At 32.9% G+C, this 144179-nt stretch overlaps 9 protein-coding genes, 2 long non-coding RNA genes and 1 other non-coding gene across 16 annotated transcripts; 4 read left to right on the top strand and 8 right to left on the bottom strand.

Moving 5' to 3' along the window:
- Positions 1–38276: 38276 nt before the first annotated feature.
- Positions 38277–41470, bottom strand: LOC107901555 (uncharacterized). Of its 2 annotated transcripts, XR_001685300.2 has the most exons (4): positions 41062–41470; positions 40847–40956; positions 39371–40447; positions 38277–38854 (listed from the first exon to the last, which is right to left on the bottom strand). It is a non-coding gene; the product is annotated as an uncharacterized lncRNA (long non-coding RNA). The 2 variants fall into 2 exon arrangements; XR_001685299.2 differs by having other exon boundaries at positions 38284–38854; positions 39371–40956.
- A 917-nt stretch (positions 41471–42387) lies between these two features.
- On the bottom strand, positions 42388–42471 carry TRNAL-CAA (transfer RNA leucine (anticodon CAA)). The gene has a single exon. It is a non-coding gene; the product is annotated as a tRNA-Leu (tRNA).
- A 1125-nt stretch (positions 42472–43596) lies between these two features.
- Positions 43597–46030, top strand: LOC107901554 (D-amino-acid transaminase, chloroplastic). Of its 2 annotated transcripts, none has more exons than XM_016827611.2 (5): positions 43597–44037; positions 44135–44181; positions 44277–44455; positions 44735–45408; positions 45744–46030. In XM_016827611.2, the coding sequence occupies exons 1-5, from the start codon at positions 43857–43859 to the stop codon at positions 45836–45838; spliced, it is 1176 nt and encodes a 391-aa protein (XP_016683100.1). In that variant the 5' UTR covers positions 43597–43856; the 3' UTR covers positions 45839–46030. The 2 variants fall into 2 exon arrangements, with proteins under 2 accessions (XP_016683100.1, XP_040951725.1); XM_041095791.1 differs by having other exon boundaries at positions 43924–44037; positions 44303–44455.
- Positions 46031–54071: 8041 nt separating this feature from the next.
- On the top strand, positions 54072–60128 carry LOC107901553 (TOM1-like protein 9). The gene is made up of 11 exons (XM_041095790.1): positions 54072–54279; positions 54388–54488; positions 54974–55052; positions 55191–55289; positions 55375–55488; positions 55682–55797; positions 56026–56107; positions 56448–56533; positions 57083–57271; positions 58216–58724; positions 59336–60128. Exons 2-11 carry the CDS (start codon positions 54388–54390, stop codon positions 59866–59868), a joined length of 1908 nt encoding a protein of 635 aa, XP_040951724.1. The 5' UTR covers positions 54072–54279; the 3' UTR covers positions 59869–60128.
- An 897-nt stretch (positions 60129–61025) lies between these two features.
- Positions 61026–62622, bottom strand: LOC107901552 (protein NONRESPONDING TO OXYLIPINS 2, mitochondrial). Of its 2 annotated transcripts, none has more exons than XM_016827608.2 (3): positions 62227–62622; positions 61997–62115; positions 61026–61278 (listed from the first exon to the last, which is right to left on the bottom strand). In XM_016827608.2, exons 1-3 carry the CDS (start codon positions 62403–62405, stop codon positions 61259–61261), a joined length of 318 nt encoding a protein of 105 aa, XP_016683097.1. In that variant the 5' UTR covers positions 62406–62622; the 3' UTR covers positions 61026–61258. The 2 variants fall into 2 exon arrangements, with proteins under 2 accessions (XP_016683097.1, XP_016683096.1); XM_016827607.2 differs by having other exon boundaries at positions 61997–62142; positions 62227–62541.
- Positions 62623–94450: 31828 nt separating this feature from the next.
- LOC107901550 (uncharacterized) lies at positions 94451–96089 on the bottom strand. The gene is made up of 4 exons (XR_001685295.2): positions 95776–96089; positions 95583–95681; positions 94786–95484; positions 94451–94692 (listed from the first exon to the last, which is right to left on the bottom strand). It is a non-coding gene; the product is annotated as an uncharacterized lncRNA (long non-coding RNA).
- Positions 96090–96446: 357 nt separating this feature from the next.
- Positions 96447–99147, top strand: LOC107901548 (protein PEROXIN-4). 2 transcript variants are annotated; one of them, XM_016827604.2, is made up of 6 exons: positions 96447–96599; positions 96806–96884; positions 97048–97167; positions 97295–97423; positions 97952–98081; positions 98920–99147. In XM_016827604.2, exons 2-6 carry the CDS (start codon positions 96879–96881, stop codon positions 99006–99008), a joined length of 474 nt encoding a protein of 157 aa, XP_016683093.2. In that variant the 5' UTR covers positions 96447–96599; positions 96806–96878; the 3' UTR covers positions 99009–99147. The 2 variants fall into 2 exon arrangements, with proteins under 2 accessions (XP_016683093.2, XP_016683094.2); XM_016827605.2 differs by having other exon boundaries at positions 96598–96713.
- A 77-nt stretch (positions 99148–99224) lies between these two features.
- On the bottom strand, positions 99225–102864 carry LOC107901549 (putative hydrolase YtaP). Its single transcript, XM_041095789.1, has 13 exons — positions 102409–102864; positions 102231–102307; positions 102022–102102; positions 101654–101782; positions 101471–101557; positions 101054–101107; positions 100787–100877; positions 100562–100632; positions 100407–100476; positions 100128–100180; positions 99929–100022; positions 99718–99815; positions 99225–99591 (listed from the first exon to the last, which is right to left on the bottom strand). Exons 1-13 carry the CDS (start codon positions 102584–102586, stop codon positions 99502–99504), a joined length of 1173 nt encoding a protein of 390 aa, XP_040951723.1. The 5' UTR covers positions 102587–102864; the 3' UTR covers positions 99225–99501.
- A 3948-nt stretch (positions 102865–106812) lies between these two features.
- LOC107900048 (uncharacterized) lies at positions 106813–111732 on the top strand. The gene is made up of 3 exons (XM_016825771.1): positions 106813–107986; positions 108113–108486; positions 111424–111732. Exons 1-3 carry the CDS (start codon positions 106813–106815, stop codon positions 111730–111732), a joined length of 1857 nt encoding a protein of 618 aa, XP_016681260.1.
- A 3199-nt stretch (positions 111733–114931) lies between these two features.
- LOC107901547 (putative esterase YitV) lies at positions 114932–119135 on the bottom strand. Its single transcript, XM_016827603.2, has 13 exons — positions 118787–119135; positions 118623–118699; positions 118457–118537; positions 118062–118190; positions 117902–117988; positions 117621–117674; positions 117253–117343; positions 117089–117159; positions 116939–117008; positions 116496–116548; positions 115952–116045; positions 115752–115846; positions 114932–115175 (listed from the first exon to the last, which is right to left on the bottom strand). The coding sequence occupies exons 1-13, from the start codon at positions 119055–119057 to the stop codon at positions 115089–115091; spliced, it is 1260 nt and encodes a 419-aa protein (XP_016683092.2). The 5' UTR covers positions 119058–119135; the 3' UTR covers positions 114932–115088.
- A 2114-nt stretch (positions 119136–121249) lies between these two features.
- LOC107901546 (protein tesmin/TSO1-like CXC 6) lies at positions 121250–127322 on the bottom strand. Its single transcript, XM_016827602.2, has 9 exons — positions 127130–127322; positions 126662–127028; positions 126129–126236; positions 125398–125575; positions 124707–125069; positions 124164–124267; positions 123959–124056; positions 122035–122454; positions 121250–121794 (listed from the first exon to the last, which is right to left on the bottom strand). Exons 2-9 carry the CDS (start codon positions 127021–127023, stop codon positions 121526–121528), a joined length of 1902 nt encoding a protein of 633 aa, XP_016683091.2. The 5' UTR covers positions 127024–127028; positions 127130–127322; the 3' UTR covers positions 121250–121525.
- A 5287-nt stretch (positions 127323–132609) lies between these two features.
- Positions 132610–138554, bottom strand: LOC107901545 (ER membrane protein complex subunit 1). Its single transcript, XM_016827601.2, has 12 exons — positions 138234–138554; positions 138000–138127; positions 137849–137911; positions 137525–137646; positions 137017–137132; positions 136112–136919; positions 135006–135737; positions 134368–134589; positions 134191–134286; positions 133904–134098; positions 133624–133737; positions 132610–133040 (listed from the first exon to the last, which is right to left on the bottom strand). Exons 1-12 carry the CDS (start codon positions 138329–138331, stop codon positions 132780–132782), a joined length of 2955 nt encoding a protein of 984 aa, XP_016683090.2. The 5' UTR covers positions 138332–138554; the 3' UTR covers positions 132610–132779.
- Between the last annotated feature and the right edge of the window lie 5625 nt (positions 138555–144179).

Raw genomic sequence — 144179 nt, 5'->3', positions numbered from 1 at the left:
CTGAACTAATTACCAACCACCCACAAAATTTCTCAAGTTTTCCAATAGAGCCCGCTGACTTACTATTTTATTCAATTAACTCCCAATTCTCCCTTAACTTCGGGAATTTAATGAGAACCAGGTATGATAGTCACTTTATCTTCCATTTCTTACGTTATATCTTGCCCAATCATCTTTCTCTTGCTTACAAAGGTGTTCAACATTGTCGACCATACAAAGCTTAATACGGAGACATTTGAATGCTTGATTGGAAACTGTTATTATAAAAGAATTCTACTAGAGGCAAATAATGTTCCCAACTAGCTTCAAACTCAATGATACAGGCCGCAGCGTGTCTCCTAATACCTAGATAATACATTCTGATTGGTCGTCAGATTAGGGATAGAAAGTAGTGCTAAAATTTAGCCTCGTGCCCAATGATTTATGGAACTACTTTCAAAATCTTCAAGTGAAACAAGGATCTTGATCCAAAATAATAGACGTTGGTAAACCATGAAGTCTTATTATCTCACAGATATATACCTAAAAAAGCTTTTAAAGTGACCAATTCATTCTCACTACTAAAAGATAATTAGATTTTGTTAATTAGTCAACTATTACCCAAATGTCATTTCTTTTATTTGGTAGAGTTCGCAGACCAACAATAAAATTTATTGCAATTCGTTCCCACTTCCACTGAAAATTTGAAATAGGTTAAGACAACCTGAAGGGAACTTGATGTTCAGCTTTCACTCGTTGGCAAGTCAAACATTTTGCAACATATTCAACAATTTCTCTTTTCATACCTGGCCACCAATACAATTCTCATAAATTATAATAAATTTTTGCACGATCAGGATGCATAACAAATGGGTCAGTTTGGGCTTCACAAAGAATCAATTGTTTGAATTCAACATTGTCAGGTATACAAATTGGTTTATGAAATTGAAGACAATTATCTTTATAGATATTGAATATCTCTTCATTGCCTTTTCGAACAAGCCTTCTCTTCTCTACTAGCTTAGTATCGTAAGTTATGCCTCACTAATTTATTCAATGAACATAGGTTTCACTTTGAATTCAACTAACAAGTTGCCATTGTAACATATACTCAATTAAGTGAACATGGATCTCAGTTCAACCATTGACTTTCAACTCAAAACATTAGCTACCACATTTGCTTTTCCAATATGATAATAAATTATACAATCATAATCTTTCAACAAATCAATCCAGTGATGTTGCATCAAATTTAACTCCTTTTGGGTGAGGAGATATTCGAGACTTTTATGATCTGTATAAATATAACACTTTTCACCATATAGATAGTGCCCCTAAACCATTAAAGAAACACAACAAATAGCTAGCTCTCGATCATGCATCGAGTAATTGTGTTCATGCGACTTTAGTTGATTGGATGTGTAAGCAATTACCTTTCCGTCCTGCATCATAACACAACCCAATCCACTCAGTGAAGCATCACTGAATACAATATATTCTTTCATTGATTCGGGTAAGGTCAAAATCGATGCTTTTGTGAACATCTCTTTCAATTTGTCAAAACTCTCCTGGCACTGGTTAGTCCAAAAAAAATGGCACATTCTTTTGCAAAAGCTTCATCATAGACATTGCTATTTGGAAATCCATTTACAAATCTTCTATAATAACCAACTAGACCCAAGAAGCTTTGAATTTCTAACACATTTTTCAGCGATTACCATTGCAAGATAGCTTCAATCTTCTTGGGATCCACACAGACTCCCTCAGCCGATATAACATGCCCCATAAAAATAACTGTCATCAGCCAAAATTAATATTTATTGAGCTTCACATGTAGTTTCTTTTCTCGCAACACTTGTAACACAATTCTCAGATGCATGTCATGTTCCTCTAATTTTGAATATATCAAGATATCATCAATAAAGACTACCACAAACCGATCCAAATATGGCTAAAAAATATGGTTCATGAGATCCATGAACACCGTAGGAGCATTCGTCAACCCAAATGTGTAACACCCCAAACCTAGCCTGGACGCCAAGCCGAATATCGAGATGTCACACCACAGTCTCACTATTTATTCATCTAAATGACATGTTAATTCTCATGCATTTTTTTATTTTTTTCAATTAATAACATCATAGCATTATCATGAGTTATAAATTGTGCAATCACTTTTTATTGATAAACCATGCCAATAATTCATAAAATAGCATAACATAGGTATTAATCATGCATTAAGACCACTTATCAAATTTTCCCAAAAATGTTATGTAGGTATTGATACCGCCTCTATGGTATCAATATTTCCTTTAAGTGGTATCGATACCACCTAGAAAATCGATACCAACCTAGCATTCTGTTTCTTGCCAAATTTCAAAACATCAAAAAATACCGGTGCCTTTCGCAAGGTATTTATAATTTCACCTCGAGTATCAATACTCGGGACAAGGTATCGATACCAAATTGGTATTATGACTCCCTGCACTTTCGAAAATACAGAGGTATCGTTTTAAAATCCCTAATATTCATACCTCTACTTCAGGTTACAAAAGTTCAACATACAAGAGCATTTAAAACTTTCAAACTTATTCCCTAAACATCATGCTTCATTGACCTAGTCACATAAGTATCAAAATGTCTAAATTAATAGTCCAATTACCATATCCAAGTCCACATGCTTCCAAACAGACATATTATGCAAATAATCCCAAATACATCTTAACAATATGATAGTCATGTCTACCACATTGCCTTATTATTCGCTAGAACTAGAATAAGCAAAACACCTACTATAGTGAATAAAGAATGGCTTGGATCAATCCCTCAACGGCCACACCGCTCACACCAGGAATACAACTACTCTGCAAAGGATAAAATGGAGTGGGTGAGCTTAACAAGCTTAATGAATGCCTAGAACAACCACTACACAAACAAATCGTCATGCATTAGCCAAACAACATACAACATACTCCCAAAACGTTATTAACTAAGTACCGTAATTCACATATTTAGTCATATTTCATGCATACTTTTACACATTATTTGTAGGAATTTTTAGGCATATATTTATATTCCGACATGTATTTATCACATATATGCACATATAATTACATTTAGTCACAATGCATGATAATTTAGCTATTGAGATTATGAAACATAAAGTGGACTCTATCACCACTCATCAGATACATGGATCTCCAACACACCACACATAGACTCATAGAGTCAACATATTCCATAAGAAAAGTATGTAGCTAACGTTCTCTAACACACCACGCATTCATATCCCAATGAATGAAGCTTGGCTCACATTCTCTTATCTCTCCAAAACTGCCCTTGGGCCTCAGCACCCCTTATATCACAACACATATAAGTGAGTACTCACAATCCTATGGCATGCAAACTATATCCAACGGTCTCATTAAGTCACAAGGCCAAAATATCCATAATTTCATCAAATATTACTTACCGATTATTTGCACATATTCATCACATAATCATATCATTTGGCACATTATACACACTGTCACATGGTATGAATAACATAGCCACATATTTACCGTCACAACAGTCATCACAACATGTTCATATTTCATCACATCATAATTCACTTTATCACAATTCACAAACATATTTATCACATATTTAATATAGGTAAAAGAACACTTACGCGTAGAATTTAGAGTAAGGGTTTAGGCTACCTCTAAATTCCCAAATACACAATGAATCATCTACGATCAGTGATTCCAAAACACTCACCGGTTATCAACTTTCGCTAAAAATCGAGAGCTTAAGCTAGCTTTCCCTTCAACTCGTTGTAGGCTCTAATGAATTCGAGGCTTTAATGAGAGGAATAATGAGTTTTTGATGCAAATATGGAAAACCCACAAGTTGATAAGATGCTGAAATTGGTGAGATTTTTGGGTGTTTTCTTGAAGATTTAAAGAGGTTTAATGCTTGGAAATGATAGAAATTCAAAGTATTATAGTTTCGGAGTCAAAAGTCAATAATTGAGGGAGTGATGAGGAGAAAGGGACGGCAAGTAGGGCAATGGGGAAAAATCTATCATGAACAAAACTAGGGATAGGGGGTTTAAGGGTTCAATTTCAAAAATAGGTTAAATTGCAACACAAATGCTCCAAAATTTGACTCTTTTACAAAGTAATTCCTTTTCTAAAATTAAAGACATTTAAAAATAGTTTCCAAAAATTGACTTAACTTTATGAAAATTATTGTCGAAAACATTATTGAGTACCAACCTTTCGAAATTTCCAGCTCATATAGGCCAAAATTCTTAAAATACCCTTGAAACTCCTAGACCCTATTTTGGGCTGTTACAAAATGGCGTCACTAAAAATTCATAATGACCATATTGTGTACGGAACAATGTTTTTGACACATCACTATCTTTCACTTCCAACTAATTATATCCATATCTCAAATCAACCTTGAAAAATGTTGATGCACATTTCAAATGATCAAAAAAACGTCAATATGCAACAATGTATATCTATTCTTGATTTTCAAATTATTCAATTGCCAATAATCAATACAGAGTCACCTTGACTCATCTTTCTTTTTGAAAAACAACACTGGCACTCCCCAATGCAATATAGTAAGACGTAAAAAGACTCGATCTAAAAGATCTTGCAATTGAACTTTCAAATTTTTTAGCTCCATTGGCGCCATACGATAAGGATCAATAAACATTAGAGCTATACTCGAGTAAACTTCAATTGAGAATTCAACCTCACTATTAGGATGTAGTCTTGGCAACTATTCTGGAAACATATCCAGAAACTCAGATATTGTCTAAATCTTATCTATCTTACTTTCATTTAAATTTGATTTAATAACATTGGTCGAATATGCCTCACAACCTTGATTCAAAAGCTTATTAGATCAAACCAATGAAATGATACGAGTGGAATTACTCAATTTCATGCCTTTAACATCAATAACTTCACCTTCATGACTCTAAATAGAGCTTCTATCTTTACGATAGTCCAAGGTCACATTATGCTCTGCCAACTGGTCCATTCCCAATATTACATCAAAATCTACAAATGGCATAACCAACAAATCAACCAGGAATGACTTGTTTTAGATCTCTAATGGGCAATGCTTACACATTTGATTAATAAGCACAGACTATCCTAAAGGACTTATAACAACTATTTCTACACCTGATAATTCAGATTTAAATTTTCCCAATTTTAAAAGGCTAGAGTTAACATATGAATACATAGAACTAGGGTCAATTAAAACCTGAATGGTGTAGAGCATAAAAGAAATATACCTGGTACATCAGTACCATTACCCGTATCTCTAGTTTGGACCATATAGGCTCGAGCAAGAGCTTAGCTTCAGAATGTTATGATGTAGAATCAATTTCTTTCCTCTAACTACCTCTATCAATTGAACCACCGTGGGAATTACCCCAACCTTTAACGACCATGGATATTGAAACAATATGGTATAATAAGTATAGAACCCTTACAAGAATGAGCCTAAATGAAAACTAATAAATGAGCAAAAGCATTATGAGTGTTAAAAGCAAAACGAGAGAAATAAAAGCTTAGAACGATTAAAAGCAATATAAGCAAAGAGTAAATGAAATGAAAACAAAGCAAACAAAAAGTATGAGCACTTAAGAAATTTTTACTCATAATTGAAAAAATACTCATTGAAGTAGCATATACTTATTAGTACTATACTAGAGTTCAAAACATGGATGAAAGAAATTGAGTTGGTGGAGTTCTAATTGATTGTATTCTTCAAACATAGATGTTGTACTCGTGTATGTATTTTGATGGAACCATATGTTTAATTATCCTTGACCTGTTTGCCTTGTAACTTACTGAACTAACATGTTTGAAATAAAAAACCATGAATCATTTGTATATCTAGTTAGAATTGCTTGTTTAGCAAATTCTCCTATCTTGAGTGTTCCAAACTAATTTCATATATGAAGCATGCTCAAGTAAATTTTCTTTTAAGTGTTTTTTTTTCTTTGCATTTTTTTTCTTGAGGACAAGCAACAAGTTAAGTGTGGGAAAATTTGATCTACCACAATTCCTTGTGGCAAATTAGGTTTCCTCCGACTGTTAATGAGCTTATTTTTGGCATAATTTAACGATATTTTGATTAGTTTTACATTTTAGTCTTTAATGTCTAATTTTGGTAAAATAAGTATTTGTACGCATTTTTAATTGTTCCAATGACCCAATAGGCCAACTAGAGCCTAAGGTATGACTAATGGGCTACTTGAGTGTGTAGGACGCCATTTCAGGCTAAGTATCACAAGGGATGACCTTAGTGTCACTACACCAGCATGCAATGTAGCAAAACCGAACATCAAAGCTATAAAGGATGAAACAAAGACAATGTCACAACAAGGGGTTCTTCGACATCACGATGACGTGAAAAAAACTTAGAAAAATGCGATCGTGTTTTGATAGCTAATTAGGGTTTCTTTTTCCCCGTCAAACCCTACGTACTTCAAGGGTATTTTAGGCATCTAGTACATTAAACTTAGCCTATATAAGTCACATTATAACCACATCAGAAGGGAGTCAACCTAGACAGAAAATTTTTTTTATACAAATTTTTATAGTTTTTAGTCTAGCTTTCTTTTATGTTCACTTAATCGAAAGATCTTATTCCAAAGTTAGACAATTTCAAATGGAGGATGTTCCGGAATCGCTCTGCTTCACCGATTAACGTAGGAGAATTCTCTTATCCTTATTATTATATTTATATTTCATCCATTAAATCTTTTAATTGAATGTTTGTATGAATATTTGAATATATTATATGCTTAATATTTATTCCGCATGATTTGGTTGTTTTGTTAATTCATCGATTGAGTAAATAATAACCTAAAATTCAGTGTTTATTCAAAGGACTTAGTATACTAGGAAGTGACGCTTCTAGTAGAAAATCTATACAAGTGAGACTGAAAGGGTATCTTGTTGTGTAACCTGTCCCAATCGGTGAGACCAAGAGGGTATTCGTATGCCTAGGTGAGACTAAAAGGGTATCTTATGTGGTAATCCTTAGTGAAGATGAGACCGAGAGGATATTCTTAACTAAGGGTGGTAAATACTTAATTAATCAATAATTAGGGTGACAATTGATTCTAGGCTAAGGGGGCTATTATAGCCAAAATGAGGAGTACGAGAAACTTATAGATAACTTAGGGTTAGTTTTAGTTTAGGTTAAATTAATTAATTAATTCTAATATTTTTTTTTGGATTTTTACTATTAATCTGTAACTTGACTAGATTAATACTTATTTTATGTAATTAAGTTAATAGTGAATTTCTCCAATCCTCGAAATACTTCCCGAAGTGTTTCATTGTAAACATACTATATTACAATTTGATTTGTATACTATTACAATTTGATTTGTATACTTGTGGACACTGTTGTTCTATTTTCTATCTATTTTGTTGTAGTATTTCCAGCCTAGATGTTCGTACGTATGGTGATGTTCAAATATTCTAAGCTCTCTACAAGCACTAAAAACTCTTCTTTTTTGTTGAGATTCCAAATACAACTTTATTTCTTCATTAAGGCCTTATTTGAACTTGGTATATCTATCAGTATTAGTTGCCATTAATTCCAATGCATATCTACTCAGTAAGGTGAATTCTACTTTAGATATAGAATTTCACTTCTTTTATCCTCTAAGTAAAACTTACTGATGTACTTCTTAAACTAGATCAAGAAGAAGTTCCAAGTCACATTTGCTGATGATTTGCACTAAGAATTGCTCTCCACTTCCAATAAGATTTTTCTTTAAGTAGAGACTCAACACATCACAACTTTTCATTTGTAGTACACTGCAATTCCTCAAATACTCTCTACATATTTTCCAACCAATATTCAACCATTTATGGACCACCATCTTTTTTACCATTGAAGTCTTTACCTCGATATTTATGAATCTTTTCTAAAAGTGATCATTAAACTAGAGTAGACTATTAAGGTTTAGGTTAGGATTGAGGTTGAGATTAAAGAGTGGATCTAAAAAATTATTGAAAAACTTCAGTCATAGTTTAGAAGAAATCCTCTTGAACATGCCTTTGTTTCATATAGGCCTTCTTGGCCACTTTGGCTCCAAAATTAATTTGGAGCCAGAGGTGGTTGTTCTCGATTTTGATCGGGATTAAGAGCATGATTTTAAACTTCCTTATCAACCACTTGTCTTGAATTGGGTGACATCATCAACATATATTCAAAAAATTTGAACAAATTTTCAAAGTTAAGATCATGTCACAGTATATCTCAATAATTTACCTATATGACATGTACTTTCTAGACTCGATTATTGCCTTAGAATCATCTAAACCTAATATATGGTACCAACAAATCTAACACCTCTTATCGAGCAAGATATTTTACTTGAGTAAAAAATCTCACATTCAAATATTAGATTCAAATTTCAATTAACATGCATAATATTGATATTTTTGGGGTAAATACAACATTTTGAAACTTTCCCAGGGTCTCATTGAGAAACAATTGTGTTTTTTGGTCTTTCAGTACCATTTTTGAGAAAAAAACAATTCAATTTGTAGATGTATGGCCAAATGTATTAGTACATGGTCCTTATGCATCGATACTTTGCCTTGTCATGTTGGAAAAATCATTTTAGAAGTGCAAAAATTTTGCATTGTGGAATTTTAAAATTTTTCTATAACTCAAGCCCATTGTGCTATGTATTGCAATAAACTTTACCAAATTAGTACCTATGTTTTTTATATACGGGCAGCAGAGTAGGATCAAAAATTCCTTACGTTGCGGATTTGGCCTATAACTTTAGACCGAACCGAAGCAACTTGGCATGCAAGCAACTTGAAACGTACAAGATAGCCAAGTAAGAAAACAAATAATTTGGCAACAAGCTAAAGTAATCACAAGATGAAACAAAGAAGAAATTAACCAAGATTTGAAGGGAATGAATCGATGAATATTCGACTAGCAAATAAACAAAAGAATAAAATTTTTTGAACTCTAAGATCGATTCTTGATGATGAAGAAGGCTGCCGACCAAATCTGAAACCAAATAAATGAAAGAGATTAGAAGTCACTAAAAACAAATGAAAATAAAAGTAAAACAAAGGCTTAAGGTATAGTTGAAAAAGAGAGTCCAAGATCCGATGGAATTAAGGTTTCTTGAAGTAGAAAGGAAAAAAAACCAATCTTGGACAACAAACAAAGCCGAATTCAAATCTGAAATTTAAACACCAAACAATTTTTAATTGAATGAAATTGAAGCAAAAATAAACAACAAGATGAGAAAAGAACAATCAATCCAAGAAAGGAGAGAGATATCATCAAATTGATACGATCTTGATGTGAATAAGTGTGATCTGATTCTTCTTAGTTGATTCTTGAACTTAAACCGAACAAACAACAAGTCAATTATATGAATAATGAAAGTAACATAACAAAATTAAAAAGAAAAGAAAAACAAGATGAAAAGATAGATATTGTCGAATGTAGAAGATGGAAAAATGAATAATATATTAATGGATGACACCCTAAGAATCCTTTGAACCGAAATGGTTCAATAACCCAAGGTTCTAATTTCCCCTCCAAGTAAGAAACTTAGTAGGTCAAAGCTTGAAGATGATCCCAAAAATCTAAAATATTACGACAAGCAACTTTTAAAATCAAACAAGAAGAATTCTCGTAAAGAATAACTCAAAGAGTATTTATTCAATCAAAGCATAATGAATAACGGGTAGCCAACCATGCTATATTTAAGCTGCCAAGTGATTACTATGAAGAGAGTGTTTTTAGCGTAATGATAAACATGCCAACTCATCGCCAACTAATACTTAACACTAATTAACAAACTTTATCCTAACTAATAAAAATATGAAATAAAACTTCCTAAGTGTGGACTAAAAATGGAATTCAGCCAAGGCATGTATATGGGCTACTTGGGTTGAATGTCTCTAAATGATTCACTTATTAACCTAAAACGAGCTGAAAATTAAAAATTGACTTAAAATGGGCCACTTTCACAAATTTTGACCAATTTTTCAACTAAGTTCTTGGTAAAAATTCAAGATGAGCTTGTGGACGTTCCCTTGGGCTGATTTTCAAGATTTTGAATTTGTGATCCTTTCATTGGAAGATTTGGCTCATTTAAGCTCGTCAATGTAATCCATGTTGTTCCAGCTCATTTGGTTTGTTGGACCAAGAATTTCAAGATTTGGAATCTTTATTTTCTTGAATCCTTGAATCTTCATATAAGATGGAATTGAGCCAACATGCAGTTTCTTGATTTTATTGTAACCAAAAAAGTGAATCTTGATCTTTTTTTCCCTTTGTATAAGCTTGTAAGGCCTTCATCATGAACTCTTGTATAACCAAGTTCAATCTTGATTTGATTTTCTTGGCTTTAGATATTGTAATTGGGCTTTAAGGTAGAGTTAGCCTATCACGTCCATGCTCCCTTATTTTGGCCTTGATGAATATTTTAAAGAGATGGATATGTTAATACAACAAGAGAACATCTAAGAGGATGGTGAGACTACCATGGTACGATTTGTAGATGGATTAAACACTTTGATAGCCAATACTCTTCATCTTCATACCTATATTGATCTTGAGGAGGTGATACACGAGGCAGTTAAGATTGAGCAGCACCAATATCAACAACGACCTCGTCCATTCAATTCATCGCAATACTTTAGAGGCACAAGTTCTTATTATTCTTTCAAGAATTCAAAATTTCTTTAGGCTACCAATAAGTTTCATCCCAAACGTGATAAGAATAAATTTGTTGATTGGAAAAGTGGGGTTACAAAGACTTCTTCATCTTCAAAGCAATCCAATAGGACCAGTTCTTTAAAAAAGCAACAAAGAACTTATGAAATTGAGTGTTTTAAGTGCAAAGGGCGTGGTCAGTATACTTTCGATTTAGACACACTAGATCCAGATATGCCCGAATTAATTGGTAATGATGACGATAGAGGCAAATTTTATGGTGAAGAAAAGGTGTTGGCTCCACCAAAGGAAGGGGATGATTTTTATGAGTCCTATTGTTTCGTGGTGAGGTGCACCATCAACATTCAAGTGAGGGTTGATCATGATCTTTAATGGAATAAGATCTTTCATTTTAGGGGTTTGATTAAAGGTAAACTTTTCTCACTTATCATTGATAGTGGGAGTTGTGCTAATGTCGTGAGCAGTTACCTTGTGGATTCTCTTGCCTTGTCTTGTAGAAAACACCCTAAGCCATACCATATCCAATAACTTAATGAAGGTTTGGAGTTACGTGTGAAGAAATAGTCCTTGATTACTTGGAAGATGTTGTTCCTATGCATGTCGACCACTTATTACTTAAAAGACCATATCAGTATGATCGTGATGTTTCTCACCAAGGTAAATTGAATAGGCATTCCCTTGTTTTCCATGGGAAAAAATACACATTGGTCCCTCTGGATCTGAAAGATGTTAATAATTATCAAATCAAAATGATGAAATTCTGTAAAGGGGTTAATTGAAGTGCGAAACAAAGTACAAAAAAGGCTGAGAGAAAATAAGCCCACTGTGACGCCCTAAACTCGATGGGATGGTTCGACTCGAATTCGGAACATCACATTAACCATTGAGGTGACTCTCTGTTTAAAACTTCACAAACCACACCAACCAACCATACACACCACACAATTGCAAAATATTTCATATAGGAAATTAGACCTAAGTGCATGCTTTTCTAAATTAATCATTTCATTCACACAATCAGAAGGTATAAGGCATACCTTAATACTCGACGGTCTCTCTTAGCTACAAAAATTTGTTAGTCCATTTAATTATCATCACATTAAGTAATTAAAACCATCTAAACCAGCAATCGAGTAAGCAATTATAACGTTCAAAATCCCAAAAAATAAAACAAACAGTCTATAATGTCCATTTACAACCCGTTGAAAATTTTATTTAAAAAGTTTAAGTCTAGCTCTAGTACTAACCCCTTGGAACAACCCACATTGCCTTCATTTCGGAGCTTAAAATCTCAACACACATACTCAAAGAAGATGCCTTGCGATGGATCACCAATTTGCCACCCTCCTCGCTAAACCAGGAACTATTTATCTATAAGGTAAAGTAAGGGGGTGAGCTTCAGAAATCTTAGTGAGTACATATGCATACAACACAAATATATACACATTTGACATGCTAGGATTTAAACAATTCACATATAACACAATTTTCATGCTCAACACAGTGATATATTGGCAATTCGTGAATATGAAACATAATCAAATTATATGCTCATTAGATAAATGGATATCCAAAACACACCACATGACTCATAAAATCGTACACTATCTCCATCTAAGTGTAGCATGTATGCTTACACTCTCTAAACACACCACACTATCAACGATGAATGGAGCTATGCTCGACATTCCCTTATCTCTCCAACGCTATCTCAGGGCCACAATGCCCAACACATAATAAAAAGGGTGAGTACTTACAATCCTATGGCATGCCAATGATATCTAATTAATCACATTATATTTACGCAATATAACTTGCTCGCATTACTGTTGAGCTCGCACTTAGCATTTCACAAAAAAATATAATTTTGCACTAATCAAAACTCGCAATATCATATAATTCACTTACAAGTTCATGCATACATAAATGCACATTATCAATAAAATTCACATGTTATAAAAATCTATATTATAGTATTTATTTTTATGCCCATTCGCAAGCATTACATAACCATATACAAATATATATTACATATATATACATACCTATTTAGTGATATTTGTCACGTCAAATTTTAGCATACATTAAAAGTCCCATAAATTTATATATTATATAAAACCATACCCATAATTATATATATTGTATACAATAGAACCATGCATATATTATATATATAACATCAAAATCCATTAATATATATTATATAAAATAAATCCATGCATATATATTATATATGCATAATCACCCACGTATATATATGTATATATATACAACCCACTCATATATATATATGTATATTACCGACTCCCCCAATTATATATTATATATATAACACCCACTAGTATATATATTGTATACATAATAAAGCCTATGTATATATATTATAAATTCATACATTTTGCACTGTTAAAATCGCATGGTGTATTTACTCAACGATTCAACCAAAATTGTAAGGATTTGCATAAGAAGAAGTCAAGGTTATCATACCATAAGTTCTGGTTTGCAAGCCACACTTTGACTCTCTAGATTTCGCTATTCATGCTAAAACACGGAATACAAATGCACTTACCTGTAGCTCACCACGGCTCGTCGAACTAGACAACTTTATGCTTGCCTTAATCCTGATTTGTTGAGGCTTTACTAATGTTTTCAACTTTGCACAAAAATACACTTATTACTAAGAATTTAAAAATAATTTAACTTATCTCTTTGTGTTCATACAACGACTCTCCACTTACACATACTTATTCGACTTATTTTGTACAATCTATTTTGCTTAATTTCTTCTTTTTAACTTAATTAAATCCTTAATTTCTACCTCCTAATCCCCTAACTTGTGCCTAACTATAGATTTAGGCCGATAATTCAACTTAATTTTACTAGACATTACTTTTCTCAAAAAACTACCGTTCATCCTCATTCTCAAAAGAAAATCATATAATTCATGTAATTACTTGAAGATTTTGATAATTTGTGTAACCTCCCAAACCCGGCCTAAACATCATGGTTGAATTGAGAAGGCCACATTGGACACCTTAGTGTCGAACTTACCCTAACGATAGTTAAAAACCTTCAAGTACTCCTTTTTATAAAATGATGGTTTCTATTGCTAGCTTTGGAAAACGTCCATTTACTTAGTCCAACCATGCTTACGTCAAATTAGCGAATTAGGTGATTTTTTGTAAAACCTTACTGACGGTGTTGCCTTTAAAAAATCATTTTGTTATCTTCTTAGCAGTGGAAATGTACCATTAGTAATCAAATTATTAATTTAGTCATATATCATGCATAGTCCATTTCCACATATTTATAAAAATCATGTATCTATACCAAATATGCGTGTCATGCATGCATGAAAAACCCCAAAATCTCAAGTAGTCCCAAACCACAGTTTAAAAAACTTTACAATCCAAAATTGAATAATATTAAAAAAATAACCAAAAAATAATTAAATTAAATTAATATGACGAAGTAAAGTCCGAAGTCCGTCGTGCGTCTGCATGCCAATTTCAATCCTAATTTCGATCATTACCTGAGAAGATGATATAATGGAGTGAGCTTAATAAGCTCAATGTGAGACTAAACAAGTATTAAGCATTCATACAAGCAATTTCATAGCACATGATCGTGAAAACTGCACATGTGAGATCCTACCCATATCATCCGCTACAAACCACGAGTTCCCTAGAACCCATCTACCAAACTCCAACGTATGTGAGCAATGCTCGATGCGGTAAAACCACCAATAATCAATAATGCATGAAACTACCAAATAAATAATGTGATATAATCACCAATCCCCTCGGTACTCCAAATGTAGTGCACTAACTACAAATATATAAAGACTTAATATGCCGTCGGTACTCCACAGAACTCCTCCATCAACCACAAAATCCCATCCTAATGCACATGTAATATGTCATACAAATTCATACTTAATCATATTTCAATACTTTTCACATTTATTCGACATGTTCAACATGTCCTCAATAATCACATACTTTCAGCAAAAGGAATCAGTGTTCCAATTTTCAAATTACCATTAAGATGGTATCTATCAATATCGTTAAATTCACATACTTTACAAATTTCATTGTGCACCAATAGCAACCTCACGTATATATATCATAGTAAATATGTCATGCATTTAAATCATACACTAACCTAATATCTCGACATTCAATACCATTCAATCAAAAATTCTCATATCACATAATATAATTATGCATAAAAATCTCAATTACATATTCATGCAGCCAAACTAGCAATTTTGACAACACATCAGTCTTTTAAGGCTCGAAACGTACCTGGTTCGACCACTCGCAAAAATAATATTTTGGCTACTATGCCAAACCAATCAGAAAATTAATTTATCAAATATAACATGACATTTATCATTATCAAACAAATTTTACAAGTTTAGGACCCACACCTTATTTTTCGCTTTCTCGCAGCACCCTAGTGAATCTTCTAATTTTCCTTAATAAACCTTTATACGATTCTAAACAAAAAATTCAGTATAAATTTAATCAATTTATCACTTAACCAACTCCCAATTACCCACTTGTGGGTTCAAACCAATTGTCGAATTAATAATATTTTACGAATTCAACTAGTTCGATTCCTTAACTTTATCGATGCAAACCGTACGTACGATCGTTCTTCGGCTTTACGGTTGATTCGAGGCATTTAGGTCAGCACCTAATTCCATAATATACTGGAAAATCAGTAGCTAATAATTATTCAATTCCTTCATTTAATCAATCCATAGCATTTACCCTGCAACTATGTCGAAACAACAATTAATTTTACACTTAACTGCATTTATACTTCCCGATTTGTGAGTTTCAAATGCCCAAACGATTAAGAACATTTTTCCCTAATTGACATGGATTTAATAGCTGATTAGGAGGGTCCAAAAACTTGAATTAAAGCTAGAATTAATTGGGCAAGATTCAAGAAACAAAACAGCCCCCTATTCTACACATATGTGCACGCACCACCACCCATGGTGGCCGAAATTGGGGATGAATTTTAAAATGATTTGAGACCTCATTAAAATATGAAAAAATTTCTTTAAAAACATTTAAAATCCCTTAAATTACAGATCTGGAAATTTATATTTTTAATGGTCAATATTAATTAAGATATTGAAGAGAAAAGAGACCTTACACAAGCTAGTCGAGAGAAACGGCAATGACACTTTCTAGGCGATGATTGGGATCGATCTTGGAGTTAAAAATTTCAGATTTGGGGCTGATTTAATTGAGGAAAATTTGCAGCAATATAGTAAAGGATATGGTGCAAAATCTTGATGCAAAAAGGAGAAGAAGAATATGGTAAAAGGTGAGGTGTAGACAACAGAAACAATGGAGGAAAAAGGGAAAAGAAAAAAATAAAGATGAAGAGAGGGAAAAGGGGTTAGGGACGGCTAAGGTAGAAGAAATTAAAAGACTGATTATTTTGATAAAAAATTGTATTTATACCTAGGTTTACTAGGCTTGGATGCCAACACATAAAAAAACAAGGGAATATGCAAAAAAATTTATTTATTTTGTAAAAGTTGAGACTTGAACTTGAGACCTCCAACTAACTTTCAAATTTTCACATTTAATGACTAACCATTAAGTCAATTCACTATTTTTGATATATTTCAAAATTTTATGGAGCTAAATTTGGGATGCTACAAATTGAATTTGTAAACCTCTGAATCTTGTTAAAATATACTAAAAATCATTTTAAAAACATCTCTTAGCTCTTTATTATGATATTCACCATTTTTATGCAAAAGATAGATTTAAAACCATAGATCTTTAATTTTCTTGCTTAGATCAATGAAAATTCAAATTAAAAACACCTAATAAAAATTTAAAACATAAGAAAATAATAGATTTACCTTTAACTTGAAAACCTCCACGAATTTGTACCAATTGAGTAAAACCGAGCTAAGTTTAGGTGAGAAATTATAGAAGAAAAAGTGATTTTCTTGCAAAATTGAAGGAATAGGGAGTGTTTGGATGCCAAGAAAACATAAAGAAATGCAGAAAATTTGAGAGAAAACTTTCAATTCTTGATCTAACAAAATTTTACAATGAAAAGAAAAAGGAGAAAAATGGGACGGCAGTGGCTTTTTATAGCCTAGCTAAATTTTTTTTTTGAAATTTGAGTTATTTCCCTCTAATTCCTCTCATGTTTATCCCTTGTTCTAATAGCTCCCCTTTTAACCACTAGTTTTTAATTTACACATTTAACCTCTACTTTAACCACTATTCCCAAATTAGTCTTTATTATTATACTAATTCCCCGATTATTAATACCATAATTATTTTATTTAATTATTATTTTACTATTATTAACTAATTATTTATTTAATCCTATTTTAATCCCTATGAAACAAAATCTAATTTTTTCTCAAACCCATAATCTAATGTCCAATTCTACTAAGGGTGGGTTTGGATGGGCGATTGGGTGAGGTGCGGTGCGTTTAACTTACTTTTTGTCTAACGCTACATTATCGCTACAGTATCCAATCTCACCGCCACCGCTGTTTTTACACTAACCATAGGTAAACGCACCGTCCATCCAAACTCATCCTAACTCAGTTTTCAGGATGTGACACCCATAGTGAAAAAAGCAAAAATAATGATGGCCCAAAGGTGAGTGAACCCTCTTGTGGGAAAAAATAGTGGTTCAAAATCTTTATGTGAGTGAAAAAAATATATGAGGTGAGCCTTACTCGCCAAACAAGCTTGCATCCTGATTCGTTTTAGGCAAAACTATTTATCTTTAACTAATCTTAACAAATCTTTGCCTAGTGTGTTTGTGTCTCTTTTGCAGGAATATGAGAATATCTTTAATGAGGCACCGAACGGATTGCCACCTTTAAAGGGAATTAAGTATCAAATTGACTTAGGCTTCGTTTATTTCACTAAAACTGGCTTCCGGAAAATGACCTCCTTTTCTAGAAAAGCTAATATTTTCTGGTGTTTGGATGAATCTGTGTAAAATATTTTTTTTGTTTGACAGATTTTCTGAAAATATTTCATAAAAGTTATTTTCAATGAAACAAGCATACATTTGAGATTTATGATAAAGAGTTTAAATGAAGTAGTGAATTGATTACAAAGTGATGTTAAGGTGAAATTATAGTAAATAATGAATATTCATGATGTTAAGGATTAAATTGTAAAATTTGTGAAACTTATAATTGAATTAAGAGAAGTGATATGCATGAAAATTTGGTATGTGCAGTAAAAAATTATAATGAATTGTTTGATTAAATTGTTTATATGGTGAAAATAAATTACATGGCAATAGGGAAAAAATTGAAAAATATACAAAAGTTCACGTGTGAAACAATTTAATATGTGAATAAGGAAATTATAATAAAATTTTAATGAATGTGTCATGATATGATAAAATATGCATAAAGTATTGTAAAAGTGAAATTGTGGAAAAATATGAAATCTTTATTATGACAATGACTAAAATGTTAAACTTGAGAAAATATGTATGTAACACCCCTTACCCGTATTCAACTCCGGAATAGGGTATGAGGCATTACTAGAACACTTACACATGTAAACGTATTAAACCGAGTTACAAAATTTCATTCAAATTTAAACTCTTCAAATTTTTAACATGCTTTTATAATTCTTTACAACATATCCTCAAAATATTATATTCATAACAAATAGGGCCTACGAGACCCGATACTTACTCATGTAATTCAATGCTTCATTTCCATTTTATTCAATTCACAATCTTTCATGTTCACAATTCAAATCAATTTCTCAATCCAATATATATATATATATATATTTCAATACCACAATAATTCTTTTAATTCAAATCATATCACTAGAAACTTCCATTTAATTCATGTACACTTCAATATCGTTAAATTCAATACTAATACATATTCACCATTTAACTCAACGTTTATCGATTATACCATTCATTAACACATTTATAAAATTCTTAGTATTACAATGAAAACATCACTTAAGCTTAAATAACAACATCAAATCAACTCATCATCCCCTTTTTCGTCATTTTATTCTTCAAGTATGAACTTAGTATTTCATTTCCTTTCCACACCCATTTCCTACGAGTCACAAGCTAGTACATTTAAACATAATTCTTTTTGGAATTAACCACATGATAAACCATTTCAATTAAGTTTACATAATTTAAACATTACCACCCTTTCCATGATCACAAGAATATTCCCATCTAGGCACTTACCATTTCAATGCATAACTTATAAATTTAACGTGGCATAATTCAGCCACCACTTGGCCAAAGCTTAAGCGTGTACACTACACATGTTAGCCTAATAAGCATATAGCGTAAGCATTATAAGTATGGCCGAGTTCAACATTTATTCATGTATCAAACTTACCAACATGAGTTAATCCATAAAGCATTCATGGCCTTACTTCATACTAAATCATATACCAAATATACCACACTCACATACTATGAAACTTTATTTTCCCATATGAGCTTAAATCATGATCAATAATACGCAAGTGTAAGCATCATTTCTATTTTAACGTTTATCGATTATAATCGAGCATATAACCAATTATACACAAATAATTCATATATATAATTAATTTTCCTCCTCCTCCTATCCATTCCACATCCTTTATGTATAAAACATGCTTAAATAGCATTATACATAATTTCACTATTCACTTATATTTAAATTCAAAGCTGTCTATTTGAGTCAGAGTCACTAAATCATTTTTAACCGAAGCTACAGAGCTCCAAATTAAGATCCGTTAATTTTCCCAGAAACTAGACTCACATTTCTTCTTACCAAAAAATTTTAAATTTTTTTACTCGTCCAATTAGTACATTTTATTCTTTAAAGCCACCCCTGTTTCACTACTCAACATCTCTGACCTCTCTTCACTAAAAATGAATTATCTCATTGTACAAAATTCGGATGATGTTTCCGTTTGCTTCTTTTGAAAATAGACTCATTAAGGATTCTAATCATATAAATTATAACTTGTAATAATTCTTTTATAATTTTTAATTATTTTTCAAAGTCAGAATAGGGGATTCCAAAATCAATCCGATCCTGCCTCACTAAAATTGAAATACCTCAAAATGTATAACTCTTTTGCTTGTTGTATTTCTTTAATGTAAAAATAGACTCATTAATATTTCATTTCATATCTCATTCACTCTCTAATTCAATTTACACTATTTTTGGTGATTTTTCAAAGTCACACTATTGTTACTGTCCAAAACTGTTTTGTTGCACATTTTACTTTTTCATAATTTCATTACATCTTTTCATCTTACTCAGGGGTCGATTAAATATCGAACCCAATATTCATCACATAACCTTATTTGATTCACATATATTTTCACTTATCCAATTTCCCCGATGAACACTTCGTAATATTAACCGTTACACGGTGGAATCAACACTTAGCAACCACCTCATGTTCAAAGGATCCCAGTGGAATCAGCACTTAGCAACCACCTTATAATCAATGATATAGGAATCAGCACATAGCAACCCCTTCACAATTAAGGATACGGTGGAATCAGCACTTAGCAACCACCTTACATTTAAAGAATCCCGGTCAAATTCGAGTGTTCAATCGGGAACCTTACTTCACAACATTTTACCAACTTTTCCACTTTATTCACATTTTGTAATCTACATCAAATATTTATTCTATATTCAATCATATCTCAAAAATATATTAAATAAAATTAAAACAATGTATTATTCACATATAAACTTGCCATCATGCTTTCAAGGTCAATTCCTCATCTTTCTTGGTTTATAATAACACATTTAACTTATATAACACTCACATTATTCAATCTAGTCCTAAAATCACACTTTGGCAAAAATTACATTTTTCCCCTTAAGTTTCACAAAATTACGATTTTTCCCCATAGCTCGTAAATTAAACTTCATCCCTTATTCTTATGTATTATGACATGATGAACATTTTTCCCTTCTATGGCAACATCGAATTCCCACTCTAACACTTACTTATGAACATTAGGTATTTTTACCGATTATGTCATTTTACTCGTTTTCACTTAAAATCACTTACCAAAAGTTGTTTAACATATTTTCAAGCTTTATATTATACCATAAAACATCAAAATAAACACATTTCACCTATGGGTATTTTTCCAAATATAAACTCTAGGTTAAATTATTGCTAGAAATAGCTAAAACAAGTTACCAGGACTCCAAAAATGTAAAGAACATTAAAAACGGACTTGGAATCACTTACTATGGAGCTTGGAAGCTTGAAAACCCTAGAAATGGCTTCCCCCTTGTGAAATTCGGCCAAGTCTTGAAGATGATGATTTTTGGCCTATTTTGTCCTTTTAATACATTTTAATTACTAGATTACCAAAATACCCCTAACTTAAAAATTTCCTATTTCACTTATCTAATGTCTATTTTTGTCCACAATGTAACCAATGGTCTAATTACCATTAAAGGACCTCCAATTTAAAATTTCATAACAATTGGACACTTCTAACATGTAGAACCCAACTTTTGTACTTTTTACAAATTAGTCCTTTTGGCTAAATTGAGTGCCCAAACGTCGAAATTTTTGAACAAATTTTTCATGAAATCATTCTATGAGATTTCAGACCATAAAAATATAATAAAAAATAAATTTTTCCTTATTGGATTTGTGGTCCCGAAACCACTATTCCGACTAGGCCCAAAATCGAGCTGTTACAATGTAGATGAAATAATATAAGTGAAATACATAGAAATTTGATATGAGAAATGATATATTAAGATAAATTATGTGATTAAAGTGTAACAAGAAAGAAAATTGATTTACTATGATTAATTAGTTAATATTGAACTTTTATGACAAAAAGGGACTAAATTGAAAAGTTATGAAAGTTTATAAGAAAATATTTGATAAGTGAAGAATTTAGTAGAGAATGTAACATCTCGGTGCTTTGAACCAATGTTCGGGTTGGGTATAGGGGTGTTATAGTGAATAGAGCCTTATTAGTTTGGAAAATGTCTTATGGAAAAAAGTTGGTAAGACATTTTACGGGAATAAGGGGGTAATTTTATGCTGAGTGGAAAACCTTTTACGTTGACCATCCTATTTTACATGAAGCAAACATTGAAAAAGGCTGAAAATATTTTCCATAAAAGCTTTTATGTTGAAACAATTAGAGCCTTAGTTCTCGGCTCTACAATTCCAAACTGACTAGCTTATAGAAGCAATCCCGAGAAGAAAAGGAGTTTCAAAGGCAGCTGGAAGAACTATTGGAGAAGGGACACATTCATGAGAGTCTTATCTCTTGTACCGTCCAAGTGATTTTGGTGTCTAAGAAAGATGATACGTATAGAATGTAACGCCCCAAAAAAATTAGTATATTTGATTTGTTAAATTCTACCATTAATAGGTAATTGTTTCAGTAGTTAAGGGCCTTGATGGTGTGTTTGAGGTTATGGGTTCCAATATCACTCTTGGAAAATTTTGTTACTTTTGTCCCTATTTCTATTTTGTTCCTTATGACTTAAATATTATTTTCGCTCAATTTGTAACAGAATGAGCCTATTGGTCCAGTTGTAAGGTTTCAATTTACTCTTAGTCTTGAGTTTGAACCCTTGCGTGAGCAAGTTGGATTATTTTTTCTAGTCTTTATATGCCACCTATTCAGTGGAATTTTGGTCAAATTTGAACTCTAGAAGTTGTAGGGTTTGTGGTTAGATAGGATTTGGTTTTGTGGGGATTATTTTATTTTCTTATTTTTTGAAAACTAAAAGATTTTCCAAGAACCTCTCCTCTATTTTCACGTTCGCCTTTTTTTTTCAATAATTTTATTTTTCTTTCCATTTTTCTTCACGTGGATTTTCTGTTGGTAAGGTCTCAAGTTGTTGCTTTCTTTTTCTTGATCTTTGTTGTCCCAAATTCTTTTTTTTTCTTCTAATCAAGTTCACTAGTAAGTGTTGATTAAATAGGTTGCAAATTGATTCGTGTGGAGAACTCAAGAAACGAATAATCCATCGATGACTTAGGATTTTTGAGGTGATGTTCATCCAAAGGTGTTGGTATACTCGTTTTTGGAACCTACGTCAGAAGACATCTAGGTGTGTAACGAAAACCCGAGAAAACAACAAATGACAAAAGCCAAAATCTGAAACTGTCGACGCTACACGGCCGTGTGGTAGGCTGTGTTTGACACATGGCCATGTGAGCCACACGGGTGTGTGTGAGACCGTGTAGGACACATAGGCCTACAATTAAGCCATGTAGTCACACGGGCAAGTGGGCCCAAATTTTGAAAATTTTCCCTAGGGTCGTAAACGTCGTTCAGGTCAAATGTAAGCCTTCCATAGGGTCTGTATGACATAAATTAAGTTATAAAACATGATTCCCGATATTCTGTTAGCATAAGATTTTATATATGTACGCATTTTTGATAAGATATATGTTAATTATGCTCTGTAATATGTGAATATGATATGTTATCTGCTAAGCATGAACTAAATCTATATCAAAGCATGTATGGCATATACATTTCTGATATCTGTTAGCTCTGCATATGCATTGGGGTGGGAATTATGTTTAAGGAGGAAATGTGGGCATTTTAATTTATCTATCATTTATGGTGGCTCAGCCACATACATATCTGTTTCTCGTGGGTTATCGCCTAATTATCTGGCAGCTAGGCTACAATTATTATGAGTTGTGACATGCAGTCACACAGCGGTGTGTAGGGTTGGATGGGTGTTTAATACCTTATATAGTGTGTAGGGATGTTCGGAGATGGTGTGTAGCGATTGGGGCTAGGACTTTTAACATGCATCTGATATGTTTTAATTCTGATTCTGACTATGACATATGTTCTGATTCTGATATTGAGACATGTTCTGAATTTGATTCTGTTATATGTTACACATTGAGCTTGTAAGCTCATTTTCTGTTTGTTTGATTCTTAGGTAATCCTCAAACTTAGGCAAATCGGTGCGACGACAGCTCGGTTAAACAATTCTCCGTTAAATATGTTACTTTAATTGGACTTATTCTATTTTGGACTATCTCTTTAAAGTTGGGATTTTATTTCTCATTTTTAATTGTTTATATGTTTTTGGATGGGTTTAATTTTATCTACAAAATGTTGGCTTTTCAATAATAAATCGCGTTTTTCAAAATCAAACTTAACTAATAATTCTGTTGCAACTTAAATGCTTTATAAGTAAATAATCAAAAAATTTACCAAGATAATCAAGAAAAGTATTTTCCCAAATAAACTCGAACTTTTCTTAACAAGAGCTAGTAATGTTTCACAAGTCAAACTGATTCCGAATTTTCGAATAAATGGCAGTAACCTCTCCAGATTTGGTCATATAGTCTAGGCTGGGTTTGGGGTGTTACATAGAATGTGTGTTGATTCTAGACCAATTAACCAAATTACTATTAAGTATAGGTATCTGATTCCATGTTTAGATTATATGCTTTATGACATTTATAGTGCTTGTATTTTTACAAAAAAAATTATTTAAAAAGTGGCTATCATCAAACTAGAATGAAAGAAGGGGACAAATGAAAAACAACATTTAAAACTAAGTTCGATTTATATGAATGGCTAGCTATGCCCTTTGGCTTGACAAATGCACTTAGTACCTTTATGCATTTAATGAAACATGTTTTGAGTCCTTATTTGGGTAAGTTTGTAATCGTTTATTTTGATGATATACTGATTTATTCTACGTCCTTGAATTTGAATGTTGAACAAGTTAAATCAGTCTTAGATATTTTAAGGAAAGAACGATTACATGCTAACCTTGAAAAATTCACTTTTTGATGTGATAAGTTAATCCTTTGGGGTAGTAATGTAAGTGCACAAGGAATTCATGTGGATGAAGACAAGGTTACAGCCATTAAAGAGTGGTTGACACTTAAGTTTATAACAACGGTGAGATCTTTCCATGGTTTAGCTAGTTTCTATAGCAGGTTTGTGAAAGATTTCTCCACCATTTTTGCCCTTATTAATTGAGATAATCAAGAAATACGTGGTTTTCAAGTGGGGTGAAACTCAAGAAAAGGCTTTCCAAGCCTTAAAAGATAAGTTGTGTTCAGCTCCAGTTCTTAAATTACCCAGTTTATAACACATTTGAGCTTTAATGTGATGCTTGAAGTATAGGAATTGGTGTGGCCTTTATGCAAGATAATAGACCTATCGCATACTTTAGTGAGATATTGAATGGTGCACAACTCAATTACTAAACTTATGAAAAAGAGTTGCTTGCCTTGAATCGAGCATTTCAAGTTTGGCAACATTACTTGTTGCCAAGAGTGTTTGTTATACATACTAATAATGAATCCCTTAAATGGTTTAAGCGAAAAGGTAAGTTGAGTAAAAGACATGCTCGTTGGGTTGAGTTTATTAAAACATTCTCATATGTTATTAAGTACTAACATGGTAACTATAATGTAGTTGTTGATGCTTTATTTTATAAATATTCTTTGATCACTACATTAAATGCTAAAGTTTTAGGATTTGAACACATTAAAGATTTGTACTAAACTTATTTTGATTTTTTGAATATTTATACTAATTGTGGGAGTGGCTCTATTAATATATTTTATCTTGTAGATGGTTTCTTGTTTCGATTGAATAGGTTCTGTGAACCTTAATGTTCCCTATAAGAGTTATTGATTCAAAAGGGGATTATAGGACACTTTGTTGTCACCGAAACCTAGGATATTCTACAAGAACACTTTTTTTGGCTGTATATGAAGAGAGATGTGGAAAAATTATTCTAAGTGTATTGCTTGTAAATAAGCAAAATTAAAGGTAATGCCTCATGGACTTTATACTCCTTTACCTATTCCTTCTTTACCTTAGGTAGATTTTGTTAGACAAAACACGTTGGCCAAACAAAATATATAATATAAATCAATATTTATATATATAATGAAATCTAAATTGAATAACTTATATTTAATTTGCAAAATACAAATTGTAACAGCCCAAAAAATTATTTCGATTAAGTTTTAATGTTTATTGTGTGATTGAACGACTGTGTGGAATTTTCGTTACGAAATTTTATTATTTGGGTATCCGAATTAATAATTAGGACTAAATTGAAATAGATGAAAAATGTGTGTTCTAGTTCATAAAGGTACTTGATTAGAATGGGTTTTTAAATTAGAGGTCCTTATATAATAATTAGACCATTTTATGTCATAATGGACAAAAATGGACATGAAAGAGTAAAATTTTAAGGAAGTGTAAAAAGGGCATTTTAGTAAATTGGTAATTAAATGGACTAAAAGACAAAATAAAAGCTAAAAACCCTTGTCCATCTTCCTGCTTGGCCAAATGTAGCAAGGGGGAAGCCATGGTTAGGGTTTTCAAGCTTCTAAGCTCAATAGTAAGTCCGTCTTTGCCCCGTTTTTAATGCTCTTTACATTTTTGAAACCCTCGTAACACAATCTCTTTATTTCTATCTTTTATTTGAGCTAGGGTGATGTAGAAATCCCGGATTTAGACACAAGAGAAACACAAATTAGAAATAAAACGAGAATAAATAAAATTAGTTAAATAATAATAATAATAAAAGGATAGATTTGCCCTATGGAACCCTTGGTTAACTTGTAACCAAAAGCGCCAATGATTGAGCGGCTCCCTCCGAAACCCCTAGAAGAAGAACCTCTAGAAACACCGATGAACGGGAAAGAAATTTGAATATCTGTAACTCTGAAATACCCTCGAAAGTAACAAACTCCAAACTAAATAGCAAGAGAAGAATCACTCTACTCTCAAAAATTTTCCTCACACAAATTTGGAAGAAAACAAATACTCTCTTTTTATTCCCCCCTCTAATGTGTAGAAAGCAAGCCTATTTATAGGCAAATTACAAGAGTAATTGAATCCTAATAAAACTCTTTCAAAAGTAATTGAATCCTAATAAAAACTCTTTAAAATTATCTAATAAAATTACTTAACTCATAAGTGATGTGTCCCAACCAATGAGAATTAAGTAAATAATAATAAAAATAATAATAATAAGATACATAAAAGATTAATCCACAAATTTATGGGCTTTCACTATTCCAAGATTGGTCCAGTGAATTGCATTCCCATATTTGTCAATGTCACGAACATGATGACTTAAATTTGTAGCAACAAAGTCTTGGACAAAAGCATGCATCTTTGATTTTAATTGTCGTGCCTTGCTTCGAGTTATTGGACCACTAAGAAAAACAACCCCTTGAGTGTCACCTCCTTGGCTCGTATCATTCTCCCCCTCTTCAAGAAGATTCGTCCTAGAATCTAAACCTACATTAAATTCAAAAAGAGAAAGATCAGAAACATTGAAAGTAGCACTAACACTATACTCACCAGGAAGATCAATGCGATAACCATTGTCATTTATTTTCTTGAGTACTTGGAATGGTTCATCCCCTCGTGCATCAAGTTTATTCTTTCTCTTAGAAGGAAATCGTTCCTTCCTCATATGTACCCATACCCAATCTCCAGGTTCAAACAAGACTTACTTTCGCCCTTTATTAGCTCGATGTGCATTGGACTCATTCTTTTTCTCAATGGCTTTATGAGCCTTCTCATGGATCTCTTTCACTAAATCAGCTTTCCTTTCACCATCTAAATTAACAATCTCATTCAAAGGTAAAGGAAGCAAATCTAAAACAGTAAGTGGATTAAAGCCATATACAATCTCAAAAGGAGTAAAACCTGTGGAAGAATGAACAGAATGATTATAAGCAAACTCAACATAGGGTATCCATTCTTCCCAAGATTTAACATTCTTACCTATTATGGCTCTAAACAAATATCCCAAAACTCGATTTACTACCTCGATTTGACCATCAGTTTAAGGGTGGCATGTAGTAGAGTAAAGTAGTTTAGTACCTAACTTACCCCATAACACCTTCCAAAAGTGACTAAGAAATTTTGCACCTCTATCGGAAACGATAGTCCTTGGGATTCCATGTAATCTCACAACTTCACGGAAAAATAGATCGGCAACATTGGTTGCATCATCAGTCTTATGGCATGGAATGAAATGAGCCATTTTAGAAAATCGATCCACAACCACAAAGATGCTATCTCGTCCACGCTTTGTCCTTGGTAAACCTATTACAAAATCCATTGAAATGTCAGTCCAAGGTGAACTAGGAACAGGAAGACGAGTATATAGACCATGAGGCATCACAGTGGATTTAGCTTGTTTACAAGTAATGCAAGTAGAGCAAATTTTCTCAACAAGTTTTCGCATGTTAGGCCAATAAAAATGCTCATGTAAAACATCATAAGTCTTAGTGACTCCAAAATGACCCATAAGACCACCACTATGAGCCTCTCAAACTAACAATTCTCACATTGAACACTTTGGTAAGCATAGTCTATTATTTCGAAAAAGATAGCCATCATGCTTATAAAATTTGTGAAATGCACCATGTTCACATGCGTCATAAATGCTTGCAAAATCAGAATCAGTGGCATATAAATCTTTGAGATACTCAAAACCTAATAACTTAGTATGCAAAGTACTGAGTAAAGTGTACCTCCTTGATAGAGCATCAGCCACAATATTATCTTTACCTTTCTTATACCTTATAACATAAGGAAAAGATTCAATGAATTCAACCCACCTCGCATGTCGCTTGTTCAACTTACCTTGTCCCTTTAAGTGCTTAAGTGATTCATGGTCAGTGTAAATCACAAACTCCTTTGGTAAAAGGTAATGTTGCCAAACTTCTAATGCCCTTACCAAGGCATACAACTTTTTATCATAGGTCGAATAGTTCAAATGTGCTCCACCAAGTTTCTCACTAAAGTAGGCTAGTGGTTTACTATCTTGCATGAGGACGACACCTAACCTACACCAGAAGCATCACATTCAATCTCAAAGGTCTTTTCAAAATTAGGTAAAACAAGAATAGGGGTATTACACAATTTATCTTTAAGTTCATTAAATGCTAATTCTTGCTTATTTGTCCAATGAAAAGATACATTCTTTTTAATAAGTGCAGTCAAAGGCGAAGCAATTGTGGAAAAGTTACGAATAAACCTGCGGTAGAAACCAGCTAACCCAAGAAAAGACCTTACCTCAGAAACAGTTTTAGGGATAAGCCATTCTTTAATTGCCTTTACCTTCTTCTTATCCATATGGATTCCTGTAGAACTTATCACAAAACCCAAAAAAAACAAGCTTATCCATACAAAAGGTGCATTTTTCAAGATTAGCAAAGAGTCGTTCATGCCTTAACACATCCAATACTAATTTAACATGCCCAACATGATCATTCAAAGTTTTTCTATAAATCAGTATGTCATCAAAATACACAACGAAAAATTTTCCTAAAAAAGGTCTAAGTATGTGGTTCATTAATCTCATGAATGTGCTAGGAGCATTAGTTAAGCCAAATGGCATGACTAACCACTCATACAGGCCATACTTAGTCTTAAAAGCAGTTTTCCATTCATCACCTTGTTTCATTCTTATTTGATGGTAACCACTTTTTAAGTCAATTTTAGAGAAAATGCATGCACCATTAAGTTCATCCAACATATCATCTAATCGAGGAGTTGGATATCGATACTTTACCGTGATCTTGTTGACAGCACGACAATCAACACACATTCTCCAAGAACCATCTTTTTTGGGGAGGAGAAGTACAGGGACAGCATAAGGGCTTAGACTCTCACGAATCAACCATTTCTCTAAGAGATCTTCAATTTGCCTTTGCAACTCCTTAGTCTCTTCAGGATTGCTTCGATAGACTGGTCTATTCGAAATACTCGAACCAGGCACAAAGTCAATTTGATGTTCAATCCCTCGTAAAGGAGGTAATCCCTTAGGCATTTCAGAAGGAAATACATCCTCAAAATCCTGCAAAAGATCAACAAAACAACTAGGCAAATGTGTATTAGGGTTAGTCAAAACAAAGTTTTCCCTAAATCTAATAATTACAAATGTTTGTTTTGTACAAAGAGCAAATTTGATATCTCAAAACCTAGCGAATAAACTCACTTTCTCTTCTTGTGACTTGTGTGTGCAATCACTCACCAATGTTGGGCCTTTAAGTTGGCTTTTAACACTAAGAGCCTCTTTACTTTCAGCCTTTTTCAATGGTTTTACCTCACTTCCCTTACCCATCTCACTAGCAAGTTTGAGTTGATCATTGTAGACTTCTTTAGGAGGAACTGGAGCCAAAGTAAACTTCTTTCCAAGGAACACAAAGGTATATTGGTTAAGGAAACCATCATGATTTACTCGTCGATCAAACTGCCATGGCCGCCCAAGTAATATGTGCCCAGCTTGCATTGGAACAACATCACACAAAACTTTATCAGAGTATCTACCAATGGAAAATGAAACTAAGCATTGTTTAGATACTTTTACCTCCCCACATCATTCAGCCATTGCAAGCGGTATGGTCTTGGATGCTTCACACAAGGTAGGCCAAGTTTCTCAATAAGGGAAGAACTCACCACATTGGTGCAACTTCCACTATCGATGATCAATGAACTAGGTTGTCCACTAATCAAACATCTCGTGTGGAAAATGTTATCTCTTTGTTCGCGCCCTGCCTCTTTAAACTGGACATTTAAAGCCCTTCGAGCAACAAGTGCTTTCTCACCATACTCCAAGTATTCTTCATACTCATCATGAGTATGCACATCATCAGCATCTTACAAAGGAGGCATCTCATCTTCGTTATCAGACTCAAAATCAACCTCGCCATCTTCTCGAATCACCAATGACTTTTTATTAGAGCATTCTCGAGCATAGTGACTCATTCCTTGGCATTTGAAGCAGGTAATATCTTTTGGCTGCTTAATGGCACTAGGAGAAGTAGAAAAAGAAGATGGAGCTCGATTAGTAGAATTAGAACCTTTAAGTGAATTAGGCATATCTCTATCTTTGGAGTAAGTTCTAGGCTCATTTGGCTTGAACTGTGCATCTCTCCCATTCCACAATCTATCATCTTGTTTTTTCCAATTTCTTCTCCAAACAGGATTAGAAATTGAACTAACACCCCTCGTTGTCCCTTTCTTTCGTAATTTCTTTTCAATGGTGAGTGCGATTTGAAGCATCTCTTCAACATCCATGTAGTGTTGTAACTAAACTCGATTTGCAATCTCAGGTTTTAGGCCGGTAAGGAATCTAGCCATAGTCACCTCAGCCTCGTCAACAAGATTGGCTCTAATCTGAATAGTCTCCATCTCTTTGTAGTAGTCATCCACAAATCTATCTCCTTGAATAAGATGTTGGAATCTTTGATGGAGTTCTCGATAATAGTATGGTGGAACAAACCGTTTTCGCAAGATGTGCTTCATTTCAACCCAAGTAGTAACAGGTTGCTCTCTATAAAGATTCCTGCTTTTACATAATTGATTCCACCATGTTAGTGCATAATTATTGAACTCAGCGACAGCGTATGTTACCTTTTTCTCATCAGAGTAATTGTAACAAGCAAAGACTGCTTCCATCTTTTCCTCCCAATCAAGGTAAGCATCAGGATCATTCTTCCCTGAGAAAGAAGGAAATTTTTGTTTGGGGGTGTCATTGTTTCGCTCCAACCTTCCTCTAGGTACATACTCAGACTCAAAGTCATCATCAAAAACATGGTCCTCCCTTCATTTAAAAGTTCGATCTCACGAATTTGATCGGCTTGTAAAGGCTTCGTTCAACTTCTTGTAATTATCGGTAATGTATCTCTCTTGAGTTGTAAGTTTTGTATCAAGATACTCCCTTTGCTCTTGTAACATCTGGGCCATGCGATGTTCGAATTGAATTTGCAACTTTTTCATCTCTTTTTGTAACAACTCGACCAAAGGATCGTTCTCTCTTTTTTGCTCATCCTCTTCATTTTTACTAGTTTGGGATCTAGTGAGCGGCATGGTATCTGTGAAAGATCAAACAAACAGGAACAAGAAAGAAAAAATAATAATAACCTCACTCGTTAGCTCTCAAAACAATAACTCTCTGAATGATTCAAAACTTGTAAATATGTTTGGAGAGGGTTACTAATCAAGATCAAATAACGGAGGTGCAAACTTCAAAGAGACAATGAAGACCCTAATTGCTCTAAGAGGCTAATAAACTTGATGAGGCAATTTGTAATGGAGGCTACACGGATGAAGGAATTGTGCGTGCCTTTAATATCTGCTAACACAAGAAGAAACAAAGTGTTAGAAAACGTAAGAGAAACAAAAAACGTAGACCTACAACAATCCCTAACTCTAGAGTCAAAGAAAAGCTTTAATAAAAAGAACACTTAAGAAAACTATACCCAATTTTAAAAAAAAACAAAAATCGAAAACGTTTAGTGTCTTAAGATTTTCAAAAATTGAAGCTTTAATTATACTTGAGTCAAGAAAAGAAGAAGGAAAAGAAATTCAATTTTGGGAAAAATAAAATAAAAATAACAACAATAATAGGAAAAGAAGAAACCTACGTATGAAAGGTAGGCAACTTTTTTTTGCGGTTTTTTTTAAGAATAAGAGGAGAAAAAAATCGACGAAACCGATGAGAAGTGTTTTTGGTATTTTGACTCGTTTTGGATATGATTTTAGCTTCAAAAATAACATCGAATGGCCTGAAACTGATACCAACTGATGCGGAAATCCCGGATCTAGACACAAGAGAAACACAAATTAGAAATAAAACAAGAATAAATAAAATTAGTTAAATAATAATAATAAAAGGATAGATTTGCCCTATGGAACCCTTGGTTAACTTGTAACCAAAAACGCCAATGATTGAGCGGCTCCCTACGAATCCCCTAGGAGAATAACCTCTAGAAACACCGATGAACGGGAAAGAAATTTGAATATCTGTAACTCCGAAATACCCTCGAAAGTAACAAACTCCAAACTAAATAGCAAGAGAAGAATCACTCTACTCTCAAAAATTTGCCTCACACAAATTTGGAAGAAAACAAATACTCTCTTTTTATTCCCCCTCCAATGTGTAGAAAGCAAGCCTATTTATAGGCAAATTACAAGAGTAATTGAATCCTAATAAAACTCTTTCAAGAGTAATTGAATCTTAATAAAAACTCTTTAAAATTATCTAATAAAATTACTTAACTCATAAGTGATGTGTCCCAACCAATGAGAATTAAGTAAATAATAATAATAAGATACATAAAAGATTAATCCACAAATTTATGGGCTTTCACTATTCCAAGATTGGTCCAGTGAATTGCATTCCCGTATTTGTCAACGTCACGAACATGATGACTTAAATTTGTAGCAACAAAGTCTTGGACAAAAGCATTCATCTTTGATTTTAATTGTCGTGTCTTGCTTCGAGTGATTGGACCACTAAGAAAAACAACCCCTTGAGTGTCACCTCCTTGGCTCGTATCATAGGGTTGATGTTTAAAAATTTACCCATATGAGAAATGCTTGTTTTTTGATGTTTAATGGTAGAATATAAATGCTCGGTGTGTAGTAAACAACTTTAACTGAGTGATTTTCGATGAGTTGTCAAAAAAACAGACTAATTTGTAAAAAGTTGTAAAATGTGTGTAAGTGTGTGAATAAATGGAAATTGCGGACTGCTATAGTTATGAAAATGGTTTGGCTAGGCTTAAAATACAAGGAAATTGAATAAAAATCATTTTACGAGCCTAAGGGAAAAAGTTTAAATATGACAAAGTTTAGGGGTAAAAATGTAAATTTTGCCAAAATATGAATTTAGGCTAATTTGAGTAGCAGGATGAATAAATGAGTTAAATTTGTTGTTATAATTAAGGAAAAACTAGATTCAAACTCAGAACGAGAGAAAAACAAAGAATATGATGAATAAGTCATTTTCACCGATTGTGCTACGAGGTAAGTTTGTATGTAAATAATGCATCGTTTTTACTTACGTTATCATATTTTATTATGTTTTATGAAATGTGGTTGAATATTGAATGAAATTGACAAGTATCGAAAAATGAGAAATTTCCCGGTTGAACATTAGGAATAGAATAGGATACAAGTGACATGTCACTAGTGACTCAAGTGCGGTACCATGTAAAGGCCACTTTGTGAAGAAGGTAGCTTTGGCTGCAAATGTGGTACTATGTGCAGGCCACCAGATATCTGTTATTATTCCGATGTGTTTAATGGGAAATGACTAAGTGTAAACGAATATGACATGTGATGAATAAGTGCAGGTATGTGCGCGTAAACTTATGAGCAATGTATTCTATATATGATCGAAATTTGGTAAGATTGATACGGAGTAAGTGTTACAATGAAAGTTACTATAAAGAAAACATGAAAGAGTGAAATTTAGAAATAAAACAGTTTTGGACAGTAGCGGTTGTGTGACTTTGAAAATTCACCAAAAATTTTGGAAACCAAATTAGAAGTTGAATAAGATATGAAATAAAATCTTATTGAGTCTATTTTCATATAAAATAAACGGTGTAAGCAAAAGAATTTCATATTATGAGATATTTGAATTTTAGTGAGACAGGGTCAGAATGATTTTGGAATCCCCTATTTTGACTTAGGAAAATCATTAAAAATTGTAAAAAAATAATTATGGGCTAGAATTTATATTTTTAAAATCCTTAGTGAGTTTATTTTCAAAATAAACAAATGAGAACATCATCCGAATCCTGTACGAGGAGATAATTAATTTTTAGTGAAGAAGGGTCTAAACTGTCAAACAGAAGAACAGGGATGACTTTAAAGAATAAACTGTACTTATTGGCTAAACCAAAAATTCTGAAATTTTATGGTAAGAATATATGTGAGTCTAGTTTTGGGGAAAATTAGCGGATCTTAATTTAGAGTTTCGTAGCTCAAGATATAAATAATTGAGTGACCGTGACTCGAGTAGACAGCTTGAGATGAACATGAATAAATAGTGGAACTATGTGCAATTATGATTGTATTATCTTGAGAACATATTGTGAAGATTAATAAAATCCTGTTAATAAAGCACTTATTATTTACATACCTACTTACTAAGCTATAATGCTTACCCCCCTTCCTTTCATTTTTCCTATAGTGTCATAGATGCTAGCTCGAGTTGGAGGTCGTTGGAGATTCTATCACACTAAAAAGTTATTGAATGGTATTGTATCAATGATCTTCAAGTATTTTTAAGTCTATGGCATGTATAGAGATTTGATTATGTGTGTATATATTATTATGAGTTGGCCTAAAATGTTGGCCTATAATATTTGATAGTTCATTTTGTATAAGGCCATTGAGGTTGGCTAATATTAGTTAAGTTATATGTTTATGATGTTGTATTTTGTGGATGTGCAAGCTTGCATGACTTGGTTGAATGAGTAAGTATTGGGCCTCGTACGCCCTATTTAGGGACTCAAAGATAAAAATTTGAAAAGTTTTAATTTGGATGAAGTTTTATGTCTTGGTTTAATACATTTACAAGTATATGTGTTTCGGTAATGCCTCGTACCCTATTCCGGTGTCGAATATGGGTAAGGGGTGTTACACAAATAATCAAATGAAACCTTAACAAAAATTGAAAAACAAGAAGAATAGAGATTTTATGAAACGTTGAGGCCTGTGAAACACAGTTTCCTTAAGACAGATTCGGCCGCTCTTACAGTACTTAGAGAAACGTTGGTCGAATGCCTCCCAGGATACAACAACACAAAGATCAAAGTAGCAGCACCTCTATAGTGATCAACGAACAAATGATGCATTTTTCTATGACTTGAATATTTGAGAAATACGGAGGGGAAAACGAATAATTTTGAGAGCAACAGAATTTCGGTGCAAGAAAAATATCAAAGTGTGTAAAACCCTTTAGAAAATATAGCCTTTTATAGGCATTGAGAATGTTGGAATTTTGGAAAATTTCCACAAAATCTGCCATTAAGGAGCCAATAAATCAATTTGATTAAAAAATTAAATCAAATATCAAATAAATAAGATAAGTTTCTTTATATAACCAAATTATGTCTGTTGAGGAAAAAATAATTTCATGTTGAGCTAAAATACCCACAAACCCAATTGGGCCAAATCGGTCTAAACAGTTTGCAATGCCCACATCGTATGGGTGTGTCCTACCCTATCGAGTTTGGACCTACACCCCCTATGCACAAGGAAGAATTTCAAGCTTAGTCATTCAATTACCCTTTAAGAGGGTTCACATATATATACACATCTCACACTTGATATTTAACCAATGTGGGATCTAAGCCTTTCCTTTTCCTCAACAAATATTTCCAAGTAGCTTACTTTGAGCATCAATTTCTCATTCATCACTCAACCATTTTGAGCATATGAAATACCGTTGTAAATGTCTCATGGAGTAGAATATGAAACCATAATTTTATGATTCAAATCTCCACCTTTACCTATTGAAAATATGCCTCAAAATTCTCTTAAAATGCAATTTTTCCAATAGATTTATCCATGGATTTTATACTTGGTTTACCAAGAATTAAAGAAGGTCGATATAGTATCTTTGTTGATGTTGACACGTTTCCAAAGATGGCTCACTTCATCACTTGTCACAAAACAGATTATGCTACATATGTGGCTAACTTGTTCTTTAAAGAGGTGGTGCACCTTCATGGTATACATCGCACCATCATTTTTTATCAAGACGTAAAGTTCCTAAGTCATTTTTGGAAAGTTTTATGGGGTAAGTTTGGAACTAAGTTACTTTACTTGACTACTTGTCACCCTTAAACCGATGACCAAACTGAGGTGGCCAATCAAGTCTCAAGTGCTTTACGTAGAGTCATTGTGGGTAAGAATCTTAAAAATTGGGAAAAGTGTTTAACGTCTGTAGAGTTTGCTTATAATAGATCTATTGATTCAACTATTGGTTACTCTCCTTTGGAAATTGTTTATAGTTTTAACCCACTTACAGTACTTGATCTTATGCCTTTTCCCATCAATGAGTTTTCTAGCTTGGATGGAGAAAAGAAAGTGGAGTTAGTGAAGTCTATCAATAAGAAGACAAGACAAAGAATTGATAAGACAAATTTATTTAATGCCAACCAAGTTAAAACTCATTTCTAAGTTTAATTCTATATTTGTATGATTTCTGAACTAACTTAATTTGGAATGATTAATAGAAATTAGTATTTGTTTATGTTTGGACATGTAATATTATAAGATTAAATCATAATAATAGAATTTAAAACTGATAAACTTAAGTGTAAATTTGGTATGTATTTCGTGTATAATAAATTCGGTGTATAATACAATCAATACCAATTTTAACTTTAACAATAAAATTTTATTTGTATTTGGAATTCTGACGTGAGATATTCATAATTATTGGATTTAATTAGAATGGTGAGGTGATATTGATGTGCTTTAAGGTAATAAATATTGAATATTAAGTCAAGTTTTTCTACAGTGAAAAAGCGTTGCTATCGTTTATTCATTTTGTTAAAAAAAATTATTATAAAAGAGTCGCAAATCATTGATGTGGATAATTATTTTTCACCTATAGATAAGGACATTCTAGTTTTGCTTTTTTTTTAAATAAAATTATTATCCTTTTAGAAAATGTTTTATTCAAAAAGACCATGAATGGTTGACTTGTATACTTCCTCGCGAATGAATAATGATTTTATTAAATATTGGATTGTTGTTAATAAATTTTAATACCCAACAATGACGTTATGATACGATAATAATGTAAAATCAAGAATTAAAATCTTAAATAAGATTAATATGGTCGAACAAGAATTATAGGGGCATTAATCTTTCATTGCACATAAATAAACTCTCGAGTCCTGATTTGGTAAATATAGATCTTAGTTAGTTCTTGTTAGGATTTTCATAGTTCGTATTTACGTAAATGGTACTCTAAATTGGTAATTAATTTCACCTAGCTTGAAAATATTAGTGACAACTCCTAGGTATGGTTTTCGTTGTTATTCAAATGTTGAAATTAATAGACACATTATGACATATATACTAAAAATTAAAATAATGACATAAAAGATTATTAGAGGTAATAGAACTATTATAAAAATTGGATGGGGTAGAAAAAAAATAAGGTGGTATTTGATAAATGGCTATTATAGGAGGATACGATAATAGGGTAAGGGGAAGGTTTACATCAGACTACGCTACTACAGAAATTTTTAGTGCCAAATAAAGTGTGGGGGAACATAGAAATTTTTAATTTTTTTCTATTATTTTTTCTTATTTTCATTAATTTTTAGTTGATTATTTTTTTATTTTCTTTGTTTGTGTGATTGTTCATGCTTGAGCTTGTGAATAGGTTGTTTGTATAAATTGGTTAAGAGCATGTGAATAGGTTATTTGTATATCAGATTACAACATCTCATCTTTAATATCAGGTTATACTTATTCATGGATTATTCATTAACTCATTGACATAGTATCACATTCTCATTTAAGCATACATCACAATACTTATAAACATAATTGAAGATAATTTTGCACTTAAGCTATGAAACATAAAAGTGGCACTACCACCACACATCGGATACACGGATCTCCAACACACCAAATGACTCATAGAGTCGAACATATCCAAAAAAGTGAAGCATAAAGCTAACATTCTCCATCACACCAAACATGTCCCGTTGAATGGAGCTTAGCTCACATTCCCTTATCTCTCCAACATGTCCCAAAGCCTTAATGCCCAAATCATATAACACATATAGGTGAGTACTCACAATTCTATGGCATGCCAACTATATCCAATGGTCTCAAGGTCCATAAGGCCAAAATATCCATTATTAAACATGCATGTTACTTACCAATTATCCCATCACTATCAACTGCGTATTTGCATCATTAGCATAATATTATCACTGTCATTTAGCATGTATGACATGCCTACATATACACTTTCACAACAATAATCATGAACACATAACACATGTATTAGCATCTCATCTTAATCCACATTTTCACAATAACACAAACACATATTTCACAAGTTAAACATGAGTACGAGAAAGCTTACACTCAGAGTTTAGAGTAGGGGTTTAGGCTGCTACTAAATTCCCAATTAACACATTGAATCGTGTCCACAGGCAGCTATTCTAAACACTTACCAATACACTTTCGTCGAAATACGGAAAGCTCAAACTAGTCTTTCCTTAACTCGTAGAAGGTCCTAGTAAATCCCAAGCTTCAACACAATAATTCACACAATAATACAATCAACATTCAGCTAAGGATTCACCTTAAACAATCAAAATAATAAGCCTAAGCTATGCTCTCAAGTAATCGAAACCTTCGAAATAGAAAACTTAAATTCCAAATATCTCAATTTATACTCAATTTTTTTTCTTAAAATGAATTTCATTCATCTATTTATTCACCTACGACTGATTCTCAACCTTTAAACTACTCAAAACTACCCAATTCATGGCATCAAATTTTTGGCATGTTTATGACAATTTTTACAAAAATTCATTAAAACGTTGGAAATCTTCAATGAAACTTTAAATTAAGTTTAGAAACCTTATAATCATGTCAAAACTAATTGAAAAATACTTTGAAACCATAATTTTACTCAAAATCCCAAAATCCACCATTAATGATTCAATTTTTGGCTTTTAATCAAAACATGCGATTTAATGATTAAAAACTCAGTTTTAATGACTAGATAATATCTAAAACTAATAGAAAGATGAACGGTTACCTTCGGTGGAAGAAAAATGAAATTTTGACACGAATCTAAGAAAATCCACAAGTAAGGAAGATGATGAAATCAATGAGATTTTGGGGTGTTTTCTTGAAATGTTATGTAGATTAATGCTATGAGGATGAAGGAAACCAATGGAATTAATATTTGAAGAACAAAATCGAGTGGGAGTGGCTTGGGAGAGCATGGGGCGGCAACAAGGGAATGAAAGAATGGCTATCGTGAAAACAAACTATAGGTGGGGGAAATTATTAGGTTGATTTTAAAAATAAAATTATTATCCTTTTAGAAAATGTTTTATTCAAAAAGACCATGAATGGTTGACTTGTATACTTCCTCGCGAATGAATAATAATTTTCTTAAATATTGGATTGTTGTTAATAAATTTTAATACCCAATAATGACGTTATGATACGATAATAAAGTAAAATCAAGAATTAAAATCCTAAATAAGATTAATATGGTCTTATGATAGGAACAAGAATTATAGGGGTATTAATCTTTCATTGCACATAAACAAACTCTCGAGTCCTGATTTGGAAAATATAGATCTTAGTTAGTTCTTGTTAGGATTTTCATAGTTCGTACTTATGTAAATCGTACTCTAAATTGGTAATTTCACCTAGCTTGAAAATATTAGAGACAACTCCTAGATATGGTTTTCCTTGTTATTCGAATGTTGGAATTAATAGACACATTATGACATATATACTAAAAATTAAAATAATGACATAACAGATTATTAGAGGTAATAGAACTATTATAAAAACTGGATGGGGTAGAAAAAATAAGGTGGTATTTGATAAATGGTTGTTATAGGAGGATACGATAATAGGGCAAGGGGAAGGGATACATCAGACTACGCCACTACAGAAATTTTACAACAGATTATGGAGATGACAAGTTGCAAGCAAAATCAAAATTGCATCTTGGAGAATTGCCAATAAATTCCTCCCTACTTTTAACAATTTAAAATATAGAAATTTACAGGTTGTGAATCTTTGTCCTCTCGGCCGTACACTGGAGGAATCTGTGAGTCATGTTTTCTGGGAATGCACGTTCATTAAATGTGTCCTGCAAGGAGCGGGGATTGATGGCTCATCCAGTAGCCCGAAAAAAATTTGGAATATGTGGTTAGCAAATTTATTTTTGACTATGAAAGAAGAGCAGTGTAAATGGTTAGTCATCACGTTCTGGGCAGTATGGCATCACAGAAACAAAGTTTATCATCAAAGAGAATGGCAGTGCACAACGAGATTGATATCTTTTTTTAAGGTATTTTACACAAAGAACATTTAACTGGAAGTAGTGACAGAAGCAAGTGTTTGACAAAATGATTGTGCATGGACTTCATCGATGATAAATGTGGTAAAAGGTAATTTCGATGTAGCGTATGACAGTTATATGCTGAGTTCAATAACAGGAATAAATTTTAGAGACTTCGAAGGACATATACTGGCAGCATGCACTTACCCTAATACCTTTGTGGCCGATGCAACCATGGCAAAGGTGAGAGCTTGTTTACAAATGGTGGTAGTGGCTGAAGATTTGGGATTCAAAAATCTGGTGGTTGAAGGGAACTCCTTGACAGTCATAAAGAAAATCCAAACGTTTGAAGAGGACAAATCAAATATTGTTGTGATTATTAAATAAATAAGAGAACGAGCTTGGAGGTTTGAAAACTTTACCTGTCATTTTACGGGCAGATCGATGAACCACATGGTGCACATAATGGTGGAGGAAGGGAAACGATGGGATTCACCGAAGATTTGGATTGAAGAGGCACCTCCAAGAACAGAATCGGCGGTCGAAGAAGATAGAAGGTCCCTGTCAGAAAGGTGAAATGAGTCAGAGGAATACGAATTAAAGGACTCCGATGATATCAGTCTCTACAGACAACTCATCGTGGACGAAAAAGGGGTAGGATATTTGATGGTTTGACGATGGTAGTAGAGAAGTTGGTGAAGGATGCCAGAGAGTTGAACAATTTTCTTTTTCTTTTATGTTTTTCTTTCTTTTTCATTTCAGATTTGACGTTTGGGTTTTTTCTTAGGTTTAGGCTTTACTTGTGTCTGTGTAGGGTTTTTTGAAGTAAATTTTTTTTTATTCTTGTAAAGCTTTTATTTTTCATTTATTAGGGTCTGGCATTGTTGTGCTGGGAAGAACACGTGTCTGTCATGCAGTCCTGTAATTTTTTTCTTATTAATGGCATCCTTCCTGATCTTAAAATATAAAAAAACTATTATAAAAGCTGGATGGGTAGAAAAAGTAAGGTGGTATTTGATAAACTGATAAGCTAAGTGTTGAAAATTTAAGTATTAAAAAATTAATTTATAAGAGACATCTGCTATATTAATTAAAATTAAGTACAAAATATAATTAGGTTGTATGATAAATATTAATTTTAAATTACGAACTTTTTTATTTTACAATTTTAAAAGATTTCATGTGAAAATTAAACGATAAGTATTTTTTTTAGTAAATAAAAAGCAGCACTAAGCGATTACAATAAAACCATAAATCATAACTCAAATTGCCCTTTTGAATCAACCACCTTATAGCTCGGGGAGAGATGGAGAACACCTAGATACTTGTGAAACTTGGGGCAGCATGTTTAGCCATAAAATCTCCAACTTTATTGTGAGCTCTAAGAATGTGGCCGATCCGAACTTTTTAATTTCTGTGCAAAATTTTGTGAATAGCACGTAATTCTACAATATGACTAGCATTTGAGTTACCAGCTAACATTAATTCAATTAACAAAGCATTATCCGAACTATTTATCTACTCATATTTTTTACATAGAAATATTATATGGTGAGAAAAAATAAATTACAAGAAATAATAATTTTCATTCTATTCAAACTCTAATTTTATCACGTTGCTGCGCATATAAAGTTCTGGGCTGCTCTTCCGCTTTTGGGCTTTTTGAGAAAAATGAACCATATTTTAAAATTTTGGGCTTGTTGACAAAAGAGAGCCAGAGTCATATTTAATGAAAATCAAATTAAAATTGTCAGAAGTGGGATTTGAACCCACGCCCTCTCACGAGGACCAGAACTTGAGTCTGGCGCCTTAGACCACTCGGCCATCCTGACCGAATGCTTGCTAAAACAGTATTTTACAATAGATTACTTGAGTTGATTGTAAATTTAATATTTTTTTGTTAATATTAAAAATCCCAGTACAAATTTATAATTAATTCTTTTCGTATTATATTATACTCCCGTATAAATACTTCTCTATAGTTACTAATTGGTTGTTTTACCCTTGCATTTGATTTTATATCAATTAATATTTCTTTTATATTTTGGTTAATTTTTATGGATGATATAAAAATAAATAAAACAATGTTATTTTTAATAAAGGATAACGTTGCGTTAAATTTGAAAATTATAAAAAAGAATTATAAATTATATAAAAAGTTCATAAAAAGTTCATAAAAATTAAAATATATATATATGAATGCACTGAACTGCTATGTGAGTTGCTATGTTTTAAGTTTCAATATTTTAATCGATATTTTCATTAAAAAATAAATTAGACTATTTTCAAAAGATTGATAGTTAAATTTGACTCTTTTTAAAAGGATGAGGGTCAAATTTAGTTTTAAAAAAATAAGGGCCAATTTGACAAAAGATATAAACGTTTAAAAGCTAAGTCAATTTTTTTAAATATGAAAGGTTTTTTTTGTAATTTTCCTACCTAGTTGGTTCCCTGTGACTCGTGACATCAATCGAGTCAGAAATTTTATTAATCATATAGAAATACAATTGATGGATGTAATAAAGTATAAATAATAAAATTAAAATGTATAAGTAAAGTAAATCAAAATAAAATTTTGATTATTTAGTAAATTTAAAGTTTTTTCAATGAAATTGATTGACATAGGTTTAAATAATACCATAGGTATGTTTTTATTATTTTTTAAATATTAAAAAGATTAAAATACCTTTAAATATTTCTTTTAAATACAAAAGATTATTTTTATAATTTTTTAACCGATTTGATACTCGATTGACTCGTGAGAGCATCCTACTTAGAGATTTTATTAATAGTAAGAAAGATACAAGAGTTGTTAAATTTTTTAATTACTAAAAAATTTAAGTTTTTTAAGAATATATCTATAAAATGTACTTTGAAACTTGTATAGAACCAAAAATTAACTAACTGGAATAGAATTATTATAAGCAATTCATAAATTAAAAAAAAAAAATCGACAAAACCTAACCAAATAAAATAAACCTTCTTCAGCGATAATTAGTTGTGGCTCCACGCGCCATACAGGCTTGTAAATGCTGAAGGTTGTTTCTGGGGGATAATCCACTCGGCCGGCGAAGTTTTGTCCTTAGGTCTCGTCGTCACACTCTTTTGGAAATGGAATCCAATCCACCATAGTACTATTAAGTCAACCATTTCCATAGCCTACTAAAAGATAAACACCGCTCTTCATTTCTCCACTCTCAAACAACTAGTAGCATCTATGGCTTCCATGGCTTCTCTTTCAGCTTCTTACCCTAAATATACGTCCAATTTTCCCACTAGATACACGCACCTGTTGTATGATTTATGTCTTGTTCCACGAAATCTTCCTCTTGTGAAAAAATTGTCTTTCTCGGATTTGACAATCGTTAGAAGTTCTAATCAAACTGAATCAATGATCGGTTAGTGTGTATTTTTTGGTAAATTATGTTATTTCATTTCATATCACATCATTTCTTATGAGCTTTCTGTATTTGGTGGGTGATTTTGTCTTGGCAGATTCTACTGATAAACTATCAGACATTCCTTTACTGTCTTGTTTAGAGGTTTCTTTCTTTCTTTCTTACATGATATCTTTGATTTCCCATCTGTAATGTTTTTCTTTTTTCTTTTTTTATTTACTTTTTTTGGTTTGTTTAAGGCTATTGAAAAGCTAAAACGTAACAGAGAAAACAACAAAGGGAACCAGCAATACCTGGCTATGTACTCTAGCATATTTGGTGGAATAGTAACCGATGAAGCTGCCATGGTGATCCCTATGGATGATCACATGGTTCATAGGGGACATGGTGTCTTTGATACTGCTATAATAGCGAACAGGTTAGTGAATCTTTCAGCTAAAGAGCTCATTTTTTTGTCCCTAATTTGGAATGGTGTCCATAATCATAATATAATTTAATAACCCTTTTTATAACAAGTTGGATTGAATAACAGATTGATGAAAAAATTATGTTATATCTTGATTGAATCAAGATTGAGGCTTTAAATCCAATAGAATTGGGTTTTTTTCAACCAAGAAGAGAAAACTACTTGTGTATGTATATATGCATGTTAAGTTAGTACTTTCTAAAGCTCTGTTATGTTTTTTCTACATTTCAGACACCTCTATGAATTAGACCAACATGTTGATCGTATCGTCAAGTCGGCAACTATGGCAAAAATCATTCTTCCATTTGATCGTGAGACTATCCAAAGAATTCTTATACAAACTGTAAGTGTATCTAAGTGCATAAATGGATCACTGAGATACTGGATTTCAGCTGGACCTGGTGAATTTCAACTATCAACTTCTGGCTGTCACCAACCAGCTCTTTATGCTATTGTGATTGAAGATAAATCTTTGTTCGATTCGAAAGGCATCAAAGTAGTTACTTCATCAATCCCCATGAAGCCTCCCCAGTTTGCCACCATGAAGAGTGTGAATTACCTTCCGAATGCGCTTTCAAAGATGGAAGCTGAAGAAAAAGGTGCATATGCAGCAATTTGGCTGGATGATGATGGATTTGTTGCTGAAGGGCCTAGTATGAATGTGGCTTTCATTACAAAGGAAAAGGAGATGCTGATGCCCAAAATCGACAAAATTTTGAATGGTTGCACGGCTAAGAGAGTTTTGACTCTTGCGGAGGGACTGGTGAGAGAGGGGAAGCTTCGCAGAATAAGAGTGGATAACGTGAGCGTCGATGAAGGGAAAAGCGCAGACGAAATGATGCTTATTGGCAGTGGGGTCCTTGTTCGCCCTGTAATACAGTGGGATGAACAGGTCATTGGCGACGGTAAGAAGCTTCATTTTTTACATAAGTTGCAACATCTAGTTACTAATTTCTTGCATTCAAATTTGCCTGCATTCATCATTTTAGTCCTTCAATTTGATTGGTTAACCACATTGTCTGAAAACATAGAGTGTCCTTAATCAAACTGCCTTGAAATAGGTTGAACTCGGAAGACCTCTCTATGAAGTTTCCTTGAAAGCTATGTAGCTGATTTACCATTGTTCTTCAAAAGAAATGCTAAACTGATATGTTAATCATTTAGGGTTCATCAAGCCTCTTCTCATACATTATGTGTTTATTTGTAGCGTTGATAGTGCCCTTTATGCGTTTCTTTGTAGGCAAGGAAGGTCCAATAACTAAAACTCTCTTGAATTTTATCCTGGAGGACATGAAATCCGGTCCTTCATCAGTCCGAGTACCTGTTCCTTATTGAAGCAAAAGCTTTGATTCATTCTCTTGCTCTCAGAAGGTTTGTCAAAGAATCTGCTTCTCGCTTGTTGGCTCTGCATATAGACATAACTCTGTAATATCTTATAATGCAAAGCACTATGGTATGTAAATTAGCTTGGTGTATTTAGTTTTGAAACTTTAAAACCGAATGGATCAGCTTAGTTTTGTTTGATTATTTCATTGTTAAACAAAATTTGATTTGACCATTATTATTAAAACAAGTTAAGAACCTTAAGGAAAAGAGATATGAATGGAGTAATGTGATATGTGTCCGTTGGTAATGTACAACAGAAAGAATGGGATGTTTTTGTGGGACTCAGGTCTCCAACCTCAACAACTAGTTTTTGGGCTGTGGTTCTCCGACAATTATCACGTCTCTCAATTGCAATTGAGAGACGTGGTGATGTTGGTATTATAGTGTTCGCTCGCGGCTATGAAAAAATAATTAGCACAAAGCCACCCGCAGCGCAGTTGATGAAACTGAATAGCAGAGATTTAAGCTAACTCGTGGGCGCCGAGATTGTGTGCTGATGTGTGTCCAAATGTAAGGCATAAAACTTGGATTTTCTTGTGGTTAGATCTCCAAAAATCCATATCATTAGGTCTAGATTATGACTATGTTGTAGTTGTGACTTGTGGCCTAAGCAATTGCGTGGTATGCCTACTGTTTCTCGACCTAACCATTTTCAAGGTTAGAAAATATATTCATTAAGGCATATTACAAAGTAATGCAACTGGCAGTGCGAAATTGAATGCCTGATATTATTTCATAATAGTAACAAAGAAATATTTATTTCTGATTGGATTTTGAATTTCTGTTTTCCTTAAATTTGGTCTTCAAAATGGTTTTGCTTCGTGCTTGTTTATCTTTGTTGGGTAAAAGCACCACACAAGCCCTGGACTATACCCTTCAAGAAAAGGCACAGGTCTAACAGAATCTAAACAAGCAGGAAACTTCTAAAAGAAAAGCAACAAAGAGATAAAAGTACCACACAAGCCCCTATACTATACCCTTGATTGCATTTTAGCTCCTCTATTGAAAAAATGGTTAAAATAGTCCCTGTACATTAGATGAGTGAGCAAAACAACCATCTGTAAAAATTTGGTTTTTATGTATAAGGTAAAAATAGTCCCTTTACACATTTATTCAATTTGACCCCTACTCTTTTATTGGAAGTAAATTATAAAATTTTGAAACTAATAAGGCTAAAGGGTCAAAAAGACCTTTGTAACAAACTAAAAAAAAATCAATTAAGCCCTTTTAAATCAGTAGGGGTCAAAATTTTTTTAAAATCTTATAACATTAGATTGTAATGGGCCGGTATTGTTATTCTTTAATAAAACTTTTTGTCGAAACCATTTTTTTGGAAACACAAATATTTGGGTTGTCGACTTTAAAAACAAAAATTGGAGTCGCCACCGATCCTTTATTAAGGTGTGATCGGCTCACCAAAAAAAACAATTCTGGTCTGCAAAATTTGAGAAAACAGGTTCGGGAGTCAGTTACGCACGAGGAAGGGTTAGCACCCTCGTAACGCCCAAAAATCGGTACCAAATTTGATTTTTTCTATTTTTTTAGTAAAGGGGCTAAAATGCAATCAAGGGTATAGTGTAGGGGCTTGTGTGGTACTTTTACCTCTTTGTTGCTTTTCTTATAGAAGTTTCCTGCTTGTTGAAATTCTGTTAGACCTGTGTTTTATTTTATTTTATTTTTTTTATTTTTTGGAAGATAGATTCTGTTAGACCAAGTACAGTCAACTTTAATATGGGTTAAGTTGATTGGATTAATTTAGGTTTTTTTTTTAAAAGTTATTTTTGTTGGAGTTAATTTGTTATTTTGAATTTGGATTAATTTTAGGTTTGATTTATGTTAAGGTGGTTTTGAGTTTAAATTATTTCGGGTTTTAATTGTTTTGGGTTTGAGTCATTTGAGTATGAAATTTGAATTTTCAAGTTAAATCGTTATAGATTTAAATTATTTTAGGTTATGTTAATTTCAAATTCCGATCATTTTGAGTTATTTGTTTTGATTTGAATTTTTTTATTTAAATTGAATTGAATAATATTCAAATTAATCTAATTAAAAATTAACATATCTAAATTTTTTTAATGAATAACAATGATTAAAATATGATAAATTTAAATAGGTCAATTTTGATGGGATTCTAAAAAACTAACTTGATTAATTAAAATTCAAATTGATAAAATAATAAATTAAATCTATCTAATTCAAATTTAAAAATAATTTGAGTTTAAAATAATTTAAACCCAAAAAAATCTAAATTCAAAATAATTCAATTAAAATAATTTAATCCGAAAAATTCAAATCTGTTATTAATATCTTATTAAGTGAATGTTCATCAGGATCAAGATAAAATTTGTGTACTTTAAATTCTAATTAGAACTCTATTTCTTTTATACTTCTTATGTCTATAAATAGATACTCTGTTGAAGCATTGTAATCTTCCCTTTTTTTATCAATAAAGTACATTCTCCATCCCTTTCATATTTCAATTTATTTGTTCTTTCTTCTCTCCATCTCTCATTATTTTATAACACGTTATCAGCACGATTTTGATCAAAGTAATAGTTAGTCAATCAAATTTATCCTTCATGATTTCCAATATCTTTGACGGCAAGATGCAAAGTTTTTACAGGAAGTTTCTTTTATTTAATGTTCAATATTTGATTATTATTTTTCATTCTTCTTTCATTATACGTTATCATTATTTTGATTAACTTATTTTACTTTTTGTTATTAAGGATGGTGAAAGATTTGATACCGTTATCTATATGAAATAGAGAAGTAAGATTCACTCTCAAAATTTACTTTTTGATATTTTCTTAGGGATGACCTCTTTCTCTTCATTACAAAGGATGTTAGGAAGTTTATAATCACTACTTCTCATTTACGGTAACGTAAGTCAATCTAATCAACTTCTTTTGAAATTTGATTTGATTTCTATTAAAAAGTTCAATTTATATAATTCACTATTCGTATCTCTATGAATTTATAAAACCCTTCACGCATTTAGTTATTGATATTTTTATACAGAGATAAATATTTTTTTCATTTTTAATGGATTTGATTTATTTATTTATTATTTTGATTAAGATATATGATTATTGCGAAATGTGAATAAAAATACTTATTTGTCATGAACTTTGGGATATTCACCCTGTCTATAATAATTTCATATCATTATAAAATTTGAGATGAAATTATATTATAAGAGGTGGAGGTTAGAAAATGTTTATGTTTAAACTTTTATAGCTATAAAGTTATTTTAATTTGTCATTATAATATTTTGTATTTTGCTGTGGTATGATATATAATATATATTATCTAACCACAATGATTTATTAGTGACATGAATTTATTATTTGTTACGTTTAATATATGTTTTATTTATACCTATTCATTTTATTTTTATATGAATAAATAAAATTTTATTTAAAATAAATTAAACATTCATTAAGGTTATACAATAAAATAATTATATGCTCTTGAAGAGCTAATATTGCATCAAACAGTAAAAAGCTCTTTTAAGAGCTTATATTTTAGCTCATTGTGATGCAAAATTTCGTAAAATATAATATTGTTTTTCAGATTAATAAGATATATGTTGAATAAAACTTTCATGTGTTTTACATTAAAACCATATATATAAATAATATGAGATTTCGTAAAATATAATATTGTTTTTCAGATCAAGAAGATATATGTTGAATAAAACTTTCATGTGTTTTACATTAAAACCATATATATAAATAATATGAGATACTCATGTATTTGTATTATATATATTCCCCGAAGGAATACATTACACTATATGGTTGAAATATCTAATGTGCTCTTACAGTAACAATATTATGAAAATGATTCTAATAGTATTTTCAAACGATCTCATACCTTCTAGTGGCTAAACAAAATAATAAGTTACTAATGAAAAATTATGAAATTCTTCCCACTAGTTTTGCTTCATTCCCTGAAGTGAATGTAGTGAATGTAGTAGTACTTAACAATTATGAAAATTGAAAATATAGAGATCATGATTGTTGTTATAATTAAGGATGTGATTGGAGACTAATCATGAAAACATGAATAGATAAATTTTGATTTAAAATTCACGCATGTTTTGCGATAGTGATTATGAAATAAAGAATCAATGGAGGCGTTTAGAAGTCCTACTAGATTTATTGCAATCCCTAGAGTGAATGCAAACATAAAGAAAGTAAAATATATAATTATGGACCACTAAAAGTAGAAACATAATAATAAATAAGAGAACAATGAGAGTTCTCAAGGTAACTCTTTAAAAGGTAAAGATAACTTATGCTATCAATGTGATATGAAGGATTATTGGCCACGTATGTGGCATACATGCCCAAATATTTTGTTGCTATTAATATTCTTTGAGGAAGGAAATGAAAATGTAGTAATAAATTTTATCATTATAGATAGAAAATATTTATCTTATTTGGTACTAAAACAAACAAATATTATTTCAATATTTGATAGTACAAAATTAGTCGAAAGCTCTAAATGAGCTAATATATTAATATCTTATGATGGTTAATCCATTGATTTTAAAAGATATTTATAATGGATCTTATATTGAGATTGTGAATTAGGAAAATATTATATTTCATATGAATCACTATTGCTATAAATATCTATTTTGAAATGATGAAAAAGAAAGGATTGTGTTATTAATTTATATTTATATTTATTTTATAATCATTGTAATCTTCTTTTGTCATCATCCCTATTAAGGGGTTGAAAGCAAAATATTTTACTATAAAAGATCTATTTATGAGTAATAAAATATGATAATTCTATCTAAAGCTCATTATAGTTGGATACACCTGAAGTTGCAAATTTTTTTTAAGATATTTGAAGCTTTTGGCATATTCCCTGAAGCGAATATCGCATATAATTGTTTAGAAATTATATTTATTTTGTTGACTTAGTGACATTATAATATTCACATTGATTTAGACATTTTCCAGTAGTAAATGTCACACTAGCACTTATATGTGGATACAAAGTAAAATGAATGATAGTAAAATTATTAATTTGTTACAATTTAGTACAATTAAAACACATGTTAAAGTAAATCAGAAGTTTACTGATACAAATGCATTTACTACTTGGCGTGACCAGTTTGACCATCCTGGATCATATATGATGCGAAAATTAATTAAGAATTCATATGGACATTCATTAAAGAACCAGAAGATTCTTTAATTTAAAAGAATTCTCATATGTTGCTTGTTCTCAATGAAAATTGATTATTAGAAACTCATTAGTTAAAGTTGAGATTTAATGTCTTGCATTTCTAAAATGAATATGGGCCCATTCATCCACCATGTGAATGGTTTTGATATTATATGATTTTGGTAGATACATCTACAAAATAATCACATATATGTTATCAATTTGCAACTTGTCGTTTGCAAGATTGCTTGTTTAAATAATTAATTTCAAATCATGCAATTAAAATAATTCATCTTGCTAATACTGATGAGTTTATATCTCTATCTTTTATTGATTGAGTTTGAAAAACTTTTTTGTAAAAGTTTGCGCATAATGATTTAGAGAAATTATTGATTAAACACCTCTGATTGATGTGTAAACCATTACTTATGAGAACTAAACTTCCTATTTCAATATGAGAATATGTTGATTTACGTGTTGTACGCATCAAGCCAATAAGTTATAAATACTCCCCATTACAATTGGTTTTTTATCAAGAGTTAAATATTTCTCATCTTTGAATTTTTGTATGTGCATATATGTTCCAATTGCTCCACCACAACGCACAACGATGAGTGAATTCTCAAAGAAAGTTGGGAATATATATTAATTACAAGTTTCTTTGTATTATTAGATGTTTTGAATGCATTGGAGATTCAATTATGATATGATTTGTGATTATAATTTTGATTCGATAGTTTTCCCGACATTAGGGGGAGAGAAATAATAACTTGTAATGAGTTAGGGGAGAGTAATTTGAACCAGAAGTTTAATAAGGATAACTCATTACAAGTTAGCTGTTAGATGTATCTACAAACTTAATGAGAATAACCATGTGTTATATACCATCTAATATTTTAATTTGAATCAAAGTCTCAGTAGGACAATCAATTAGAATAGAAAATAGATTGATCGGTTCTAAAGATGAAAATTCTTCTAGATGGTCATATAATGGAGACGGATGCTCTAGAAGAGATCCAAGACAAAACTAATAAGTAAAACTTCAAAAGAAATTCAGGTACCTGAAATTGAATTTTAAAATAATGAAAATAAGATATATTGATAAGTTATGTCAATTCGAGAAAATGTGGAATCGAATAATAAAAGTGGTCGACAATGATTTTGCATGCAATATTATTATTGAAATAATTAAATAAAAGGAGGATCTTGAATAAATCTATTGAGAAATATAGGTATGGAATAAATTGATCAAAATATAAAGACGCAACTCAAGTACAATTAAATTCGTGAAGTTTTTGGACCAGTAGTCCAAATATCTAAAGGTATAAAGCCAGTGTGAGTGCAATTGAAGTAGTTTTGCAAAAGTAGAATAAAAATATGAAGTTTTTTGCTAATTCCTGATATTGATTATGAAAAGATATAATATTTTTTTTGTGGTGGATGCAATAACATTTAGATATATTATTAAATTGACAATTCATAAATAATTTAACTTGCGTCTAATGGTTATTGTTACAACCTTTTATGAGTCACTATATAATAAAGTTTATATTAAAATCCTTGAACAATTTAGGATGTTAGAAGCATATTGAAATTCTCGAGAAATTGTTCATTTATATTAATTGAAACAATTTGAACATAAGTGGTAAATTTGACTTAGTGAATAGTAGTTGAAGGAAGATTATAAAATGATCCAAAATACCTATTTGTGTTTTTATAAAAGAATCATGATTAAAGCTTGTTATGATTATTGTTGAATCTCCTAAAGAGATCAAAATATATTCCCTAAATTTCCCTCACTCATGACTTTTTAAAAAAATGATAATATAAATGTTTAACAAATACATTCAAATAGCCATTTGAAAAACTAGTATTCAAGATTGAATACATAGAATGTGAGAAAATATGTGATGTTTTCATGAGGAGAGTAAATACGCATTGCACTCTTTTTCCCTTAATCGAGGTTTTGTCCCATTGGGTTTTCCTGGTAAGGTTTTTAATGAGGCAGCATATTATACGTATTATAGATTGTATAGTCTTTTTTCTTCATTAGGTTTTTATCTCAAAGGGTTTTCTTAATAAGTTTTAATGAGGCACATTATCTACCAATTGACATCCAAGGGGGAGTATTATGAATATCTTATTAAGTGGATGTTCATTATGATCAAGATAAAATTTTGGTGTACTTTAAATTCTAATTAGATCTCTACTTCTGATGAAACATTGTAATCATCCATTTTGATCAATAAAGTACATTATCTGTTACTTTCATATTTTTTTTATTCTCTCAATCTCTCTTTATTTTATAACAAAATCTAAAATAATCAAAAAAATTTAATGGTAAACTATTGTTAGTTATTAAGCTATAAGTTTCTGTTTTGGCCACTTAATTAAAAAAATTATAATTTGGTCATTTAACAAAAGAAAAAAGTTTCATTAGCGAGCACCATTCAACGATCAGTACGGTAGATTAGTCTCCATTGATGAGTAGAAGAATATACATTAGATCCAAGTCGATCAAACGGTCAGTATTAGAGATCGGAGAAAAAAGTTGTTTAAATTTAGTTTGCAGATTCGTGACGTCCAAAGATGTTTCATAAAAAAAATAAACTGTAGAAGAGAAAGAAAAAAAGAGATTTTGATTGGTATAGGCAATATAAATTAAGCAAGTCATATAATATCGTTTTAACAACTTAATAACTTTGAAAACTGTTGAATAATTTAATAATTAAATTATAATATTTTTTTAATTAAATAACTAAAACAAAAACTGACTAGTTTATCCAATTTTCAAAAACTCCGAATCCACTCGATCGACCTGGGAAAACACAATAAAAAAGAACCGTTTGACGTATGCGGTCGCCAAAAGCGTTGGTATCATCTGGAATAGGCCACGTGTACCTTCCCTTTAATAACACGTGGTCGATTTTGGTTGAGTCTTCCGACTTTTTCTTTCGATCATTCCCAAATGATTGGGAAAGGTCAAAAAGGAAGAAAAAATGAGAGGAAAAAAATTTATTTTCCAAAAATAAGAAGAAAAAAAACAATTTGATTTAATTTTAGATGGATAAACGGTGAGAGAAGCGAGGAGGGGGGAAAGAGGAGGAGACTTTCCTGCCCATTTTGGACTGTTTAATTTTTATTTGTTAAAGAGATAATTCGTAGGAGTCTCCGGAATATTCCGCTATTCATTTCGTCGGAAGGTCACCGGAATTGCATTGCATTACACTGCATTGATCTTTTCAATAAAATTTTATTTATATATATTTTCCAAACTTTTTGCGTTTGCTATTTTTTTTTGGTGAGGGAAGATGGTGAATTATTTGGTGGAGAGAGCTACGAGCGATGTGCTGGTCGGGCCTGATTGGGCTAAGAATACCGAGATCAGCGAAATACTTAAACATGATCCTGGGTAAAATGCCCGTATATGTGTCCCATTGGATTTCCTATCTCTGCTCTTATGATTCTATTGATGATTTGCATTCAATTTGATTATAAAGAATAAAATTCCTCTACTGATAGTAGATTTAAGAGAAATTAAATAAATAATTTTCTTTTTATCGCATGTAAAGTAAAAAGAAAGATTTTGTTCAGGAAGGTTATCAGGATTGAACAGTTTCTTTGCTTTTTAGTTTTTTTCCCCCTTTTTTCAGTATGTATTTGGTAACACAATTTAAATATGCCTTAAGTAAGATATATAGCAGAGAAGACACAAAGGTTTAGTTTCTTCATTTTCTGGTTAATATTTGGCTTTTCTTTTTCAATTTTCTCCCACCAGGGGAGGGAGGCTGGAATGTATAAGCTGGCTGGATTTATAAGATTGAAGTTAGATTTTTTTTTTCTTTTTGTGTTTTTAAAAGGGTACTAAATGATATAAATGTGATTGTTAATTATCAGGCAAGTGAAAGGTGTTGTGAAAGGCACAAAGAAGAAGCTTAAAAGTAAAAATCCTAAAGTTCAACTTCTTGCACTATCAGTAAGCTCCTCAGAACTTTTACTCTCATTTTTCTACTAATCCATGGATGCAATTATCACTCCTGTTGTCCTTTTTACCACCTTTTTCTCAAATGGAACTAAACTTGTTTGAATTTTGATCTACTTCCTATGTTCTTAGCTACTAGAGACCATGATACAAAATTGTGGGGAAATTGTCCATATGCATGTTGCAGACAGAAATATTCTTCCTGAGATGGTCAAAATTTTCAAGAAAAGGGTAGGAAGTTATTTTAAATCCCATGTTTGCATTTGTTTTTCTTCCAACGAAGGTTGTTCTAAGTTTTTGTAGTGCTCAATTGCAGCCTGATTATAGTGTCAAAGAGAAAATATTGATTCTGGTTGACACTTGGCAAGAAGCTTTTGGTGGGGCAAGGGCAAGATATCCACAATATTTTTCTGCATATCAAGAGTTGTTGGTATGTCTGCTGAGGCTTTCTCTTCTCAAACTGTATGAGACATGCTGCATCGATCAGGATACATTTCCTCTTACGCTTCATTTTGTTTATAACTCTCGTGATTCAGAACATGCTGTTATGCAAGTACTAGTTCTACATGGTGTGCTATTTTCCCTTCATTTTTTCTCTGAGACAAACTGGTTTATCATTTCAGCGTGCCGGGGCAATGTTTCCCCAGAGAACTGAGAAGCCTCCTCCTCAAAATAAACGCAAATCTGATCAGCAAGAGACAGCTGAGTCTTCTGAAGAGCCTGACTTCCCAACCCTGAGGTATTTTGTTGTGTCTCAACTGTTTGTGTATTTTATACTCCTTTTCAGTTCTATGATAGAGCACTGGGGACTTTCCACAAGCTAGCGCAATTATAATAGTTGAAAAAACGTGGACTACTTGGTCTTTCATGTTATTTAGTGATATTACATTGCTAATTCACTATTTCCTACTTGGTATTTTATCATGGATGACACACCTAGTCTTTTAACTGGATTTTCGTTTATTAGTTTGACAGAACTTCAGAATGCCCGGAGTATCATGAATGTTCTTACAGAAATGCTAAGCGCAATAGATCCTGCAAACAAGGAGGTATGTGTTCACAATTTGAAATCTAGAGAAAAGGAAGATAAATTTGTTTACTTGCTAAAATGATTCTGTGTCCCACAAGAGCATAATAATGCAGTTTCTAACTGAGAAGTTATTAATTGGATTTGAAGTAAAAGCTAAATTCTGAATATAACCGACACTTCTGTAATAATTTGGTTGGCAATGTTCAAATTCATCAGTTTGTGAAAGCATTTTTACACTGTAACTTCATTTTTTTCCAGCTTTTGTAATGAAAAACTTTTCAAAAGCTCATGAAGTTTCATGCTGCTAAATCCCCCAATCTTATAACGCATATTTGGTGACCTTTCTTCTACAACTTCAGGGACTTAAGCAGGATGTCGTACTTGACTTAGTGGAGCAGTGCCGCACCTTTAAACAAAGAGTTGTTCACCTAGTTAATTCAACATCGTAAGGATGCTCTTTCTTTTACTATAACTTCCTAGCGACCTTGGTACCTTTATGTCGATGACTCAATGTTGTCATCTGTCTCCATCACTTGGACGTTCTTTTCTGTGTAGAATTTTTTATGCTTTCTGTTTGTTTTGCTTTTACCTCGTTCTTAAGGTGTTTGTTTTGTTTTGCTATCTTATTCAATGCTTGACCGAAAAGGAGGGGAGTGAAACCCTGAGATCTTAGGTCAAAGGACTTAACTATCTTATTCAATTATATTCTTCTTGGTGCTATGTTGTTGACAAGATGCCACAGCCCTCCCTAGAGGATTTCATTTGTTTTCTATTCGTTTTTTTTTCTTTAAAACGCACTATGAGAACATCTTATTGAATATATTTGTGCGCATTTCAATTCAATTTCTGTATGATATTGTCACCTATTCAAGATGTATGGTGTACGAATTGCATCGGTAGTTACTTTCTGACCTCTGGGGAATTGTATAAAGAGCTGTGTGAAATACTTTTACATCTAAAACATATATTACCTTTAATTCTCCATCTCTTGTAGGGATGAGTCACTTCTATGCCAAGGTTTAGCATTGAATGATGATTTGCAGCGGGTACTAGCAAAGCATCAATCATTAGCTACAGGAACTTCTCAAGCAGACAAAAATAAGCCTGAGCCTGCAAAAGAACCTGCCAAAGCCGGCGGTCCTCTGGTTGATACTGGCCATATCAGCAACCAGTCTAAGGACAGGTAATGATACTTCTATGAGCTGGATTTACAATATGCAGGGAACTGGTGTTTAAAATGTGTTATTTGTTACTACAGGAAATTATTAGTGGTGCGAATCATGCTCTTAACTCAGAATCCTGAAACTTCGTTACAAGTTTCTTTCACCAATTTGGGTTTTTTCTCTTCTTTTTTAGTCTTGGTAGAATTTAGTCACAGAGTTTTTCGAAGTATGTTACCTTATTGCAAGGGCCTGATTATGTTGAAGACCAAACCCGTTGAACTTTTCTAGATCTAATGATTAGTAGTGTATTTCTCGGGGTGCTTAATTTGCTCATCAAATTTTAGGAAGTCAAGAAACTGAAATTTATTGGGTTTATTTCATTAAAAGCCCTCGAAATATAAACCAAATTCTAAATTGTCCATAAACTATGATCAAATTTTAAATTTATCCTCAAACTTCGAAACACTTTAATTAAGTTCTTAACGTATCAGTATTGTATGAATCAGATTCTTCTATCAACCTAGTCATTAGTTTAAGCATTAAATACCATCTTAAATTTGACATGAGGCATATTTAAAACATGTTATTATAGAGATAACATGTTAAGAAAGAGAAATAGCCCTCTCAAATTTTATTAATCGTCTTCGTTTTATTTAACATGCCGGATGGCAAATATAAGCTGCCTATGCAATAGTACAAAAGTGTTTGCAATTTGATCCATGTGTTTTAAATGTGCTTCATGTCGGTATTTGAATTGATATTTAACATCAAAATTGACAGCTACACTGATGGAAGGACTTGATTAATACAAATACTGAGTTTAGAGATCAGTTTAGAATTTGGATGATAGTTTGGAGAAGTTTGTTGCAGTTAACCCAAATTTTATTTAATTCCGGTTGAAATGTCATCCTTGATCAAATGATTCCGGTATCTCGAGCTTTTGACTAACATAATTTCTCCGCAGATCCATCTCCAGCACTGCTGCAAGTTCTCAACATACACCTCCAGCAGCAGCGAGTCCCAAAATAGATCTGCTTAGTTCCGATGACTACAAATCGCCAGAGGTAGATAATTCACTGGCCATTGTTCCTTTTGGAGAACCACAACAACCAACTCCTGCACCAGAGCAGAACGCCATTGTTCTATATGATATGTTCTCTGATGGTACCACCAATGATTCTTCAAGAACACAAGGTTTTGGTGGTCAAACCAATCCTTTGACTCCTCAAATTCAGCACCAGCAGAACTTTCACGCGAATGGAAATGCAGCAAACGTGGGATCACCTGGATATGACACACATGGTTTGACTGGACAAACCGATCCTTGGACTACTCAATTTCAGCAGCAACAGAATTTCCATGTGAATGGAACTGCAACAAACATGGGATTTCCATATGAGAAGTCATATGCCCAAGGCACAGGTCCTTCCTGGAATAGTCAGCTGGATCAGCATGCCGCAGACCCTTTCTATGGTTTGTTTCTATTTATAATAAGCTTTTTATACATAAATAGGTCCTATTTTTGTCGCAGAGTCTTCTTGTATTTAGGGACAGTCACGTATGATTGCGGCATGCTGCATTCCACTCGGGAAAAGCAACATCATTAGGTCAAAATATTCCGTCAGTCCTTATATTTTGACAAAGTTTGAGATTTAGTCCTTATATTTAAAAATTAAATCCTCTTCACTTTGTAGCTTCAAAAGTTTTAGTCCAATAGTTTACGCCTTTAGTATTTTCTGTCAAATTTTGCTTAGGATTTAGTATGCTTATTATGTTTATAATGATTTGCTTCTCAAGTTGGTATAATTTCATAGATATATGGATAACAAATTTGGACTAAAAATACTACGATGTCAATGATTGGTCCAAGTTACATGTTATTAACCTTCTTTAAGCATTTGGACTAAATCTCAAAGTTTATTCAAGAATTGAAAGTGACTACATATATTGACCGCCTCACTATGGTCTTTTCTCTTACCAAATTAATGCCGTGATGTTTTAGGCTTATTTGACGGGCTGAATAGTTATATTCTTGATACTGCTACAATAAAATCAATGAAGCTTAATTTTTCCATGTTGAGAAGGTACCCAGTATAGTGGCTCACTACCACCACCACCCTGGGAAGCACAGGGAGCAGACTCTAGCCCAGTTGCAGGTGCTCAGTGGCAACCCCAAGGATCCCAACATATGGGAAGTGATCAGGCGGTGGGCATGTACATTCAGCCGATCACACCCGGTCATTATTCGACAATTAATAATCAAGCCAATCAGGGAAACCAGTTTGCTGATTTCAACCACCAACAAAGCCCGGGAACTCAGTACATGGGCATGGTTCCACAGCAAATGCCAGGTGGTCAAATGACTTCTTACCCTCAACATACTCAACAAATGTACGGAAACCCCCAAATGGGAGCATCTGGGTTCGGTCAGCAGCAGTATCTTGATGAACAAATGCATGGGCTATCCATCAGAGATGACAATGGCCTAAGAAACTCTTCCTACCAGGTTTCTACTTCCTCTTACGTTCCACCCAGCAGGCCTTCAAACCCAGAAGATAGGATGTTTGGAGACCTTGTTGACATGGCAAAAGTTAAATCAACACCAACACCTCCTTGAAGAGCTGGTACAATGTGAACCTGAATTCTTTTATTTTTTATTATTATTTACATTATTTCAGATGGCTAACTTCCTCTTTTCTCATTTTCCTATTTTTCCCCACTTTAAGCTCTCTTGAAAATTTTAACTACATATAACATATATTATCCATCTCTTGACTCCTATTTTGCGTTGCATGTTTTGGTATAAGAATCATGCACATCATCCCCTGTACAGAAAATGGAAAAATCAATTCATTTGGGTTAAGTTGATATTATTGACATTTGGTTTTCTTTTCTTTTCTTATTATTTGTTCATGTCATAGAATGTATGTATTGAACTTATAAGGCTGTTGTAATATTTTACTCTCCCCAATAGGCTATTTGCTTTCGATAAAGAGTTGTCTACAATTACATTACTCAAACTCAACTTTGGGTGTCAAATTCGGATATGATTAGATTATCCTAAGTCTTTCAATGTATTTGGAAGAAAATTGGAGGTATTTGTGTGTCAAAGAAAATGAATAGTTCGAACAACACAAGTCTTATTGAATTTCTCTACTCTTAAGATGCATTGGATCTGGCGATTTCAGACATGATCTAAATAATAAACATGAATACAATATAATAGATAAGGGATGAATGGATGAACTTATCACATTTAATACATCCATAATATTAATTTGTCATGTTTAGTACATATATCTTATGCCAAATAACATGAGGAAAAGTTTATTTATTATGTATATATTATAATAATTAGATATAAAATAAAGAATAGTTAGTATAGATTTAAACTTAAAATTAAAAAAATAAATAATCAAAATATGCGAAAATTTTCCCTTCTCTTTGTTAAAAATAAGTCATAGAAGTGGCTCAATATTACCAATTGAGTTAGTTTATTGCTAAGCCATATACTAAAACATGCTTAAAAACTAATACAGGATTAATGTTATCAGCTATCAATTAGTCGAATGGCAGCTTGTTACTAAGTTCTACTTCTTTGATCGTTAAAGAGGGTATTAAATGTTTAGAATACTAATCAAAACAGAAAAAATTGAGACCATAGAGACGATAACGATATTACTATCATCCCGAAACTGCAAACTTTCCATCTAAAGACATAGAACGAAGATCATTGATGCTAATCACGAGAGATGCAGAAGTGGAACAAGGAACTTAAACCTTAACAATAATATTGCATTTTAAACTAATTTTCGGAGAAATAAAACATATCTTGGTTCGATTCATGTCTGACTGATTTCTCAACGATCAACACTTCCAGCATTCATCATATCCGTAACAAACAACAAGAAGATTATTAAGAATGAACCCTTACAGAATTCGAGTTCGTAATGAAATTACACTCCATTTTGGCAAGAAAAATTACCAGACACTAACCACGGGTGCTGTTATAAAGGCATAGAGATACCTGCAACATCAAAAAAACAACATGAATCAGAACAAATGATATGTTCTTGTAAACATTCAGAAAGAAATAATACGAACGAGATATTTCGTTTTTAACATTATTCAATCAATTTAGCATCACTACAGACTGTCGTGCTTTATTAAGCAAATACAATGCAGGCTTCTTTGACAAAATAAAGTATCACCAAAGTATGCATGCCTTTACCAGTGAATGCTGGAGGACATTGCAGGCTATAAAACTAAGCTGTATAGAGGAACATTTATAGAGAGAACATCTAAAACCGTCAAGATAAGAATTTTATGTTGGGAGTCAAGATAAAATTAAAGATGTTTTTGGAAAAAAACAAGTTATTATTTTTCGAGCAAGAAAATACTTTTGATCAAAAGAGCTTGTAGAAGACAAGGGAGGCCGAGGCAGTCGGGTTCGCCCTGGTCATAACGCAAATGGTTATATGAAACAACCACGACACATATTTCAACAATTCATTAATGATTCTTACAATAAAAGGTTGAATTTTTGTGAAATAATACCAATTATAATGATATATGCTCCCATACCATAATTATTTCAAACAATCCTTTTCTCAACTATAACAAAGCAAGAATTCTGAGATCAAAAACTATATTAATAAGCTTCAGTGGTGACAATGTTAAAACAATGAACATTAATACCAAAAATAAAAATAAAAATAATCCATGAGTTGAGTAAATAGAGAGACCTTGAGGAATCAACCCCCAACTCTGAGATTCTATAGCAAGAAATGATCTGAGGCGAGCCGAAGCAACCGCACTGTGCAACGGCATCATTGAGATTAAGCAGCTCAGCTCCACTGGTAATCTAAATGAAGGGGAAATTCCCATTTCTCTAAGAAATCAAACCAAAAAGGAAAGAGCTAGCAAAATCATTACTTCAGAGATTCAAATACTTTTACTTACGAACAAGGCTCACCTTGAAATCCCGGAAATGCGCTTCACTGAAGAAGAAGAAGAAGCAGAAGAAAACTGAGACTGAGAGCTCGATTTCAATGGAGAAATAGTGGGTAACACTGGTTTGCTGCTTTTAAGCTTTACAGGAAGAGCCTTTAACCGAGATGATGATAATCTGGAGAGAATCGTCGAACCAGCCATTAAAGCTTCTTCTCTTTTCTTTTTTTCCTTCTGGAATATGGATCCTGAATTGCTATTACAGAGGGGTTTAAGCTCTTGTAATTTCTAGGGTTTATGCCACATTTTTTTTCACGTTTGGTTACGCATTTTAAATCATCCTTCGCGAGTATTATCCTATTCCGGTCGGGTCAAGCATCAATCACCTTAGAGCTTATAACCATTGATTTTCTTCTAAAATAACTTTATAAAAATACGGTATGTTTTTAATTTATGAAAATTTAAAAATTTGAATCTAAGGCTTACTTTCGATTATTTTTAGACAACATACCACAAAAAATTAAGAAAATAATAAATAATTACATAATTCAAAAAAATCAATTATCACTTAAAAAAAATTCTCATACTCTATTTTTAAAAAAAATTATGATATTAAAATAAATTGTATCTTTTAGATCTGAGTACTTAACAAAATAATTTTAATAATGCTAACAGTTGAACCTAAATTCTGATATCTAAAAAGTAGGACTAATCCAAAAATAAAAGTACATGGACTAAATTTCAAATTTACAAAGAGTACAATGACTTATGACATATTTTAATCTAGTATAAAAATATGAATATTTCAATTATATAAATATGAGTATTTTTTTAAATAATGCTTAGCTTCATCTATCCCTTACAACTTTAATATGTCAATATGTACTCTCATATATGTAATATATGTAATTTAAATTAAATTTTAATTAAGCATTATTTATTATTAAGTTTATATATGACATTGATTATCACAAAATATTTTATTAGTATAAAATAAATTTTGATTGTTAAAAGGAAATTGTACTATAATATTTTATAAAAAGTATATTTATGTTGTGTCTTGTTTACAAAGAACAATGTAAAATATAAATTTATAGACATAAAATAAATTCAATTAAACAATGAAAAGATAAAAAAAAATCTCAAATGTATGTTTGTTTTATTGAAAACAGTTTTTATGAAATATTTTCAAAAAATATGCCAAACAACAAAAAAATATTTTATGCATATTCATCCAAACACTAAAAAATATTAATTTATTTAAAAAATTAAATTATTTTTTATAAAGGAGATTTGTGTGTGCGCGTGGAATCTCAAAATAGTTTAATTTGTTAAGAGATCTGTTTTCTCCATTCACATAACGCAAGTGTTTTCCAAATATTTGATATTCATGCATTCAAAATTAATGATTTTGAGAAGAGTCAAACTTTATATTACATTATTATTGACATTAATTTGTTTCATTATAAAAAAGAAAAATATGATCTTAATTTAAGCTATTCGCTTATATAATTAATGTTATTCATTTATTCATTTTCTATAAATAAACAATCTTTTGAAATTATGTTTCTAATAGGCCAATTTAGTCCGGGCTCATAAAAAATAATAAACCCAAAATAATAAAATAAAGTCCAAAATTATATCATTTGACCCGATCGGGATGGCCCATTACTTAAAAAGGTTGAAGGTCTATCTACAAGCTTGATGCATATGGAAACATAATCTTCAAGGATATGCAATCTTAGATATGATATGCAATCTTAAAAGATATGATTTTGTAATCTTAGAGATTTAATTTGTAGATACCTTTTAATCTTAGCCGTTGATGTAATTAATCTGTATCGTTAGATTTGGGAAGGCTCAACTATAAATAGATGCCTCTCCCTTCATTGTAAAGGATGGAAGGGGGGAGTAATAATAATTCTTAAGAGTATTCACTCAGATTTCTCTCTCTCTTGCGTTATTATTTTCTGTGGCTTATTCTTATTTTGTTGATTTGTGTATAATTTATTTATTGATTTGTATATTATTGATTTCAAATCTCTTTTTCCCTTATTATTCATTTTCAAATTCATTATTTTCAAATTTGTTTACATTTTATTTTGCCTTATATTTTTTTTAAAATTTATTGGTATTTGATTATTGATGTTATTTAATCCTCTATTTGTTATTTTAGTTTTTTATTATTAAATTAATTATTTTAATATTATTAATACTATTATGTGGCATCATTAATCTTGTATCATTATTATTATTATTATTATATTCATGCGCATGCATCGTTTTTATGTAATATATACATTGTTTTATATATAGTATACGTATGCTTATATATATTTTATACATATGTTTTTGTTTTTATTTTACTTCCTAACTTTTATATACATATATATACTTTTATATTTAATTTCATTTTTTTTTACTTTTGTATATATGTACATGTATGTATTTATATATTTTTCTAATGAATATTTTATATATATATATATGCACATGTCTATGTTTTTTTTATTTGCTTAAATACAAATTTACATTTTTAACACATATGTTATAATATATATATGTATATTTACATATTTTTCTTTATTTTCATAAATGCATTATATATTTTTTGTTATAAATTCTATAGGTCAAAATTTTATATGTAAACCCATGTGTACGTCTTTTATCCTTTATAATTTCTATATATATTATGTACCTCTTATTCTTTATATTTTTTGTTTATTTCTTTCATTTGTTTATTTATTTATGTTTTCATTTATATTTTAAAAGAGTTTTTTTTATTTTGCTCATTTATTTGATATCCTTGCATTGTCATTGTTTATTTTTTTTATGTATATTAGTTTCGTTTATTTATTTGTTTATATTATTTTTATGTCATTGTTGTATTTATTATTGTTGTATTTGTTATCGCGACATTTATACAATATAACATTACATCATCTTTTACTCGAATTTAAAAATAGAAAATTTTTAAAATAAAGATAATACTCGTATTTAGGATTTTCAAAAAAATTGAGCCCTAACGTATTGGGTTCCAATTTTCTTCGTAAAATCTAACAATCGAGGATTGCTCTTTAATCAAACAAAATAAAACTTGTCATCGAGAATTCAATATGTTGTGTCCTAACGTATTGGATGTGACGCGTTGATTTCTCGAGATATAAATTTTTAAAAAAAATAAAGGAAATATTCATTGTTTGGGATTTTAAGAAATCGTGCCCTAACGTATTGGGCTGCGATTTCTTCATAAATTTTAAACAATTAAATATTTTCTTAAATTTTATTACACGAGTTTTTTTTGGACCAACTCATCTTGAAAAGAATAAAATATTGTGCCATAACGCATTGGGTGTGATATTTTTTTTTCAAAATGGGAAAGTCTTAATAAATAATTTAATTTAACTAAGGATCGTATTTATTAACTCTCGACATTAAGACATTAATTAATCAACTTGGTACCAAATTTTGGGCGTTGCGAGGGTGCTAATCATTCCTCGTACGTAACTGACTCTCGAACCTATTTTTCTAAAACTCGTAGACAAAGTCATTTTAGATGATCCAATCGCACCTCAATAAAAGATTGGTGGCGACTCTTATTTTCATCGACAACTAATTTTTATTTTTTTCCAATATAAAAATAGTTTCGACAATGTTCATAAGTAAAACCAACGGATATTGCAAATTAGTAAGAGATGGGAGAGAAGGTTGAAAACAACTATTTGATATGACGGTGCAGGTTGTGATGCTTCACTTTCATAAACAACTTATAGAAATAATTGTTTTTTCTTTCTTTTTATTTTTTATTTTGGCTCATTGCTTACTTTTTCTTATTATTTTGTTACTTGCTTTTATTTATTTTTATTAAATATTCATCATTTTTTTATAAATTTATATTTATTTTTAGTTTTTAGTTTGTTTTTGAGAAAATAAAAAGTTTAGGCAAAAAAAATTACATATAGAGTATTTTTTTAATATAAATTTCAAACCAATTATTGAATATATATTAATATATAGAGTATTTTAGATCAATATGATAGAGATTAGGTCGGTTTGAAATTTTACATGCATGACAAATACAATTATATTGATAAATTCAATGGTTGGATTATTAAAATATTAATCATATAAATAGTTATACAAGTGTTTTACTATTTTAGTTTTTACACTATATAAGTGGATCCTTCCCCATTTATACATTATATTTATTTTATAATTTAACTTAGGCTCAAATAAAAATTATTATTTTTACATTGAGTTGAATTGGGCAAAATACCATTAAAAGCCATTTTTTTAAAAAATTTACTGAAATGGACCCGGTAAATAAATATTTACCGGAATGGCCCAATTCCCTAAAAGCGCATCTACGTCAGCGCGCTTCTGCTGAGTGGTAAGAAAATGCGTCCTTGGGGGAGCGTTTTGTCTACGTGGACACAAAGCGCGCCCTCAAGGACGCGTTTTCTTGCCACGTCAGTAGAAACGCACTGACATGGAAGCGCTTTGCCCGCGCGTGAATAGTAGCAACGGCTACTTTTTTAATCGTTGGTGACCCCCCCAACGGTAAAAAAAACTATAAAAACCCCCTTCATTTTTCTTTCACAACTTAATCATTTCTCTCAAATTCTCTCTAATATTCTCTCAAATTCCTCTCAAATTATTTTTAAAAAAGGTTTAATTTTTTAATTATTTTTAAAAAAGTTTTAAATTTATTTTTTTGAATTTTTTTAGATCATAAAAATTTGATCGTGTTAGTAATGACCGGGGAATTAATTCGTCTTAATGACAAGCACATATCCGTCGAGCAAATGAAAATGGTAAGTGTTATATTTAATTTTTAAATATTATTTAAGATATTTTTTATTTATGCAATTTTAAATAATTATTATTTTATTATTTGTTATAAAAGGTTGTAGATCGGATATTACAATGCTATATCCGCAACATGCATGGTCCTCCATCACCGTTGGTAGAGAACTACTTGCGGGAAGTGAGTTTTTGGCAAGTGGCGACTGTAGGCTAGGGATGCAAGTTGGACCCGAAACTCATCAGTGCGTTGATTGAGAGGTGGAGACCCGAGATGCACACATTCCATCTTCCATGTGGAGAGTGTACTATCACTTTGGAAGATGTCAATTTGCAATTGGGATTGCCGGTGGACGGGTACGTAGTCACTGGGTCTGTTCAATCTGGTGATTGGGGAGCGGTATGCTACGAGCTTTTAGACGCTATTCCGGAGAATATTAACAGAGGTCGAATCGAGATAGGCTGGTTATGAGACACATTCCCGGATTCGGATGATGATTCTACCGAATTATAAAGAATCTGATATGCTCGGGCATACATTCTTCAGATAATTGGAGGTTATCTGATGTCGGACTTGTCACGGAACCTTGTACATCTAAGATGGCTGCTAAAACTCGTTGATTTTAGAGCAGCTGGTGAATTGAGTTAGGGGTCTGCCGTTTTGGCCATATTGCACCGGAAGATGTACGGGGCAACGCGTGTAACACCTCTTACCCGTATTCGATGCCGGAATAGGGTACGAGGCATTACTAGAACACATACATTTGCATACGTATTAAACCGAGTTACAAAATTTCATTCAAATTAAGATTTTCCAATTTATTAACATGCTTTTATAAATCTTTACATTATAACTTCAAAATATTATAATTATAACGATAGGGCCAACGAGACCCGATACTTACTCGTGTAATTTCAATGCTTCATTTTTATTTCATTCAATTCACAATTTCTCATGTTCACAATTCAAATCAATTTCTCAATCCAATATACGTTTCAGTACCACCATAATTCTTTTAATTCAAAACATATCACTAGAAACTTCCATTTAATTCACGTACAATTCAATATTATTAAGTTCAATACTAATACGTATTCACCATTTAACTCAACATTTATCGAGTTTACCTTTCATTAACACATTTATAAAATTCTTAGTATTGCAATGCAAACATCACTTAAGCTTAAATAACAACATCGAATCAACTCATCATCCTCTTTTTCGTCATTTTATTCTTCAAGTATGAACTTAGTATTTCATTTTCTTTCCACACCCATTTCCTACGAATATTACACAAAACAATAACATATCATTCAACCATAGTCGCAAGCTAATACATTTAATCCATATACCATTCATGGCCTTACTTCATACCAAATCATATACCAAATATACCATACATACATACCATGAAACTTTATTTTCCAATATGAGCTTAAACCATCATCAATAACATACAAATGTAAGCATCATTTCTATTTCCACGTTTATCGATTATAATCGATCATGTAACCAATTATACATAAATCATTCATATATATATATATTTAATTTTCCTCCTCCTCATCTCCATTCCACATCCTTAGTGTACTTAACATTCTTAGAAATAATAACATTTTCTATAGTTTCTTTATTCACCCTTATGTATATTCAAAGCTGTCTATCTGAGTCAGTATCACTAAATTATTTTTATCTAGAGCTATAGAACTTCAAATTAAGAACCGTTAATTTTCTCTGAAACTAGACCCACATATATTCTTACCATAAAATTTTCAGAATTTTTGGTTCAGCCAAATAGTACATTTTAATTCTTTACCTTGTTATGCAGTCTGACAATTCTGACAACTCTTTACTAAAAATGAATTATCTCATTGTACAGAATTCAAATGGTGTTTTCGTTTGTTTCTATTGAAAATAGACTCATTAAGGATTCTAATCATATAAATGATAACTCATAATTATTTTTGTACAATTTTTAATGATTTTCTAAAATCAGAATAGGGGATTCTGAAATCAATCCGACCCTGCCTCACTAAAATTCAAATATCTCAAAATGTATATCTCTTTTGCTTGCTCTGTTTCTTTTATGTAAAAATAGTCATCTTAAGATTTCATTTCATATCTCATTCACTCTCTAATTCAATTTCTACCATTTTTGGTGATTTTTCAAAATCACACTATTGTTATTATCCAAAACTGTTTTGTTGCACATTTTACTTTTTCATAATTTCATTATTTCTTTTCATCTTACTCAAGGGTCGATTAAATATCGAACCCAATATTCATCACGTAACCTTATTCGATTCACATATTTTTTCACTTATCCAATTTCCCCGATGAACACTTCGAAATATTAACCGTTACACGGTGGAATCAGCACTTAGCAACCACCTCATGTTCAAAGGATCCCGGTAGAATCAACACTTAGCAACCACCTTATAATCAATGATACGGGGAATCAACACATAGCAACCCCTTTCACAATTAAGGATACGGTAGAATCAACACTTAACAACCACCTTATAATCAATGATACGGGGAATCAGCACATAGCAACCCCTTTCACAATCAAGGATACGGTGGAATCAGCACTTAGCAACCCCTTACATTCAAAGAATCCCGGTCAAATCCGAGTGTTCAATCGGGAACCTTACTTCACAACATTTTACCAACTTTTCCAATTTATTCACATTTTGTAATCTACATCAAATACTTATTCTATATTCAATCATATCTCAACAATATATTAAATAAAATTAAAACAATGTATTATTCACATACAAACTTACCATCATGCTTTCAAGGTCAATTCCTCATCTTTCTTGGTTTATAATAACACACTTAACTTATTTAACACTCACATTACTCAATCTAGTCCTAAAATCACACTTTGGAAAAGATTATATTTTTGCCCCTAAAGTTTCACAAAATTATGATTTTGTGCCAAAGCTCGTAAATTGAACTTCATCCCTTATTCTTATGTATTATGACATGCTGAACGTTTTTCCCTTCTATGGTAACGTCAAATTCCTACTCTAACACTTACTTATGAACATTAGGAATTTTTACCGATTATGTCGTTTTACTCGTTTTCACTTAAAATCGCTTAGTAAAAGTTGTTTAACATAATTTCAAGCTTCATATTCTACCACAAAACATCTAAATAAACACATTTTACCTATGGGTATTTTTCCAAATATAAACCCTAGATTAAATTATTGCTAGAATAAGCTAAATCAAGTTATCAAGACTCTAAAAACGTAAAGAACATTAAAAACGGGGTTAGAACGGACTTACAATCGAGCTTGGAAGCTTGAAAACCCTAACCATGGCTTCCGCCTTGCTAATTTCAGCCATGAGGTTGAAGATGATGATTTTTGGCCTATTTTGTCTTTTTAATACATTTTAATTACCAAATTACCAAAATACCCCTAATTTAAAAATTTCCTATTTCACTTATCTCATGTCTATTTTTGTCCACAATGTAACCAATGGTCTAATTACCATTTAAGGACCTCCAATTTAAAATTTCATAACAATTGGACACTTCTAACATGTAGAACTCAACTTTTGCACTTTTTACAATTTAGTCCTTTTGGCTAAATTGAGTGCCCAAACGTTGAAATTTTTGAGTGAAATTTTCACGAAATCATTCCGTGAAATTTTAGACCATAAAAATATAATAAAAAATAAATTTTTCCTCGTCAAATTTGTGGTCCCAAAACCACTGTTCTGACTAGGCCCAAAATCGGGCTGTTACGACGCGACCAAGTAAAGAGAAAATTAGAGGTTGCCTATCACTACTGCAGTCATGGGCACAGTTTAGCTTTCCATTTTTACATCCTTGAGTGGACCACGCATATACATTCTCACTCATAACGAGGTAAATTTTATATTAGATTTTACAATTATTATGTAGATTTAAAATATAATAGTATACTAAAAATTTATTTAATTAGGTGGAACCATTCGGCAAGTTATGCTCGATTACCTACCTCTCTTGAAGATATACGACATCTATTAGGCCAACAATCGGAAGCACAAGTAAGTATTAAATAAAATAGATATTTCCATAATGAGCTAGTCGATTGGTATTTAGTATTTAGTATTTAGTATTTAGTATTTAGTATATATAATTAATATTTCCATCATGTTAACATACTTTCAATGGACACCATACGAGGATCCAGTAATTCAGGCAGTAATTCCGGATAAATACTTCCAAAATCCAAATGCTTGGCATGTGAAAGTTGCATTGGTCAACTATGCGACCATGGAGATGCACCAGTCGAGCAGAGTATTACGACAATTTGGATTCTGACAACCGATCCCCGTGGCACCTGAGGTGTTGGATGATCATCACAAAATTGACCTACGGCAATTGCATACGAATTGGCCGAGATTCTGGTCACACTACATCCAAATGTGGGAAGACTGGTATGATTATATACCTACTCGAGACCGATCATCGTTCCTGAGTTAGCGTGCGTGCCGGAATACATACCATGGTTTAGGATCCATGGAAAGTCGTATTTACTGTCGGCAAAGGAGAGGCAGCGGCAATTGCGTGTCCAAAGGGAACGACATGACCCTTTAAATCCAAGAAGAATGAACGACGGCTTAGGCCCATCAACGAGGCCCAAACAATCACCTGGCCCATCATCAGCACCATACAATAATTAGGCCTAGCAACAGCACCGACACAGTCATCCCACCTAGCAGTTCAACCTACGATACCTACGGCACAGCATTTTCAGATGATGCCAGGTACGTATCCTAACCCTTTTATGTATCCTAGCCTTTATATGTTTCCTTTTTTCTAGTCCTATGGCAGGTTGAAGTCAATGGCCCGGTTCATCTCCATTTTCGATTATGCCGAGTGGACCGCCGATGTCTAGGCCAGCGTCGTACGAAGGATCGCAAAAGGGGCCGTCGGAGAGCTCTTCTTTTTCCCAATCCCCATCATCGTGGGGGTTTCAAACACCTTCGCCATTGGTGATGCAAACACCTCCACAGTCACTATTTTATCAAGGTGGCTCATCGTCCCAACACCAACAACCAGATCCCCTACCGGAGGAACCAAAATCCCCACCGAAGCAACTACAACCCTCACCGGAAGCTAAACAAATGAGGAATCCAACGCGTAACCGTCGACGATCGCCATGTAGCACTAATCCGGCGGGCACGGAGATTTATTTTTATTTTAATATATTTGTACAAACATTTTTACCAATTTTTGATATTATTTAATGTAATAAAATAGAAATTCTTAAATATTTTTTCATGTAATAAAATAGAAATTTACTTTTACATTTTTAATATAAAATAGAAATTCTTTTAAATAAGGCAATATGTTTAATAGATTAGATTTTTTATGTACCAATTGTAATTTACTTTTACATTTTTAATATAATAGAAATTCTTTTACATTTTCTATGTACCAATTGTAATTTACTTTAATATTTTTAATAGATTATATTTTCTTTTAAATAAGTCAATATTCTGAATATTTGTACCATTTTTTTATTTAAAAATATATAAATAATACAACGTTTTTTACAATAACGTTCAACTATTGCGATTTGGGCATGTTCTACTTTTATGGCTTGGGTTCCTACACCATCCGCACAATTTTTGTTGGCTGGTTGATTCTCGGATATCCATATTGTTACGTATTCTAGTCGAGTAAGGTCAACCCTTTGGTTTGCGACGCAATTCTCTATCTGGTAACAGCTTAAAGGGAGCAAGCGATACAGACGGCCACTTACGTTCATTTGGGACCGGTGGGAATACGTGTCTCCAGACGTTGTACATGTTTTCTAATTTGTACACTTCATCAACATAGCTCATTGGATCCAGACGGAGATTCTGACAAGCTGCAATTACATAAGCGCATGGATTACGAAATGCGTCAAACATCCCATAGTCACAAGTCATATTTCACAAGTGTACACGATATTGCCCGCCAATAACACCTTGGTGCGGTCTGTCAAACTCTGTCACGCAAAACCATAAGTTGTCTCGATCGTGACAGACTGTGTGCATGGTGTTCGCACGCGCCTTGGCCTTGTTAATTTCTTGCACTACCTTACTACACCATACATGGCCTCCCTGCATCTGGCCTGCATAACTTGCTGCTCGCTTTGGAAATAACGCCGCTAAACAAAAATATGTCTCTCGCATAACCGATGTTATCGGTAGATGACGAATTCCTTTTAGAACAGGATTTATGCATTCAGCCAAGTTTGAGGTCATATGACTATATTGTAGGCTGGCATCGTATGCTTGTACCCACTGTTCGAAAGGTATGTTACAAAGGTAGTCCGCACCTTCGCCATTAATTGAACGCAAAACTCCCAACATCTCATGAAAACGATCTTTATTTATTTCATACACTGCCAATACAAGTTCATAGTGAATATTACATATCACTCTTTCAATTAAAATAAATTAAAAATGACAAACGAAACTATATTAATTGAGACTAAATACCCATGTTGGTCACTTGTCGTCGTTCACTCTTAGATGGATATTGCCTGTAATAGTTGGAAGCAACATGCCTTAGGCAATACCGATGGTATGTCCGCTGCCATAAACTTCCCTGTCGATCAATTGCAGCTAGTATGCCGGTGCCCTGATCTGAAATATCACAGATATCAGGTTAGGGGCACACATGCCTCCTTGACCTAGATAGAAAGAAATCCCAGTCATCAGCTGACTCCCCTGGTGTTATTGCAAATGCAATTGGAAGAATTCGCCCACTGCCATCTTATGCCACTGCTAGCAATAGCTGATGGGTATATCTACCAAACATAAAGGTACCGTCAATTTGTACCAATGACTTGCAGTAGGGAAATGCGTCTCAACATTGCTTAAAGGTCCAAAACAAGCGTTTGAACACTTGGCATCCACGTAGCAATCGATCGTTGTAGTACGTATGTTCCGTTTCAAGGTCTGATATGCAACTTGGGACGTACCTCTCTAGCACTTGACACAACTGCCATATTTCATTATATGAAGCATTCCAGCCACTATGCATCTTCTCCAACGCCTTCTGGTTAGCTATCCAAGCCTTACGGTAAGAGGGCGTGTACCCCATTCAGCTATGAATATTGACAATTAATACTGGCACTGAAGTCTTGGGATCTGCCTTTACCGTGGGTAGTATTAAACTAGCTAACATAGCTGAATCCATCTTGGGATGATCTTGTGAAATACCTATAAACGGGAGTACATTAAATAATGCAACATTACATAATAACAGTATTATTCAGAAACCCTAAATATTGTACCAGCAGCACATGTATGTGGACCTTTGTACTTTTTAATCTCCCACAACCCTGTCATTTTCCTCAACGAGGCGTAGATTTTCCATGAACATGTATCGTCTTTCACTGCACACTTCACCTCAAATTTATCAGCTTTGGACTTAACCACGTGGTAGTTAATGCCGTTATTGATGCTACGTTGTTTCAAAGCACCAATAAAACTATTCTTGTTGGAAAACTGATTACCAACTTCAAATTCACCCGAATCCAGTAGCGAACTTGTACGATCCCGCAACCTGTGCGGTAAATATGGAAACTCCAACGCATCACCTACAGACAGGTCGACGTTATGCATGTGGGCTGGATGTGAGTATGCCCTGAATCGTGGATCTTTTTCTTCATCTGAACCCCCTTCAACATCTTTAGGTTCGGTTGGAATAGGCTCCAATTCAGAAAATAATGCAACTTTTGCACCATTGGGCCTGGGCTCTTGAGGTGGATCCACATCGGACTTATCTTCAAACCCACTATCATCTGCAACGTACGAGGTCCCCTCACCAGTAGATGTCGTAGGGAGTACATCATCCCTTTTTCTAGGCGTTTCATAACGTCCCCAACTGGATTCTGGTTGCCAACCACTAGAAGTTGATGCCGTTCTCCAGTACGTATTTTTAGCATCAAGCATCGACCAACCGAGGTGCATGTCTCATCCACTGACAGAGTGTCGTATAGGGGATATGTATTCCATACCGCTACCAAACATGGGCTGCTCCGTATTTTGTAACCCACTAGCCGAGTGTTGGTAGGGGTCGCGTATACCTCTCGGACAACAGTCGCAAGTGCATCGTTTGGCGATGTAAATTGTACATACAACTCCAGATATGGTGCTCCACTTTACAAGATGAGTCTTCACTATTGCTTCCAAGCTACGAGTACCTTTTATGTCAAACGAGTCATATGTCACCGGATCAACAGAAGAACAAAATCGATATGTAATAGATAGAACTTTCATTGGCGTCATCCCAAATATTTTACGCCTAATTCTTTTACGTAGTTCTGTCAAATCTATGTTTTGGTTAAAAACCAGTTGCACTGTATTCTCCGATAAAAAAACAACACTGTTCTCGGTGTGGCGAACCTCACCATCATAGTAAATAACAGCACTAATACGTTCACTCATCTTCAATTTCTATCCTTCTTACACTCTCTAAATTTTTTTTACTGTAACTTATGCAATCTGAGAAAAAAATTTACCTCATTTATAGCCCTAGGCCTAACAGAAGCTACTGTAGCAAAAACACGTCCACGTGGGAGCTTCTTTCAGTACTTTTGCTGACAAAGCATCCTGCTTAAAGCGTTTTTGACACTATTTGCTCAGAAACGTATACTTGAAATTATTTTTTCAAGAGCTACTGTAGCAAAAGCTCGTCCACGTGGAAGCTTCTTTCAATACTTTTGCTGACAAAGCATCTTGCTTAAAGCGTTTTTGACACTATTTGCTCAAAAATATCTACTCGAAATTATTTTTTCAAGAGCTACTGTAGCAAAAGCTCGTCCACGTGGGAGCTTCTTTCAATACTTTTGCTAACAAAGCATCCTAACTAAAGCGTTTTTGACACTATTTGTTCAGAAACATCAACTCAAAATTATTTTTTCAGGAGCTACTGTAGGAAAAGCATGTCCACGTGGGAGCTTCTTTCAGTACTTTTGCTAACAAATCATCCTAACTAAAGCGTTTTTGACACTATTTGCTCAGAAACGTCAACTTGAAATTATTTTTTCAAGAGCTACTGTAGCAAAAATGCGTCCACATGGGAGCTTCTTTAAATTAACAAATAATTTAATTAAGTAACCCTAAACCCCAAATAGTAATTTAATTAAGTTTTTACTTAAAAACCCTAAACCCTAATATAATTTTTAAACAATTTTTAATTAATTTACTCAAGAAATCGTAAATCCTAATTTAATTTATTTTTTCTTTAAAAACCATAAACACGAAACCTAATACAATTTTGAAAAAATTATAATTAATTTAATTGACAAACCCTAAACTCTAGTCCCTTATTTATTTAATTTTTCTTTAAAACCCTAAACCCTAAAAACTCTAACTCTAAACCCTAAACCTTAAACCATTTACCCAAAACCCTAAACCATTCACCCAAAACCAGAAACCAGACGCAGGATAAACGGCAAAAACACTTCCTCAAGGACGCGTTTTTCTGCTACATCACCTGACAACGCGCTGACATGGATGCGTTTTCGGGAAAATAGGATCATTCCAGTAATTAATTATTTACAGAGCCCATTTCAGTAAATTTTTTTAAAAAATGGCTTTTATAGGTATTTTGCCCGGTTAAATTAAACAAAATCGATGTGTCGTGAAATTAGTTATAATTCAATTTTCAAAAATAATATTTATGGTAAAAGAATTTTATATTAATATAATTGAATATTTAAGGTAAATTTTTTTACTCAAACTAAATCATATCATATATAATTATGATAATGTATTGAAACATTTTAGGAAAACATTTAAGTGGCTGACAACTATTTGCAAATTATAAATGATTAAACAATAATTCATATTTCACAAATATTACAGTCTCGTAACATTACAAAAAAAAATCAAATATTATTATTATATTCGTAATTTAAATATGTTATATCTTAATATTTTTATTATTTAAATTTTAATATCTGAAATATTTTAATGATATTACACCAATTTAAAAACAATGGAAATATAAAAATTAAATCTCATACATCGCAGGTAAATACATTAGTTTACATTAATTTATAAACACATGTAATAAAATAATTTGACCCCTTTTTTTCAAAACAAACACACAAAAAAAAAACATTTTTCACTTACACCAAACAAACAACAGATCAATAAAAATAATAATTTTAAAATAATAGATATCTTCATCAGTTTAAAAGTATTTCCAAACTCATATTTTTATATTAATGGGTCAAGTGACTTGCACGACCAACTTGAGTCAGGATGTGACTTAAAATTTCCAATCTCAACTTGGCTCCTTTTATTATTTAAATACAACAATTTTTTAAAATATATATATAGTAATATTTTTATATTTTATAATTAAATTAAATAAGTTTATATTATTTTATGAACAATGAAAAGGGTCATTTGAGCGAGTTGAGCTCCGGCCTAAAATTTCTTTAAAATCGAACGTAGCCTATAAACACCTCTAAGCATTGAAATTGAGATGGAAATGGCCCGAGGTGAAATGGATATTCACAAATCCCTCATTGCTCCACGGATAATATGCTTTGCTCCACCATTCACTCTGTTGTACTATGCATAAATCCCCATCCTGTCATGCTTCATTTCAATTTATTTTTTCTAGTTATTTCTAATATTTTTATAAAGCAAGTAAAGATTTAAACATAATTTTTTGAAAACAATTTAAATAAAAAACATATAAGTTTTTTTATAACATCTTTTTATATTTTTATCTTTTTAATAGTCATATATAAAATGGTAAAATGATAATTTTATTTAGCAAACAAGAAGAAACAAGTAATTACCATAAAGAAAATTCCACCACACCTTACTTCATTGAAAAGTTTACTCAATTCACAATTCATAAAAAAGATTTACTCAATTCAATCCATTGAAAAGTTTGGATTTTGTCATCCTTTCACCAGAATGGCGTAGACCCATTTTGGTTAAATGGAATAGTTTTAATTTTAGCCTATTGATTAGTAGAAATGTTTCATTTTTGGGCCCTCTAGAAACTTAGCTTTTAAAATTTTTTTCAGCTCCCAAATTTTTACAACTTTATTTTGGTCCTCTCAAAAAATTTCACTTTGCCAATATATACCTTCTAAATGGACAACATAAACGTGCCATGTTTAAAAAAATAGACTACCAGGTTTGACAATAAGTTTTTAGTTCATTTATCACAATTTTCTATTCTCTGTAGCACGTTTAGTCTACTCTCTTTAGCATGCTTTTGCCTTTATGTTCTTTTCTGTCAAAAGTTTCTCTTATTGTTACATTTATAATGATTTTTATTGCTCGCTCTTTTGTAAGTGATTCTCACCATGGAAAAGGATTTGGAAGGTCTCAATATAGACGATAGGGAGGAGGAGGTTCTACTATCGATTGATACGACTTTATAGAAGGCGACGTATGAATACTATTTGCTGGGATGTTTTCTGACTTCGAGTGTGGTTCATTTTTCTGCAATGAAAACCACAATGGCAAATCTGTGGCATCCTCTGATGGGTGTTCAGATTATGGATCTTGCGGGAAGACGGTATCTATTCAAGTTTTTCCATGAAGTAGATGTAGATCGGGTGGACAATGGATGTCCTTGGACATTCAATAATCATCTTTTTTATTATTCATAGGCTGAAAGACGATGATGATCCAAAGTTGGTGCCATTAATTTTTTTAGCTTTCTGGATCCAAATTCATGATTTACCCTTAGGTTTTTTTACGAAAGCCGTTGCAAAGCAGCTAGGCAATTTTATGGGTAAATTTATGAAATTTGACTCGAACCAACTGAATAGGGGGCTCATGAGTTATCTGAGAGTTTGTGTAAAGTTAAATGTCAGAAAATCGTTAAAAAGAAAGAAGAATATTATGCTTCCTTCTTCGAAATTCACTTATGCAAATTTTCGGTACGAAAAGCTTACACTGTTTTGTTTCTTATGTAGATGTTTTGTTGGAAAAACGAGTTTGGAAAACGTGAAAAATAAATTTAGGGAAAAACCAAAATTTTAAATTTTTTTCTAAAATAAGATATTTGTTGTGATATCTAAAGTAATAAACACTTAATCAAAATTGTATCTTTTTGCTTCGTCTAGGATGAGCGCTTCGTCTAGGATGAGCGCTTCGACCGAGTAATCTTCTCTGCTATCCTCAAGCTCACGTCTGCCGAGTGTAGGCTCATTTCAGATTAGAAAATTTTTTACAAAAATTACCAGTGGGTTAATTTTATAATTTCTCTAAACTTTTAGGTCAAGTTATAAATCAGAAAAATATCTCTAAAAATTTTCTAAAATAATCTCTTCAAAGAATTTTCTTTCTACAACTTTCTCTTCAATTCAAATGTGTGTAAATAATGACCCAAGGCTCTCTTTATATAGGGAGAGTTTAGAGAGTTCAACTATAATTAAACTTAATCACTATTAAATTAAATTTGATATTAAGATAGTCACTTTAATATTAAATTAATAAAACACTATTAAAATAAGTATTAAATTAAATTTAATATTAAACTATTAAAATAATATTATTTTTGGAATAGTTAATCTAAAATCAAATTCTCTGGTAGAGTCTCAGTAGGAGTGTAACTCTTCCACTGCTCAACCACCGACGACTAACCGCCGTCGGCCACCAAAACACTATCGTGTCCAGCGATGCAAATACGACACCCTTACAACACCCCGAGCTAGTTTGACTGTTGTTAGTGTTAGAGTATGCCCAAAGATCAATCATGAGGTGGTTGTAATAACATATTTGATTTATCATGTTTATTAATATAAGGCGTTACCATTATTATTTCAGTTTCTTTTCTGTGTGTATAAATAAACTATTTTTATAATAATATCCTGAGAGTAATATGATTATTCTTAAAAGGTCCTTAGTCAAGTATTATTGTTGGATAGGACAACAATAATGCATTAAGACTAACATGTAGTTGATTGATGATAAAAAGTTGTCATTGATATGGAATGTCAAAATCAATGCATGAATATGTGTGTAAGAGAACAACATATTGGACTGACCCATTATGAGTATGTTTCTTGGATTATTATGTAATTGTCACAACATTACTCATAGTGATTAATATGTATATGATCCTTAGACTTGAGATCATCATAATCCCAACATCGTGAGTTGTATCTTTTGATACAGTCAAACGTACACCGTAACTGGTTGTTCTATAAAGGCTGATGTTGGATATACCACGATCTATGTAGAGGGATATGGTTGATCGATATAGGATAAGTCCCTCCTACATAATGGGAGTAATATCTTAGGCCACTTGATTGAGTGAGACTAGAAATGCATGGCCACGCTCAAATAAGCTGATATGAGATGTCATACTTATTTGTATATCATAGTCTACTTAAGATATCAAGGAATATGGAATGGACTATGCAAGTGTGACTATTCCATGACTTGTGTCCAATCCAGAGATAAAGGGCTTAAGGATTATTGCATGAAAGGTTAATCATAAAAAGGTTATGTTGAATCATGATTTCTTGAGACTTAGGTAGCAATGATGCATTGCTAGGTGTCACTCATTGTTTGTAACATTAGAATCGTTCTAGTATTACTACTAACGTTACAAGAACCTACAAGGTCACACCCTATAGTTGAAATGAACGGAATAAAACATAGTTGGTATTGTGTTTGGTTGTCTCTTGAATTAAATTAATTATAGAATTAATTTAATTGGATAATCAAATATCGAACACATTATGTACAAGGTTGTTGTACGCATAATGAGAACATGAATTTGGTTAGTATATAAATTCAAATAAATATATAGTTTACCGAAATCACTATTATAATTAATGTAATTATAATTTTCGGTTTAAAACATAGTTATATTTATTTAATTTCTAAAAACCCTAAAAATAGATATAAAAATCTCGTTTTTTCTTTGCTTGGGGTCTAGCAGCCATCAAAGCAAAGTTTTTCAAAACAGTTTTGTGGATTCCTTCTGTTCATTGTCAACTGGGTAGATTACGTAGAGGCCGGAGTCACGATAGATTGCAGCTTGGTTCGATAGTAGATCAGATTACTCGTTGCTGAGGTGTTGCTGTCTACTCAGAATAAAGATTCGATAATTTCAAAACCTTATTTCACCCCGATTTGTTCCTCACACATTGATCCATGGTTAGGATCGCCGAATGTTTTAATTTTTCGCTGCGCCATAGGGGTGCCTGCGTTCCAACAGTCAGTTCGATCCGGGTCAATAACGACCTGACTGGTCCAGTCTAACAACCAATTGGACTGTAAACCTGGTTTCACATACTGGGCCCAATTCGATCAGTTTTGGGTCTTGGTATTAGTTTTGGGCTCTTAGGCCTAATTTATGATCTCAGGTCCAATTTTCAAGTTCAATTACTAGACTAATTGTCTAACTTGAAAATTAGCTTCCAAAAATATCATATTAATTTTAATTGATTTGATTAATTTAATTTTACTTAATCAAAATTAATTTTCCAAAAATCACTTAGATTTTCTAAATTAATTTTAAAGAAAATTCTTTAATCAAATTATCTAGTTAAATAATTCTTACGACCATCTAATTTAATTTCATATCGAATGAATCGACTCAATTAAATTATTCTCGAAGTTGTAGAATGTAACACCCCTAACCCGTATCTATTGCCAGAATAGGGTTATAGAGCATTACCAGAGTTTACAAATTAATTTACAGACATTTCATTTCATCAAGCATTCATATTTAAAACCAATCAAAATCAAAACATTTATGAGCTAACGTTGGCCAAATTTAACTTATACATGCCATTCAATGCATTATTCTCCCAACATGCACAAACTCAACATTCAAGTTAGTTCAATAATTTTCATGTATCAATAATATATATACCATGATTGATGAGCTCATCAATTCCATGATTTCCATTCCCTTGTTTTTTTTTTGCCATATTTATCCCGTTGAACTTCTCGGAATTTCGATGGATTTTCAGGGGTACACTTTAGTCTACAAATCTGGGTCCGTCAATTCATATTCATGTGCGCACATTTCCATGTCAGAGAGCACACTCCCGCGAACCTCATCCTTACAGCGGGATTACCAGTCCAGGCTAAATCCACTGTAATATAAACTCATAGAGTATTGTCGGGATTACCAATCCAGGCTAAATCCCCTGCAATGACAATTACTCTAATGAGCTTGGATCTGAATTACCAGTCCAGGCTAAATTCAGACCCTAATTCAAATTACCTGATACGAGATCAAAGGCCTGACAAATGCGTTCCAAACTAAATGGGACCATTCAGGAGTTTGTTAGCAAGGTCTTAGATGCGTACATGAAAGAATGGGAAAATCAAGATTTCAAATATTGGGAATCTTGGTCCAAGAAACCAAATCTTGCAGCCGAAGCGCATTGGATCTCCGTTACGAGCATCAACGATTCAATTTCAGTAGGAGATGAATCACAAGCCCAAATTCTTGAAGGCAATGCCCAATAAGAAGATTCCAAGCCCAATCAAGAAATCCACCCATACTTAGTTGAAAATCAGACCAAATTGTCAAAGTGGCCCAAGTTGTAAAGTTTTATTTTTATTTATTTATTTATTTATTTTTACTTAGTTTAATTTTTATGTAAATATTCAGTCCCAGAGTCCCAAATAAAGACCCTTGGCTGAATTTCCATATTAAAATAATTAGGAGTTTTTTTTATTTTAGTTTTCTAATTAGATTAGGACTAGTTATAAGGCCTATTTAAAGGCATGGCTAGCCACCTTGTAAACAACTTCTCAATTATATCAAAAATATCAGATTTCTTTAAGTGCAGAATTCTTTTTGAGTTTTTCTCCAAGAATTCTCTCTTGAGTTTTCTTTAGAAGTTGTTTTAACAATCTTTTGATTGTGGGAGCCATCTTCAGCATTCTTCTTGCCATTGATATTCTTTGGAGGGGAGATTAGAGCCGTTTGAGAGGGAGTTGTGAGATCTTTCGGGATTTCAAGGTTTCTTAGGACTTATCTTTTAATTTCTTGCTGTCAATTCTTTCTTTATTTCTGCTTGTGCTGAATCTTTATCTAATTTATTTTCTGTTTTTATTGTGTTTTCAGCCTTTTTCTATCTTAAGGAATCAGCCCAAAAATCCCCAATTTCTAGGGTTCTTCCATACTCTTTTTGGGTGAAATTAGATTGTCAAATTTTGGGGAAAACTATCTTGGTGTTCAATTGGGCAGAATCGCAATTTCCTTTAGGGTTTCAAGAACCTTTATTACTTATTTCTATTCTCAATTTGATTCTTTGCTGATTTGGGGATTTTATTTCAGATCTGGAAATTCAAAGTTCTAATCTTTTAATTTTCTATTTCGTTTCAGATCTGATTGTTTAGGGTTTTCGTAGGAGTTTCTCGTGACTTGGCAACTCGATCTTAGTCCACGCGCAACTCGTATCATTTGGTATCAGATTTTGGGCGTTTTGGGTGTTCTTGGTTGATTTCTAAACTGATCTCAATTTTTTAAAGCAAAAACAGCAATTTTACCCAGAAAAATATTTCAAAAAAAATTCATTTGAGTGGGTAAAAGTTGTCCAATTGATCTGAAATTTTACATACATATTTTTGGCACTGTGATTGAATATAAAAAAATTATTCCCGCAAAAAAAATCAGTCAAAAAAGTCAAAAAATCGAAAAAAGATGAAATCCAATAAAAATTTTAAAAAATATTCAGTGGGTTGAGTTTAGTGCCCAAATTTTCCAGATAAAAAATTCAATATTTAAGGAGATTCCATATTTATTTTCATGATTTTTTGAGATCGGGAACACCTCGAACGAAGTTGTCAAGTTACTCCACAATTTTTCGGGTTTTCTGTTTTCAGCAATTTTTATTGATTCTTAGCTGTAGGTTTTCATTTGTTTGCCTTTATTCTTCCTTTACGCTATCTAACACCTTCTTGTTTCTTGTGTTAGTAGGATTTAAACGTGTGCCCAATTCTTCCTCGGTGCAACACGAATCAATTGGTGTCTCGTCAGTTTTTGGTATCCTAGTGCACATTAGGATTCTTTGGTAGATCAGTTCATCCACTCTCTAATTGGTTGATATAAACTCTCCTAAAGGACTCACAAGACTGAATTCTACCTCATTGAGAATTTGAATTTTCTTTTTGAGTGATTAACGGTGAGGTTTGCTAACTTTTATTTTTGAGTGTTGAGTGTTTATTTTTGCAGGTTTTTGGAAAATGTGAAAAAGTGATATTGACCATAATGATGTCTATGACATGTTTCAAAAACTCCAACAACAATTAGATGAACACGCTGCCGCACTTCGCACCTTGAGTACCGCTTTCAATGAGGTGAGATTGAATCAAGATCCTCATTATCGGGATCCAATTACAGAAGATAGGGATAACCCACCTCCTACTCATAGACGCGGTCCGCGACGTGTCCCTAGAACTGATGCTGATTTTCATGATCGTGGGCAACCCTCCTTGGCAAAACGAAGTTCACAATTCCCCAATTTCGTGGTAAGAATGATCCAGAAGCTTATTGTGAATGAGAATCTAAGATTGAACTAATGTTTAGGTATTATAAATGTCCGGATGATGAGAAAGTTGCGTTAGCAACGCTGGAATTTTCAGATTATGCATTAAGTTGGTGGACTCAACTTGGGGTAAATCGTCATCGGAATTATGAAGGTGAGATTTCGACATGGGAGAAGTTGAAACAAATTATGCGAAAAAGGTTTGTTCCACCTCACTACTATAGGGAGATTAAAACAAAGCTTAGAAGACTTATTCAAGGTAGTAAGACAGTGGATGAATATTTTAAGGAGATGGAGATGCTCATTCAGAGAGCTAATGTGGAGGAGGATGAGGAAACAACTATGGTTCGATTTGTTGATGGTTTGAACAGGCCGATAGCTAATACATTGAGGCTACAAACTTACATTGATTTGGAAGAAGCAGTTCACAAAGCCATTGAGATCGAGCAACAACTAAAGGAACAAAGGTTTGGTTCCTTCTCGACTTCACAATATTACCGAGGTAACAACTCCAATTCTGATTTTAAGAGTTCGAAATCCCCTTTTGTTACTAACAAGCCTTCTTTGAGTAATGGAAGTAAGCAATCAAATTGGAAAAAAGGGGCTCCTGCTAAAACGCAAACACCTTCTAAGCAGCCCAATTTAGGTGATTCGAGTGCGCAGAGGACTCGTGAGATTGAATGCTTTAAGTGCAAAGGGCGTGGTCATTATAGTAGAGAATGCCCTAACACGAGATTACTTCTTCTAAAAGATAACGGTGAGTACACTTTCGACTCTGATAATACAGATCCAGATATGCCAGAACTTGTGGATGACAGTGATAATGGCGACGAGTTGGTCGAACCACCAAAGGAATGGGACTTTGCTAATTTCCATTGCTTTGTAGTTCGCCGAACCCTTAACATTCAGATAAAAGATGATGATAGCCAAAGGACCAATATTTTCCATTCTCGGTGTTTTATTAAAGGTAACTTATGTTCACTCATTATTGATAGTGGGAGTTGCTCAAATGTAGTGAGTAGCTATTTGGTGGATTCTTTAAAGTTGTCTTGTACCAAACACCCTAAGCCATATCACCTTCAATGGCTTAATGAATGTTCCAAAGTAAAAGTTACAAAACAGTCCTTGGTCACTTTTAAGCTCGGCAATTACGAAGATGAAGTTTGGTGTGATGTGGTCCCAATGCATGCGGCACACTTGCTCCTTGGACGACCTTGGCAATTTGATCGTGATGTTACACACCAAGGTAAACTTAATCGATACTCCCTTGTATTTAAAGGTAAGAAATTCACTTTTGCTCTTTTAAATCCCACTGATGTATACAAAGATCAACAGAGGATGATGAAATTTTGTGAGCGGGTAAGGGAGAAAGGGCAAGTACAAAAGACAGAGAGACAAGAGGCTAATAGTGAAAAAAGTTACAATTTAAAAAGCCCAAAGGTGGGTGAATCCTCAAGAGGTAAAATGAGCGAAAAAAATCTTTTAACAACAAAAAAAGATGTGCGGAGAGCCCTACTCAACAAACAGCCTTGTATCCTTGTGAGGTTTAGGCAAAATTATTTATCTTTATCTAACGTTAACGAAAATTTGCCTAGTGTGTTTCAGTCTCTTTTGCAGGATTATGAGGATGTTTTTAGTGAGGCCCCTAAAGGTTTACCACCTCTACGAGGGATTGAACATCAAATTGACTTAGTACCCGGAGCTTCGATTCCAAATCGACCAGCCTATAGATGCAATCCCGAGGAGACAAAGGAATTGCAAAGACAAGTTGATAAGTTACTAGATAAAGGGTACATTCGTGAAAGCCTAAGCCCTTGTGTTGTTCCTGTCTTATTGGTACCAAAGAAAGATGGTACGTTTCGTATGTGTGTTGATTGTCGCACAATCAACAAGATAACGGTAAAATATCGACATCCAATTCCTAGACTTGATGATATGCTTGATGAATTACATGGTTCAATAATATTTACAAAATTGATTTAAAAAGCGGTTATCATCAAATTCGAATGAGGGAAGGGGATGAATGGAAAACAGCCTTTAAAACAAAATTTGGATTGTATGAATGGTTAGTTATGCCTTTCGGCCTTACTAATGCACCTAGTACATTTATGAGATTGATGAATCATGTTTTAAGGCTATACTTGGGTAAATTTGTAGTAGTTTACTTTGATGATATCTTAATTTATTCCAAGACTTTAGATGATCATGTTTTCCATGTTCGAACCGTTTTGGATATTCTGCGAGCTGAAAAATTATTTGTCAACCTTGATAAATGCACATTCTATTGTGATAAACTAATATTATTAGGTTTCATAGTTAGTGCTCAAGGTATTCATGTCGACGAGGACAAAGTCAAGGTAATTAAGGAGTGGTCGACTCCTAAATCGGTAACTGAGGTGAGATCTTTCCATGGTTTAGCTAGTTTTTATAGACGATTTGTGAAAGATTTCTATACTATTGCTGCCCCATTGACAGAGGTTATAAAGAAACCAGTGGGTTTCAAATGGGGTGAAACCCAAGAAAAGGCCTTTCAAACTCTAAAAGCTAAGTTATGTTCTGCTCCTTTGCTTAAATTACCTGATTTTGCTAAAACTTTTGAACTTGAGTGTGATGCTTCAGGAATTGGAATCGGCGCCGTTTTAATGCAAGATAAGCAACCTATTGCTTATTTTAGTGAGAAATTGAATGGTGCACAGTTAAACTATTCAACTTATGCCAAAGAACTCTTGGCATTGGTTCGTGCACTTCAAGTATGGCAACATTATTTGCTGCCTAATGAGTTTGTCATACACACAGATCATGAATCCCTTAAATGGTTAAAGGGACAAGGTAAGTTAAGTAAAAGACATGCCCGATGGGTAGAATTCATTGAAACATTCTCTTATGTGATACAATATAAAACAAGTAAAGATAATGTAGTTGCAGATGCTTTGTCTAGAAGATATACTTTAATAACTACATTGAATGCTAAAGTCTTAGGGTTTGAACATATTAAGGAGTTATATGATGATGATGCTGATTTCGGCCATATCTATAGGAATTGTGGACATACTACTTTTGAAAAATTTTATCTTGTAGATGGCTTTCTTTTTCGTATAAACAGGTTATGCATACCAAAGTGTTCCATGAGAGACTTATTGATTCATGAGGCCCATAGTGGGGGTTTGATGGGACATTTTGGAGTGGCCAAAATACTAGACATCTTGCAAGAACACTTCCATTGGCCACATATGAAAAAGGATGTCGAAAAGGTATGTTCCAAGTGCATTACATGCAAACAAGCAAAATCTAAGGTAATGCCTCATGGCCTTTACACTCATTTACCGATTCCTACTTCACCTTGGGTAGATTTATCCATGGATTTTATTCTAGGTTTGCCTCGAAATAAGAAAGGAAGAGATAATATATTTGTTGTTGTTGACAGGTTTTCAAAGATGGCACATTTTATTTCTTGTCACAAAACAGATGATGCTACACATGTGGCAGACTTATTCTTTAAAGAGGTGGTAAGACTTCATGGCATCCCTAAAACAATTGTTTCTGACAGAGATGTCAAATTCCTTAGCCACTTTTGGAAGGTATTGTGGAGTAAGCTTGGTACTAAATTACTTTATTCCACTACATGTCACCCCCAAACTGATGGCCAAACCGAAGTAGTTAATCGAATCTTAGGGACTTTATTACGATCTGTTGTGGGAAAGAACATTAGAAATTGGGAAGAATGCCTACCGTTTGTTGAATTTGCATATAATAGATCTATTCATTCTACAACTGGTTATTCTCCATTTGAAGTTGTTTATGGTTTTAACCCACTAACAGTACTTGATCTTGCGCCATTACCACTTGAAGACATTGTTAATTTAGATGGTGAACAGAAAGCTGAGTTGGTGAAATCCTTACATGAGAAGGCTAGGCAACGAATAGCCAAAACAAATGATGCCAACACCAACAAAGCAAACAAGAGGCGCAAACGGGTTGTCCTAGAACCCGGAGATTGAGTTTGGGTCCATATGAGGAAAGAACGATTTCCTGCAAAAGAAAGACCAAGTTGGACCCAAGGGGCGATGGGCTTTTCCAAGTACTCGAGAGGATCAACGATAATGCCTATAAAATTGATCTACCTGGTGAGTACAATGTAAGTTCCACTTTTAATGTGGCTGACTTGTCCCCAATTGATTTTTCAGATTCGAGGTCGAATCTTTTTGAGGAAGGGGGAATGATACGAGATCAAAGGCCCGACAAATGCGTTCCAAACTAAATGGGACCATTCAGGAGTTTGTTAGCAAGGCCGTAGATGCGTACATGAAAGAACGGGAAAATCAAGATTTCAAATATTGGGAATCTTGGTCCAAGAAACCAAATCTTGTAGCCGAAGCGCATTGGATCTCCGTTACGAGCATCAACGATTCAATTTCAGTAGGAGATGGATCATAAGCCCAAATTCTTGAAGGCAATTCCCAATAAGAAGATTCCAAGCCCAATCAAGAAATCCACTCATACTTAGTTGAAAATCAGGCCAAATTGTCAAAGTGGCCCAAGTTGTAAAGTTTTATTTTTATTTATTTATTTATTTTTACTTAGTTTAATTTTTATGTAAATATTCAGTCCCAGAGTCCCAAATAAAGACCCTTGGCTGAATTTCCATATTAAAATAATTAGGAGTTTTTTTATTTTAGTTTTCTAATTAGATTAGGACTAGTTATAAGGCCTATTTAAAGGCATGGCTAGCCACCTTGTAAACAACTTCTCAATTATATCAAAAATATCAGATTTGTTTAAGTGCAGAATTCTCTTTGAGTTTTTCTCCAAGAATTCTCTCTTGAGTTTTCTTTAGAAGTTGTTTTAACAATCTTTTGATTGTGAGAGCCATCTTCAGCCTTCTTTTTGCCATTGATATTCTTTGGAGGGGAGATTAGAGCCGTTTGAAAGGGAGTTGTAAGATCTTTCGGGATTTCAAGGCTTCTTAGGACTTATCTTTTAATTTCTTGCTGTCAATTCTTTCTTTATTTCTGCTTGTGCTGAATCTTTATCTAATTTATTTTCTGTTTTTATTGTGTTTTCAGCCTTTTTCTATCTTAAGGAATCAGCCCAAAAATCCCCAATATCTAGGGTTCTTCCATAATTTTTTTGGGTGAAATTAGATTGTCGAAATTTGGGGAAAACTATCTTGGTGTTCAATTGGGCAGAATTGCAATCTCCTTTAGGGTTTCAAGAACCCTTATTAACACTTATTTCTATTCTCAATTTGATTCTTTGCTGATTTGGGGATTTTATTTTAGATCTAAAAATTCAAAGTTCTAATCTTTTAATTTTCTGTTTCGTTTAAGATCTAATTGTTTAGGGTTTTCGTAGGAGTTTCTCGTGACTTGGCAACTCGATCTTAGTCCGCGCGTAACCCCGTATCATTACCCGTCCGGGATAAATCCATTTTCCACATATTCTTCGGGAGGGCTATATCAGGATAGGATCACCCGTCTGGGCTAGATCCTTTTTACCGTCAATTCCTTTTCAGAGATTCATCGAATTTTCCTTTCATTCAAGCGGGATTTCTTCTCCTTTTATCAAATATATCAATGTTTCATCAATTTTCATACAATGTACATTCAAATCATATTCACATCAATAACAAACAGTTCAAGCATTTAAGAATACAATTCAAGTTACACGAACTTACCAGGCTAAATTGCAGAAATACTAAAATTCAATGACATTTTGATAATTTTCTATTTTCCTCAAATTTCCACCCAATCTTGTTCTAAATTAATATTTCATTCAATTTATTAATTCAAATAATAAAACAATTCATTTCATGCAATTTGGTCACTTTTTGACATTTTTACAAATTTACCCTTAAAATATTACATTTATTCAATTTAGTCTCTAAACCTAAAACATGCAAATTAGCCATTTTTAATGAAAACTCATGCTAGTTGAATAATCATATATTTTCCTCCTCCTCCTCTCCATTCCACATCCTTAATGTATATAACATGCTATATGTAACATAATCTATAATTTCACTATTTATTTGTTCATTCGAAGCTGTCCACTTGAGTCATAGTCACAAAATTATTTATATCTTGAGCTACGTAACTTCGAATTGAGATCCGTTAATTTTTTCTGAAACTAGACTCACATATATTCTTACTATAAAATTTTTAGAAGTTTTTGTTTAACCAATAAGTACAGTTTATTCTTTAAATTCAAACCTATTCTGGTGTTTGACAGTTTTGACACTTCTTCACTAAAAATTAATTATCTTCTTGTACAGGAATCAGATAATGTTCCCATTTGTTTCTATTGAAAATAGGCTCATAAAAATTTTAAACATATAAATTTAAGCCCCTAATCATTTTTTTTCCAATTTTTGATGATTTTCCAAAGTCAGAGCAGGGGAACCCGAAATCATTCTGACATTATCTCACAAAATTTATTATAACTCATGATTTACAATTCCATTGCTTACACCGTTTCTTCTATGAGAAACTAGACTCAATAAGATTTAATTTCATATTTTATTCATCCTCTAATTCGATTTTCACAATTTTTAGTGATTTTTCAAAGTTAGACTACTGCTCCTGTCTAAAACTATTCTAATGCAAGATATTGATTACTAAGTTTATAACTTCCTTATTCATTTTCTCTATAATATTTTTCATCACTTTCTCTTATTTCCCTTACTAATATATCAAGAACATAAGACTTTATTTAATAAAGCTCTATTATAACATCAATTCCATGCTTTTTCAATAATAACAAACTTAAAAGTATATTAAAATCTTGATGTTTTTACCTTGTCCTATTAGTTGCAACCTTTAACTTGATTTTCTCTCTCCTCCAGCTTCTCTTTCTTGAACCTAACTTGATATTCTAACTCCCCATAGTCTCCTTGTTATCTTTCTCTCTTGATGGATATGGAAATTCTTTTAATTTCTAAGTGAAAATGGTGAGTATTTGGTGAAATGACCAAATTGTAAAGAAAAGAAAGTTTCTTTCTTTCTTTTCTCTTCATACGTTGGAATGCATGGGAGAAGATGATGATTCTTCATCTTTCCTTCCATATATATATATATACTAAATAAAATAATAATAAAATAGTAAAATGTCATTTAAAAATCAAATTAAAATATTAATAAACTAATATTTATTTATTTATTTAATCTAAAATATCTCCAACATCATTATTATTTTCTAGATTTCCCTTTCTTCTAATTGACCATTTTTCCCTTTAGATCTTTTAAAATTCTATCTTTGAGTCATCACTTAATTTAGTAAAATTACGATTTAGTCCCTCATAATTCTTCATCTATTCAATTTGGTCCCAATTCATCCATTTTCCTTAGTTTCTAGATTATTCCACCCTTAAAATATTTAGACTATTGGTCTTTCAACTTTTTCATATTTACACTTTAACCCCTCAAATTTTGAGTATTTACTCTTGGGTAACAAACTTTTCTCACTTTTACAATTTAATCCTTTCTTGAATTAATATGTCATAATATACTTCCCAATGTTAACATAACTCAAAATTACCCTTTTTATCACTTTATTTCCTTATTTTACTATATCAGGAATATTATCTTACTTTTTTACTGTAGTAATTTTCGGGTATTACATAGAATTTTCTTATGATTCAAATGCAATCCGATCGATCTTTTGTTGAGCTAGCGAAGGGACCAATTGTACATATACAATTACGCTCTAGTGATTGCAATTATATCTAGAAACATCGTTCCGATAATTCACAATTACTTAATCACGAAGTCAAGCCACAAGAAGTACCATGATTGAAAACTCCTTATCGTATACTCTTTACGAAAGCAATTCATCCAACTACTTTGTTCAATAACCTCGTCATGTGTGTTATCCTAATATGATATCATTAATTCCTTTGAATTAATATGACCACTATCAACAAATGTCTATGATAAATTGCTCGAGTAACCCGTGGCCATGTTCCATATTTATCAATCCACACAATGCCAATGAGAGGATATCATTAACTCTCTAATTTAGTTATGAATTCCATTGTTGCTAGTAAATCCATGCCATATACAAGTCATGTACCCAACATACCGACTATGGGTTAGATCATCTTTAGAGCATAAGCATCCACTTATATCAAAACATGAGTTGCATACGCATGGTTAGTGACAAACTCAGGATTTAGGTAAATCACACCATGAACGTTGCAAGTGAATTAATTCACAAACGAATCCAGAATTTATAAAAAGGATTTGAACATGTTAAAATTACTCTTGGAAGCTGAAAGAGATGATGAAACGCTTGCAGAAATTATTGACATTAAAATGCAGTGGAGTTGGGAGATATAGAAACAAGAATTATACTGGCAATAGAGGGCCCAAGCAAACTGGTTGAAAATAGGGGACAAGAACATAACATTTTTTCATAGACTTACGTCTCAAAGGTGACATGTTAATCAAATCAAGGGCTTGGAGAATAAAATGAGCGTGATCCAAAATGAAGAAGAGGAGATTGAGACAATTGCTCGCAATTATTTTAATGATCTTTTCTCTTCAAGAGGAGTGAGAAATATATATTATATCCTTTTCAGAATGGAGAGGAAAATCATTGAAGAAAGGAATCAGATGTTAACGACACCTTATGTGGAGGAAGAGATTTTTGCTTCTATTAAAAGCATGAGACCAATGAAGGCAGTATGTAGCGATGGTTTCCCTACAATTTTTTATCAACAATTTTGGCATATTATTGGATGAGATATGAGCGAGTTCTGTCTGAGTATTCTGAACGAATGTATGTCATTGGAACCTTATAATGCTACTAATATTGTTCTCCTTCCGTAAACTACTTAGCCAACGAATTTATCAAATTTTAGGCTTATAAGTCTATGCTCGGTCCTTTATAAGATAATTTCAAAAACGGTAGCAAATCATTTTCAAAAAGTTCTAGATTGCTATATAGACGAGGCTCAAAGTGCCTTTGTTTAGGCAGATTGATAATTGATAATGTATTACTTGCTTATGAGGTTCTACATACATTCAAGCAAAAAAGAATAGAGAAGAGAGGTTTTTTGGTGTTAAAATTAGATATGAGTAAAGCATACGATTGTGTTGAATGGAAATTTTTTACGTCGAATGTTATTAAAGATGGGGTTTGCTATTTAATGGGTAGACTTTATAATGTACTGCATTGGTTTAGTCTCATATTCAATTGTGGTGAATGGGTGTAATGGTGAGAAATTTAAGCCAAGAAAAGGACTAAGGCAATTGAATCCTTTGAGCCCCTATCTTTTTTTTGGTGTGCAGTGAGGGGTTATCGACTTTAATGTGCTTAGCCAAGAGGTAAGGAATGGTGAAGCGAGTTAAAGTAAGCTAAAGGCCCCCTCCAACCCATTTACTATTCGCGGATGATAGCATATTGTTTGGAGAGGCTTCAAATCAAGGGGCACAAATATTAAAGAAGATTCTACAGGAGTCTGAAGAGGCTTCAGGTCAGTGTGTTAGTTATGCGAAGCCTATTATCTTTTATAGTATAAATACAACTGAGCTCAGTTACGCAATTGTTGAATGTTGGAAATTCCTCAAATCCATAAAAATATCTGGGTCTCTCTAATATGGTTGAACGGGGGAAATTTGGCATTTCAAGGTTTAAAAGATCGCATGAAACAAAAAATTGCCAATTGGAGCACTAAATTTCTATCACAATGAGGTAAAGAAATTTTCATAAAATCGATTCTCCAGGCTATCCCAACTTATTCTATGGCTTGTTTTTTATTTCCTAAATCGTTATGTTATGAAATGGAGAATATTTGCACATCATTTTGGTGGAAAAAGAGTTATGGAAATAGGGGGATTCATTGGTGTGCTTGGAGACAACTTTGTGAGCTTTAGGAGGATGGTAGATTGGGCTTTCGCAGTTTGAATAAATTTAATCTTTTGTTACTTGCTAAACAGGGTTGACGATTGATTAATTATCATAATTCATTAATTGCGCGTACTTTGAAAGCGAAGTATTATCTGAATTCAAACTTTAAGAATGCAAGGTTAGGAAATATACTTTCCTATACCTGGATGAGCATTTGGACTGCAAAGGGAGTTCTCCAAGAGGGGTTGGGCAGGAGAGTAGGGAGTGGGACCGGGAGTGGGACCAAAATTCCAGTTCGTGATACAGCGTGGCTTACAGAAGCTGAAAATTACAGAATCTAAAATAGTGAACGATGTCAGGACAACCTTTTGGTAGCGGATCTGATTGATAATGTTAACAGGGAATGGAAAGTGGACTTAATAAGGAATACCTTCAGTGACAATGGTGCTAGAAGGATTCTGAATAGCCCACTATCCAATTACCAACATGAAGACTACCAGGTGTGGCGAGGGAAGGCATCTGGAGAATTCGCAGTCTGAAGCGCATACAAAGCTCTATTACAGCAAAGAACAGAGGCTACACATGTATATAATCAGGCAGAAATAGGGAATTTTTACAAAAAATAAAAAAATTGTGGGGTTTAAAATTACCCTCTAAACTGAAAATTACAATCTGGGGAATCTCAAAAAATTATCTTCCTACCCTATGTATCTACACTATAGAAGAGTTACTAATTCTAGTATCTGTCTGAGATGTGCAGGTGGAATTGAAACCGATATCCATGCCCTGCGTGAGTGCCTGAGACAAAAGATAAATGGAATCATTTAGGCTGGTCCTGGCCAGAAAGGGTGTCAAGAATAGAGATATTGGAGTGGGTTACCTGGTTCTTTGAGCATAACACCAATAACCAGTGTAGAATGTTCGGATGTGCTCTATGGTCTATTTGGACAGAACAGAATAAGTGGACTCATGAGGGTTAGAAAAGATCTGGGAACACTATTGCAACTTCAATAAGAAATTATGTTCAAGAACTTGATGGGGTATAGATTCCCTTATATGTTCGGCGTGTGGAGTTGGAAAGTTGGCAACCATCAAAGCCCCCGTTCGTAAAAATCAATTTTGACACAGCCTATAAAAAGCATAAGGAAAAATCATGTTCTGGGATTGTGATTCGAAACTCTGAGGGACTTGTACTATGCTAAAAAAGGGTCACTAATGAGAATGTACCTTCAGTCTTTGCGGTAGAAGCGATTGTATGCATTCAAAGGATCCAGGTGGGACTAGATCTAGGACTAATGGATACGGAGGTTAAAGGAGATGCACTCACTGTCATAAAAAAGCTGTTACACGAGAGGGAGGATAAATCGGAAATAGTGGTCTTAATCAGAGATGGAAAATGTTTGGGTAAGCAATTTCGTACCTGTATATTCAAATATTGCCCCAGAACGGTGAACGACGTCACTCACTTGCTGGCTACTGAGGGATTGAAGATAGGAGGACAGTGGTGCTTAAGAGATGAGGTCCCCAAGTTTGCTAGAGAAGCGATGGAGAGGGATAGGAGAGCCTAAGTTGTGAAGGGTCTCTAGTGACTAAGTAGCTTTGGGGGAGAGGAAGAGACTAAGGGGGGAATGGCTGTGAAAGTATCGGAATGATGTAAAGTGTAATGTTTTGTTTAATTTTTTCGGCTGAAACAAAGATGTTTCTTTTTTAGCTGGATTAGGCTTGTTGTTGGGCCTTCTTTTGTCTTTACTTGTCTGCAACTTTGTTGTTTTATTTTGGACGGTTTGATTTTGAATAAAAATCCAGCTTTTATTCAAAAAATAATAATAGACTACCAATAAAATTATGCATTTAGATTCAAATTATTAGTAAGTACAATATCTATAATTTAATTTATATATTTTAAATATTCTCCACACTATATTTAGGTTACCGTTTAACAATTATTGAACGGTTATATTGACAGAATAACTTGATTAATAAGATATTAATACATTTTGAAAATTGGGTCATAGTTTAAGGAGATTGATGAAATTAATCCAAAAATAAAATATAGTAAAACGCGGAAGTTTGGGATCAATCTAAAATTTGGGTCATAGTTTAAGGAGATATGATGAAATTAATCCAAAAATAAAACAGATGGTAAAACACCGAATGAGAGCTCCCTCATAGAGCTTTCACTTTTCATCGTCATCAAAACCAAAAAGACCCACCAAAGAAGTTTCCTTTTTCTCTCTTCTTCAGGTCAGATTCTAATAAGCTCTCTTTTCTTTTCTTCTTTTAATTATCAATATGTCTGTTTTAATTAATTTCTTTAATAGATAACTTATTGGTTTTGATCCCTAAAAAGAATATTTGGTAATTAATTATTTTTCTCTGTTCGCAAATAATACACAATTTATGGTGTAAAATTCGTTAACAATGTTACTCTTTTACATTCAAATTTGCAGCTCTCTGTCTTGTTGATATATAAATATAGAATCTTTCTTGAAGTATCTCTGAATTTACGGCAAGCAACGAAAAATGCAGGTTAGTTTATGCTTCTAAAGATTGTTCCTTTTTTTGGGTTTAATTATGTATTTTGTTGTGTATTTGGATGAAATTAATGGTAATTACATAAGAATTTTAGTGTGTGTTCTTGTAAAAATCAAATTATTTCTTTTGATTACTATGTGTAAATCTTTATGTGAAGGCATCAAGAGCGAGGTTGTTCAAGGAATACAAAGAGGTTCAGCGAGAGAAGGCGGCTGATCCCGATATTCAACTAGTTTGTGATGATTCCAACATATTTAAGTGGCCTGCTCTTATCAAGGTTGGATGGAAGTAAAAAAGGAGGAAAAAAAGAAATATGGTATACTATAGACATTTTTGTTCTTTTAATTCTGTCTTAAATTATATGACCTCTTCTTTTTTTTTTTTTTTTCTTTTTTTATATATAGGGACCATCTGAGACACCTTATGAAGGCGGAGTCTTCCAGCTTGCTTTTGCTGTCCCTGAGCAGTACCCTTTGCAGCCTCCTCAAGTGCGGTTCTTGACGAAAATATTTCATCCCAATGTGCTTTTTAAGGTATGAATTGTTTGGCTTGATTACCTTGTATGCTTTGCTTTAATTGGACATCGTAAAATGGAAGGGAAGAAAGATGTGCCAAGGCTTAAGATGGTGTCCTAATATCTCATGATTTCCCATTCCTTTGTCGAACTGGGAATTGATTGGTGTTTTCAACTTGGCAGCCATGATTGCCAAACAAAGATCTTTATGGAGAAGCAGTACTTATTCACCATGGAACCTATTAGTTTCTGTATAGTACTGCCTGTATAGTTTTTTACTTTTTATCTGCACATTCGAAGAAATTTGTGAGAACCCTTTATACTAAAAGGTTGTATGAGGCTAACAAAGATTCTAGTTTCATGTAGCCTTTACCTTTTTAAAGTTGTTGCAAACCTCTATATTCTCTCTATGAACTTCACTTAGTTACCAGCAATCTAGGGTATAGAATTGAGATTGGTCATTCGTTCTATTTCCATATGTATATTTTGGATTCCAAGATGCTAAATTGAGAAATTAGTCTATATTTATTATTATTCTCTCGTACAGACAGGAGAGATTTGCCTTGATATATTGAAGAATGCTTGGAGCCCTGCATGGACACTTCAGTCTGTTTGTAGGGCTATAATAGCTTTGATGGCTCATCCGGAACCTGATAGCCCACTTAACTGTGATTCAGGTAAGTTGGTCTATTTTAATGTCTTTCTTTTCTGTTTTTGCATTATGAAGTTACCTAGAGGAATGTTTGAAAATTACCTTAAACATAAACTTGACTGCAAAAGTTCTCCTTTTACTACTTCTAAGCAGATGTCTACTTATATTTACCATACTGCAAGAAAGTTCTTCAATCTCGAATTGTGTACATATTTCTAGTATGAAAGGTGTCAAAAAGGCCCTTTTTGCAAAACAGTCTGGCCTTATGAACTGAGAAATTAAAAGCAAATTGCATATCATATTGTTCCTGAAAGGGTAATTACTAAGCATTGAAGATGTCTCCTATGCCACCTCCCCATAGTTTCTTCTCTTTTTCCTGCCCCATTGATTCATTAGAAGTACCATGGAGGCCCTTGTACTAGAAGTCTAATTGCATTTTGCCCCCTCTACTAAAAAAATGGGCAAAGTAATCCCTATACATTAGATCAAAGAGCAAACTGGTCCTTTTGTTAAAACTTTCATCCATTTCTACTGTTAAAAACTAGTCCTTGTACGTTAGCATGAGGTGCACATGGCACACTACATGTAACTTTCTGGTTATTTCGTTAATCATGCCAGTTTTTAATGGTAAAAATGGATGAAATGTTTTAATAGACAGGACTAATTTGTCCATTTTTTTACTAAAAGGGGAAAAATGCAATTTAACTCTTAGTACAGGAGTATTCATGATACTTTTACCCATTGATGCCCTTGTTTCTTTGAGCATTGATATATCGGCACCTAATATAAATTCTATAGTACTTCGAGCTGCTTTCTGTTTTTTATTTTATCCCTTAACAGAAACCCTTCCCACTTGTTGGCAGGCAATCTTTTAAGGTCTGGTGATCTCAGAGGATACCAGTCTATGGCAAGAATGTACACCAGACTTGCTGCCATGCCCAGAAAAGGGTGAACATTTATGGTGCTATGAACCGCCTTAAAACTGTAAGAGTCAATTATCGTCAGCAATTTACTTTTGCCTTTTAAACTTCATTGTAGAAATTCAAGAATATCTCTTACTTTTCTGATCCAAAAATATCAGTTCCCAGCTATATGACTTCTCTATATTCAGTTTATTTTTGAAACAATAGCAACATAACATTGTAATGTAATATTGAAACCTTTGGTCTCTGGAAAAAAAAGTATGTTGATATAATCAAAGATTTGAACACAACAGAGAGAGTAGAACATAACTAGTCTTTTATTGGTAGGCATATTTCATCACTCAAAAAAGAGTTACAGCAATACAGTTCCAAAAATATGCATTCTTATGGTAGAACCCGAAGCTTATCTCGATTAATTAATGCATCCTCTCTTCAAAGTTAACTTAATATCCGGGATTTGAACCTCAACATCTGTAATCTCTTCCTTTTATTCTCAAACGTCCTTTTTTGTACGGAAAAAAATTACTGCTTGAGGAACCTGTCCATCCAATCACTTGCTTCTTTCACCATTAATGATGTCATTTCATGGCCTATTCCTGGTTGTACAATGAGCTGCATATTAAGAAAACATAACATATGAAATACTAACTCATACTGGTTAGCTAAAATCCATCAAAGCCATTAAAGAAACCGAAGTAAGTACTTTTAGAGTAATTGCTACCTAAAACCTATCCATACCTTAAAGTTTTTAGAAGAATGAGCCTTTGCATAAGCCTTGCGAGCCCTCTTTGTGGGAGTTTTTATACCATCAAGGGGACAACGTGGATCGTCAGCACCTAATCATTGACAACACCAGAATGTACTTGTAACATAAACAAACTTCTTTCAAGCAATGTAATACATACGTAACCAAGGAGGCAAATTCTGACACCCCTCGAATGTCTAGTACCGTTTAATATGAGCAGAGGACGTGGTGCAATGGCCGGAATCGAGTAAGGTGAATCAAAAATGGAAGCTAGTCCAGGAGCAATCCTATTCCAGACCTATTCAGAAGAACAATAGATGTAATCCAATGTCAGATGATAGCATAAAACAAGCAACTTAAATCAGGGTTAAAACTATCAAATATAATGAATTTATTAACTCACCTTCTTAACAACTTCTTTATCAATTGCACTCTTGCCTAGATCAACCCTTGCCTCTGAAAACAACAAAATTATTAAAGAGAATCAATGACACAAGTGCCGAAGCAGTTCCCTATTGAAATTGATGGGTCATGCCACTCATAATCCGAGGAGCTCACTATTTAACATGACCAAATATAATCACAACCAAAATAACAATGCAATCTTGTAATCAACTATGTTCCAATGAATTAGAAGCAAACCTATCGAATTCTCAATTCTGGGCACTTGTATGAACATTACCTTCAAAAACAGCCTTTATACTGTCAATACGAGCCTGCCATTTATCATTGTCTATAGCCCACCTAAATCCCTACACATATAACATAAAACCTCTGTTTTTGTTTTTTTCTTTTGATGTTTTTTGCTTTCAAGAATTTAAAAAAAAAAAAATTTACCTGAACACCAATTATTGGAGCAGCAACTGCATAGCGAGTGTCAACAAAGGCAGCAAACCAAGCATGCATTCCTGCATTTCATGATGTTCACTTGAACTCTACATGCTATATGTCATAAGCATACATGCATATTTCCATTTATATTTACAAGTAGGTGAACCATTTGAGCTAAGCCCCTGAACGGATTCCGTATCTCAATCATCTAAAAAATCACACTTAACTAACCTCCGAGTGATTCACCGGTGATTCCAATTCTCTTAGGGTCTATATCCTTTCTTTGAGTTAAATAATCTGCTAGTTTTATCAAATCCCACACCTGATAATGAAAACTTTAGATGAAACAGAACACTTTGGAAATTTAACCATGATAAGCCCTATTAAGTTCTAAATCTCCCCCACCTTTAAGTCTCTTACTTTTTTCGAACAGTAGGAGCTAAAAGGCAGAATCAATGACTTGCAATCAACCAAAGAAAATGAAAACGGAGGAATTACCGTATCAAATAAAAATGGCATTGTATCTCCTTTAATCCATGATGACACTAGAGCCTGTACTTACAAATAACAGTATGTTATTAGGATCATTTATTGAAAGAAAATATAGAAAGAAAGCTAAATCATATCCTAGATTGGTCTAAATTATTACTTAACTAAAACCATATTCAGCTACACACATGAATACATGTACAAATGTTCTCAACCTGAGAGAAAACTACTCTCCTCAAAAGGCAATAAATTATGTAATGACTTACGTTAAAAGAAAAAACTTTTGTCGAACATCATTTTTACCATGATTGCTATGAGAATAGAGGTCTTCCACGCTATGATGACAAGTTTCCTTTGTCAACTAATGAAGTGAAACTCATTTTAACACAGTTTAAACTAGAGGAAGCTCAGATATAGAATACACACATCTCGATAAGTAGTGAGATTGTGTGCGCGTTCACCATGGTACCGAGAATCGATAGCGATGGCTATGTATTCCCTTGAAGCATATGCCTGAAACAAAACAGAGGAAAACAAAAGGGAACAAAAATGATTGAACTCATCATAGTGAATAACAACTAATAAGTAAGGGCAGAGATATATAGCTACCTCCAGCAATGGCCGCACCCACTCTTTGTTCTTATTGGTACTATGCAGCAAAACAACAGCGGGCCTTCTCTTCTGTTTGCTGTCTTTCAAGCTTAAGATTAACACTGGCAACCTTCCTTGCTCTCCAGCCTATAAGCAACAGCCATAAAGTAATTAAGCTTTTCTTCACATGCCATTTCAGGTATGTTTATTATGTGAATTACCATTAATATAACAAGCTTTAGAAATTTTGAATATGTAGATTACTAATTCTGACATGTTAAAACTAGCTTATTTTATACATCTGATTACTTGAATGCTTCGGTTTAACCCAATAGATTATTTCAGCAACTAAAATTGAAAATTAAATGCATGAAGATCCCGATTACCTCAGTGTGCAAATAGAAGTTTTCCTCTTTAAGTCGTTCCTTAAGATTTTTAATATCAGCCTTTGGACAAGATTCCATTGCCTGGTGAAAACCTTTCAACCAAAACATTTAGCTAATAAAAGCTCACTAAATCAAACATTTGGTATCACCAAACTGCTCAAAACAAACCCATTTCTGGAAAAAAAATTAAAAAAGGGAGAGAAATAGACCTCGCTGAAGGTAGGTGTAGGAACTTGTTGAAACAAAGGATGGCGCACAGGTTTTGAAGGTTCCACAGTCAAAGGAACTAAGAATTTACAAAAAAAGAAAGAAAAATGGGGTTTAAGTACATAGTAAGTTGAATTATTGAAATGGTAGTAAAATTCAGAGTGGGGTTAAGGTTTTGACCTTGAGGAGATCGTCTGGTACGAAGAAGATGAAGGAACTGAGAACGAATCTTGTCAGCACCATTAATAGCAGCAGCACTATGTTGTATTCCCTGTGCTCCTCCATGGCCCAACCAGAAGAAGAAGACGAAGAAACAGATGAGTGGGGAAATTGAAGAAGAAGAGATGATGTTTGTCATGTTTTTAGAAGGGAAATGGGTTCTAAAAATGGAAAAGTTGGTTGGGTATTTAAGTTTGGATGATGCTAAAGACTTGTAATGTATGCAAACTGCAATGAAGCTATGCTGTGACTGCTAGCAAATGGTAAAACCTGAATCACACAATGGTGGAGACTCGGAAGATTCTTGACTAAATTTTTCCATTAATTCAGTGATGAATATGGTGCACATTTGGTGTTTTTCATTTGGTATTTAAATTTTTTTTTCATGATGAATATAGAGCATATTTGGTATTTCATACCCTATAGAAATTTTTAATTCCATGGATTGAGACCTTTAAATTGTATTTAAAAGAATAAAAGTAAAAAATACAACATATGAAAAAATAATCTTAATTCTGCTTGTGGAGTTAAAAATCTTAATCTCGCTTCTAGAGTTAAAAATACGGAGGAAATACTGTAAGATATTTTTTTTTCTCATACCATAGATAACATGCCATTGACTAATGACATGATTGTTGATTAATGATTGACCGATTGTGAACCGATTTAATAAGTATTTTAAATAATTTAGATTTTTATTTTATATAATGTTTTATATTTTTTAATTTACAAAATTGATATATTATAAAAAATATAATTTTTTATAAATTAAATAATGCTGATTTATTCTTTTATATTTTTCTGCATTTTAATATTTTATATAATGTTTTAATCATTTTTATTATATATATATATTTTTTATTTTGAATATTTTTAATGGATGTCATACCATCAATTACCATAATGCCATTTGTAAGTTATGCCACATGGTACATTTTCATTGGTTGGATATACCAACTCAACCCATAAATAGGAGGATAATGCGCTTCAACACATTCGAATCCACATCCTCCTGCATTGACCACAATGCTCATGCCAATATCGAGTTAAGACTCAATTAAGTTTTCTTTATATGTTAAATGCACATTAAAATTATTATAAATAATTAATAATTATCGAAGTGGGGCAAGGCAAAACATTTATGGATGTGTGCAATATCTATAGTAATGATAGTAATATTTAGTTTGAAGTGCGTTTTTAATCTTTCTGTTTGTGTAGAATTTGAGATTTAGTATGTGTACTTGAAAAGTTAAAAATTCAATTTTTTTAATTTAAAAATATTATTTCAATCATTATCATTGTTGGTAAATACTATTAAAATTTGTAAATTTAATATGTTTACATTTTTATTTATATACCACATCATATGAGGACAGCCTATTAAAAATTTTAAATTCACAAATTTTAAAAAAATACGTATGATTTAATGACTGAACTCATATTTTTAAATGAAAAAAAGTAAAAGAACATAATTTTAATTTTTTTTAGTATAGTGATCAAATCTCAAATTTTATTAAAGTATAAGGACTAACAACGTATATTAACCTAAGAAGCAACGCAAAGCAATTTAAATAATAAACCACTTGTCCCAATTGCCATTTCTAGTTAAACTTCCATGAGGACGCGTGACCTCCGTTTCCATTTTTTATTTTTATAAACTTTCATTTTAGGCATAAAAAAAACTTTGCAAAATACGCACCAAATTGGCATTTTGTCACTGTCGTTAAAATGGGTAACGAAAAACCCAGGTGGAATTTGGCATAAAATTTTGATATTGATATTTTTCATCTATTAAAAAGGACCCAATCAACCACAGCGTAAGCCAAGTAAAAAAACCAAGTCTTTCGTGGATTGCAGAGTGAAAAAAAAATAGTATGGGGAAAAAGTTCCAAAGGGAGAGTTCTCGACAATAGATAGGAGTGACGGAAAAATCTAAAGCGACGAATGATATTTTTTTTTAAGTTAATATAATTATGCAAAACGTATTTTCTTTGAAAGTCTTTTGAATTGCTGTGTGAACTTATTTCTTTTTTGTTGAAGAAGCTATTTTTTGGGGATTTTATTTTCGTTGGAGTCTTAATTTAATTGGTATGAGTATTAATCTTTTTATTTATGAATTATGAATAATTCTAGATATTGTGCAAGAAAAAACTATTTTAAATTTAAATCTTTTAAGTTATTGTAAAACATTATATTCTTCATCTCCGACCATTGTAGAATGCTAAAAATACATATTTTATGTAATTTAATTGGTCAATTTACGAGAATGCACCACTGATTTTTCCATGTTTAACTTGAATTTTATACAGGTGTACAATTTGGGGTCAAAAGAGAAAAAGGAGAAGCAATTGGGCTAGATTGAAGAAAGGAGCAAAGAAGGCGGGCCAAAGAAAATTTTTTCCAAGATGTAATTAGCTGAAATTCTATGTTGACTTAGTGGGAGATTATGTAGGAATTTTTATATCATGGAATATTTTATTTCCTTGATTTTCTATGGTTAATGGCTCTTAATTTGGCAAAGCCACTAGTATAAATAGGGGCTACTATGTTCATTCATTTATCAATTCATTAATCAAGTCTTTCATCAAGTGTTTTTCATCAAGTTTTCAATCAAGCATTTTTCATTTCTTGAATACAATCTTTCTTTCCTTGCAAATTTATTTTCTGTCATAAGTTCCTCATATTTTTCCATTTATTTTCAGCTTTGAAAATACTGCATCAAACCTTGCGTTACCCATACCCACCTACTTTCATTTATTCAACCTTCTCTAATTATGCCCAATACCAACATGCCCCAAATCTTAGTCAACTAAATCCATTTCAGCTTTAGGTCGGAGTTAGCCTCGTCAAGACCGTGAGTTACAAACCCGAGTAATTTAACTTCTAAATTCCAGTACTTATTATTTCTCCGGATTAAGAGTATGATTTTGTCAACTCACAGAGTCAAATCAACACTAAGTCAAAAAAGACGTCGTTTGAGTTAGTGTGGTTAGACGTACAGTTGGAATTCCGAAAGGATCGATTGTCTAATCGGTTTTCTGTAAACACATTGGCGTGTCAAATGGGGATTGCTGTTTGGTTCCGTCAAGGGAAGTAGTAACCGGATTTAAATGTCCCACACGGTTGAGGGCATTGGTTCGAGCTAGGCTCTTCTAGAACGCAAAGTTGCCGGAGTTCTAAATCACGAATGTTTCGTTGGTTGTTCGATCGATAAGGGTTAGTTATTGGATGTTCCATAACTAATTTACACAAGGAAAAGTTGGTGTCCGAGGCGTCCTTGGTAGTTATAACTAGCTTACTGGAAAAGAGGAGTTCATCTAATTTCGAGGATCGGTTCAAAGACGAGGAAAAACCTGTGCCTGAAGTTGGGCTAAGTTTAATTAATTTCCCTTCAAAATTTTTTAATTGTTTTTATTATTTTGTCTTTAGCTTTTACTTTTTACGCATTTTATTTATTTATTTTAGGTTTCAAATTTTATCCCCTCGAACTTCTTGGGCACGACAGCTGCCCCGACATAAATCTGGTTAAGAGAGTAATAATTTACAGTAAACCCAGTCTCTGAGGGATCGACTTTACTCCCTATACTGCTTAAATTTGCAAATTAGGCGTAGGATTATATTGGTGGAATCGACACCCATCAATTTTGGTGTCGTTGCCGAGGACTGGCAACACTTACAATTGTTTAAACCATCTTCATGACCAGATCTTCATCCAGAGATCTCGAATACGACCCAGAGATCGAGAAATCGGCACGAGCATGACGAAAAGAGACGGAAGCTCTTACACGTGCAAATAAAGCAGAAGTTGAGCTAGGATAAGGGATACTAGAATCCGATGTCAAAAAGTTGAGCCAAGCAATTCGTGCAGAGGCAATTCGACGTGGGAAACAAGTCGAAGTGGTTGAACCTGAGACCGAACCACTTCCTGAAACAAAAGAAGCAAATGACAACATAGGTGAACTAGAAAGGATGGCAAATCGAACCATTCATCAACTAGCCGCTGCTCCCAACAAGTAAACACCGTTATGCATCAACTATCCAACCGGAGAAACCCCGTTCGAGTTGAAGTCAGGCCTGCTTCACCTTTTGCCCACTTTTCGAGGCTTGAAGAACGAAAATTCACACACTCACTTGAGGGAATTCCACATGGTCTGCTCAAACATGAAACCTCAGGGAGTAACCGAAGATGAAATTAAACTTCGGGAATTTCCTTTTTCTTTAGTTAATACAACAAGAGAATGATTATTTTACTTACCCCCCGGTTCTATTACAACGTGGGATGACTTATATCGTGTATTTCTTGACAGATTTTTCCCAGCATCGCGAGCAGCTAAACTTAGGAGGGACATAGTGGGAATTCACCAAATGGAGAGTGAATCGCTCTTCGACTATTGGGAGCGGTACAAAAAACTGTGTGCAAGTTGTCCTCAACACGGTTTGACCGAGCAATCACTTCTTCAGTATTTCTACGAGGGTTTACTCCATATGGAAATGAAGATGATTGACGCTGCTAGTGGAGGGGCGCTTGTCAATATGGCTCCTCAAAGGGCAAGAGAACTGATATCCTCCATGGCGGTAAATTCTCAACAGTATCAGCCAAATTTAGAATCCACAAGACAGGTTAATGTGGTAAACATTTCATCCTTAGAAGATAAATTGGATAAGCTTACTAATATTGTTCAATCTATGCTTACAGAAAAGAAGAATCTGACCCAACTGTATGGAATTTGTACTACATCTGAACATCCGACGGATTTGTGCCCAATCCTTAATGATAATTCAACGACATATGTTGATGCTATCGAAGGTTTTTCGGGACCTCCGCAAAGACGCGATGATCCTTTCTCCAACACCTACAATCTCGGGTGGAAGGATCATCCCAACTTGAATTGCGGAGCTAATCTCCGATATAATCCATCATACCAACCGAGACTTTTGCAACCACCACAACAACAACCCAAGCCGAAAACATCTCTAGAAGCTGTTGTGGAAAGACTTGCCGTCGATGCTGTAAAATATCAACAAAGGACAGACGCATCAATACAAGAATTAACTAACCAAGTTAGTAAACTCTCGATGGCAGTTAATCATTTGGAATCTCAAGGTAAATTACCTTCCCAGACAGAGCTGAATCCTAGGCAGAATGTAAGTGCAATAACTCTTCGTAATACAAAGGTTCTGGAAACAGTTCCAGACAAAAGTCATGGGCAAGACAAGGAACGGGAAAAGCAAATCTCTGATCTAAAAGTCAAACTGGAATCAGAAATTCAGAAACCAGTCGTGATGCCACCTCCTTTTCGAGGGAGCCTCGCAAAGGATAAGAAAGAGAATGAGGAAAAAGAAATCTTCGAAACATTCAAGAAGGTGGAGCTAAATATCCCTTTGCTCAATGCTATCAAACAAATCCCTCGTTATGCAAAATTCCTCAAGGAATTGTGTACTAGCAAGAGGAGGTTAAAAGGTAACGAAAGAGTAAATGTAGGAGAAAATGTTTCCGCAGTACTGCAAAAGAAAGTTTCGCCCAAATACAAGGACCAAGGTATGTTTGTTATTTCCTATGAGATAGGTAATGTAGGCATTAAGAAAGCCATGTGTGATTTAGGGGCTTCCATTAATGTTATGCCTTATTCTATTTATAAGTTGATTAACATGGGTCCTTTAAAAGAGACAGGAGGAATAATCCAGTTGGCGGACAGGTCAGTCGTCTATCCCGAAGGGTTACTTGAAGACGTCATTGTTAAATTTAACGAATTAGTTTTCCCTGCAGATTTCTACATTATTAATATGGAGGACGATAACTCAACTAATTCATCTGACATTTTGCTTGGAAGGTCGTTCCTAAGTACCGCAAGCGCAAAAATTGATGTTCAGAGCGGAACACTGACAATGGAGTTTGATGGTGAAATCATGAAATTCAACGTCTACGAAGCTATGAGTCATCCTAACTCACTGTCAAATATTTCTAGTATCGATATTATAGATTGTTTAACTCAATCTTATTCTGAATATCATGACTTTGATGAGTCGGAAACTGTCCTTGTAACACCCCCTAACCCCAAACCGTCGCCGGAACAGGGTTACGAGGCATTACCAGACATATCAAACAATTTGCAAATAATTATTAAATAAATAATAAACAAATTTAAAATATAATCGTAAATTCATATGTTTGATTTCCAATTGGCTTCATTTATTTTATTTTATTTTAAGAAAATTGACAGCATTTATGCTTATTTTTACATAAAATCCCCTGTAAATTTCAACCGCAACCAATTCACAATCCATACAATTTCATATTCAGATAACCTAAACATATCTTAAACATTAACATATTAATTTAATAAATAAATAAATATTTACATATACTGCTTAAATAAATAAACTTTATTCATTTTATTTCAGTTTAGTACCAACTTACCATTTTATAACTTAACATTTCATTTATCATTCAGACATTATAGGCCAATTCTTCACAACCGAAACTTACAAGACTCCTTAATAAAACCGAAGTACACGCCACATTTACCAAAGGAAAAATACATCCCCAAAGTTTTGCTGAAGCCGGGATTGATCTGGATGCTGAATCGGAACCTTTGATTTCTATCAACTTGCGCACGGAAACAACCGTACGCTGAGTATTTCATACTCAGTGGTATTACCATAATTCAAATTATAAGAATAATAAACATATAATGCATAAATCGTATATACAAATTTAAATTTAAATTCCATATTTCAACAATAGCAATTCATCAATTGATATCATACATCCACAATTTGAATTTGGACATATCATGAACCTTAGGTTCATTTCTCAATCTCATATCACATTTCAATTCACAATTCAACTTTTTCATTTCATTTCAATAGCTCGTTTGATCAACTTTTTTGGTTTATCATTTCATCATTTACCCTATTAACAAAACTCAGACTTTGGCGGATACACGGATCCAACCAAACACACCAGAATGGCACCCAGTGCCTCATTGGATAGTTCGAAGCAATAGTTGACGCCCAGTGTCTCATCGGCAAAGCCGAAGAAAGTTGGTACCTAGTACCTCATCGAATCTATCCGAAGAAATATAGTGATACCCAGTGTCTCATCGATTCGAGGTCGAAGTATCCCTGAACTCTTCCAATCCTATGGCATGCCAACTATATCTGACTCAGCCCGACTAGTTAATAGGGTATTTAAGTCACATATAATCCCAATTCAATCACAATTTCTCACATTTTCAATTCAATCCTTTCCTTTTCCACCTTTCAATCAATAATTAATCCACAATTCACACATTTTCACAACTCAATACATTTCCATTCAATTTAATATCAGTCACTATTCGATTTAAATTCACTTCCCGCTTTCAATCAACAAACAATTTAAATTTTAATTCATATAAACTATTCAATTTAATTCCCACTCATCTTAATAATAATAATAATAATAATAATAATAATAATAATAATAATAATAATAATAATAATACTTACCTCACATTTCCTTTACCAAACACATAAATTAAAATTTAACATTTAATAATAAATAACTTGAATTATAGTAATACAAACCGTGATTTTTCTCGAGTTTACTCCTCGATAGTCTTCTGTTTACTCTTCCGTGCCGATGCTTCTGGTTTTTTGCTAGCTCTAAAGCTTTAAAACCTTAAACCCTAGTTTTTCCACTCTTTCACTTTGTCTTTTTCTTTCTTTCTTTCTCCCATGTTTCTTCTCTGTTCCGTCTCTTGCCTATTCTGTTTCTTTCCTTCTTTTTATTTCATTTGCTTTGTTTTATTTCATTTTATTTTATTTACTTTATGTTATAATAATATAATATATTTTATTTTAAATATCTATTAAATATTTAATCATATATTCACATTTGTACACCATCAATACCATACAATTGTCACTATTTAATTTGTTTATCAAATAAAAATCTCATAATATAATTATTTAATTAATAATTATCTTTTACTTAGTTTTCAAGTAAATAAATAAATGTAATATACTTGTATTTTATTTTTACCGCACACTTGGCAAAATCATAATTTATTATTATCCAAAAATCTTATACTAATTATTTAATTATTAAATATCTTTTAATTTAATAATAACTAATAACTAATAATAAATAATAAATATCTTATACTTAATTAATAAGCAAATTAAATCTACAAACTACAAATATATACATATTTTAATTACACATGTATTATTTTATCACCATCCATTTGTCTACTATTTACTTTATTTAATAATAATAATAATAATAATAATAATAATAATAATATAAAACCATAATAATGGTTAATAATTATAATAATATATATAATATTTATATATAACTCAAATAAAATCTTAGATTTTAATGCTTATGTGCCGTCTCATTTCATATAAATAGTTTAATTTCCATTTTAGCCCTTTTTACTTTCTTTTAATCTATAATTAGGCTTTCATTCTTTATTCAATTTGATTCTTTTCCTAATTACTTTAAATTAAGTTATATTCACTAAATAAAAATCTAATTAAACACACAACTAGTCTCCTAAATATTTCTAATAATTATTTTCGAACTCAATTTATTAAGACGGAGGCCCGATATTATACTTTTCCGATGCCCGTGAATTTTGGGTCATTACAGTCCTTTACAGAAGCATTAACATGGATGTTTTAAATTATCTCGAGGAATTATCAATTATAGAAGATCCGTTGCGAGAAATTATCAAACACTTGGAGACGCAACCATCATTGACGAGTCGAGGTAACCAATTTGAACTTTTACCTTCCCAAACTAAAATGTTGCCTTCGATTTTGCAACCACCAATCTTGGAGCTTAAAGCATTGCCGGACCACCTTAAGTACATCTTTTTGGGAGAGAAAGACACTTTACCGGTGATAGTGTCAAACAAACTAACCAAAGACGAGGAGGAAAGTCTAGTTTGAGTTTTGAGGGATTATAAAGAAGCTATTGGTTAGACGATAGTCGACATAAAAGGGCTAAGTCCATCCACTTGTATGCACATAATCTCCATCGAAGATAACACAAAACCAAAGAGAAATGCTCAAAGACGCCTTAATCCACCCATGATGGAGGTAGTAAAGAAAGAGATCCAGAAACTGTTAGATGCTGGAATGATATACCCGATTTATGACAGTGATTGGGTTAGCGAGGTTCATGTCGTGCCCAAGAAAACTGGCGTGACAATGGTGAAAAACTCTCAGGAGAGCTGGTCCCTACCTGAGTCCAGAATGGATAGAGGGTTTGCATTGATTACAGGAAGTTGAACGCAGCTACCTGAAAAGACCATTTTCCAGTTCCCTTCATCGATCAAATGCTCGAGCGACTAGCTGGTAAGACCGATTATTGTTGTCTCGATGGGTACTCGAGATTTTTCCAAATTCTGGTGGCACTTGAGGATTAAGACAAAACAACTTTCATGTGCCCCTTCGGAACGTTTGCGTATAGACGAATACCGTTTGGACTCTGTAATGCTCCGGCCACTTTCCAGAGATACATGTTGAGCATATTCTCCGATTATGTCGAGAAAATCATTGAAGTCTTCATGGATGACTTCACGGTGTACGGATTTTACAGACAATTCATAAAAGACTTCTTGAAGATCGCGCAACCACTTTGCAGTCTATTACAAAAGGATAAAGAATTTGAATAACAGGTCGTTGAGCTAACGACGTTAAACAAAGTGCTGTTGGGAGGCAACCCAAATTTTTCCCTTTATGCAAATAAAATTTTTGGTAAAACGGAAAATGAAAATGTATGTCGAGGATCAGTTCTGTCTAAGGAAAGACTTGGTACTTAAGAATGTCCATTATGACTCACCTCTTTTTCCTGAGAACTTACCTGGTGCAGTTATCACGACTATTTTACTAAATCTCGTAATCTTAGTTTTTAATAATTTATTTCTCGAGTTTATAGCTTAGCTAATAAATTCGAGAAATAAAAATTACACATTTTATTTTATTTTTATTTTTATTTTTATTCCTTTTATTTTATTTTGCAGGTAGACCTTCTAAGACGAAGTTGAAGCCCCCCACGTCTGTCGAAACTCGATTAACCCAAATCGAGGAAGGACTCAACTCTTTACGCACCTTAGTGACGGACGTTCTCACACACCTACGAGACCACCTTCCACGACGTTAAAATACATGGGGAGTTAATTTTTCCTTTCCTTACTTACTTTTACTTTTTATCCTTTAAATATTCAAATTACATTGGGACAATGTAAAATAAGTAGGGGGAGAGAAATATAAATTGGTTCTAATTTGCTTATCTATTTTTGCATGTTTTTCGTGAAAGGTAAAATTTTTCTTTTGATAAATTGGGATGGTACACTTATGGTTTGACCTATTTAGCTATTTAGTTCTTCACACACAAAACTTTTCAATAACCTAGACTTAGTGGGTAAGAAATTTTTTAGGAATTATGAGTTTGTTTGACTGCCTACCTTATATCACATGTCAATTTTCTGTCTTCTCTTCAAAAAAAAAAAGAGAGAAAAAAAAGAAGAAATGAATAAGTAATAATACTCTTCTGATACGAATGTTAAGAGTGAAAAATTGGGGTTGTACATCGGACTGAGTAATAGGAACGTAGTGCTTGGGTTGTCATCACATCTAGCGTAAAAAGGTTCGTGTGGTTGTCCAATTTCTTTGCACTCACTCAGCTAACAAGCTATCACGAGTAGCGCAAAATATCCCGCTTAGAGACATCCGAATCGAGTAACCGGAACATGGTGCTTGGGTTGTCATTATGTCTCGCGTCAAAAAAATTCGAAAATGTCCTAATTACAAAAATAACAAAATGAAGGGTAAGTCTATCAAGCTCTAATAAATTCTGAAATATATTTACTTACTTCTTAGGCTAGGTTATTTGAGATGTTAATGTGCTAGGATTAAATTGTTGAATTGTAGAAACCATGGGGGTCAAGTCCTATTTTGGAGGAAATTTTTCCTTTTGCAGATACATGCATAATGCTCGAGGACTAGCATGAACTAAGAAGGGGGATTTGATTAAATGCTAAAAATACATATTTGAGTTAGTGTGGTTAGACGTACAGTTGGAATTCCGTAAGGATCAATTGTCTAATCGGTTTTCTGTGAACACATTGGCGTGCCAAGTGGGGATTGCTGTTTGGTTCCGTCAAGGGAAGTAGTAACCGGATTTAAATGTCTCACACGGTTGAGGGCATTGATTAGAGCTAGGCTCTTCTAGAACGCAAAGCTGCTGGAGTTCTAAATCATGAACGTTTCGTTGGTTGTTCGATCGGTAAGGGTTAGTTATTGGACGTTCCATAACTAATTTACATAAGGAAGAGTTGGTGCCTGAGGCGTCCTTGGTAGCTATAGCTAGCTTATTGGAAAAGATGAGTTCATCTAATTTCGAGGATCAATTCAAAGACGAGGAAAAACCCGTGCCTGAAGTTGGGCTAAGTTTAATTAATTTCCCTTCAAATTTTTTAACTGTTTTTATTATTTTGTCTTCAGCTTTTACTTTTTACGCATTTATTTATTTATTTTAGGTTTCAAATTTTATCTCTTCGAACTTCTTGACCACGACAACTGCCCCGACATAAATCTGGTCAAGAGAGCAACAATTTGTAGTAAACCCAGTCTTTGAGGGATCGACCATACTCTCTATACTGCTTAAATTTGCAAATTAGACGTAGAATTATATTGGTGGAATCGACACCCATCATTCCATCTCCTTGCTTTCCTTACAGAGTTTCTTCTCATCATCGTTGCGTCACTATTGCACCAGAAAGGTACGGGAATAAGCAAAGAAAATTTTCTTCAATTTTTAGGATTCTTTATTTATAAATAAAAGAAAGTAGTGACTAAAATGATACTGGTTTAGTTATATGTATAAATTCTAACTGAAAATTTTATTCTTAGGTGAAAAATATCAAAATTTTATACTAAATTCCATGTGGGTTTTCGTTATTCTGACCAAAATGAGAGCCTATTTTGCAAAGTTTTTTTTTTTTGGCTAAAATAAAAGCTTGGGTGATCATATATAGTTAATTTTTTTTTAAACAGAAAACCAAACGTGATGACTATTATTTTGGGGCAAAATTTTTAATACCCACCTACTTTGAACATTTATTTATACTAATAAATAATGTTATCATATCACATGGTTGCTCTTTTTCCTACCAAATAAATAAGGTGACATCGATATTTTAAAGTTAATTAAGACTGCAATTTATCGAGAAAAGGGATATCCATATAATAAATACACATTTAAAAATTGATAATATTTAATGTCCAAAATAATAATTAAGTTAGTAGAAGAACATGATTAATACGGATATTAATATGATTTAATTAAATTAAATTAACAAATAGACATCATTGATATTGTACTAATGCTTTGATAACTTCAAATAGTAATAAGATTGTAACATAGAGAAATTACATGATAGTGTTCCAATCACTTATCAACTATAAGTTGAGGAAAACAAAGTCATCAAAAGAAGGGAATTATTTTCTTATTATTAAGAATTATAAGTACATTAAGAGATTTGATCTCTGAGTTCATCAAATCATTCATGATGAAGCATACATATTAGGAAATACATTACATCTACAAACAATAACAACACAGACAGAGGCCCTTACAATTATTATTTGAGGAACTGGTCAAACCAATCACTCGCTTCTTTCACCATTAATGGTGTCATTTGATGCCCTATTCCAGGTTCAGCCACAAGCTGCAGACACGGTCCGGTCAGGACGTAAAACATACATATATATATATGATAAATGCATGTGATGAAGCGTCATTAAATAATAAAGCAAGCATTACAATATGCCAAACATGATTGAACGGATAATATCGCACCAATGCTTATGCACATGTAATATTTATACTTCTTCTAGATTTCTCAATCGGATGGGAGAGAGCCAATAAGAAATTTAAAATTTTTGAGTCATTTCATTTTATGTTGGGATCTTATCAGGTCAAATCCGAATCAAGTCATCAGAATGTTTGAGTTGTATTAGGTCCGAATCTTAGTTTTCCAGATAGTCATCTCAGGTGGAGTATTTCAAGTTTGGGTTTAAGCTCAGGTTGATAGGATCGGGTTTGTGTTTAGGTTGATATATCAGATCTAATTCCTGCACTATTTGACTAGCACACTTGTGAATGTCAATGAATGAGATTTCTACTAATTTTCTGTTTTATGTCTTTGTTACTTGCATAGAAATCATAGCTTTTGAACCTTATCGGTAAACACATATAAATAGATTTTGGTGATTTTTATAATCATTCAGCAGCAATCCCATACCTTAAAGTTGTCTGAATGGGCCTCTCCATAAGCCTCGTATGCCCTTGTCTTGGGAATTTCTAAGCCTTCAAGAGGGCAACGGGGATCTTCAGCTCCTATATGTTGTTAAAGCCCATAAGAAAAAGAAAAAGTTTTTAACCATACAGGTTAACTTCTACAACAATTCAATTACAGTGCAATATAAATATAAAGCATTATACCATTTACAATTAACAAAGGGCGAGGTGCAATAGCCGGCACCGTGTTAGGTGCATCGAACTGAGAGGCTAGACCAGGAGCAATCCTATCCCAAACCTATTCAGAGAAGTAGAACCACAAACGGTGAGCATAAAAGAAGCACACTTAATTCGGCTTGTAAAAGTTGAAATGTATGAAAATGAGTCGGAATGCAGAGTCTGCTAGCAGAACTGAATCATTATATCCTATGCGCCATTTAAGTGTATCTCCGTTTAACTTCAACTCTCCCAAAGATTAAGCATTTTTAACTTGGTGTGCATGTGAGTTATCTTCTTTTCCACAAAGTGACTAAACAATGAAATGATGTGCTAAAATTTTAGAATATCCATTTAAATACCAAAGTAAAAATAAAACTCACTCATCCTAAAATGATACTGACAACTGTGAAATAGAACTGAAGTCATCAACGAACGTTAATGCTCCATTTTTTTAAAAAAAAAGTGGTAATTGGTAAGTAGCAAGTTACTTGGAATATGCCAGTAATGAACAGGTATAAACATAACTGACCTTCTCCACCACTTCTTTATCAATTTCATTCTTGCCTAAATCAGTCCTTGCTTCTGCAAAAAAAATTTATATTAGAACGTCAGAGAAACAAAAACAAGTTTCTCACTGAAATGAAGCCAAAGTAACCAATTTCAGTTAAGTGATATAAAGTGTCACTCCTAATCCAATGAACCGGTATAAATCTACTACATGAAACCATTTATGTACAAAGTTATTATTGTTGCAAGAACAATTTTCCATTTCTCCATGTGTTGTACTTCAGAAGGTCCAGTAGAACTACAAGTTTGTTAGCATGAAATCTATTGCTTTTAAGTCATAAATAGAGTTAAGATGGCTTCATGCAGTCTCGAGATGGATAAAAGATAACCCTCCCAGAATGAACATAAATCGGTAAAACCAAAAGTTATCAAATTCCCTTTTCGAAGAATCTTGGCACAGGTTACCTTCAAATACAGCCTTTATACTGTCAACTCGAGCCTGCCACTTATCATTATCTATTGCCCATCGAAATCCCTACAAATATATAACATGACGTTCAGTAATTTTAAAAGTATTTATTAATGCTTATAGGAATTATAGATTTTCAGTTTTACCTGAACACCAATTATTGGGGCTGCCACTGCATAGCGGGTGTCAGCAAAAGCAGCAAACCATGCATGCATTCCTGCGCGTCAAGACTAATGATATTAACATAAATTCAACATGAAACAGTGAGCAAATATTTCTTATTTCAGTCCTTCAAATTCAGTTAGCAAACCTCCAAGTGATTCGCCAGTAATTCCAATCTTAGTAGGATCTATGTCATCTCTCCCAGTTAAATAATCTGCAAGTTTTATCAAATCCCACACCTAAAAGATGGAAAACCTCAATGAATAGAAATGCTCAAAAATAACGCAAACATAGTTTAAGGGCTGAAATCACATTGAAAGCTTAAAGTGCCATCTCCATTAAGCCATGACTATCATAGAAATTAAACAGCAGAACTCTGATAGTTCACTTAACTCTTGACAAGTCATGAATTTCCTTTCTATTTTATTATATTTTTTTATCTACTATCAATCATAAAATTCCAATTTAACTAAAGCAGATAAGAAATATAGATAAAACAAATGCTGAATGGCTTACCGTATCAAATATGAATGGCATTGTATCCCCATTTTTCCATGATGATACCAGGGCCTACATTTAGACAGCCAAATGACATTAGGATCATTTTCCAAGTGGTTTACCTCAAAGTATAAAACAAAATTGTACAAATAAGAATCAGGGTTTCTTAGAACTTTCAGTTCACACAAATTACTCTAAAAGAGAAGTCAGTATGTTAATCTTCAGATTCATTTTCTCAAAGCATACAGTTCAACAAAACAACCCAGATTAAAGAAAGATAAAAGTTAAAATTCATATACATCTCTATAAGTAGTTAGACTGCTGGCCCGTTCACCATGATAGCGGGAATCGACTCCAATGGCTACATATCCCCGTGAAGCATAAGCCTACAAAAGAAGACAACTTAATTTATAGACAATAAGAAGATATCGGCAAATTCAAAGGTTTGGTTCAGATTACCTCAAGCAATGGGCGTAACCACTCTTTGCACTTATGAGTACTATGCAGAAAAACAACAGCAGGCCTCTTTTCTTGATTGTTTCCTTTCGTACTTAAAATCAACACGGGCAATTTTCCTTGATCTCCAGCCTATAAATGACCAATATAAATATGCTCTAATTCTTCAAAAATAATGAATTTATATTTGATTTACTAACTTCATATAATTTCATACACACATTAGTGACTGATTACGAGACACATCTTCGATAAATTAACAAGTAATTTTAAAAATCATTAAAAACAAATATGATTACTATTATTTTCTAATAGACGGCCTCTTGTGATTCACTTAGAAGAGTACGAACTTAAATACTATCATTGCATCAACTATAAATCCTATATAATTAATTTACCTCAGTATGGAGATACAGATTTTCCTCTTTGAGCAGTTCCTTAAGGTTTCCAATGTTAGCCTTTGGACAAGATTCCATTGCCTGGTAAATTTACAATTGAATGTAAGTTAAACTTCGTTTAGTAACTGGTCATTTATACAATATCATTTTGAATGGAGAAATTTACCTCACTGAAGGTTGGCGGGGTAACGTCTTGGAACAAAGGCTTAACCACAGGTTTCGCAGGTTCCACAGTCAAAGGAACTGAGAATAAAAAAGGCAGTAGGAATTCACATCAACGTAATTATAACATAAACAGAGAAACAAAATGGAAATATATTTATGTATTACGTTGAGCATTTCGTCTGGTACGGAGTAGTTGAAGGAACTGAGAACGGATAGTTTCGGGATCGGAGACTGCGCCGCCGTTAACTTCCATTTCGGTTTCTGTCACTCTGGAGCCGGCGATGGATAAATTTACGATTTGAAATTGGTACTTAAAGGGAGTGGGTAGGTGGGGTGGCACGTGTGGAAAACAGCACACGTGTCTCGTAGATGATAATAGGTGTCGAGTTATAGTTGTAGGCTGCCGAAGAACGTAGGAAGAGGAAACAGAAACCATTTTGTTTTTTCTTTTTAAATTAGTGATGGGTGCTAGAATATTGAAAAAAAAGGGTACGGACAGGAAAATTGGTAGTGGACAACGTGGTACGTGAGAAGGAAGCAACCTTTCTTTGTTAATTTTTGTTTGTACGCAGTAGAAACTACAAAGCAGCCACAGGATGAAGCAGAAATTTGTTTTAAATTAAATCAAATTTTTATTATTTTTAAAAGGGTTAAAATATAATTTTGATCTTTATTAATTTTTAATTTTAAGGACGTAAAGCCCTACCAACCCCTAAATGCGTCATTGAATTTTTTTTTGTATATTATATGAAAATTACATATTTCCAGAGAAAAATCCCAAAATCAATTTAATAAAGAAACTTATCAATACAATTTACACCACATATTTCTTAATTTTTTTAAAAAAAATTACTTATTTAATCCATTGTATCCTTGAATATTTATGGTTAAAATTATTTAATTCACCAAGCAGTGATTAGGATTTTCGTTTAACATTATACGAACTCAAATCTTATCATTTTTTCCCCTCTTCTAATATTGTAAAGATAAAAAAAAATCTATAAATAATAAAAACCTTACAAACTATCAAGGAAAAATAAGAATTCTTTTCAAAATATTTGTAGATATTGGATTTTGATTCCTCCTTGCTCCTTTTCTTAACAATAAATAAATGAATACGTTGATTTAGTCTTTTTTTTTAAGCTAAAATTTATAATATACTCTCTTTATTTTAATGCGACTTTACTTTATAAAATATTATCACTAAGTCTAAACTAATAATACTAATAATTTTTATCATTAAAGAGATGAGGTAAATTGCTACATGGTAATAATTAATTGGTGAAAAGAAAATTCTTAAAATACTCTTACAAAAATCAACATTCTCGTAAGATAATCTAAAGTATTACTCCTAAATGATTTCCTATTACTATCTCCATTAAACTGTTTTGTCCTACTTATTGAGGCTTTAATAACTTCCATAGAACTCCATGGGAGCCCTTGGAAGACAAATAAATTTCTATTTTTCCATAATCGCTATATTAAAATCCCGAAGAACATTGACCAAGGGACTCCATACCTTGTCAGTTGTCCATGAATTCCTAAATTTGTCCTAATCTACTCAAGCAAGCTGCCGGAGCAAAACTGAGACCATCTTGCTTCTAGTATGATCAATTTCCAGATATCTTTAACAATCGGGCAATCTCTGAGAACATATTTTAAACAATTACACAGGTTAACGATTAAGGCTACTTTTTTTTTTTAAATCACATCCTCAATTTAACACAATAAATAGTGTTACTAATTTGAATCTACTAATAATTTTATAAAAATAGAAACTAGATTATAACATATTTAAAAAATTCAATCTCAAATTTAATACAAAGATTAACCACAATTAAACCTTTCTATTTCAAAATAATTAAATATTGTATTTTAAAATATCTAAAAATACTTGCGTGAGTCCATTGAGATAAACACAAGATTTTTTAAGTTCTAATATGGTTGGTCGGTAAGATGTCAATGAAAAAATAAATAAACAGGGTTGGTTAGTCAACACTGTTTTGGGGGTAAAAGGAAAGGGAAATTAAGTAAAATAACCATAAAAATCGAAGGAAAATTTTGTTTGATTCAAAGGTGATAACGAGGGACGAAAGTAAAAGGTAGCTCCATTTTTGTTATCTATCGTTTAGGAAATTGCCAGGAATCCACCGGCATCAACAATAGGAACTTGACCATTTTTTTCCTTTTATTTGTAATTATTTTGTTCATATTAATCTTAAAACTTGATAATTTTTTTAATTTGATCCTTTAATTTAGATTTTATCAAGATACGATAATGTGATAATCAGAAATTAAACCACATCATTACCTAATTTTAAAAAATACTTTTATAATTTCTTTGTACTCCTTTTTCATTTTTTTAGATTTTATATAAAATTTTAAAGTAAAAACATAACATAATTTTAAAGTGCAACATCATTACACCTTAACAAAATTCAAATTTAGAGACCAAGCTTTACTAGTTCCGTGACTAGTGTGGGTAAAAAGAAATTTGTTACCGCCAGATTTTGTTGTGACAAAATCCAACCCATTGGTGGAGTTAAAAATTTTCACCTTGTCTACTGAATAATCTATATAACAGTAAAAAGGGTAAACACTAGATTAATCATGTGGGGATCGCATGCATTGTGCAAGTGATGGAACAAATATTATTAATCAAATATAGTACAACTTAAGGAGTAACTGAAATTTCATTACCCTCTTCCTAACAAAAAAGCCCAAAAATAATAAATTTACTTGTTCCTAATGTTTGAAGATAGGTAAGGGACTCCGTGTCTAGCTATAATGGTGTTAATTCCTCAAACAATTGGCCCCAATATCAGATCCAAGAATTAAAAGGCTGCGAGATAATGAAACATAAGAAAGAATGCTGGCTGATAGTCAGAGAACTCTCTTACTAAGCTAATTTGAGCCTTCAATCCCTACGTTTTTTGTGTCCTCTTTCCCTATGGGCGATTCATGTTTTAAAGGAAGATCTGTATTCAAAACAGAAGTGGCTGCAGAGAGTGTCTGACTTATTTCGGCAGGTGCCGGGTTCGGAGATTTCACAATTCCATTAGGATAAGGTAGCTTCTGTCCAACTGCTTGATTTCCAGATTTTATGGCACCGTTCTCTGCAGGTTCTTGCTCACTACGTTTTTCACTTAGGGGCGATGGAAAGCACCTTGTTTCTACAGAGGACAAATCATCATTTAAGAACATTAATTAAAAATTTTGCAATTAAGACTTAAAATGAGAATCCAAAACCTAGGTCACAACAATCAACTAAAATCTTCAACATGAGGCAGCAACTTAACCATTAGGAAATTTTTCGAGAAGGAACACCGGTTGGAGTTTGCCCTTTATTTGTTATCCAAAACTTATTGGAGTTTAAATTTTGGAGTCTAGATTTGTGAAAACAACTAGCTTACCTTTTATGCTCCCACGAGTAATAAGTTGATTGAGAAAATCACGAAACACTGTCAAAACAAGACTTTCCTGCTCTGCATAAACCTCTGTGCATTCGTGCCCATTTAATGATTTCTGAGTAATATTTTGAGAACGATCTGTCAATAAATCAGGTGACCCAACTGCCATAAACATTGTATCTTCTTCATCACACATCAACGCACGTGTTCTAGGAGACAAAGGCTTTCCGTTTTGCACACTGTCCTCATTTGCTCCACAGTCACCACTTCTATTTGCATCTCCATGGTTCTCACTCTCACAATCGTCAGTAGCACTACTTAGAACACCATTACCATTCTGACTCATTTCATGCATCTGATTAGATGAAACCGTAGTTTCAATAGAGCCTCCCTTAGCTTGTTGATCCTTTTTGCCACTTCTCTCTGGAGATTGTAACTTTCACATTAGTACTGCTATATGGCATCTTCAACAAAAGTAACAAAATGTATTAAATTATGAACTTGATAAAAAAAAAATTAACCACATAAGCCCAAGGTTATAAAGATCCATAGATCATGGAGGGACCAATATAATTAGTAAGACACAGAGTTCAAACCAACCCTTTTTCCTCTTTTGCTGAATCTATGGAGCAGGTACCACAAATAAGATGACATTCGTAGGGAATCTATATGAAGCAAATTTTCTTTGCAAAAAGAGTAACAGATAAAAGAGTCTATAACAATCAATTCATCAACCATCAAGCCTTTCAAAGTCTAGAGCACAATAATTTGTCATAGATATAATTTTGAAGTGTAACCAAAGGAAATCTAGTGGACTTCTCAAAGATTATTGTTGTTCTTCTCACCATATCCATCAATGGTCCCCATCTATATAATATTAACACATTTTTTGGTTGAGTTTTTAATTGATTGTTTCACTCTTTTTGCAATATTTCTTATTATGCCCCCCTATGCTATACAAGTATCAGAAATGTTTTTCCAATTTCTTTCCAAAAAGGAGGGCTCTTCCAGTCACTGTGATGACTTCCAAAAAACTATAGACTTCTGACTTCATTCGGTTAAGGATGACAACGGGTCAAATAGCTGCAATTTTTGTAATATTGAAATCCAGACCCACAAATCTACTTTAAGATCCAAATTCATTTATTATCCACAATAAACCTGAGCACTACTATCTGAATCCAAACCCAAATTTAAAAGTTATCCACCAGATATCCAAATCCACTAAATATCTGAATCTTTTATCTGAAAAATGTAAAGCATATTCAGATAATGGATATACGAATCTAAATCTGTTATCTGCAAAAGCAAATCAGATACGGCTAATGACTATAGTTAATGTTGGCATCTACTGAAGATCGTAATTAGATTATCCGAATCCGCAATATCCAAATTCGCAAAAAGCAAGTCAAATATCCAAATCCAGACTCTCTATTGCCATTCCTACCTTTGGTACTTGATCAACACCAATCTATCTTCTTTTTTTATTTAGAACACCAATTTATCATTTAACAGTATTACAAGAAAGCAAATCCTCTTGGCTTACACAATGCACACTGCACAGTCATTACTTTCCTAATAAAAAGCTTATCAGTGTCGTCTATGCCCATAGTTGTAGTTTTCAAACATAACATCTAAAATGTAAATATAAAAAAGCCAGCTACTTTACCATCGTCCCTCTAATTTTACAGATGACAAAGCTCTATCATTCACCGCTAAGAAGGGAAACTGTATTGAGAAGAAGCATATTGCAGGAAGATGCTTTGAGACAAGAATAAAATTTGGAAATGTGTTAATAGATTGATAGTACATAAAACACATTCTTTCATTGTGGCAATCTCAGCCATATTATCAGCTAAAATAGTAGCAGTTAATTCTGCAATGAAAAGAAACAGGAACTTTGGTATTTATGAGTAACAATTATTACCTGCAGCAAGTGCCCTTCTAGCTTCTGATGAAACTAACACCAAAACAGAGCACAACTCCTTCACGTACTGTGGTTGGAGGATGTTCGCCAATGGAGATCTTCAATAATGCAAAATCACACTAATTAGCTCCTAAAAGGGGAAAATGAAACAGAAATGGATGTTTCTGTTAATTACAAGCAGAATAAAAATACACACACTTACTACCTGTACGTGAATTTTGAAGATCCCAATGATTCTTTATTAGCAGTGCCAGAAAGTGGAGTAGATAATGGAGAACATGTGGCCAAAAGATCTCTTAGATGGTTTTCCTGGTTGGAATTAGATAGATATATTGTTATATTAGTATCCATTTTTCCCTTGAAAGAAGAGAGTAAACAGAAATGCCATTCTTTTGGCTGCATTCTGTAATAATTAGACTCTCATCAGCGGCTAAGACAAAATTTAAGTGTTCTCTATTTGCATACTAAAGCCATCCTTGGCATCAAATTGTGAAGGTACCATACAGAGTAGATTATTCCTATTACTTGATGAGAGAGCCACAAAGTCCACCTATGAATTATGTCTCATTTGGGTACCATCACTAATACAAAAATCATTGATGCCAGATGGTAAAGGTAGCTATAAGATGATCACATAACATAGATAGGATAAAAAAGAAAAAAATTTCTCCCAAGATTGCACAAGCCAAATCAGTGCCATTGATCAACCAAGATGATTCTTGCATATAATCACAATTCAAGGAATTACCTGCTGCTGCTGCTGCTGCTGAACAATCTTGTGAACTGATTGATCTTTCACTGCTAGACCAAATATGATTTCTTCACTTTTTCTCTTCTTAGATGTTACAGGAATCCCAAAGCCCGATGAACCAACAGCACCGCTAATGGCTGCATTTGCCTGTTGCATGTAAGCCATGGAGTTATGATCTCCATGAACAAGAGCTCTTCTTTCTTCACTTCCTTCAAAGTTCTTGCAGTCCATGCACTTGCAATTCTCAGAGCATAGAATATTAGCTTGGAAGCACTCACAATACTTCTTGAGACAACTAGATTTCTTACAGTGACATCCTTTATTGTGCTTTCCGACCAATTGGACATCATGTGCATCATCCTAAAGTTGTTTCCAGACAATAAGAAACTTTTAATACTTGGCAAAACCAAGTTTTCATTTGTTTTCTATATAAACAAATATATTGAACCTTGCTTATGCCATTGCCACTGATGCAATAACACAATGCCAAACTTCACATAAAAAGTATAAAACCAAAATAATAGTAATAGTAATAGTAATAGTAATAGTAATAGTAATAGTAATAGACTCAGCTTAACATTATTCTTCAAATTAGAACCTCAAAAGAAGGAAATACGAAAGGGAATTCTCATCACCATCAGTTAGCAACATTCATAACAAAGCAGTTTTAAGATGCCAGATAATATACCCTAGTATCCTGAGGTCTGTGTGGACTGCTGGCAATCTTCGGTCTAAATGCATTTGGATTGCGTTCTAAGGTTGTTCCAACTGCTTCTTGCCTTGCTGCCTCATTCTCCACATTGTTTTGGCAATTTAAGCAATTGCAACCGTTACAATAAAACCCAGAAGAAAAGCACTCACAGTACCTAACAATAATCAAAAACAAAATGCTAAATGGTACCCAATAAATAAATGCAAGATAAAGATGACAGACCACAACCTTTTAGCAACAAGTTCAAACATACTTACAAATATTGGTCCAAATTAAATAAGAAAATTCAATTGATAATAGATCCTAAATACTTGGTGAACGATAAGCCATATAAACCAACTTGGTGTTAGTTAATTGTTATCTAATGAAGATTGTGTCACATTTCCACAAGCAAACCACTAGTTAAGAGGAAAAGATTAGAGATTCAACTAAAAAATTTTCCTCAAAGAGAATATATATACACTAAGAATAACAGATCATCTACCACAGACAGAGCAAGAAAATGGAGTAAGCAAAAGAAAGATGCAATTTGAAAAATCACTCTTGTTTGGACAATGCTTCCTAAAAATAGTAAAAGTTAGGCATTTTGCTTAGTTCCACAAAAGATTAACATCACAAACACCATGTAGCACTTTATACTTATGACTTATTGATCGAGCATGTAACTAGAAAGATGAGATATAATTTAAATGTGTTAATGAACTTACAACTTCAAGCACCGAGAATTCTTGCAATTGCACTGCTTTTGTTTCTTTGGAGTCCCATCTTTTGCATCAGCATGCACTCTTGGCCTGGACCTTGGGGACTCTTGCTTGCTGGACAAACGTTTATATCACAAAGAGTTAAAAACAACATCATGCAACAAGCATATTTCTAGTTATACACAATGTTCTCACCGTTCTACTATCAATAGTGTCAAAAATATTCCAAAGAGGTCTCTTTGAACAGAAAAGGCCAAAGAGCCAAAGAAATCACATTGATATTAGAAGTTAAGTTGTTGCTTATTTATAAGACAAGAACAAATAATTGGATTCTAAAATTAGAATATACATACGTATACACACACACATATATATATGCCACGAAGAAGAAATGAATCTGCTTAAGGATCAACATAAATACGCTTATTTTCAAACTAAGTAAATTTTTATGGTATAAAAACGTAATAATTATTTTCTAACAAATATAGAAAAGATATTAATAATCTAGAGGAAACCAGAAGTTTCCATGAAAAAGCTACCTCAATTGATATGTTTGCGGCGGAAGCTTCTGAAGCGGATGAGGCACCCGTTGCATGACGGTAACTGGCTGTGACGGAGGAGGCGGCGGCCGTATTTGAACTAGTGGCACCGGCGGGGACTGAGGCGACTGCACAGTTTGCGGCTGTAAACACAACCGCAATTGCAGTTCCTGCGGTTGCTGCTGAGGCTTTGTCGGCAAAGGCGTTTGCGATTGCCATTGCGGTTGAGGCTGCGACTGCAATTGCATCGGATGATCAGGTAACGTCGCATTTTCCGACGCGCGACACTCCGCCGTGAAATCTAATTGCCTCGCCAATTTCTTCGGTGTGAAATCCGAAACCGTTTCTCCTTGCCCAATCATTCAAACTTCATATAAAAAAAATTATAAATAAATAAACTGACACTGAATTAAATCGAAATTCAAAAGAAAAAAAATCGTAGAGCTATGAATTTTCTTTTGATTTTACCCTTCAAAATTCCGTTAACCAAAAAAACTAAAGTCAAAAGGAAAGATTTTGGAGAACTTGAGGGAGCTAAGCCGCCATAGCTAGAGCTTTTGTACGGAACTGTAAGCTGTTTTTTTTTCTTCAGTCCCACTTTTCACTCTCACTGCCTCAAAATCAAAATCTTTCAATTTGAATTTTTTAAAATAATGGACGGTTAGATTTGTTTCAGACTTAATCAACGGGTGAAATTAAAAATTTTCTATCGACTGATGAGATTTGGGAGAAGAGTCAGGGTCGAATAATAGCCGTTGGATTACGATATGTTTAGGGCTTTTTCTGGAAAAGTAAAAGGGAGTGGAATTTGGCGCTAATGGAGTCCGAAAGCGATTGAATTCTTGTTTTTTTCACACGTGTACGGCCAGGATTCGTTTGTGATCTAAAATGGACGGAAGATATTCTTCTAAAAGCCTGCAGAAGCAAACGCTGTCGCCTTGACCGATTTATGGGGGACCCTCAGATGAATTAAAATTTATTAAAATTCCAAATTCGACGGAATTTAAAAAAAATAAAGAGATTAAATTTTTAAAAAATAAAAAAGATAGAATTAAAATCCAAAATCAAAGGAGATATGGGACATATTTTAACCTATAAATAATTAAAATTTAGTATTAAAAACGAAAGTAAAATTAATTTGTATTTTTAAAAAATCAGGAATATATATAGATACTAAAGCAACCAATATATTACTTAACTCACCCTAAAAACTAAGTCAACAGTTAAAATGTGAATAATCATTTTAAATAAAAAATTTAGAAAATTTTCAGATACTATAAGAAATGTTCAAATATTTACCTGCCAGAGAAGAGAGCAAAACATAACTTACTATATTTACGATTTTTTTTAAAGTCTATTTTATAGATATAAGAAGTATAAACGAAATTAAATTATACTTCTGATAAATATTAGGATTATAAAGTAAATTAAACTTATCTTAATTTTGATAGACATTCATTTAATAATAAAATATTCATAACTTTTTATTCTAAAACCATAAAAAAAAACGTTTAATTATTAAATAACTCCATTATCTTATACGTAACTAAGCATTTTGGCTTTGATTATATCATGATGTTATTGTTTAGGGTTCAAACCAATCTTTTATTATCCAAAACCAAAATTTAAAGAAACAAAATTAAAATTTTTATATTAAACAATTTTATATTAATGTTTATCAACCTAAATAAAGCTATTAGTACTTGCAATTATTAACCTAAATAAATGTATAATTATTAAATATTAAGTTGAACTAATTAATATATACTAGATTATCATCATATGCATAATTTTATTTTTACCAACAAATAGTTAGGTGCAATGGTAAAATACATTACACTTTTAAAAGGAGGATACAAATTTAAATATTAAAAATAACATTATTGAGAGAGACAGCCATGAATTTCGAACATGAAGAACACCAAAAGAATATGTACTAAATTATCATAAAATTTGAAAATTTATGTTATAAAAAGTTAATATAATACAAAATATAACGTTGAAAGAGTGAAAACTATAATAACTTTGATTCAAATCTCATGATTTTCCTCTTCACTATGACATAAATATTCCTAAATTTATCAAAATGTAAAAAAAATACCCTTTAAATAATTTATCAAAATGTGAAAATAATATAAATACCCTCTATATAACATTTTTTCTTATCTAAAAGATATTTATCAAAATGTAAAAACATATAAATACCTTTTAAATAATTTATCAAAATGAAGAAAATATAAATACCTTAGAAATAATTTTTTTCCTTTCTAAAAAAATAAATACCCTAGAAATAATTTTTTTTTCTTAAAAAGAAAAAAAAGGTAAGTTTTGAAGTAATCTCACAATCAAATTGGGATTTAGTTGAGAGTAACACCAACTGAGTAATTAGTTTTTTAAAGAATATTTCATCTATTTATAACTTTTATTAAATGCTGCTAAGTTAAACTCATTTATTAGCGCTAGTAACTCAGGTAAATAGTTAGGATATGATTAGCATACCAATGGGGACTCTTGATTTGTACTTTGGTACTTCTGTTACTTGCACTTTGGTGCTCCTGTTCCTAGCACTATGGTGTGATCCTGATTTGGTCTTCGAACACCAACCCTTCAGCGCTCCTATTGTCATTCTAGACAATTTATTCCTAATAATCCTTCTTTATTTTTCTAAGCATGCTAAGTGCTAAAGTCAACAAATTTTAATTTTGAGAATAACTTGACTTGACATGATAAAAGAGGTTACTTGATCTATTTGATGCAAATATTTATGTGTTTCTTGTGGAAATAAATTGCTCCCTATTTTTCTAAATTATTATGTAGTTTCCATTTACACTACTTCTAAATGTTTTATTAAACCTTATATTTAGTCTGAACCACAATTCTAAAGGTAGGTATACAAGTATTTCTATATTATCTTAGTAAGCTTTATGTGTAGGTCTTTTGAACTAAAATTTGGTGCTTTTTGAGGATCACAAGCATACGCTATTGTCATCCTTGAAGAATATGAAACATTTTATTGCAATTGATGCCTAGTGACATGTACTAAAGAAGTCATTTTAAGTTGCATATATCTTTGTTTCATATCGCTGTAAGTTGTAATGGTACTAAAGATTAATTATACTTTGTTTATTTTGGGTGCCTTCAGCCAATTATTATAACTTTGAATTGAAGGCATGCATGATTAGATTTCCATGCTTTAATTTGGTTGTTGAATGGTTTTATATAAATTTAATAAGCTAAATTAACATCTTGAATGTTTTGACGTATTTTGGTTGATTTTAATTATATTTCATAAATAAAGATGTTATATAATTATTTTGTGAATATGTTTTATAAAAATCTAATTTGGAGGTGCTTCAAAAGTTGTTTTGGACTATTAAAATATATATTTTTTTAAAGTTATTAAAGCTTGGTTTGTAATATAGTGAAGTTTGGGGTTAAAAATGGGAGTTTGGGGTACTGCACATCAATTAGCAGAATGCCTGAACAATATCAGGATTGGGATTTGGTACCTGTGGCCCTTGGTACCACACCCCCTCTACTTATTGGGGTCACTTGCCTGATTAGAGCAAAAATTCAGTGCCCGAATTTGGTCCTAGGCACTTATAAACACCCAAAAATTAATCTTAAATGATTTTAACAAGATTTTGAAACTTAATAATTTAGTTATCCATTTTCTATGATTTTATAAAAATATTTTATTATGTATTTTCTTAAATAAAATATTGATTTTGCTCCGAAAATGTCTCGTTAGCGCCTCTCGTTCGTACTGATCATCGAGACAGGTGAGAGGCGTTACACCATAACTTACACTCTCCACCAAGTGATCCAATGCTTCACATAATATGGCAGCTTTGTTAGAATCGAAAAACAAGATTTGATATAAAACTTAACAAATCAGGATGTATCATGTGAGATCATTAAGAATAATATCATATGCGGAAGTATACCTGAATTCATTGTTGGAGATTACCCAAAAGGTTTTGATCTTCCTAGAAAATAAATTTTCTCTTAGTATAACTCTCTGATGGGATGAAAAAGAAATATGACATATATACTATTTCTTGGGGACCATTACCCCTTTTTAAATAACGAATTATTAAATTAGTTTTGAGAATTTATAATTTGACCCCTTAACAAATTATAAATACAACTTATGGTGTCTACATATTATTTCTATGACATTTTAATACCTATGACACTTATAACATAATTGGTTACTTAATTTTGTATCCATTATATATTATATCATATATATGTCCATGATTGAGGATTGTAATCCAACAAGCTTATGATGTTTTCAAAGTACCATGTGGTGATGACTATAAATTTGCCTTCTCCTCCAACAGTCATGGAAGTCGAGGAAGGAATCTTGAAACCGATTTTCTTACAAAGTTAATCGATAGAGACCCAAGTTTCATTGCTGAAGCCATGTTGAACAACAATTGGAAGTGAGTTAAAGCTTAACAGCCTAGCTTGTTGTACCAGATTTTTTTTTCATCATGTAAGCTCTAGCGAGCTTAGTATATGAATCTACGGAAAGCAAGTAGCTTAACAGCCTTGCTTCCGGAAATTCTCCTTTTTTTTTTTTTGCAAGCTCAAACGAGCTTTGTTCACATTTGTTGAAATCGAAGTAGCCTAACAGCCTAGATTGCAATAAAAAAAAATACAAAAGAAGAATAGAAAAGTAAGTGAATGATAGAATAAAGAATGTATGATGAATGATAAAAGAAGAAGTCAGTATTTTTTTACAGCATAAAAGAAGCAAAAGGAAGAAGAAGAAAGTATGGTGAAGACTAGAAGGAATAAAATTCAAGAAAGTAAAAGGAAGAAGCAGAACATTAGCCTATATGAATCACGTGCTAAAATGCCAAGAGTTTGGTAAATTCTGGTAAAGATAACTAATAGGTTGTTAGTAGCAGTTACTCGAGAGTTCAGCTTAACTGAGAGCTATATAAATAGCAATTGATGTAAACAGAAATTCAGATCATTGCTTAGGTTTTATTCCCTATATATTTCTTGATGTATGATGATGTAATCCAAGGACAACCAGTATTTCTATCAAGTATATGGATACTAAGAGACGAGACCATTCAAAAACCAAAACCTCATGCTAAAAATGGAAGAATTGGCAAAATTGTAAGAGGTGATAAGTCTATTGATTTTCTGTGTAATATGGAAAAGAACCAGTACAATATGAGCCAACTGGAACTGGCTTTAAACCTTTTCCTGAATGTGGAGAGAGGCCACTGAATAGAGTCCAATTTTCTGCCATCAATTGTCACAGAGAAATAGAGAAGAAAAAGTGCTCTGGCTCGCAAAGACAGAATAGAAACTGCCTATCACAAAACAATGTTTCTTCGAACTCGTACTCTTCATAGTGTGCCAAAACTGGTTTGGCACGTCTGATTTTACAGTGTTTCTGATATAGAAGGTGCAGCGAAACGGAAGCAGGAGGCTTGAACTTCGAATGCCTCCATGGCAATGTAAATATTTGCAAATTCTAATGTTTTCTACTTACTCTTTTATAATCTTGATTTAAATTAAGTTATTGAATTTAATTATAGTCATGTCATATTTTTAAAATACTCTCATTTTATTTAAACACATTTACCCCTTTATTTTAATATATATATCTTAAAGATACATGATAATTATTTAATCCCGTTTTTGAAATTAAAACATACCACTGTCAATGCATGTGATAATAACAGGCAAAGCCGAAAGACAGGTAATACCTCAGCTCTCTTGATGGACTATTCCAATTCCCACTTTTAGCTCATCCTAAAATTTAATAATCCAAATTAATCCCTTTTAGCCCTTTTATTTAAAAGAAAATTTCATTTTTTGTCCCTCCCAAAAATGACTAATCCAACTTTTAGCTTTGCCCCCACCCCAAAATTTTAACCCAACAAAAATCAAAGAGAGAATTTTAATCATAAGAAACTAAATTGTTAAAACAGAGCAATGAAAATAGACATTAAAGATGGAATGCTACAAAACTTGGAAGAATTACAAGTCAGAAGGAGACCCCTTCTAATCTAATTCAAATAAATAATTAAGGGTGTGTGTCATCTAAGCAAATGTGTTAATACACAAATGTATTGAGCAGAAACTTACTTTACCTCCATTTCTCTTGCAGTTCTTTCCTCTCGGACAACCTCCACGTTACGAAGATGGCTGCTACGAGTGCCACGATTGTAATGAGTAGCAAGGCATAACTAAAATCTTCCGTGAGTGAATCATATGTCCTTGAAGGTGCAAGCTGCGTGAAAAAGAGGTCAACTCCATGTGCAAAGACGAGGGTTGTCGATTCCAGCTTGGCTGGCACTGTTATTATACCTCGAAGACCTTCCACTCTCAGCGCATGTGTAACGTAGGACTGGAAACAATTCATGAACAGCCATCACTTATTCTATAATTACAGAGAGCGAGGGAGAAAGAGTTATAAAATAATATATGCTTATGTTTTAACTCCATTCATAAAATGGTCATAGGTGGCACTCTTATAATACACAATTCATGGACATCCATTACTTATGCTACTTGATCATAATATGATCGTGACTGTATCCTTTTGTTTTTACCCGATCACTTATCCTCTGCTTCATTGAGTGAAGTGATTTATTTATTTTTAATGAGAGAAAAGATGACAATTTTTTTAATTTTTCATTTTCTTTCCCCTCATTTTTCAACTTTACCAAGCAATGTATGGAAAGAAAATTAGTAAATTACTTTTTCTTTCCATTTTTTCATATTTCATACCAAGCACGCCAATAGAATTTCTTTTCCTCTACTTTTCTCCTCCTCTGATATTCCATCTTCCCAATTTTTTTGTTTTCAGTTTTGCTTGGTTGCATGCATACTAACCGTGCCTCTCAAGGCGGCATTTCTCAATGTATTTGCGAGTGTGTATATACAAATATATATTAAATAAAAAATGGACGGTCAGGGAGGAAACTAACCTGAGGAATGATGGGTAATGAATCTGTTAGTGGTATAATCCCTTCTTCCTTTTCTGCTTGTGTAGGATTAACTGTTCGACGAGGATCTAGGAAACGCTTATCAAGTGCCAAAACCTGTAAAACAGGATTACAATCATGATGCAGGCAGAAGTATCGTTCAACTCTAACATTCATAGTAAAGACAATAAAATTTAACTCCTTAAAAGAAAACACGAATAACTCGTAATGAAGCGGTACAGATAACTCCATGATTTAGTTCTTCTGGAAAATTTTAATTTACCTGATCACCAATTGTACCAAGGAGAAGCTGCTTGGAAGTTATACCCTTTGCCGTAGATGTCACAGCTATAGCTTTCAAAGAATGAGTAAAAAAGTAGGACTGTGATTTTGTTATGACCTCAGGTCGAGAAAATAAAGAAATTGGTGAAGTAAGGTTGTGCTTTCCAAGAACAAGCTTCCAAACGTCTTTGTTGTCCTGCGGATGGTATTTTAGTTGGAAAAAGATTAGTTTAATTGAAGTAAAGATAAAAGCAACTCAGCATAAAGAATTCAAGTTCCACCACTTACAGCCCGAGACTGGTCATAAATTTCAATGACGGACATCTCATATCTGTGCGCTCTAAGATTGAAGTAGTGGTAGACAACCCAGTTCTCACTAAAAACCTATGAGAAACAAAAAGCCTTTTCAATTGCATCCCTTTCATAGCATTTTATGACACCAATATGAGAGAATAAGTATCTTACAGCATGAACAGGGCCCTGCGAACCATGATGAGTAACCCGGTGCAATATACGACCTGTTACAGTGTCAATAAGATATGCAACCAACCATGATTCTTCCGGTGTAACAGATCCAATTTCACCACTGCCTTTGGGTGCAACAGTTGCCACGAAAAGTAGATTCCTTGATATATATTTATACATGACATCCTGGTCTGCTACAACCTTCGCTTGAGTATGTACCACCTGGAAAACTCAAGAAATCATTTCAGTATGTTTTATGCATGCAGCATTCCCAACAATGCACCAATAAACATTCCAAATACAAAAGAATGGATGCAATTAGGAATTAAGTCAATTAACCAAATTTACCTATCTTCCAAAACATCCACTAGCAATTGCATTAAAGCACAACAAACTCATACACAATTTGTTTTAAGAAGTCAACAGCAAAAGGAGAATGAAGTAGCAAGTCATGCAATGGTCAAAAGTCTTCAGTTGAGAAGTGCAAAACCAAAAACTTAAGAGAGCAGTCATTTCATGCGATAATGCTATACAGTGCGACTGAGTCCTGAAAACTTGTAAGATCACCATGCAAGTTGACAAAAAAAAAGAAGAAGAAGTCACTGGGAAAAAACATGGGGGAGGGAGAAATGCTTTACCTCATTCAATTTTCTAGTGACAGTTGCAACAATCTTTTCTGATTCCGAGGGGAATACAACTGACCATAAATCCCTTGTGTCAAAGCAGAATTCATCAGCCACTTCGCCAGTGCACTTGCACTTCAAAGCATGCCCCTTGATGATGCCATTTTGATCCTCCACTGAATACCAGTATATGTTCAAAAATTCACGTTTGAAGATGCTAAGAGCCTCAGAAGTTTTAGGGTATAGATGTGCATGTTTATCAGCATTGATCAGCAGATGCAGTCGCTGTTCTGTTGAATCTGTATATGGAAGTGGAATAACTTGTACAACAGCATGATCGAGACTTAAAGAACTAAGCTCCTTTCCCGTGTAAGTGTCAACAAAAGAAAGTACACCTGGTGTATCTGAACTTGGACCACACCTGCTAACTACAAGCACAGATGGATTTTCATCCATAGCATGATGATGAGGAACCTGCCACTGATACAAGTTTAATCCTATTGGAGATTGACACGCCTCTGATTTGTGTAGAGACCGTAGCAAGTGAGACCAGACAATGCGTCCATCTCCAGTATGCAACGCAAAAAGTTTCCCTGCCCTTGTTAGTACTATGAGCAACTTCCGGAAGCCATTGTGGTCTCGGGTCATTTTGCTCTTTTCAGAACTTTTTAGTCTCATACTTTGTATGGCTGCCATATCCTCAGGGCTTGCAAGCATTAGTGTTCCCTTCAGCTTCAACATATGTCCCTTAAGAAAAGGAGCACATTTAGAAACCATATCATCAAAATGCATCTTCAAGTCCATTTTCAAATAGTGGTTAAAGTTATAGAAGCTTTGATGGTTGGAAGTTCTTATTTCTAAAACTAAACATCTTATCCAAATAGTGAAAAACCATTTAGCAAATGCTCAGATGAATACCAAAAAAAATGTATGCTCAGATAAATATATATCTCCATAGTCTTTCTAATTTTAGAACCACATTACAACTTCATGCATATGATAATTCAACATGTATCCAAAACATAACCAATAATTAATCATCAGTTAAAATATAAACAAATGTGTTTCAATGAGAACAAAATAATAGTCTAAATCTTAAAATGTTCATAGCCATACCATACCTTAAGCCATTCAAAGAGGTTGTGCTCCACTTTTGCAACAGATACACCATTCCTTTCCACGGGAAGTTCTGAAGTTGTTACATCAATTATTGATGCCAGACCATCTTCCCTGCTCCAGACAATCTCACCTTGTTGTAATAACAACAATGAATGATCTTCCATCACAATCAACACCCGAAATCCATAAGACCTATCAGTTCGGATATAATTATTTATGAAAACCTTGTGGACAAGCCCTCTTTGCCAATCCATCTTAACGCTTTCTTTAAGCAAATTACCATCCCAATCATGTGCAAGTTTCACTGTGAGATGAATCTCACTGCTTGCATGCTGAATCAATGCAAATGCTTGTTGATCCTCGGAGATTGAGAGAGCATCACTAACAGCTATTTCATGAGTCGTTTTTTCCACGACTTCTAACTTGCCTTCACCTATCACTCTAATAAATACAGTAACTGCATCTGTCTTAATTGCAAATATTCCTGAGACTGATGAAGGTATTATTACTGCCGGTCCTAAAGAATCCTCGACAAGATTTGAAATGGGTGTCTGTTGAGAACTAATTTTTCCATCTTGAAAACTTATTGTTAGCAAAATTGACCCTGTGGAATCAAGAGCCACAACTGTCTCAGTGGAAACTAGTGAAACTTCTCCCGAAAACCCACTAGAAAAGGATGCACTTTCATGCTTCAACAACTCTCCATTCTTAGCATTGATTTGGTACATCTCAAACTGGTACGAAGCAGCAAATCCTACAACATATATCAAATCACTGCCGGGAGGCTGAATTACCTGCTGAACCTCAAAGCTGCAAGTAGCATGGCAACGCAATACATCAATAATACCATTGTTTACAAAGGGGAAGGGGACTTAGTTGAAATATAATACTTTCAAATTGAACTAACCTTTCTGCTTCAAAATCCTTCTTCCAAAGAACCTCACCATCTATACAAGATATAGCATGGAGACGGCCATTACTAAAAACGACGAGTACATTATCCTTATCAAATTTCAAGTTTGTCTGCACAGTATAAACATAGTCAATCCTCATAGGCTTTTAGGATCATAGAATGAATAATATAATTTCAATCAACAAATTAAACAAAGGGTGGAAAAATGGCAGGACGTCAAGTTCTAATGGACAATAAAAGTTACAACCACAAGAAATGTTCAACAAAGCATCGTTCTGTACATAAACTAGCCTCGTTCTATTGGATATTGTAAAGACAATTAAGAATCTTTTAGATGAAAATTCAGCAAGAATAATCTTGATTGTATGAAGGAGAATCTAATATAGAATGGCTTGGTACAAATTTTCAGCGGCCATATTCCACTAAAAACAGACTGTCTAAGAATAGTAACAAAATAGATGTTAACTGGAAGAATCTGACTAAAGAAAATTCTAATACTAACCGGCACTAATAAGAATGATTTTGAGTGCTTTGGACCCTGAAGTGAAGATTCCCACACCATCTGCCCATCAGGAAGGTTCCATGATCTTAGAATACTTCCTCCCGATGAAAGGGTAATGACATCTGCAAGAACGAAATTTATTCAAAACTTAATCAGCTAAACAAGCACTGAAGTCAGACCAGAAACAGAAACCAACACTTAAAAACAAGTTGAAAAATGAACCAAACAATAAATACAAATAAGATAACAATAAAAACAAATTCAAATAAAAAAAGGCCACTTAAGATTCTTCTCTGAACGAAATATGGACATGCAAACACTTACATTTGCCAAGACCGATATCAATTCCATCAATAACATCATCAGCCCCAAGCAAATGTCTCCAAACTACATAAAACAAACAAACCATCATGACAAAAAGAATTATAAGCTAAATAAACTTCAACCATCAGTAATCGAATCGGATTTGACTTACAAATCTCGCCGTGGCGGAGATCAAGTGAAGCAATAACATTCTCTTCGGTGGAAACTACAACTCGTTTTCGACCAGCTCTTTGAGAGGAGAACACTGCTTGCTTCACTTTGCCGATGTATTGTTGATGCCTAAGATTAAACAATTTAATTAAAAACAAAAATTAGATATAAATATAAAGAATCCAAGCTAAATTTGAATCGAATTCAACGAAGTAAAGTTTGAATTAGAACTTACCAATCCATGAGACCTACTTGATCTTCATAAAGAGAAAAGACCGGACTTAGAGAAGAGGAGAAGAATAAAATAAAGAGAAAAAAAGACCTAATCGCCATAGCTAATTGCTATGAGGATTGAAGAAAAAAAAAGCTGTATCCGTCTCCCTAGAGAGTGAAAGAGAAACAGATCTGGGAAAGTCGAAAGGGGGAGGAGTTTGCAAGGTCTAACTATGGCTTCTCTACTTCCGTTTTAGTTACATGTAGCCGGCTTATTTTTATAAGGTTTAATTCCTTTTCTTTTAACCCCTCTATTTTACAAAAATTGATAATTTAATCTTCTATTTTACTTTATTAAATTTTGACTTCATATATAATTTGGTAGCTGATGGACACTTTTTTTTATGTGCTATTTGTGTTATTTTTTCATCAGTAAGAAATAATATTAATTTTTTAATGTGAAGATTATTAAATTTTAATGGTACCAAAATGACAATTAACGTGGTGGTCCATGTTTAATTCATAAAAATTTTAAAAAATATTTAAAAAATTCAATAGAACTTTTAAAAACAAGGCTTAATATAACATTTGATACTTGAAGTTGACACTTTTTCTTAATTTGGTACATAAACTTGACATTTTTTCTTAAGTTGGTACTTAAACTTTTTGAGGGCCCAATTTGGTACCTGAACTTGACTTTTTTTTCTTAATTTGGTACTTAATCTTTTTTTTTGTTTGATTTGGTACTTGTCAAATATTTTTCAAATTACTCCAATATACTAACAATATTATTTTTTTATGAGTAGCAAAAATAATTAATGTATGACCGACATGTGACAAATTATATGACATTTTTTTGTATTTTATATATTTATTTTTAGTTTTATTTAATTAATTATTTTATTAATTGAAAATAATGAATTTCTTTTAATTTGAGGTTTTAAAAAATCTCTTTTTCTTATTTAATATTAATTCGTTAAGCATAGTTCAATACCTATTTTTTTAACATGAGTTTCCTCTAATACTGACAATATTTTTGTAGCATAACAAAAAAAATATCGTTAGTGTTTTGCATAATTTGTATAACATTTAATAAATTTAGGTACCAAATTGAACCTAAAAAAAAGCTTAGGTACCAAATTAGGAGAAAGTGCCAAGTTCAAGTATCAAATTGGACCAAAAAAAAGTTTAGGTACCAAATTAGGAAAAAATGTCAAGTTCAGATACCAAATTTTATATTAAGCCTAAAAAGAATTATTCAATGAAGTATGAATAGATTGCCACAAGGGCTACAACTAGACCTATTCATAGGTCCGGTTACCCACCCAGGCTCGAAATTTAGAAGGGTTTGAGTAAAAATATTATATCCGAAAAATGAACTTGGAGAAAAAAATAGGTTTGTTTAAAATATGGGCCAGGTTCAGTCTTGAACATTTAAGGTCCAAGCCCAGGCCAGCTCGTTTTTAAGTTTATAATACTTTATATTATGTAATTTAGAACACATTAAAAAATTAAAACATATACTAAATATATAATACTACTCTAATGTAAACATTAAAATAATGTTAAGATGATTATATAAAAAAATTTCAATAAATAAAAAATATATAAAATTATTAAATATTAAAATAATATAATATAAATTATATTTTTAAAATTTTAAAAATAATATGGGTGAGCCTAAAACGGGCTTGAATTAATCTTTTTGCAAATATGGGCGAGTTTGGCAAAATTTTAAGCTCATATTTCAGGGCGACCGAACTTGAACAAGTATAAAAAATGTTAATATTATGTTTAGACCTGACCCGACCATGAGTACCTCTAGCTGCAACATTTATGCCATTAAATTTTTAATAGTTCAATCAACTATTCCTTTCAAAAAAAAAACAAATTGACTACAATTTGAAGGTTAAAAAATACCAAAGTAATAAAAAATTTTAAGACTAAAATGATAAAATAAATACATATTAGGGATTAAATTTATCATTATATTTTTAAATAATACTGTAATGAAGACTAATGATGCATTTTTTAGTTGGATCTCACTGGCTATAATATTTGTAAGCAAAAAAGGGTTATGGTGGATGTAGTGTTATATGAAATAGCTAAGGGTATGAATAATGATGCTTTTGGAAGGTTGCACATTTGTCTAATGTGTTTATTAACAGTTTTATATATTCAATTTATATGCCAATAATGTGTTTGTTATGTTAGATGACCTATTCTTATATTACAGACTAGTCACGCTGTTAGAATTAAGTGACCCGAATTCTTATTTAAATAAAATACAATGGTAAAATAAAATAAAAGTAAAATTCATATAGAACTACACTGCTTTTATTTTATTTTAGAATAATGTTTTTTAAACCTTATTAAACTCCATCTATTTGATATTGATTAGAATAAGGTGTTTCAATCATACTACACTCCTATTAGAATATGGTTTTACAAGCCTATAAATAGACATATTTTACTCATCTTGTAATCATTCGAATTCGACATAGTGAATTTTCTTCTCCTCTGCCCCTGGTTTTTTCCCGAAAGGGTTTCCACTTAAAAAACTGTGTTATTTATTTTTATGTCTCTTTTCTTTGCGATATATTGTCATTACCGACATTCTATTTTTAAAAAAATTGGTATCAAAGCTTTCGGGTTGTTCATCTCAATCACGGTAATGGTATTTTTGAAGTATGAAATTCCACTATTGGATTGCAACACCAGATTCGCGTTGTGGCAGATAAAGATGCAGACAGTTCTTGCACAGATGGACTTAGAAGAAGCCCTGCTAGGTAGATAAGATGCCTTCGACATTGACGGAGGAAGAGAAGAAGTGCAATGATCAAAAGGCATTAACACAGTTACATCTGCATTTGTCTAACGAAATTTTGCAGGATGTGATGAAGGAGAATACCGTCGTTGGATTATAGAAGAGGTTGGAACAAATATGTATGTCAAAAACTCTAACCAGCAAGCTACAAATGAAACAATGTCTTTATACTCATCGTTTGGAGGAAGGTGCGCCTGTGCACGAACACTTAACAGTGTTTAAAGAAATTCTCTCAAACTTGGAGGCCATGGAGGTTCAGTATGATAAGGAAGATCTAGGATTGATTCTACTTTGTTCGTTGCTCTCGTATCATTCAACCTTTAGAGACACGATTTTATATAGCCGCGAATCTCTCACAGTTGATGAGGTTTATGATTCTTTGACCTCGTACGATAAGATGAATCATCTTGTGGTTAAAATCGACTCTCAGGGAGAGGGTCTCATTGTTCATGGGAGACAAGATCGAAATGCTGATGATCGTGGAAGGACATAGGAACGGAATCCTCACGGTAAATCTAAGGGTAGATCGAAGTCTTCAAACAGAGGTAAAACTTGTAACTTCTGCAATAAGAAATGACACATTAAATCTAAGTGTTATAAGCTATAGAACAAGATCAAAAGGAAGGCTGCGGATCAAAAAGGAAAACAACCAGAAAATTTCGGAGAAGCTGGTGTTGTAGAAGACTACAGTAATGGTGAACTTCTAGTCACTTCTGTCAACAATTCTAAAGTGAGTGAGGAGTGGATCCTTGATTCGAGCTGCACCTTCCACATAAGTCCCAATCGGGATTAGTTTACAACTTACGAAACAATCCCTGAATGTGTTATTTTGATGGGAAATAATATTTTGTGTAAAATTGTAGGTGTTGAAACGATTAAAGTTAAGATGTTTGACGGAGTTGTCAGAAAACTTAGTGACGTATGACATATTCCAAGATTGAAGAGAAATTTAATTTCGTTGAGTACTCTTGATTCAAAATGGTATAAATACACAACTGAAAGTGGGGTTTTGAAGATTTCCAAAGGTTCCATTGTTGTGATGAAAGGGTAGAGAAAGACTGCCAAGTTATATGTTTTGTAGGGTTCTACTGTTACTGACGATGCAGTTGCCGCTTCCTCTTCCTTGTTAGATGATGATATTACAAAACTTTGGCATATGCGCCTAGGGCATATAAGTGAGAATGACATGACATAATAGAGCAAAAGAGGACTTCTTGATAGGCAAGGAGTTTGCAAACTGAAGTTCTGTGAGCACTGCATTTTTGGGAAGCAAAAGAGAGTTCGATTCATCAGAGGAATCCATAACACGAAGTGAATGTTAGAGTATATTCATTCTAATCTGTGGGGGCCATCCAGAGTGCCTTCGAGAGGTGGAGCTAATTATATGCTAACTTTTATTGATGATTTTTCTAGAAAAGTTTGGGCATTCTTCCTAAAGCAGAAGAGCGATATGTTTTCCGCATTTAAGTACTGAAAAACTATGATTGAAAAATATATGGGAAAAAATAAAATACCTCCGCACAAATAATGGCTTAGAGTTTTATTCTGATGAGTTTAATAAACTGTGTAAGTCAGAAGGGATCGTGAGACACTTGACAGTTCGTCATACTCCACAGCAAAACGGTGTTGCAGAACAAATGAACAAAATGATCATGGAGAAGGTTCGATGTATGTTGTCAAATGCCAACTTACCAAAGCCATTTTGGGCCGAAGCAGCCTCTACTGCATGTTTTTTGATCAACTGATCTCTATTCGTTGCCATTGAGAAAAAGACTCCACAAGAGGCATGGTCTGGTAATCTTGCTGACTATTTTGATTTAAAAATCTTTGGGTGTCCTGTATATACTCATGTTGATAATGAAAAATTAGAACCGAGATTCATTAAATATATTTTTCTTAGTTATAAAGCTAGTGTAAAATGGTATAAGTTATGATGTCCTGAAAATAGAAAAGTTGTGATTAACAGATATGTTGTTTTTTTTTATGAAACTGCTATGCTACCTAATTTATCTCTTAAAGACTCTTCCAATAAAGAAAATCCAAAGCAGGTGGAGCATCAGATTAATCCAGAATCTACAATAGAGTCGACTCCTCAAGCCAGTACAAAAATTCAAAATGAAGTTGCTTCTTCACCACAATACTCTATCGCCAAAAACATAATTAGAAGAGAAATTAAACCTCCAAAAAAGTATGCTGAGGCTGATCTAGTTGCTTATGCTTTAAATGTGGCTAAAGATATAGATGCAAACCAAGAGCCATCTAATTATTCTGAGGCGGTTAGCTGTGAAGACTTAGAAAAGTGGATGTTTGCTATGCAAGAGGAGATGAAGTCACTCCACAAAAACATAACATGAGATCTTGTGAAACTTTCTAAAGGTAAAAAGGTTGTTCGTTGTAAATAAGTGTTTAAAAAGAAAGAAGAGACTGAAAGAGTTGAAGAACTCATATATAAAGCGAGGCTTGTTGCAAAGGGTTACAGTCAAATTTCAGGAGTGGACTTCACAGATGTGTTCTCCTCAGTTGTGAAGCATAGTTTGATTCGAGCTTTACTTGATATTGTGGCCATGCATGATTTGGAGCTTGAGCAGTTAGATGTAAAAACTGTATTTTTGCATGGAGAACTTGAAGAGGATATTTACATGCAACAACTAGAGGGTTTTACAGTCTTAGAAAAAGAGAACTATGTTTACTTGCTAAAAAAGTCCCTTTACGGTTTGAAACAGTCACCAAGACAGTGGTACAAGAAGTTTGATTCCTTTATGATTTCTCATGATTTCAAAAGAAGTAGCTTTGATAGTTGTGTTTACTTTAAGAAAAATAGTGATGGTTCTTTTGTGTATCTACTCCTTTATGTTGATGACTTGTTGATAGCAGTAAAAGATAAATGAGAGATAAGAAAGGTCAAAGCCCAACTAAGTGAAGAATTTGAGATGAAATATTTGGGACCAACAAAGAAGATACTTGGTATGGAGATTCTCAGAGATAGAAAAGCAAGTAAATTATACCTAAGTCAGAAGGGGTACATTGAGAAAGTTATTTGTAGGTTCAATATGCAAAGTGCTAAGCCTATTAGTACTCCTTTAGCAGCCTATTTCAGACTTTCATCACCTTTGTCTCCACAATCAGATGATGAGATTGAGT

Source organism: Gossypium hirsutum, chromosome D06 (assembly GCF_007990345.1).
Source record: "Gossypium hirsutum isolate 1008001.06 chromosome D06, Gossypium_hirsutum_v2.1, whole genome shotgun sequence".
NCBI lineage: Eukaryota > Viridiplantae > Streptophyta > Magnoliopsida > Malvales > Malvaceae > Gossypium > Gossypium hirsutum.
This window is presented reverse-complemented; position numbering and strand designations above follow the sequence as displayed.

Bases quoted from the DNA above. Each gene is read 5' to 3' on its own strand.
- LOC107900048 (XM_016825771.1), top strand. From the start codon at position 106,813: ATGGAGAGTGAATCGCTCTTCGACTATTGGGAGCGGTACAAAAAACTG. The intron at 107,987-108,112 runs GTATGTTTGTTA...GTCCTTTAAAAG, and splicing joins GCCCAAATACAAGGACCAAG to AGACAGGAGGAATAATCCAG. The intron at 108,487-111,423 runs GTAACACCCCCT...GCTATTGGTTAG, and splicing joins ATGAGTCGGAAACTGTCCTT to ACGATAGTCGACATAAAAGG.
- LOC107901554 (XM_016827611.2), top strand. From the start codon at position 43,857: ATGGCTTCCATGGCTTCTCTTTCAGCTTCTTACCCTAAATATACGTCC. The intron at 44,456-44,734 runs GTTAGTGAATCT...TCTACATTTCAG, and splicing joins ACTGCTATAATAGCGAACAG to ACACCTCTATGAATTAGACC. The intron at 45,409-45,743 runs GTAAGAAGCTTC...GTTTCTTTGTAG, and splicing joins TGAACAGGTCATTGGCGACG to GCAAGGAAGGTCCAATAACT.
- LOC107901547 (XM_016827603.2), bottom strand. From the start codon at position 119,057: ATGGTTTCTGTTTCCTCTTCCTACGTTCTTCGGCAGCCTACAACTATA. The intron at 117,160-117,252 runs GTTTGCTAACTG...CTTGACGCGCAG, and splicing joins TACTGGCGAATCACTTGGAG to GAATGCATGCATGGTTTGCT. The intron at 116,046-116,495 runs GTCAGTTATGTT...TTCTCTGAATAG, and splicing joins ATAAAGAAGTGGTGGAGAAG to GTTTGGGATAGGATTGCTCC.
- LOC107901548 (XM_016827604.2), top strand. The intron at 97,424-97,951 runs GTATGAATTGTT...TCTCTCGTACAG, and splicing joins ATCCCAATGTGCTTTTTAAG to ACAGGAGAGATTTGCCTTGA. The intron at 98,082-98,919 runs GTAAGTTGGTCT...ACTTGTTGGCAG, and splicing joins CCCACTTAACTGTGATTCAG to GCAATCTTTTAAGGTCTGGT.
- LOC107901545 (XM_016827601.2), bottom strand. From the start codon at position 138,331: ATGGCGATTAGGTCTTTTTTTCTCTTTATTTTATTCTTCTCCTCTTCT. The intron at 138,128-138,233 runs GTAAGTTCTAAT...GTTTAATCTTAG, and splicing joins CAAGTAGGTCTCATGGATTG to GCATCAACAATACATCGGCA. The intron at 134,099-134,190 runs GTAAGTGGTGGA...TACCATCCGCAG, and splicing joins TTTATGACCAGTCTCGGGCT to GACAACAAAGACGTTTGGAA.
- LOC107901553 (XM_041095790.1), top strand. From the start codon at position 54,388: ATGGTGAATTATTTGGTGGAGAGAGCTACGAGCGATGTGCTGGTCGGG. The intron at 57,272-58,215 runs GTAATGATACTT...ATTTCTCCGCAG, and splicing joins AGCAACCAGTCTAAGGACAG to ATCCATCTCCAGCACTGCTG. The intron at 58,725-59,335 runs GTTTGTTTCTAT...CATGTTGAGAAG, and splicing joins TGCCGCAGACCCTTTCTATG to GTACCCAGTATAGTGGCTCA.
- LOC107901546 (XM_016827602.2), bottom strand. From the start codon at position 127,023: ATGATTGGGCAAGGAGAAACGGTTTCGGATTTCACACCGAAGAAATTG. The intron at 124,057-124,163 runs GTAGTAAGTGTG...GCATTATTGAAG, and splicing joins TCTTCAAAATTCACGTACAG to ATCTCCATTGGCGAACATCC. The intron at 122,455-123,958 runs GTAATAATTGTT...TACAATCTCCAG, and splicing joins TAGAAGGGCACTTGCTGCAG to AGAGAAGTGGCAAAAAGGAT.
- LOC107901549 (XM_041095789.1), bottom strand. From the start codon at position 102,586: ATGACAAACATCATCTCTTCTTCTTCAATTTCCCCACTCATCTGTTTC. The intron at 102,103-102,230 runs GTCTATTTCTCT...GGTTTTCACCAG, and splicing joins CTACACCTACCTTCAGCGAG to GCAATGGAATCTTGTCCAAA. The intron at 101,783-102,021 runs GTAATCGGGATC...TGTTGCTTATAG, and splicing joins ACTTCTATTTGCACACTGAG to GCTGGAGAGCAAGGAAGGTT.
- LOC107901552 (XM_016827607.2), bottom strand. From the start codon at position 62,405: ATGGCTGGTTCGACGATTCTCTCCAGATTATCATCATCTCGGTTAAAG. The intron at 62,143-62,226 runs GTGAGCCTTGTT...TTGATTTCTTAG, and splicing joins CGCATTTCCGGGATTTCAAG to AGAAATGGGAATTTCCCCTT. The intron at 61,279-61,996 runs GTCTCTCTATTT...TTGATGTTGCAG, and splicing joins TTGGGGGTTGATTCCTCAAG to GTATCTCTATGCCTTTATAA.